This window comes from Pseudophryne corroboree, chromosome 1, assembly GCF_028390025.1.
Source record: "Pseudophryne corroboree isolate aPseCor3 chromosome 1, aPseCor3.hap2, whole genome shotgun sequence".
Lineage (NCBI taxonomy): Eukaryota > Metazoa > Chordata > Amphibia > Anura > Myobatrachidae > Pseudophryne > Pseudophryne corroboree.
The window spans coordinates 1012945165-1013089343 of record NC_086444.1 but is presented as its reverse complement, the minus strand read 5'-3'; positions in this window follow the sequence as shown (position 1 = coordinate 1013089343).

Here is a 144179-nt window from a genome sequence, read left to right as displayed (position 1 = left end):
TAGGGCAACAGTGGGTTGCTTTCTGCTTGCCCAGCTGATGGCTGCACCTGCCAAAATGAACAAGTATCCCGTACAGAAACGACGGTCATACTCATCTAATCCCCAATCAGCATCACAGAAAACCTCCAAAGCCATACCTTTTGACTGTGCAAACATCAACTTTAATAAACCTGTACCTTTTTAGTAGCTTAAGATTCTTTTGACTGCAATCCAGTGTTACCTCCCAGGGTTAATTGCCCTGCATATGTGAGGTCGAGGCGAGTCCCAATACTTGCATACATCAAGCTACCAACAGCATTTTGATAAGGAACCTCTCTCATTTCCTCTATCTCGTCCTGGCTGGTTGGTTACATGACATTTACCATCTTTATGCTTTTGTCAATAGGAGTGCTCCCTGGTTTTTCATCAGACATTCCATACTTGCAAAGTATTGCTTCAATATATGTCTGTTGATCAATTGTAGCTGTCCCATCTTTCAGGTTTTGTACAATTCTCATGCCTAACAAATGATTTGCAGGGCCTAAATCCTTTAACTTGAATCTTTGTTTCAGCTGCTATTTTACATCAGTAATGTGCTCTTCTTGACCTGCTAGCATCAACCACATACACAACTATGATGAACCGCTTTTCTTCTATAGTTTTGTGATATAAGCAGTGATCAGTCTCTGACGTTACAAAGTAAATATCTAGCAGCACAGCATCCAGCTTTACATACCAATAATGACCACATTGCTTTACAAAGATTTCTTTAAGAGGCAAGCTTTTCCCTCTTGGAACATATTCTCGTCATAATGCTCAGGTGATTCCATATAAATCTCTCAATTAACTCTTCATTAAGGAATGCAGAATCAAAGTCTAACTGGTATAACAATAAATCATGAAGTGTAGCAATGGCAATGATTAACCTCCAGGAGCTGTACCTTGCAACAGGTGAAAAGATCTCTCCATAGACAATCCCAGATTTAGACCCACTTGTTCTTGATTGTCTTACAGTTACTCGGCCTGTCAACTACAGTCCATCTACTGTTATCATCCAGAGCTGACAGCTCTGTATCTATTGCTGACTTCCGCTCTTTCCAGTCGCTACTTGACTTTGCTTCCTGTATATTTTGGGGTTAACAGTAAGTTTTATTTGCATATTCCTCACTGTATGTTTTGATTGAGTATCCGCATTAACTCTTTCAGGTTCAGTCACGCTTTCCGCTGCCTGTACATCCAGCTATACATATTGTTGCTGTGATTCTTGTTCCACTGTTCCAGTGATTGGTGCTGTCTCATGGAACACCACATCTCTAGACTTTAGAAGACATTTGTTTGTAATATTCTAAAGCCTGTATCCTTTGCTTTCTTCATAGTATCATAGCATAATACATTCCACTGACTTTGGATTAAATTTCCATCTTTTCTCCTTAGGTATATGTGCATAAGCTTTACAGCCAAAGACACGGAGTTGACTGACAGCTGGCTTTTTCTTGGACCACGCCTCCAGTGACGTTTTACCTTTTACAGCTGCTGTGGGTATGTTTTTAAGATATACTGCAGTAGACACTGCTTCCGCCCAAAAGCTTTTCTCCAGGCCTGCATCACTCAACATAGACTGTCTCTCTCAAAAATTGTATGCTTTGCATGCTCACTCACACTGTTTCATTCTGGCATGTAAGCAATTGTTAGTTGATGCTGTATGCCATATTTTTTCAGGAACTGTGCTAAAACTCTGTTGTCATACTCTCCGCCATTGTCAGATCTCAAGACTTTTAATTTCTGACCTGTCTGAGTCTCTACCAGGTTCTTGTATTCCACAATTTTATTGGCAACTTCACTTTTAGCTTTCATGAAATACACATGTGTCATCCTTGTGGCATCATCAATAAATGTTATAAAATACCTGTAGCCACTCATTGATTCCATCTCTATCGGACCACATACGTCAGTATGCACTAGGGCTAGTGGTATTTCCACTTTACTTGTAGACTTAGGAAATGGGGTGTGAGTCTGCTTTCCTTTTATACAACTCTCACACACAGGTATCTCAGTAACATAGTAACATAGTAACATAGTATCTAAGGTTGAAAAAAGACAATTGTCCATTGAGTTCAACCTATTTGTGGTCTCCTATGCACGATTATTTTGTATAAAATTTTGACTGAAGTTGATGACTGCCGTTACGTTTTACCCCTCTTTTTTTATAATAACCATAGTGCGTGACTATGCCCCGTAACCCTGGATATCCTTATCCATTAGGAATTTACCTAATCCATTCTTAAAGGTGTTGACTGAGTCGCCCATTACAACTCCCTCAGGCAGGGAATTCCAAACATGTATCGTCCTTACTGTAAAAAAGCCTTTATGCCTTATTGTGCGGAATCTCCTCTCCTCTAACCTGAGCGAGTGTCCACGAGTTCTCTGTGTTGATCTAACCAAAAACAGGTCCTGCGCAAGATCTGTATATTGTCCCCTTATATATTTGTAAATGTTGATCATGTCCCCTCTTAATCTCCTCTTTTCCAGTGTAAACATGCCTAGTCTTGCAAGCCTTTCCTCGTATTCCAGCATCTCCATACCCTTAATTAGTTTGGTCGCCCGCCTTTGAACCTTTTCTAGCTCCAGGATATCCTTTTTGTAGTAAGGTGCCCAGAATTGTACACAGTATTCAAGGTGTGGCCTCACAAATGATTTATATAATGGGAGTATAATACTCTCGTCCCTAGCATCAATTCCCCATTTTATGCATGCTAATATCTTATTAGCCTTCTTTGCTGCAGTCCTACTTTGGGTACTACTGCTTAGTTTGCTATCTATGAGGACACCTAAGTCCTTTTCCAGTACAGAATCCCCTAATTTTACCCCATTTAGTAGGTAGGTGTTATTTTTGTTCTTGTTACCACAGTGCATTACCTTACACTTGTCTATATTGAAGCGCATTCTCCATTTCGCTGCCCAAGCTTCTAGTTTAACTAAGTCATTCTGAAGTGACTCAGCATCCCCCTCCGCATTTATAACTTTACACAATTTGGTATCATCTGCAAAAATTGACACCATGCTCTCTAAACCTTCTGTTAGGTCGTTAATGAAAATATTGAACAATAGCGGTCCTAATACTAAGACTTGCGGCACACCACTTAGCACTTCAGTCCAAGTAGAAAAAGATCCATTAACCACAATGCACTGTTCCCTATTATTTAACCAGTTTTTGACCCAAGTGCATATTGTGCTTCCTAGCGCTGATTCTTGTAGCTTGTAGATAAGTCTCATGTGTGGTACGGTGTTGAATACTTTGGCAAAATCTAAGAAGATTACATCCACCTCTTTACTCTGATCTAGGTTTGCGCTTACTGTTTCATAAAAGCCAAGTAAGTTGGTTTGACAGGATCTGTCCTTCATAAACCCATGTTGATTCCTTTTAATTACCAGATTGACTTCAAGGAACTTCTGAATACTATCTCTTAGAATACCTTCCAATACTTTCCCCACTATAGATGTAAGACTAACTGGTCTATAATTACCTGGTTCAGCTTTACTTCCCTCTTTGAATATAGGCACTACTTCCGCTATACGCCAGTCTTTGGGAACCATACCTGATATTACTGAATCCTTAAAGATCAAAAATAGTGGTTTTGCAAGTTCAGAGTGAAGCTCCATTAGAACCCTTGGGTTAATACCATCGCAACCTGGTGACTTATTAATCTTTAAATGTTTTAATCGGTCACAGACTACTTCCTCGCTTAAATAAGTACCTATCAGTGCGATATTCTCATTTTTGAGATTATGTGTTAGTCCCTGAATTGGGTCCTCTCTAGTAAATACTGTTGAAAAAAACTAATTTAGTGTGTCCGCTATGTCATTATCATCTTTGTTTAAGACTGCCAACTTGTCTTTTAAAGGGCCTATACTCTCCTTCTTTAATCTCTTGCTATTAATGTATTTAAATAATTTTTTGGGATTGGCTTTGCTTTCCTTTGCTACTAGTTTTTCAGTTTCTACTTTAGCCGCTCTTATTTCCTTTTTGCGTATTTTGTTACATTCCTTATAGTGCTGAAATGACTCTGCTTCCCCGTCAGATTTGTATTTTTTAAATGCTCGCCTTTTCTTGCCCATAAGTTCCTTTATCTTTTTGTTAAGCCACATCGGTTTATGATTTTTATTCCTTTTTTTGCTGCTCGTAGGAATAAATTTGAGTGTATTTTTAGCTAGCAGGAATTTTAGTACCTCCCATTTCTCCGTAGTATTTTTTCCTAAAAACAAACTTTCCCATTCAATATCCCTGAAAAATACCCTCATCTTTTCAAAGTTCGCTTTGCTAAAGTTTAGAGTCCTAGTTGAGTCAGTATAGGGCTGTTTATGAAAACTGATATTGAATGTGACCATATTGTGGTCGCTGTTTCCTATGGGTTGCCCTACTATAATACCCGATACCAAATCCCCATTGTTTGTTAATACCAGGTCTAAGATTGCATTGTACCTAGTTGGTTCTTCAATTAGTTGAACTAAGTAGTTATCATTAAGTGTGTTTAAAAACATATTGCCCCTAGCAGTATCACATGAATCGTTTTTCCAGTTTATCTCTGGATAGTTAAAATCTCCCATCACTACTATGTCTCCTACTCCTGCTGCTCTTTCAATTTGCTTTAGTAACAATTCCTCAACAGATACGTTGATACCAGGCAGCCTATAGCATACACCCAATACTAACTTTTTTATTCCTTTTTCTCAGCATGCAAGTTCTACCCATAATGTCTCGACAGTGTCTACAGTCCCCTCCTGAATATCTTCCCGTATATCAGGTTTTAAAAATGGCTTTACGTAAAGACACACCCCTCCACCCTTTTTATTTAGTCTGTCTCTCCTAAACAGTATTACAGTGATTCCAGCTGTCATTCCATCAAGTAGTTTCTGGACGTTGTCATATCCCAGATTTCCTAGGTGCCTTTGCCATAGCTCCATCGACTGGTTTGAATCAGAGGCCACCATTGCAGAACACTGCTCGATGTCTAGGACATACAGTTGGTTGCAGAGGCGGAACTACCGGCAGTGCAAGCAGTGCGTTGCACTGGGGCCCGCCTCTGTTCAGGGGCCCAAGCATGTAATGAGTCAAACTGACTCATTACATGCCGCTGTGCGCTGCGGGCAACCGCTGCCCACAGCGCACAGCCGCCCGGAGAGAGAGGAGAGGAGCGGCGCGCACTGCAGCGGTACGGGGTAAGGTGGAGGACGGAGCTGAAGGAGGGAGCCGCAGCAGCGCTTTGTTACTGGTGGAGGCGCTGCTGCTGCTGCTCCTCTGCTTCACTATAGGCTGTCTCTGAGAACAGCCTATAGTGAAGCAGAGGGGCAGCAGCAGCAGCGCCTCCACCAATAACACAGCGCTGCTGCGGCTCCCTCCTCCACCTCCCTCCTCCTTCTTCTCTACTGCCCGGGAAGCTGCACAAGGAGCCTGAGCCAACAGAGAGGGTAAGTATAATTTTTCTTTCTTTCTTCTTTCTTTCTTTCTTTCTTTCTTTCTTTCTTTCTTTCTTTCTTTCTTTCTTTCTTTCTTTCTTTCTTTCTTTCTCTTTCTTTTTTTATTTGTTGGGACTGCCTGCCGCAATGTGTAAAAAGGGGGAATCAGCCTGCCGCAATGTGTAAAAAGGGGGGACTGCCTGCCGCTATGTATAAAAATGGGGAATCTGCCTGCCGCTATGTATAAAAATGGGGAATCTGCCTGCCGCAATGTGTAAAAAGGGGGAATCTGCCTGCCGCAATGTAAAAATGGGGAATCTGCCTGCCGCTATGTGTAAAAAGGGGGAATCAGCCTGCCGCAATGTGTAAAAATGGGGAATCTGCCTGCCGCTATGTATAAAAATGGGGAATCTGCCTGCCGCTATGTGTAAAAAGGTAGAATCTGCCTGCCGTAATGTGTAAAAAGGGCACGCTGTCTGCCGTTATGTGTAAAAAGTGTATGCTGTCTGCCGTAATGTGTAAAATGGGGATGCTGTCTGCCGTTATGTGTAAAAAGTGTATGCTGTCTGCCGTAATGTGTAAAATGGGGACGCTGTCTGCCATAATGTGTAAAAAGTGCACGCTGTCTGCCGCTATGTGTAACGAGGGCACGCTGTCTGCCGCTATGTGTAACGAGGGCACGCTGTCTGCCATTATGTGTAAAAAGTGTATGCTGTCTGCCGTAATGTGTAAAAAGGGGATGCTGTCTGCCGCTATGTGTAACGAGGGCACGCTGTCTGCCATTATGTGTAAAAAGTGTATGCTGTCTGCCGTAATGTGTAAAATGGGGACGCTGTCTGCCGTAATGTGTAAAAAGTGCACGCTGTCTGCCGCTATGTGTAACGAGGGCACGCTGTCTGCCGTTATGTGTAAAAAGTGCACGCTGTCTGCCGTTATGTGTAAAAAGGGGAATCTGTTTGCTGTAAGGTGTAAAAGGGTCTCTACCTGGTGTAGTGGTGCTACTGTGTGGCGTAATTTGAAGAATGGAGACTACTGTGCACCGTTTTATGAATTGGTATTATTTTGTGGACACACCCCTTCCCCACGAAGCCACGCCACTATGTATTTTTGCGCGCGCCTACGGCGCGCACTGCCCATGGGGTGGGCTTGGATGGGATGGGGGGGGCAAAGCATTTTGTCGCACCTGGGCCCACCGCTTGCTTGTTCCGCCACTGGTTGGTTGCATCAGGTAGCTGAATCGATTACAGTCCCTTTCCCATTTTGCACCATACATTTGACCTTTGCAAACTGGACTCTGTAACCTTTTTCTCCAGGACACTTATAGCAAAGAGATTGCTTCTCAAATCTGGCATGAACAAGATGTCTTGGATGTCCATAAGAACTGTTTCACCTTTAATTCTTAGACGCATTGTGATTGTCCCAAATTTTGAAGCAGTAAGGACTTTGTCTCCAATCCCTTTTACTGTAATGGGTTAACATGCTGTCTGTGAATTGAACCATTCCTGATTACAACTGAAATGCCTAGGGACCCCCAAGTCCATGTACCAGCAATCCTTCTTGTGACTATCTGCTACATTCAATGCTGACTCATTTGGTTTGTCACGCTTCTTCTGCGTACCACTGCAATTTCTTGGTCTGCAATCTGAAGCCTTGTGCCCCACCTTGTAACATATAAAGCACTTGAACTTGAGCTTTTTGGACTTAGTACCTTTTATGTATAAGGCAGAACCCTCAGTATGTGTCTTGACAGGAATATGTTCTTGGAACTGCAGCAGCTTGGCTCTTACAATTTCTGTTGTCAGATTTGTATCATTAGACTCCAAAGCTACTACCAGGAAATAGAATTCCGGCATCAGATTTTGTAACACCGCCACCACCACTTCCTCTTTGGCCCTCACAGATGCCAACTGCTGAGCTATTGACAGTATTTTATCAATATAATTGTTCATGTCTTTACAGGCACTTAACTTTGTCCCGTACAGCATACGCCTCAAGTTTATTCTTCTCATCAGACCTTTGTCCTCATACACCATTTGCAGAGATTCCCACATGACTTTGTCTGACACTTTCCCGCTGATAATGGAGTAGACGTGTTCTTCCATGGCCAAGCCTATCATCCCAATGGCTCTATCCACTTCAACTGGGTTTGGGTTCGCTCCTGCCTCAATTGTGACTCTCCACAGCTTTTCTCGCTTAAGCTGCATCTCCATGGCGGATTTCCACATTGTGTAAATCTCTGAGCCTTTTAGCTTTGTAAAGTTCATGCTGTTCCCTGTACTGTACATTTTTCTCTATATTTAATAAAAGTACTCCTTCTTTAATCAGCTGCACTTTTATTTCTTATGTACCTCTGTTTTAAAATGTCTTTCCAACTTGGGGTCCTGGGCCCAAAACCTGTTAACAGAGTGTTGTGGTATCAGATAGGGATGTTAGTCCACACAACAGCACTTAACCAGAATGATTGGTTTATTAAGATAACAGAGATAACAGCTTGTAGTATATATAGGATGTTCTGCAGTAGCAGGAACTCACAGTATACATGTGAAGCAGTACAATGGCAATACAACGTCTTAGTAGACACAGGATGTGGCTGCATACACACAGGGTGCGGCTGCTGGGTAGACAAGGTCACACACTAAGGAGAGCAGAAGCTGCACGTCAGTGCAGTTATCTCTCCCAGGAAGAACTCTCTCAGACTGTGCACTAAGCACCTCCTCCTGCACTGAGCTGACACTAGGAGGGAAAGCAGTAGAGCAGGGAAGCTGCCTCTAGTGCTGGGAACAGAGACAGACAGCAGAGTGATCCACTGTCTAACACCAAATTCTACTCTTATATTAATCAATAGTTTTTATTGATTTTTTTTAAATGATTAAAGGAAGGAGCACCAAAGGAAAAACTTACAGATTTCTGAATAGCTGACAGGATAGTATCTTTTTTACATCGCTTGACACTTGGAAGAATCTGACACTGCTATACAGATACATATAGTGTGACTGATGTTTACCAACATATAGGAATTGTTGTAGTGACTCATCTGGTCCTGTATAGAAACCACATAATATCATCTATACTATCATGATTGTGCTGATTCCAATGTTCTAATAGTTTATTGCTCCCTCTCCACTCCTGGGAAATGAATTAATACTTTGCTTTATATCTTGTTATCTTATTATTACTGCTGGTGTTGATATTAGATTTTTAACTCCTCTCATCCAGTGCTGCAACAAGAAATTTCTTATCTCTAATTTATATAAGGATGCCAGCGCATTTTCTTCCCTACTTCATTTACTACAGTACATTTGGCAGTATACACAAAATATAGTGACTATGTTTAACTAAAAAAATGTTTGAACATATCTAAACTAAAAAACTTTTTATACAAAAATTGTCAATGTGAATTGTATTGTGAAGGTCACAGCAGCACCATATTTCATTGAGTTTAATTTCATTGTATGCATTTATGTAAGCAATATGTTATACACATGCATCAATTGTTCCTTGCAAAAAAACAAAAATATTGAGATAACACCCTACCCATGAAAACTATTTTTATTAGAATAAATCAGAACATTTCTCTGGCTGTAATGACATAGTTCTTTCACAGTTAACTTCTTACCCATCTAACCTCAACTTTAGTGTCTATACCTCTGGTATACTACTAATGGTCTCCTTGTTATCTCCACAATGATGACCCAATGCTATCAAAACCCAACACATACAAAACAGAGCTTATTTTCTTCCCTTCTCCCAGAGTCACCTCCACTTAAGTTTTCCTTACCATCCATAACACCATTATTTATTCAGTCTCTCTAATCTGCTGCCTTAGTATAACTCATGATTGGCCCTTTGCTTTTTTCCTCACATTCAGGGCCGGTGCTAGGGTGTTCGGCGCCCCCCTGCAAACTATAAAATTGCGCCCTCCCATATTCCGTTGGCGTGCGCCGGGAAAAGGGGTGTGGTCTCACAAGTAAGGGGCATGGCCACACAATAGTACCCCCATTTAAAATTACGCCACAATGTAGCACAATCTTATTAATCTTATACGTATTGCCCCACCCGTAGTAGTAGCGTCCTTATATGTAATGCACCCCAGTAGTAGTAGCACCCTTATACATAATGCACTCACAGTAGTAGTAGCATCCTTATACATAATGCCCCCAGTAGTAGTAGCATCCTTCTACGTAGTGCCCCCCCAGTAGTAGTAGCATCCTTATACATAATGCACCCAGAGTAGTAGTAACATCCTTATACGTAGTGCACCCCCAGTAGTAGACGCGTCCTTATATACGTAATGCCCCCCCCAGTAGTAGAAGCGTCCTTATACGTAGTGCACCCCCAGTAATAGTAGCGTCCTTATATATAATGCCCCCAAGTAGTAGTAGCGTTCTTATACGTAATGCCCCCCCCAGCAGTAGTAGCGTCCTTATACGTAGTGCACCCCCAGTAGTAAAAGCGTCCTTATACGTAATTCCCCCTAATTGTAGTATCGTCCATATACGTAATGCCCCACAGTAGTAGTAGCGTCCTTATACATAATGCACCCCCAGTAGAAGCCTCCTTATATGTAATTCCCCCGTAGTAGTAGTAGCGTCCTTATAAGTAATGCCCCCCCCAGCAGTAGTAGCGTTGTTACGCGTAATGCCCCCCCTGTAGTAGCGTCCTTATACGTAATGCACCCTCCCAGTAGTAGTAGCGTCGTTACGTGTAAAGCCCCCCCTGTAGTAGTAGCATCCTTATACGTAGTGCACCCACAGTAGTAGTAACATCCTTATACGTAATTCCCCCCTAGTAGTAGTATCGTCCTTATAAATAATGGCCACCCCAGTAGTAGCGTAGTTTCACGTAATGCCCCCCTGTAGTAGTAGCGTCCTTATACGTAATGCCCCCCCAGTAGTAGTATCGTCCTTGCATGTAATGGCCTCCCCCAGTAGTAGCGTCATTATACGTAATGCCCCCCCAATACTAGCATCCATAAAGTGCGCGTACGCAGACATACCTCACACACACAATTCACACATATATACACACACATACACACCCACCCACCATATGCACACACACACACACACACACACACACACACACACACACACACACACCACTTACCTAAGCCAGTCTCCCTCTGTACTGCAGCCTGATCAGTGTAGCTCCGCCCCTTCTATTCCGTTTAGCCCCGCCCCTTTCGCCCGTTTAGCTCCGCCCCCTTCTGTCCCGTACTCAGCCGCTGTCACACGGGGAGGGGAGGCAGGAGGTTTTTCATTCAGCAGGCGCTGCTGCCAGTGACTGTCATACCGTGACAGTCACAGCAGCAGCAGGGGGACAGGACGGCGCAGCAGTGAAGGGATTCAGAGCAGGGGGAGCGCCTCTCTGTCCCAGCGCCTCCCTGCACTGCATCCCTTCGCTGAGCGGGTAGCGCCGGGCCTGCTCACATTCATTGTTTATTCCAGCCCGCCACCTCCACCTTCATAATATTGTCAGAATATACCCTTTTCTTGCTCGAGATGACATCAAAACCCTCTTACAAAACTTTGCAAATCACTGTATCAACTCACCAAGTCTTTCAGAATTTATCACCTTTACTTACAAAGCCTTCTCCTTGTCTATCACCTAAAATATGTTTCTCTGACGTCCTAAGTGGATGCTGGGGACTCCGTAAGGACCAGGGGGATAGCGGCTCCGCAGGAGACAGGGCACAAAAGTAAAAGCTTTAGGATCAGGTGGTGTGCACTGGCTCCTCCCCCTATGACCCTCCTCCAAGCCTCAGTTAGGTTTTTGTGCCCGGCCGAGAAGGGTGCAATCTAGGTGGCTCTCCTAAAGAGCTGCTTAGAGTAAAAGTTTTGTTAGGTTTTTTATTTTCAGTGAGTCCTGCTGGCAACAGGCTCACTGCAACGAGGGACTTAGGGGAGAAGAAGTGAACTCACCTGCGTGCAGGATGGATTGGCATCTTAGGCTACTGGACACTAGCTCCAGAGGGACGATCACAGGTACAGCCTGGATGGGTCACCGGAGCCGCGCCGCCGACCCCCTTGCAGATGCTGAAGAGAGAAGAGGTCCAGAAATCGGCGGCTGAAGACTTCCCAGTCTTCTTAAGGTAGCGCACAGCACGGCAGCTGTGCGCCATTGCTCTCAGCACACTTCACACCAACGGTCACTGAGGGTGCAGGGCGCTGGGGGGGGCGCCCTGGGCAGCAATGAAAGTACCTATGCTGGCTAAAAATACATCACATATAGCCTCTGGGGCTATATGGATGTATTTAACCCCTGCCAGGTTGTCAGAAAAACGGGAGAAGAAGCCCGCCGAAAAGGGGGCGGGGCCTATTCTCCTCAGCACACAGCGCCATTTTCCTACACAGCTCCGCTGCTAGGAAGGCTCCCAGGCTCTCCCCTGCACTGCACTACAGAAACAGGGTTAAAACAGAGAGGGGGGGCATTTTGTGTGGCGATATTATAATATATTAAGATGCTATAAGGGAAAACACTTATATAAGGTTGTCCCTGTATAATTATAGCGTTTTGGTGTGTGCTGGCAAACTCTCCCTCTGTCTCCCCAAAGGGCTAGTGGGGTCCTGTCCTCTATCAGAGCATTCCCTGTGTGTGTGCTGTGTGTCGGTACGTGTGTGTCGACATGTATGAGGACGATGTTGGTGAGGAGGCGGAGCAATTGCCTGTAATGGTGATGTCACTCTCTAGGGAGTCGACACCGGAATGGATGGCTTATTTAGGGAATTACGTGATAATGTCAACACGCTGCAAGGTCGGTTGACGACATGAGACGGCTGGCAAACCAATTAGTACCTGTCCAGGCGTCTCAAACACCATCAGGGGCTTTAAAACGCCCATTACCTCAGTCGGTCGACACAGACACAGACACGGACACTGACTCCAGTGTCGACGGTGAAGAAACAAACGTATTTTCCATTAGGGCCACACGTTACATGTTAAGGGCAATGAAGGAGGTGTTACATATTTCTGATACTACAAGTACCACAAAAAAGGGTATTATGTGGGTGTGAAAAAACTACCTGTAGTTTTTCCTGAATCAGATAAATTAAATGAAGTGTGTGATGATGCGTGGGTTTCCCCCGATAGAAAATTATTGGCGTTATACCCTTTCCCGCCAGAAGTTAGGGCGCGTTGGGAAACACCCCCTAGGGTGGATAAGGCGCTCACACGCTTATCAAAACAAGTGGCGTTACCGTCTCCAGATACGGCCGCCCTCAAGGAGCCAGCTGATAGGAGGCTGGAAAATATCCTAAAAAGTATATACACACATACTGGTGTTATACTGCGACCAGCGATCGCCTCAGCCTGGATGTGCAGCGCTGGGGTGGCTTGGTCGGATTCCCTGACTGAAAATATTGATACCCTTGACAGGGACAGTATTTTATTGACTCTAGAGCATTTAAAAGATGCATTTCTATATATGCGAGATGCACAGAGGGATATTTGCACTCTGGCATCAAGAGTAAGTGCGATGTCCATGTCTGCCAGAAGATGTTTATGGACACGACAGTGGTCAGGTGATGCAGATTCCAAACGGCACATGGAAGTATTGCCGTATAAAGGGGAGGAGTTATTTGGGGTCGGTCCATCGGACCTGGTGGCCACGGCAACAGCTGGAAAATCCACCTTTTTTACCCCAAGTCACATCTCAGCAGAAAAAAGACACCGTCTTTTCAGCCTCAGTCCTTTCGTCCCCATAAGGGCAAGCGGGCAAAAGGCCAGTCATATCTGCCCAGGGGTAGAGGAAAGGGAAGAAGACTGCAGCAGGCAGCTCCTTCCCAGGAACAGAAGCCCTCCACCGCTTCTGCCAAGTCCTCAGCATGACGCTGGGGCCGTACAAGCGGACTCAGGTGCGGTGGGGGGTCATCTCAAGAGTTTCAGCGCGCAGTGGGCTCACTCGCAAGTGGACCCCTGGATCCTACAAGTAGTATCCCAGGGGTACAGATTGGAAGTTCGAGACGTCTCCCCCTCGCAGGTTCCTGAAGTCTGCTTTACTAACGTCTCCCTCCGACAGGGAGGCAGTATTGGAAACAATTCACAAGCTGTATTCCCAGCAGGTGATAATCAAAGTACCCCTCCTACAACAAGGAAAGGGGTATTATTCCACACTATTTGTGGTACTGAAGCCAGACGGCTCGGTGAGACCTATTCTAAATCTGAAATCTTTGAACACTTACATACAAAGGTTCAAATCAAGATGGAGTCACTCAGAGCAGTGATAGCGAACCAGGAAGAAGGGGACTATATGGTGTCCCTGGACATCAAGGATGCTTACCTCCATGTCCCAATTTGCCCTTCTCACCAAGGGTACCTCAGGTTCGTGGTACAGAACTGTCACTATCAGTTTCAGACGCTGCCGTTTGGATTGTCCACGGCACCCCGGGTCTTTACCAAGGTAATGGCCGAAATGATGATTCTTCTTCAAAGAAAAGGCGTCTTAATTATCCCTTACTTGGACGATCTCCTGATAAGGGCAAGGTCCAGAGAACAGTTGGAGGTCGGAGTAGCACTATCTCAAGTAGTTCTACGACAGCACGGGTGGATTCTAAATATTCCAAAATCGCAGCTGATTCCGACGACACGTCTGCTGTTCCTAGGGATGATTCTGGACACAGTCCAGAAAAAGGTGTTTCTCCCGGAGGAGAAAGCCAGGGAGTTATCCGAGCTAGTTAGGAACCTCCTAGAACCAGGACAAGTGTCAGTGCATCAATGCACAAGAGTCCTGGGAAAAATGGTGGCTTCTTACGAAGCGATTCCATTCGGCAGATTTCACGCAAGAATTTTTCAGTGGGATCTGCTGGACGAATGGTCCGGATCGCATCTTCAGATGCATCAGCGGATAATCCTGTCTCCAAGGACAAGGGTGTCTCTTCTGTGGTGGCTGCAGAGTGCTCATCTACTAGAGGGCAGCAGATTCGGCATTCAGGACTGGGTCCTGGTGACCACGGATGCCAGCCTGAGAGGCTGGGGAGCAGTCACACAGGGAAGAAATTTCCAAGGAGTGTGGTCAAGTCTGGAGACTTCTCTCCACATAAATATACTGGAGCTAAGGGCAATTTACAATGCTCTGAGCCTAGGAAGACCTCTGCTTCAAAGTCAACCGGTGCTGATCCAGTCGGACAACATCACGGCAGTCGCCCACGTAAACAGACAGGGCGGCACAAGAAGCAGGAGGGCAATGGCAGCAAGGATTCTTCGCTGGGCGAAAAATCATGTGATAACACTGTCAGCGGTGTTCATTGCGGGAGTGGACAACTGGGAAGCAGACTTCCTCAGCAGGCACGACCTCCACCCGGGAGAGTGGGGACTTCATCTGGAAGTCTTCCACATGATTGTGAACCGTTGGGAAAGACCAAAGGTGGACATGATGGCGTCCCGTCTGAACAAAAAACTGGACAGGTATTGCGCCAGGTCAAGAGACCCTCAGGCAATAGCAGGGACGCTCTGGTAACACCGTGGGTGTACCAGTCGGTGTATGTGTTCCCTCCTCTGCCTCTCATACCCAAGGTACTGAGAATTATAAGACGGAGAGGAGTAAGAACTATACTCGTGGCTCCGGATTGGCCAAGAAGGACTTGGTACCCGGAACTTCAAGAGATACTAAGAAGGGACTTGCTTCAGCAAGGATCATGTCTGTTCCAAGTCTTACCGCGGCTGCGTTTGACGGCATGGCGGTTGAATGCCGGATCCTAAGGGAAAAAGGCATTCCGGAAGAGGTCATCCCTACCCTGGTCAGAGCCAGGAAGGAGGTGACCGCACAACATTATCACCACATTTGGCGAAAATATGTTGCATGGTGTGAGGCCAGGAAGGCCCCCACGGAGGAATTTCAACTCGGTCGATTCCTGCATTTCCTGCAAACAGGAGTGTCTATGGGCCTCAAATTGGGGTCCATTAAGGTTCAAATTTCGGCCCTGTCGATTTTCTTCCAGAAAGAATTGGCTTCAGTTCCTGAAGTCCAGAAGTTTGTCAAGGGAGTACTGCATATACAACCCCCTTTTGTGCCTCCAGTGGCACTGTGGGATCTCAACGTAGTTCTGGGATTCCTCAAATCACATTGGTTTAAACCGCTCAAATCTGTGGATTTGAAATATCTCACATGGAAAGTGACCATGCTGTTGGCCCTGGCCTCGGCCAGGCGAGTGTCAGAATTGGCGGCTTTGTCTCAAAAAAGCCCATATCTGATTGTCCATTCGGACAGGGCAGAGCTGCGGACTCGTCCCCAGTTTCTCCCTAAGGTGGTGTCAGCGTTTCACCTGAACCAGCTTATTGTGGTACCTGCGGCTACTAGGGACTTGGAGGACTCCAAGTTGCTAGATGTTGTCAGGGCCCTGAAAATATATGTTTCCAGGACGGCTGGAGTCAGGAAAACTGACTTGCTGTTATCCTGTATGCACCCAACAAACTGGGTGCTCTTGCTTCTAAGCAGAAGATTGCTAGTTGGATGTGTAGTACAATTCAGCTTGCACATTCTGTGGCAGGCCTGCCACAGCCAAAATATGTAAATGCCCATTCCACAAGGAAGGTGGGCTCATCTTGGGCGGCTGCCCGAGGGGTCTCGGCTTTACAACTTTGCCGAGCTGCTACTTGGTCAGGGGCAAACACGTTTGCAAAATTCTACAAATTTGATACCCTGGCTGAGGAGGACCTGGAGTTCTCTCATTCGGTGCTGCAGAGTCATCCGCACTCTCCCGCCCGTTTGGGAGCTTTGGTATAATCCCCATGGTCCTTACGGAGTCCCTAGCATCCACTTAGGACGTCAGAGAAAATAAGAATTTACTTACCGATAATTCTATTTCTCGTAGTCCGTAGTGGATGCTGGGCGCCCATCCCAAGTGCGGATTGTCTGCAATACTTGTACATAGTTATTGTTACAAAAATCGGGTTATTATTGTTGTGAGCCATCTTTTCAGAGGCTCCGCTGTTATCATGCTGTTAACTGGGTTCAGATCACAGGTTGTACAGTGTGATTGGTGTGGCTGGTATGAGTCTTACCCGGGATTCAAAATCCTTCCTTATTGTGTACGCTCGTCCGGGCACAGTATCCTAACTGAGGCTTGGAGGAGGGTCATAGGGGGAGGAGCCAGTGCACACCACCTGATCCTAAAGCTTTTACTTTTGTGCCCTGTCTCCTGCGGAGCCGCTATCCCCCTGGTCCTTACGGAGTCCCCAGCATCCACTACGGACTACGAGAAATAGAATTATCGGTAAGTAAATTCTTATTTTTCTACTGTATGTTGCTACCCACTTACTAAAATCCCTAACATAATTAATCATAGTGTACTTTCCCACAGCACTCAAGTCTTTAAACTTTTTTTAATTACAATTATTAGTTTTATTGCACAAACAAGATCTAATGACACTACTCAACAGCCATTTTGCATCTTAGCCTGCACTTACTGTTAGCAGGCTGCAGAGCGAGAATTGGTCAGTTCCCATGTAAGTTTGTACTGCACATAGAATCCAAATTTGAAAATAGAAATTTGATATCACATTAGGTTTTTCAGATATTTAAAAAAATAAAAATAAAATGTAAGTATTTAATCACAGTAAGTGTCTGTGCTCTGGGGTAACCATCCTACCCAGACTCCTCATCCTCCATGTCATCAGAATACTCTTCCTTATCTATATCCTCCATGTGATGATCCTAGGGCAAAACCCTCCTCTTAGCACTGGGCAGGGCTGCCATCAGAAATTATGGGAAGTTAGAGTAGAAAAAATGTACAATTGTGCTTACACTGTTAAGATGAATACATGTACTGCTACCAAGAACCACCTGCTTGATAGAATGAACAGAGTTCTGGTATATATCCCGCAATCCTTTTCATTCAATTTTAAGGACCAACACAGAATAAGTCCTTTAATTCGAACCCAATAATAGGGTGAATAGACTAGAACAGAAGAAACGCAATAGTGCAGACACCAAAAAATAACAGGAAGCTTTTTAATGGTTATGATTTTGCACTCAAAAACGTTATTAGTTAGTAAGCATGTCACACATTGTCGATCCACAAAGGTACATGATTTAGGTACAGTGAGTCTCTCAAAGGTGTGAAGTACTAAAAGATTAATAATAATGCAATAGTGCAGACACCTATACAGTGAGGTAGCTATTTAATAAGCACTTGAGGCAGCTGACCTGACCCCCTGATCCTCACTACAACCACCCGGGCCCCCTCTCAGTCCAGGCCCAGGACTTGAGTACCCACCATCCTCCCCTTGATGGCGGGCCTGGCACTGGGTGCCATGTTGCTTGCTGGCTCCTGTCTCAGCTCCTGGTGCAGAAGAGAGGGAAGTAAGCAGGAAGCTTCTCGGACTGTACCATGACCATCAGTAACCGAAGGGTGTTCACACAGTGAGCTGCTTCATGACAGAGCATCCTTCTCTGTGTCCCAGCAATCTGACTAATGCTGATCACCACAAGGAGATATATGGCACTCACACCAATGGCAGTGACCAGTGCAAGTCGTGATTTTGTTTGCATTTCTCCATTTTAAATCAGTGGTATTAATTTCTTGTGTTCGTTATTTTGTATCTTCAGGAGAAATTTTTGTTGCACTTTTAGTAAGTACAGTATATACAAAGTTATGACAGCTGCTAATATTCCTGGGTATGTAAAGCATCCTGACAATTTAAAGTTTTAAAACAAGAGACTTTTCTTTGGCCACATTTTTTGAAAAAAAAAAATGAAATGTGTGTGTGTACTTATGTTAATGGTTTAATGGTTTAGTTTGGTGTTCAGCACAGTGCTAGTGAGTTGCAACTGTTTATTGATTCCTCAAAGAGTAGTCTAGAAGCAATGTTTCTCCATAATGGTAACATACTGTATCCTTTCAGTGCCTTTGGCCTATGCAGTGGACATGAAGGAAACTTATGAAAGTTTAGTATGGTTGTGTTGCTGGTGGGAATCTTTTTTGTAATTTAAAGGTACAGTAATTGCACTGCTGTTAAGTTTCACTGGATGCGATATGAATATCTAGGCAGCATGTGCTTAAACTGTGATTGAAATAAGGGTAATCACAAGTTTTGCTCAAAATTAATAAGCTCATTTATGTATGGGTGTTTTCTATTTACTCCTTAAAGTGACACTGCTACGCAAAAGGAATAGAACAGTGTTACTGCAATTTGTACTGTTGAATGTATTTTTGCTGGTTTCTTTAACCTGACATTGTGGCACATCATTATTATCACCTTTTTCTTGTCTTTTGCTGGATATTTTGTATCATTGTTATGTCTTGAAAAATAACTTTATACTAGCAATCTCAAAATCTCATTCTACATTTCATTGGCTCTCATTGGTGATCCAGTAAATATAGCCCCATCCCTGTGGTAGTTTTCCAACTGACATGGTTATTCTACTGCCTAACACCAAAAGCAGATTCATCTTGTTTTTTCTTCATTCTTCCTAACTACACAGTTACCTACCTACTTCCCTCTATTTATTTTTCTGTGAACTCTCATCAACGTTTCAGCAAGAGTATTAGTACAATCTACTATCAAGCCACACTGAATTTGCCCAATCTTGTTCGATCTTGGAAGCTATAAAGTGTAGTGCTTGGTCAGTACCTGGAGGGAGACCCCATGGAATACCCGATGTAGTAGGTTCGGGGTCAATGGAATAATCCAATCTAATGTTGAAAGCAGATTCACTTCTATCTAACCCTTTTTTCCTCAAATATTTGGTTTAAATTTTGACCAAATTTTTTTTAGCACTACCAAGGTTATTAATTGTAATAATGGATTGTCTCAGAGGATGGAGACAAATATACCAATTTAGTATGAGTTAAAAAATTACTCCCCACTATTGCTATATATTTTTGTACTTTTTGTGGGTATAAATTGAGTAAACACATGGACCAATACAGGATCCTGTTGAACATAACTGTACTCTAACAGCTTAACAACAAGAGTGCATTGTGGTTCAGTTCTTAGTAGGACAAAATACATGTTCTCGCTGCAAATTATCCATTATTGGATTGAATTAGGATATATATGATTTGGACATAAAATTATCTATGAATTTGCATATAATTGTTGTACGTCTTTTAGGGGATTTGTATTTTAAAAGTGCTAATAAACATTGTATTTTAATTTTCTCAATCTAAAAAAAATCCTAATGAGTGCACCAGAAAATGTTATTTCTTTCTTCTTCTTTGTATATAGATAGCGAGTAAGTCAATTTAGGGGGTGATTCAGATCTGATCGTAGATGTGCTAAATTTATCGTAGATGTGCTAAATCACCCATGCGGGGGGATTCCCAGCACAGGGCTAGTCCACCCCGCATGTCAGGCCCTGCCCCACCCAGATTTTGCACCCACCAAGTAGCTCCCTGCCTGCGCAGTCTAGCTGTGCTGTCAGATGGCTACCTGCCACATCCCGGGTCGCAGCAGTTGCGTTTAATGTCACATAGCCACCACGGCCCGTCCCTGCAATGGTCCGGACACAACTGCATTGTCCGGACCATGCCCCACCAATGGCGTTCTAATGCCATTGGCATGCCACCGCCTGTGCTGCGACCCCCTCTGCCTGTCAATCAGGCAGGGGCGATCGCAGCCCTGAGATGCTTTTAGCATCTCACTGGGCCTCCCTGGTGCACACGTGCAGTACACCTGCGGCACGCGCACACTCCCCAAAGAGCTCCAGACTGCGATCACTGCAGCGATCCAGTCAGAATAAGGCCCCCCACAAATTAAACGAACATTGGTATCTATTACCTATACTCCATCTTTTTCTAGTGCAGGAACACACTCACTATTTTATTGCTGCATTTGGGATTGCAAGGTACTATTGTTTTCTGTGTTTATGGGACAGCAGTGACACTAAATATCACTTTATGACAGAAGAGAGAGAGAAACCTAAGTTGAGGGAGAGAAAAACATCAAGTACACTTAATTGGTTGAGCTACATAAAATCATTTAACTCAAATCACATCAAGTTGGGCCTAATGAAGACTTTTGTGAAAGCTATGGATAAAGAACTCCAGACTTTCAGTTATTTAAAGGAAAAGATTCCGAAGTTATGCAAAGCAAAGCTAAAAGAAGGCATATTTGTTGACCCCCCCAATAAGGAAACTGTTACAGGTAAAAAATGTAATGCTAATTAAAGTCTGCTGCTTTATCCTCCTTCAAGTCTACTGTACGTAGATTGTCAGGGAACAGAAAAGAGGCCAACTACGTGCAGTCTACTGTACGTAGATTCTCAGGGAACAGAAAAGAGGCCAACTACGTGCCCATCGTGAATTAACTATTGGACAACTAAAAGAATATGGGTAGTAAAATTTTACTTTTTACATTCCATGACAACCTGGGTAGTGTAAGTGATGAACAGGGGGAACATTGTCAGCAAGAAATGATGAGAGTGGAGCAACGCTACCAAGGACGCTGGGACCCTGCAATGATGAGGGACTACTGCTGGTTCCCCTAAAGAGAGACCAATGAGACACTGTACAAGTGGAAAGCATTAACATCCTATTTCCCTAAAGCAAAGTAACTTTATATTTTATCTTTTATTAACAATTACTTTACCGCTAATTTGGATTGTTAAGTGTTTCTGCAGTTTCGTTTCTGCAGTATTTAAGCATTTCTGTAGTTTTATTTGTATTTTATAAATGAATACAATAATATTTAAATTCTAAAGAGATTAATCCAAAGTTTCACTTACAGATGTAGCCAGGCTCATTGTTGCCGTGATGCTTATTCACATGCAATGACTAGCTGCGTCTAGCTGCACTGATTTGCACCCACAACTAGGCAATGCAATGTGTATGCATCACAGGTGCAAATATGGTGTGCACGTGAATTGCGGCAACCAGAGCCGGCCCTAACCAATATGATGCCCTAGGCAAGATTTTGGCTGGTGCCCCCTAGCACCGCCGCTAGTTCCACCTCTGACCCTGCACCTCTTTCCCAGCACCATCACCCCTCATCCATAATAGTCCTTATTTTGGTGTTTGTACACCCTATATTTTAAATAGGAACAGTTCATTTATTTGGCGCACAGCCCAAACAGGGGTGTGTTTTTGCTGGCAAGGGGCATGGCCACACAATAGTAACCCCAATTCCAATTACGCCACACAGTACTGCAACTTTATTCACATTTGATCATGCGATAGTGTCCATAATTCACATTACATCCCACAGTAGTATTAACTAGAGATGAGCGGGTTCGGTTTCTCTGAATCCGAACCCGCCAGAACTTCATGTTTTTTTTCACGGGTCCGAGCGACTCGGATCTTCCCGCCTTGCTCGGTTAACCCAAGCGCGCCCGAACGTCATCATGACGCTGTCGGATTCTCGCGAGGCTCGGATTCTATCGCGAGACTCGGATTCTATATAAGGAGCCGCGCGTCGCCGCCATTTTCACACGTGCATTGAGATTGATAGGGAGAGGACGTGGCTGGCGTCCTCTCCATTTAGATTATAAGAGACTGAGAGAGATTTACTGGAGCTGACTAGGAGGAGTACTGTTACTGTAGAAGTGTAGAGACTGAGTGGAGAGAGTTTACTAGTGAGGACAGTGCAGTTTACTTTATAATCCGTTCTCTGCCTGAAAAAAGTGATACACAGCACACAGTGACTCAGTCACATACCATATCTGTGTGCACTGCTCAGGCTCAGGCCAGTGTGCTGCATCATCTATTATCTATATATAATATTATATATATCTGTCTGACTGCTCAGCTCACACAGCTTATACTTGTGGGGGAGACTGGGGAGCACTACTGCAGTGCCAGTTATAGGTTATAGCAGGAGCCAGGAGTACATAATATATTATATAGTGAGTGACCACCAGACACACAGTGCAGTTTATTTAATATATCCGTTCTCTGCCTGAAAAAAGCGATACACACAGTGACTCAGTCAGTCACATACCATATCTGTGTGCACTGCTCAGGCTCAGGCCAGTGTGCTGCATCATCTATTATCTATATATAATATTATATATATCTGTCTGACTGCTCAGCTCACACAGCTTATAATTGTGGGGGAGACTGGGGAGCACTACTGCAGTGCCAGTTATAGGTTATAGCAGGAGCCAGGAGTACATAATATATTATATAGTGAGTGACCACCAGACACACAGTGCAGTTTATTTAATATATCCGTTCTCTGCCTGAAAAAAGCGATACACACAGTGACTCAGTCAGTCACATACCATATCTGTGTGCACTGCTCAGGCTCAGGCCAGTGTGCTGCATCATCTATTATCTATATATAATATTATATATATCTGTCTGACTGCTCAGCTCACACAGCTTATAATTGTGGGGGAGACTGGGGAGCACTACTGCAGTGCCAGTTATAGGTTATAGCAGGAGCCAGGAGTACATAATATATTATATAGTGAGTGACCACCAGACACACAGTGCAGTTTATTTAATATATCCGTTCTCTGCCTGAAAAAAGCGATACACACAGTGACTCAGTCAGTCACATACCATATCTGTGTGCACTGCTCAGGCTCAGGCCAGTGTGCTGCATCATCTATATATATTATATATCTGTCTGACTGCTCAGCTCACACAGCTTATAATTGTGGGGGAGACTGGGGAGCACTACTGCAGTGCCAGTTATAGGTTATAGCAGGAGTCAGGAGTACATATTATATTAAAATTAAACAGTGCACACTTTTGCTGCAGGAGTGCCACTGCCAGTGTGACTGACCAGTGACCTGACCACACTGACCACCAGTATAGTTAGTAGTATACTTATATTGTGATTGCCTGAAAAAGTTAAACACTCGTCGTGTGACTTCACTTGTGTGTTTTTTTTTTTTTATTCTATAAAAATAAAACTCATTCTGCTGACAGACAGTGTCCAGCAGGTCCGTCATTATATAATATATAATATATATCTGTCCGGCTGCAGTAGTGATATATATATATTTTTTATATCATTTATCATCCAGTCGCAGCAGACACAGTACGGTAGTTCACGGCTGTGGCTACCTCTGTGTCTCTGCACTCGGCAGGCAGTCCGTCCATAATTGTAATACCACCTAACCGTGGATTTTTTTCATTCTTCTTTATACATACATAGTTACATAGACATCTTCTCTTTATCAACCAGTCTATATTAGCTGCAGACACAGTACAGTACGGTAGTTCACGGCTGTGGCTACCTCTGTGTCTGCAGTCGGCAGGCAGTCCGTCCATAATTGTATACCACCTAACCGTGGATTTTTTTCATTCTTCTTTATACATACATAGTTACATAGACATCTTCTCTTTATCAACCAGTCTATATTAGCTGCAGACACAGTACAGTACGGTAGTTCACGGCTGTGGCTACCTCTGTGTCTGCAGTCGGCAGGCAGTCCATAATTGTATACTAGTATCCATCTCCATTGTTTACCTGAGGTGCCTTTTAGTTGTGCCTATTAAAATATGGAGAACAAAAATGTTGAGGTTCCAAAATTAGGGAAAGATCAAGATCCACTTCCACCTCGTGCTGAAGCTGCTGCCACTAGTCATGGCCGAGACGATGAAATGCCAGCAACGTCGTCTGCCAAGGCCGATGCCCAATGTCATAGTACAGAGCATGTCAAATCCAAAACACCAAATATCAGAAAAAAAAGGACTCCAAAACCTAAAATAAAATTGTCGGAGGAGAAGCGTAAACTTGCCAATATGCCATTTACCACACGGAGTGGCAAGGAACGGCTGAGGCCCTGGCCTATGTTCATGGCTAGTGGTTCAGCTTCACATGAGGATGGAAGCACTCAGCCTCTCGCTAGAAAAATGAAAAGACTCAAGCTGGCAAAAGCAGCACAGCAAAGAACTGTGCATTCTTCGAAATCCCAAATCCACAAGGAGAGTCCAATTGTGTCGGTTGCGATGCCTGACCTTCCCAACACTGGACGTGAAGAGCATGCGCCTTCCACCATTTGCACGCCCCCTGCAAGTGCTGGAAGGAGCACCCGCAGTCCAGTTCCTGATAGTCAGATTGAAGATGTCAGTGTTGAAGTACACCATGATGAGGAGGATATGGGTGTTGCTGGCGCTGGGGAGGAAATTGACCAGGAGGATTCTGATGGTGAGGTGGTTTGTTTAAGTCAGGCACCCGGGGAGACACCTGTTGTCCGTGGGAGGAATATGGCCGTTGACATGCCAGGTGAAAATACCAAAAAAATCAGCTCTTCGGTGTGGAGGTATTTCACCAGAAATGCGGACAACAGGTGTCAAGCCGTGTGTTCCCTTTGTCAAGCTGTAATAAGTAGGGGTAAGGACGTTAACCACCTCGGAACATCCTCCCTTATACGTCACCTGCAGCGCATTCATAATAAGTCAGTGACAAGTTCAAAAACTTTGGGTGACAGTGGAAGCAGTCCACTGACCAGTAAATCCCTTCCTCTTGTAACCAAGCTCACGCAAACCACCCCACCAACTCCCTCAGTGTCAATTTCCTCCTTCCCCAGGAATGCCAATAGTCCTGCAGGCCATGTCACTGGCAATTCTGACGAGTCCTCTCCTGCCTGGGATTCCTCCGATGCATCCTTGCGTGTAACGCCTACTGCTGCTGGCGCTGCTGTTGTTGCCGCTGGGAGTCGATGGTCATCCCAGAGGGGAAGTCGTAAGCCCACTTGTACTACTTCCAGTAAGCAATTGACTGTTCAACAGTCCTTTGCGAGGAAGATGAAATATCACAGCAGTCATCCTACTGCAAAGCGGATAACTGAGGCCTTGACAACTATGTTGGTGTTAGACGTGCGTCCGGTATCCGCCGTTAGTTCACAGGGAACTAGACAATTTATTGAGGCAGTGTGCCCCCGTTACCAAATACCATCTAGGTTCCACTTCTCTAGGCAGGCGATACCGAGAATGTACACGGACGTCAGAAAAAGACTCACCAGTGTCCTAAAAAATGTAGTTGTACCCAATGTCCACTTAACCACGGACATGTGGACAAGTGGAGCAGGGCAGGGTCAGGACTATATGACTGTGACAGCCCACTGGGTAGATGTATGGACTCCCGCCGCAAGAACAGCAGCGGCGGCACCAGTAGCAGCATCTCGCAAACGCCAACTCTTTCCTAGGCAGGCTACGCTTTGTATCACCGCTTTCCAGAATACGCACACAGCTGAAAACCTCTTACGGCAACTGAGGAAGATCATCGCGGAATGGCTTACCCCAATTGGACTCTCCTGTGGATTTGTGGCATCGGACAACGCCAGCAATATTGTGTGTGCATTAAATATGGGCAAATTCCAGCACGTCCCATGTTTTGCACATACCTTGAATTTGGTGGTGCAGAATTTTTAAAAAAACGACAGGGGCGTGCAAGAGATGCTGTCGGTGGCCAGAAGAATTGCGGGACACTTTCGGCGTACAGGCACCACGTACAGAAGACTGGAGCACCACCAAAAACTACTGAACCTGCCCTGCCATCATCTGAAGCAAGAAGTGGTAACGAGGTGGAATTCAACCCTCTATATGCTTCAGAGGTTGGAGGAGCAGCAAAAGGCCATTCAAGCCTATACAATTGAGCACGATATAGGAGGTGGAATGCACCTGTCTCAAGTGCAGTGGAGAATGATTTCAACGTTGTGCAAGGTTCTGATGCCCTTTGAACTTGCCACACGTGAAGTCAGTTCAGACACTGCCAGCCTGAGTCAGGTCATTCCCCTCATCAGGCTTTTGCAGAAGAAGCTGGAGGCATTGAAGAAGGAGCTAAAAGGGAGCGATTCCGCTAGGCATGTGGGACTTGTGGATGCAGCCCTTAATTCGCTTAACAAGGATTCACGGGTGGTCAATCTGTTGAAATCAGAGCACTACATTTTGGCCACCGTGCTCGATCCTAGATTTAAAGCCTACCTTGGATCTCTCTTTCCGGCAGACACAAGTCTGCTGGGGTTGAAAGACCTGCTGGTGACAAAATTGTCAAGTCAAGCGGAACGCGACCTGTCAACATCTCCTCCTTCACATTCTCCCGCAACTGGGGGTGCGAGGAAAAGGCTCAGAATTCCGAGCCCACCCGCTGGCGGTGATGCAGGGCAGTCTGGAGCGACTGCTGATGCTGACATCTGGTCCGGACTGAAGGACCTGACAACGATTACGGACATGTCGTCTACTGTCACTGCATATGATTCTCTCAACATTGATAGAATGGTGGAGGATTATATGAGTGACCGCATCCAAGTAGGCACGTCACACAGTCCGTACTTATACTGGCAGGAAAAAGAGGCAATTTGGAGGCCCTTGCACAAACTGGCTTTATTCTACCTAAGTTGCCCTCCCACAAGTGTGTACTCCGAAAGAGTGTTTAGTGCCGCCGCTCACCTTGTCAGCAATCGGCGTACGAGGTTACATCCAGAAAATGTGGAGAAGATGATGTTCATTAAAATGAATTATAATCAATTCCTCCGCGGAGACATTGACCAGCAGCAATTGCCTCCACAAAGTACACAGGGAGCTGAGATGGTGGATTCCAGTGGGGACGAATTGATAATCTGTGAGGAGGGGGATGTACACGGTGATATATCGGAGGGTGAAGATGAGGTGGACATCTTGCCTCTGTAGAGCCAGTTTGTGCAAGGAGAGATTAATTGCTTCTTTTTTGGGGGGGGTCCAAACCAACCCGTCATATCAGTCACAGTCGTGTGGCAGACCCTGTCACTGAAATGATGGGTTGGTTAAAGTGTGCATGTCCTGTTTTGTTTATACAACATAAGGGTGGGTGGGATGGCCCAAGGACAATTCCATCTTGCACCTCTTTTTTCTTTTCTTTTTCTTTGCATCATGTGCTGATTGGGGAGGGTTTTTGGAAGGGACATCCTGCGTGACACTGCAGTGCCACTCCTAGATGGGCCCGGTGTTTGTGTCGGCCACTAGGGTCGCTAATCTTACTCACACAGTCAGCTACCTCATTGCGCCTCTTTTTTTCTTTGCGTCATGTGCTGTTTGGGGAGGGTTTTTTGGAAGGGACATCCTGCGTGACACTGCAGTGCCACTCCTAGATGGGCCCGGTGTTTGTGTCGGCCACTAGGGTCGCTAATCTTACTCACACAGCTACCTCATTGCGCCTCTTTTTTTCTTTGCATCATGTGCTGTTTGGGGAGGGTTTTTTGGAAGGGCCATCCTGCGTGACACTGCAGTGCCACTCCTAGATGGGCCCGGTGTTTGTGTCGGCCACTAGGGTCGCTAATCTTACTCACACAGCTACCTCATTGCGCCTCTTTTTTTCTTTGCGTCATGTGCTGTTTGGGGAGGGTTTTTTGGAAGGGACATCCTGCGTGACACTGCAGTGCCACTCCTAGATGGGCCCGGTGTTTGTGTCGGCCACTAGGGTCGCTTATCTTACTCACACAGCGACCTCGGTGCAAATTTTAGGACTAAAAATAATATTGTGAGGTGTGAGGTATTCAGAATAGACTGAAAATGAGTGTAAATTATGGTTTTTGAGGTTAATAATACTTTGGGATCAAAATGACCCCCAAATTCTATGATTTAAGCTGTTTTTTAGTGTTTTTTGAAAAAAACACCCGAATCCAAAACACACCCGAATCCGACAAAAAAAATTCGGTGAGGTTTTGCCAAAACGCGTTCGAACCCAAAACACGGCCGCGGAACCGAACCCAAAACCAAAACACAAAACCCGAAAAATTTCAGGCGCTCATCTCTAGTATTAACATTATTAATGCCCTTATACACATAATCATACATAGTGCCCCTTACACATATGCCGCACATTATTAATGCCCTTATACACAGACACACATAGTGCCCCCTACACATTTTCTGCACATTGGCCCTCATTCCGAGTTGTTCGCTCGCTAGCTGCTTTTAGCAGCATTGCACACGCTAGGCCGCCGCCCTCTGGGAGTGTATCTTAACTCAGCAGAATTGCGAACGAAAGATTAGCAGATTTGGAATAGACATTTCTTAGCAGTTTCTGAGTAGCTCCAGACTTACTCAGCCATTGCGATCAGTTCAGTCAGTTTCGTTCCTGGTTTGACGTCACAAACACACCCAGCGTTTGCCCAGACACTCCCCCGTTTCTTCAGACACTCCCGCGTTTTTCCCAGAAACGCCAGCGTTTTTTCGCACACTCCCATAAAACGGCCAGTTTCCGCCCAGAAACACCCACATCCTGTCAATCACACTCCGATCACCAGAACGATAAAAAATCCTCGTTATGCCGTGAGTAAAATACCTAACTTTTTGGCAAATTTACTTGGCGCAGACGCACTGCGAACATTGCGCATGCGCAGTTTGCGACAAATCGCTCCGTTGCGAAAACCACTAACGAGCGAACAACTCGGAATGAGGGCCATTATTAGTGCCCCTATACACATAATGACACACATACAGTAGTACCCTGTTACACATATGCCGCACATTATTAATGCCCTTATACACATAATGATACACATTGTGGCCCTTTACACATATGTTGCATATTATTTAATCATTTTTACATGACACACATAATACTCCTTACACATATTCCGAACACTACTGCACAACCAACCCACTCACATGCACACAGCACTCACACTGCCACTAACACTGTGACCTCTGTCTCTGCTTGGATACAGATGTGTCCTCATAAATCTTGCCTCAATGCTAATGTCGGGCACTTTTTTTTAATGAAAATGCATCTTATTTGCATTGGTATGTGGCTAGGATGCACACGCAGCTTCTGCTGATTAAAATGATATGCTGCATGCCAATATACTGCGTGAGACTGTGGCTGTATCTGCATATGAAATGCTACACACAGAATATAGGCATGCCGCATATCATTTTAATCAGCAGAAGCTGCTGATGCCCCTGGGCTTATCAAATGCCCTAGGCAATTGCCTAGTTTGCCTATGCCTATGGCCGGCTCTGGCGGCAACCTAGTCACAATGGGTGTGGATACTTCTGTATCTTATTTTTTGTAAGATATAGTTATTACCGCTGTTGCTGTGTGTATCTAGTAAATGTGACATGATAGAGAAAATATGATGTTTCCACTAAATTCAGCATCCCTAAATTAGGTGAAAACACATAATAAAATGCCAGATGCAGAGAATCTTTTTAACAATTTATTGAGTAGTGTAATAGACCTTACGGATCAAGCACAAAGGGCATGGTTTCTGTCTTGCATTGAGATCCAATAGTTTTACATCATACTCATAATTATATTCAGTAATGAACTAATGATTTAATATATGTACTGTAAAACCATATTGATTTGATTGTCAAATTGCAATTGTAATTTACTCTACCTAAACTACTGTACTTTTGCAACTATTCTGAAGTGCCAGATTTTATGTTTTACAGTAGTTTCAGACTACTCTATACTGTATAATCTATAACACTATATTATGCAAAGAACACAAATTATATCTTTTATTAGTCCATTTAAATAACTCATTATCTAAACATATAATAAAACTGTAAGAGTTGTGTCTGTATATAGAAATTTTATTTTAAGAAATATACTTCTAGGAACTGTTTATGAACTATGGAGACAAAAAAAATTAAGAATTTTTGTCTTGCTCTTCATTCCGGCATTACACAAAAACTACTGTTGTTTTCACTATTGTATAACTTAGTGACCTTAATGTATGATCTCAGTGTGACATCAGGAAGAGGAGCAATAAAGGAAATAACAGACACTTGACATCAGTGCACTGGAAGTTGGTGTTCTGATCATGCTTCTGCGTACCTTGGGGGTCATTCTGACCATTCACACGCAGTGGTTTGATGCTGCAGTGCGAACGGGTCCAAAATGCGCATGCGTGTCGTCGCCCGGCGACAGTGGTCGCAGCGGCGGCCGCAAGAAGATTGACAGAAAGAAGGCGTTCCTGGGCATCACCAGACCATTGGCGGACGTTTTCGGGGAGTAGTGGAGAAAACACAGGCGTGGTCAGAAGAACGGAAGCCGGGACCTGCATCGCTGGAGCCATCACACAGGGTAAGTAGGTCTAGGGCTAGTCTTCTTTTACACAAAACTTTTTTAGCTTAGCAGGGCTGCACAAGCGTTCGCAGCCCTGCTAAGCTAAAATACACTCCCCCATAGGTGTGGACTAGTTGATCGCACCAGCAGCTGGCTGCGATCAACTGGGAATGACCACCATTGACTCCACCCAAGTTATGCAACGGAACCCAACTTAAAGTGACAGCTCTGCATTGGACCCTAATTGAGGCAGAGATTCGAACTGGATGTAGCATAGGTAAGACTGTGTTTATACCACTTATGCCCACAGCAATTTTCCATTTCAATTCAAGTGCCTGTAGTTCCTGTAAGCAATGCTTCACTATGATGATCAAGAAGTCAAAGGCGCAAACACTCATGGCTGCAGATGTAGATCTCAGGACCAGCTGCTTCTCCCATGAGCAGCTTTACGTGGCTTGCTCATGAGTTAGTAGCCCCAAGCATCCTTTTGTGTTAATCCCTGAAAGAAAAACTGCAAATATTGTTTACAAAGAAATTTTGGGATCAATGTGTACAGTATAAAATATACATCACAATATTAGATGGCACTATTGTCTTTGTAAAATTAGCTCTATTGAGCAATAACAGACATCCACGTGAGCAAAGCCGCAGGAAAACACTAGTTGGTTTACTGTATATTCTGTAATTTCCTTTAAACTATATGTCAAAGAAAAGCCTTAAAACTGTATTCATATTTACATAAAATGTTTATGACATCCCCAATATTGAATGGAGAATTAGCTATAGCGGAATTCTAGGCAATGGACCAGTTTAATGTATGCAATTAGCATTTAATAGCTGTGGAAAATATCCTTAATAATTTACTTATTTGAGTTGAAAATAATAGTTGTGTAACAAGTCAGAATATTATGATCAAATTCAAAAACATTGTTTGCTATGTGCATTTCTGAGATATTTTCCCTGATCTATTAACGAATGAGATATGGCTAAGTGATTTTATTGTTATCAGAATAATACAGTATGCTGCACAATGTTCTTATCATTCATGCAGGTTGGTACAAAATATATATTATTAATGTTGTTCATTCCATTCTAACCTTCATTAATCAAGCATGAAGTAGCCTTGCTTATGCAAGCCATTAGAGCCTTTGTAAGGAAAATGAATTGGCAATAATAGATGTGAATATTATAATCTCGTTTTTTAACAATGATTTGCAATAACTTTATACTGACAGCAAACAATATAATGGGAATGACTGGGAAAACATTACATTCAATTTAAGGTCTACAGGATTTATATTCATTTTACATTTTATTTTCACAGATCATGTATGTATGTTTTGAACCAACATTGCACTGTTTTTTCATGAACACGTATGCTAACATTAATGAAAATGTACACACATACTGTATATTACTTGTCTAGCCCTTTCATTTATGATTACACTAACTGTGATACAGGTTGAGTATCCCATATCCAAATATTCCGAAATACGGAATATTCAGAATTACGGACTTTTTTGAGTGAGACTGAGATAGTGAAACCTTTGTTTTTTGATGGCTCAATGTACACAAACTTTGTTTAATACTCAAAGTTATTAAAAATATTGGCTAAAATTACCTTCAGGCTGGGTGTATAAGGTGTATATGTAACATAAATGCATTCTGTGCTTAGATTTAGGTCCCATCACCATAATATCTCATTATGGTAAGCAATTATTCCAAAATACAGAAAAATCCGATATCCAAAATTCCTCTGGTCCCAAGCATTTTGGATAAGGGATACTCAACCTGTATATGAAATCTGTCTATTCACTTTTTATTTTATTTTTTGCACGTTACAATTTTCCTATTAATGTTCTATTTTTCTTTGCCTGTTTACATTAGAAGACCTTTTCTCGTAGTCCGTAGATGATGCTGGGGTCCACATTAGTACCATGGGTATAGACGGGTTCACTAGGAGCCATGGGCACTTTAAGAGTTTAATAGTGTGGGCTGGCTCCTCCATCTATGCTCCTCCTACCAAACCCAGTCTAGAAACTGTGCCCGAGGAGATGGACATATTTCGAGAGAAGGAAATACACAGATAGTGGTGAGATTCACACCAGCTCACACATAACAAGGCAAACCAAGCTAACCTGCTTGAAACAATTCAGCAACAGCTGAACAACAGTACTTAACCAAGTAACAATGCAGTACTTAACCAAGTTACAGGGCAGTGCTGAACCAAGTAATAACTGCAGATAAACGAAGTGTTGGGCTGGCACCCAGCATCCTCTACGGGCTACGAGAAAATGATTTACCGGTAGGTAATTAAAATCCTATTTACTCTTATGTCCTAGAGGATGCTGGGGTCCACATTAGTAGCATGGGGATGTCCCAAAGCTCCCAGTATGGGAGGGAGAGCGCTGAGGCTCCACCAGAATCGATTGACCAAACTTTAGGTCCTCAGAGGCCAAAGTATTGAACTTGTAGAATTTAGCAAACATGTTCGACCCTGACCAAGTTGCTGCTCGGCAAGGTTGTAAAGCTGAGACACCCCGGGCAGCCGCCCAGGAAGAACCCATCTTACGAGTAGAGTGAGCCTTAACAGATTTTGGACACGGCAAGCCGTAGAATAAGCATGTTGGATAGTGAACCTGCTTAGAAGCAGGACACCCAATTTTGTTGGGGTCATAAAGGACAAACAGAGAGTCCGACTTTCTGTGACGAGAAGTTCTCTTCACATAAATCTTCAAAGCACTGCCAACATCCAAGAACTTTGAGGTAATTGAGGAGTCAGTAGCCACTGGCACCACAATATTTTGGTTGATATGAAAAGCTGACACAAACTTCAGGTGAAATTGCCGACGCATCCTGAGCTCAGCTCTATCTTCATGGAAAATTAAGTAGGGGCTTTTGCAGGACAAAGCCCCCAATTCAGACACACGCCTAGCAGAAGCTAATGCCAACAGTGTGACCGCCTTCCAAGTGAGAAACTTGACCTCAACCTCCTGTAAAGGCAGGAACTGCAACACAATGTTAAGATCCCAAGGTGCCATAGGAGGCACAAAGGGAGGCTGGATGTGCAGCACCCCTTTCAAGAAAGTCTGAACCTCAGGGAGGGAAGCCAACTGTTTCTGGAAGAAAATGGACAAGGCCGAAATCTGGACTTTTATGGAGCCAAATCTTAGTCCCACATCCACACCTGCTTGCAGGAAGAGGAGAAACCACCCAAGTTGAAACTCCACCGTAAGAAAAACTTCTTGGATTCACACCAAGACACATACTTTTTCCAATGTTTAGACGTTACTCCTTTCCTAGCCTGGATCAGGGTAGGAATAACCTTTTTTGGAATGCCTTTCCAAGCTAAGATTTGGCGTTCAACCTCCATGCCATCAAACGTAGCCGTGGTAAGTCTTGATAAGCGAATGGCCCTTGTTGCAGAAGGTCCTCCCGAAGAGGAAGAGGCCTCGGATCTTCCAGCAGTAACTACAGAAGATCCACCTACCAAGCCCTTCTTGGCCAGTCCGGAGCAATGAGGATCACCTGAACTCTTGTTCTTTTTATAAGTTTTAGAATCCTTGGGATGACTGGGAGTGGAGGGAACACACACACCGACTGGAAGATCCACAGAGCCACCAGTGCATCCATCATGCCTATGTGAGGTACACCCCAAATACTTGTAACCTCTGCAAATACCTCTGGGTGGAGTCTCCACTCTCCTGGATGGAGATCGTGTCTGCTGAGGAAGTCCGCTTCCCAATTGTTCACTCCTGGAATGAAGATTGCTAACAGCGCCATTGAGTGTCTTTCTGCCCAGGGGAGGATCTTTGTTACCTCTGTTATTGCAGCTCTGCTCTTTGTTCCGCCTTGTCGGTTGATGGAGGCCACCGTCGTTACATTGTCTGACTGCACCTGAATGGCTTGACCTTGCAGAAGATGTGCCGCTTGTAGAAGGCTGTTGAATATGGCTCCCAGTTCCAGAACGTTTATTGGAAGGATGGATTCCAGACTTGACCACCTTCCTTGGACGTTTTCCCCTTGGGTTACCCCGTCCCAACCTCTGAGACTTGCATCTGAATCCCGAACCTGCGGCCCTCGAGAAGGGGAGTTATTTGCAGCCACCATAGGAGTGAAATCCTGGCTTTCGGTGACAGACGTATCGTCTGGTGCATGTGTAGGTGGGATCCCGACCACTTGTCCAGAAGATCCAGTTGGAAGGACCATGCATGAAGTCTTCCATACTGTAGAGCCTCGTAGGAGGCAACCATCTTCCCCAGAAGACAAATGCTGATGAACCGATACCCGGGTAGGCTTCAAGACATCCCGGACCATTGTTTGTATCACCAACGATTCCTCCAGTGGTAGAAATACTCTGCACTTCCTTGTCGAGGATCATCCCTAGAAAAGACAATCTCCTTGTTGACTCCAAATGTGACTTTGGAAGATTCAGGATCCAACCATGATTCCGGAGCAGTCGAGCTGTGAGAACAATGGACTGCAACAACTTCTCCCTGGATGATGCTTTATCAGCAGATCATCCAGATATGGAATTATGCTCACTCCCTGCTTGCGGAGCAGAAGCATCATCTCTGCCATTACTTTAGTGAACACCCTCAGTGCCATGGATAGGCCAAATGGCAGTGCCTGGAACTGATAGTGACAGTCCAACAGCGCAAACCTGATATAAGCCTGGTGTGGTGGCCAAATAGGAATGTGAAGGTATGCATCCTTGATATCTAAGGATACCAGGAATTCTCCCTCCTCCAGACCTGAGATCACCGCTCTCAGAGATTCCATCTTGAACTTGAATTCCCTCAAATATGGATTTAACAATTTGAGGTTCAATATTGGTCTGACTGAACCATCCGGCTTCGGCACCACAAAAAGGTTTGAGTAGTAACCCTTGTTTTCCAGATGAGGTAGAACTGGAACGATGACATTTGCCCTATCCAATTTTTGAATGGCTTCCTGTAAGATAGCCCTTTCTGTCAGCAAAGCTGGTAAGCCTGATTTGAAAAATCTGGGAGGTGGGAGCTCTTGAAACTCCAGTCTGTACCTCTGAGATACAATATCTTATACCCAGGGGTCCAGGCCTAAGGATGCCCAGACCTGACTGAATTTTCGTAGACGAGATCCCACCTGCCCGACCTCCAGGCTGAGAGGTCCACCATCATGCTGAGGATTTTGAGGAAACAGAACTCGGCTTCTATTCCTGGGAACCTGCCGGTGCAGGTTTTCTGGATTTTCTCCGACCACCTCTGAAGAAGGTGGAAGGGGACTTGGACTTCTTAACCTTTGCGGTCGGAAAAGGACTGCATTGTAGATGCAGAGAAGGATTTATTTGGCGTCGGAGTGGCTGAGGGAAGAAAGGTTGACTTACCCGCGGTTGCCGTGGAGATCCACGCATCCAAAACTTCCCCAAATAGAGCCTGACCTGTGAAGGGTAGGTTCTCCACACTCTTCTTGGATTCCGCATACGCAGACCATTGGCGCAGCCAGAGTCCCCTGCATGCCGAGACAGACATGGAAGATGTCCATGCATTTAGATTACCACGGTCCTTCATGGCCTCCACCATGCTACCCGCAGAATCCTGTATGTGACGTAAAAACATTTCAATGTCGCTTCTAGCCATAGTATCTAAATCCTCTAGTAACATGCCTGACCACTTTACTATGGCTTTAGAAATCCATGCACAAGCATTAGTGGGCCTAAGTGCCACGCCTGAAGCAGTGTATATGGATTTGAGCGTAGTCTCAATCTTGCGGTCTGCTGGTTCTTTCAAATCGGTAGACCCAGGGACATGTAAAACCACCTTTTTAGAGAATCTAGAAACAGAAGCGTATACTATAGGAGGATTTTCCCACTTTTTCCTATCCTCTTTAGGGAAAGGAAAAGCAACCAGAACTCTCTATGGGATCTGGAATTTTTTCTCTAGGTTTTTCCAGGATTTTTCAAATAATGCGTTTAATTCCCTAGACGCAGGGAAGGTAAGGGAGACTTTCTTATTGTCAGTAATGTGTAAAATGTCCCGAATGGCCTCAATCATTAGCTGCGCCCCTTTAGCAAGGGATGTCTCAGCCCGCAGTATATCCTCATCACCGTCACCCGTATCAGAGTTGGTATCTGTGTCGACTTGCTTTACCTGGGCAAGAGCTCGCTTCTTTTTTTTTTGGGGGGGGGGGCATATACTAGGAGAGTTTGTTGAGGTAGTGGGAGTAGAATACAACAAAACCTCTACAGTGTCATAATGAGCTATCCTAGATGAAATCTGAAATATCATACCCTTAATAGAAGCCACCCACTGGGGTTCGAATTCAGAGGGTTGAGACAGTATATTGCATTGCTGAGTACATAATAGACTCTTCTGGAGAAGATACATACTCTGCAGCACAAGATACAGAGTCCCTAGACATGGTAATGTGAGATATATAGCATACACACACACTCACACACACACACACACACACACACACAGGAAAATGTCAGACACAGTTTCCCCCAAGTACCTTCAGAGAGACACAGAGTTAGGGGGCCAGCCCACACAGCGCCCCAGTAGACAGTTATAATAATAAATGCCTGGTGCTGATTGAGTAACCTAAACAGCTTACACAGTAATGTGAATAAACACTCCCATTCTATAACCCCCTGGTACTGCGCAGGATAGCTGGAGTTATGTGGAGGGTCAGTGCTCCCTGTCAGCGTCTCTGTAGTGTGATCTGCAGGGAGAAAATGGCGCTGGTGAGTGCTGGATCCAGTCTGAGAAGCTCCACCCCCTAAAATGGCACATCTTCCCGCACTTATACAGATTATACTGGCCTGAGGTAATGGCGCTAGCAGTAGTACAGATGTCTCTGATAGCAATAGTGACCAGTGTAAGGGTGTTTGCGCTGGCCCAGGGCGCCCCTTACAGCACCACACACTGTACGTCTGAGCCCTCTGGAGCACAGCATCAGCACTGCGCTCCCACCCTGATGCCGCTATTCTCACCGGCTCTCGCTTGTCGGGGCGCCAGCATCCTACTCACCACCGACGTCTTCAGGCTTTGTTAGGGGGTGGCGGCAGTGTTGCGGGAGCGAGCGGTCGCCTCAGGGGCTTGCGATCGACACCCTCAGGAGCTCAGTGTCCTGTCAGCGGAGATATGGGCCATTAACCTCAGAGGGTTGGATCCTACTCCCCCCCTAAGTCACACAAAGCAGGAAGGCTGTTGCCAGCAGCCTCCCTGTACCTAACTCTTAAAAAAAAAAACTAAACTAAAAGAACTCCTAGTAGCTCCCCTAGCTGTGACCGGCTCCACTGGGCACATTTTTTAAACTGGGTCTGGTAGGAGGGGCATAGAGGGTGGAGCCAGCCCACACTATTAAACTCTTAAAGTGCCCATGGCTCCTAGTGGACCCATCTATACCCATGGTACTAATGTGGACCCCAGCATCCTCTAGGATGTAAGAAAAATTGTGTGAACAAATTGGGACCCATCCTGCATGGTAGAGGACGAAGCACTGAAACAGTGTGGCCCACCAATGATCTTAATGATAGGCCAGTCTTACATTGTATCACTAATTTGAATAATAAATGTTGCACATTTATTCTAAACTAGAAGATAAGGAGAAGATAACGGTTAATGGTCAGTTGGGATACCACTTACTGATTACTCCTGTCACACATATTCTGTTATAGATGGGTGTGAAAGCCCAACAGTGAAATCACGACACTCAGAATGCAAACAGATCCTGGTGAGTATTTTAACGCTAACCTTAACCGTCCCTTCCCGCAGCCTAACCCTAACCATTCCCCTAGTGCTTAACCCTAACCCTAAAGCTAACCTTAACCCTAATTCTCACTTAGGGCACCCGTAGCATTGTGAGGACCAGAATTCCAGTGTCCCTGGCTATCGGGATCCTGACCACTGATCCTGACTACATCTATTAGCATTTTATGTACATTAGCATTTAACTGATAATGTCATATACACTATACAGGTATATACATAAACAGAGCCGACCCTACCAATATGATGCCCTAGGCAAGATTTTGGTTGGTGCCCCCTAGCATCGGCGCTAGTTCTGCCTCTGACCCAGCACCCTTCTCCCAGCACAGCACCCATCACCCAGCAGCATAGATCACAGCAGCAGCCAGGAACACCTGTCACCCCTTACACATAACAATCCTAATCCAAAACCCTAACCGAGCACCCCTCATCAGAAACCCTCTCCCAGCGCTGCACAGCTTACAGCAGCAGACAGCAGCACCCATCCCCCTAGCCCATAATAATACTAATCTAACACCCTCATAAAGAACCCCTCTCTCAGCACAGCCCACATCACCCAGCAGCATATATCACATCAGCAGCCTGCAACACCCAGCACCCCTCATCAGAAACCCTTTTTCAGCGCAGAACCCAGCAGCACAGCTCACAGCAGCAGGCAGCAGCACCCATCCCCCCTAACACATAGCAATACTAATCTAACACCCTCATACAGAACCCCGCTCTCAGCACAGCACACCTCACCCAGCAGCACATATCACAGCAGCAGCCTGCAACACCCAGCACCCCTCATCAGAAACCCTCTTCCAGCACAGCACCCAGCAGCACAGCTAACAGCAGCAAGCAGCAGCACCCATCCCCCCTAACCCATTGCAATGCTAATCTAACACCCTCATATAGAACCCCGCTCTCAGCACAGCACACATCACCCAGCAGCACATATCACATCAGCAGCCTGCAACACCCAGCACCCCTCATCAGAAACCCTCTTCCAGCGCAGCACCCAGCAGCACAGCTCACAGCAGCAGGCAGCAGCACCCAACCCCCCTAACCCATAGCAATACTAATCTAACACCCTCATACAGAACCCCGCTCTCAGCACAGCACACATCACCCAGCAGCACATATCCCATCAGCAGCTTGCAACACCCATCACATCTCAGATGGTCAGCACACAGCATTCATGCCTGCTGAGCTGACTTAGTCAAAAGCTCACAAGCTCCCAGGTTCCCCATGAAACTGAATGCTGAAGCAGCTGCCATTCGGCCACCCCTGCAGTTTGTTCCCAATTTCTCTAACGTCCTAAGTGGATGCTGGGAACTCCGTAAGGACCATGGTGAATAGCGGCTCCGCAGGAGACTGGGCACAACTAAAGAAAGCTTTAGGACTACCTGGTGTGCACTGGCTCCTCCCTCTATGACCCTCCTCCAGACCTCAGTTAGAATTTTGTGCCCGGCCGAGCTGGATGCACACTAGGGGCTCTCCTGAGCTCTTAGAAAGAAAGTAAAATATTTAGGTTTTTTATTTTCAGTGAGATCTGCTGGCAACAGACTCACTGCTACGAGGGACCTAGGGGAGAGAAGCGAACCTACCTGCTTGCAGCTAGCTTGGGCTTCTAGGCTACTGGATACCATTAGCTCCAGAGGGATCGAACACAGGCCCAGCCTCGGTCGTCCGGTCCCGAAGCCGCGCCGCCGCCCCCCTAGCAGAGCCAGAGGCAAGAAGACGTTCCTGGAAATCGGCGGCAGAAGACTTCGGTCTTCATTAAGGTAGCGCACAGCACTGCAGCTGTGCGCCATTGCTCCCCAGGCACACCACATACTCCGGTCACTGATGGGTGCAGGGCGCTGGGGGGGGGGGGGGGGGGCGCCCTGGGCTGCAATATAAGTACCTTACTTGGCAAATTAACACATAATATAGCCTTTAAGACTATATATGTGTAAAATCCCCTGCCATAACTGTATAAAATAAGCGGGAGAAACCCGCAGGAAAAGGGGCGGGGCTATCTCCCTCAGCACACTGGCGCCATTTTCCCTCACAGCTCCGCTGGAAGGATCGCTCCCCAGGCTCTCCCCTGCAGTTCCAGACTACATAGGGTAAAAAAGAGAGGGGGGGCACTAAATTTAGGCGCAATCTGTGATATATAAGCAGCTATAAGGGGTAAAATCACTGTGTAGTGTGTATCCCTGTTTTATATAGCGCTCTGGTGTGTGCTGGCATACTCTCTCTCTGTCTCCCCAAAGGGCTTTGTGGGGTCCTGTCCTCAGTCAGAGCATTCCCTGTGTGTGTGCGGTGTGTCGGTATGGCTGTGTCGACATGTTTGATGAGGAGGCTTATGTGGAGGCGGAGCAGGTGCCGATAAATGTGATGTCACCCCCTGCGGGGTCGACACCTGAGTGGATGGATATGTGGAAGGAATTACGCGACAGTGTCAACTCCTTACATAAAAGGTTTGACGACATATCAGATGTGGGACAGCCGGCTTCTGAGCCCGTGCCTGCCCAGACGTCTCAAAAGCCATCAGGGGCTCTAAAACGCCCGCTACCTCAGATGGCAGACACAGATGTCGACACAGATACTGACTCCAGTGTCGACGATGATGAGACTAGTGTACATTCCAATAGAGGGCTTCCCCCGATAAGAAACTAGTAATTTCTAAAAAGTTACTAATGGCGTACCCTTTCCCGCCAGAGGATAGGTCACGTTGGGAGACATCCCCTAGGGTAGATAAAGCGCTCACACGCCTGTCAAAGAAGGTGGCACTACCGTCTCCGGACACGGCCGCCCTAAAGGAGCCTGCTGATAGGAAGCAGGAGGCTATCCTGAAGTCTGTTTATACACACTCAGGTATTATACTGAGACCAGCTATTGCTTCAGCATGGATGTGCAGTGCTGCAGCTGCGTGGTCAGATTCCCTGTCAGAAAATATTGATACCTTAGACAGGGACACTATATTGCTAACCATAGAGCATATTAAAGACGCAGTCTTATACATGAGAGATGCACAGAGGGATATTTGCCGGCTGGCATCTAAAATAAGTGCAATGTCCATTTCTGCCAGGAGGGGTTTATGGACTCAGCAGTGGACAGGGGATGCAGATTCTAAAAGGCACATGGAAGTTTTGCCTTACAAGGGTGAGGAGTTGTTCGGGGGTGGTCTCTCGGACCTCGTTTCCACAGCAACAGCTGGGAAGTCTACATTTTTACCCCATGTTCCCTCACAACCAAAGAAAGCACCGTATTATCAGGTACAGTCCTTTCGGCCCAATAGGGACAAGCGGGTTAAAGGCGCGTCATTTCTGCCCAGAGGCAGAGGTAGGGGAAAGAAGCTGCAGCATACAGCCAGTTCCCAGGAGCAAAAGTCCTCCCCCGCTTCCTCTAAGTCCACAGCATGACGCTGGGGCTCCACAGGCGGAGCAAGGTACGGTGGGGGCCCGTCTCAAATATTTCAGCAATCACTGGGCTCGCTCACGGGTGGATCCCTGGATTTTTCAGATAGTATCTCAGGGGTACAAGCTGGAATTCGAGACGTCTCCTCCCCGCCGTTTCCTCAAATCTGCCTTGCCAACAGCTCCCCCGGACAGGGAGGCAGTGCTGGAGGCAATTCACAAGCTGTATTCGCAGCAGGTGATAGTCAAGGTACCCCTCCTTCAACAAGGAAGGGGTTACTATTCCACAATGTTTGTGGTACCGAAACCGGACGGTTCGGTGAGACCCATTTTAAATTTGAAATCCTTGAACACCTATATAAAAAGGTTCAAGTTCAAGATGGAATCGCTCAGGGCGGTTATTTCAAGCCTGGAGGAAGGGGATTGCATGGTAACATAATAACATAGTAACATAGTATCTGAGGTTGAAAAAAGACAAATGTCCATCGAGTTCAATCTATTTGTGGTCTCCTATGCATGATGATTTGACTAAAATTTCTGACTGATGCTGCTGTCAGCCGTTACATTTTATCCCTATTTATAGTAACTATAATGCATGACTATGCACCATACCCCTGGATATCCTTATCCATTAGGAATTTATCTAACCCATTCTTAAAGGTGTTGACAGATTCCACCATTACAACTCCCTTGGGCAGAGAATTCCAAACATGTATTGTCCTTACCGTGAAAAAGCCTTTACGCCGTATTGTGCGGAATCTCCTCTCCTCTAACCTGAGCGAGTGTCCACGAGTCCTCTGTGTTGATCTAACCAAAAACAGGTCCCGCGCAAGCTCTGTGTATTGTCCCCTTATATATTTGTAGATGTTGATCATATCCCCTCTTAGTCTCCGCTTTTCCAATGTAAACATGCCTAGTCTTTCAAGCCTTTCCTTGTATTCCATCGTCTCCATGCCCTTAATTAGTTTGGTCGCCCTCCTCTGTACCTTTTCAAGCTCCAGGATATCCTTTTTGTAGTACGGTGCCCAGAATTGTACACAGTATTCAAGGTGTGGCCTCACTAGTGATTTATATAATGGGAGTATAATACTCTCGTCCCTAGCATCAATACCCCGTTTTATGCATGCTAATATCTTATTAGCCTTCTTTGCTGCTGTCCTACTTTGGGTACTACTGCTTAGCTTGCTATCTATGAGGACACCTAAGTCCTTTTCCAGTACAGAATCCCCTAATTTTACCCCATTTAGTAGGTAGGTGTAATTTATGTTCTTGTTACCACAGTGCATTACCTTACACTTGTCTGTGTTGAAGCGCATTCTCCTTTTGGCTGCCCATGCTTCTAATTTAACTAAGTCGTTCTGAAGAAACTCGGCATCCTCCTCTGTATTTATAGCCTTACACAATTTGGTATCATCTGCAAAAATTGACACCATGCTCTCTAGACCTTCTGTTAGGTCGTTAATGAAAATATTGAACAATAGCGGTCCTAATACTGAGCCTTGCGGCACACCACTTAGCACTTCAGTCCAAGTTGAAAAAGATCCATTAACCACAACGCGCTGCTTCCTATTATCTAACCAGTTTTTGACCCAAGTGCATATTGTGCTTCCTAGCCCTGATTCTTGTAGCTTGTAGATAAGTCTCATGTGTGGTACAGTATCGAACGCTTTGGCAAAGTCTAAAAAGATTACATCCACGTCTTTACCCTGATCTAGGTTTGCGCTTACTGTTTCATAAAAGCCAAGTAAGTTGGTTTGACAGATCTGTCCTTCATAAACCCATGTTGATTCCTTTTAATGACCTTATTGGTTTCAAGGAACTTCTGAATACTATCTCTTAGAATACCTTCCAATACTTTCCCCACTATAGATGTAAAACTAACTGGTCTATAATTACCTGGTTCAGCTTTACTTCCCTTTTTGAATATAGGCACTACTTCCGCTATACGCCAGTCTTTGGGAACCATACCTAATATAACTGAATCCTTAAAGATCAAAGATAGCGGTTGTGCCAGTTCAGAGTGAAGCTCCATTAGAACCCTTGGATGAATACCATCGGACCCTGGTGATTTATTAATCTTTAAATGTTTTAATTGGTCACAGACTACTTCCTCGCTTAAATAAGTACCTATCAGTGTGATATTCTCATTATTGAGATTGTGCGTTAGTCCCTGAATTGGGTCCTCACGAGTGAATACTGTTGAAAAAAACTAATTTAGTGTGTCCGCTATGTCAATATCATTTTTGCTTAAGACTCCCAACTTGTCTTTTAAAGGGCCTATACTCTCCTTCTTTAATCTCTTGCTATTAATGTATTTAAATAATTTTTTGGGATTCGCTTTGCTTTCCTTTGCTACTAGTTTTTCAGTTTCTACTTTAGCCGCTCTTATTTCCTTTTTGCAAATTTTGTTACATTCCTTATAGTGCTGAAATGACTCTGCTTCCCCGTCAGATTTGTATTTTTTAAATGCTCGCCTTTTCTTGACCATAAGTTCCTTAATCTTTTTGTTAAGCCACATCGGTTTATGATTTTTATTCCTTTTTTTGCTACTCATAGGAATACATTTGAGTGTATTTTTAGCTAGCAGGAATTTTAGTACCTCCCATTTCTCCGTAGTATTTTTTCCTAAAAACAAACCTTACCATTCAATATCCCTGAAAAATACTCTCATCTTTTCAAAATTTGCTTTGCTAAAGTTAAAAGTCCTAGTTGAGCCAGTATAGGGCTGTTTATAGAAACTGATATTGAATGTGACCATATTGTGGTCGCTGTTTCCTATGGGTTCCCCTACTATAATACCTGATACCAAATCCCCATTGTTTGTTAATACCAGGTCTAAGATTGCATTGAACCTAGTTGGTTCCTCAATTAGTTGGACTAAGTAGTTATCATTAAGTGTGTTTAAAAACATATTGCCCCTAGCAGTATCACATGAATCGTTTTTCCAGTTTATCTCTGGATAGTTAAAATCTCCCATCACTACTATGTCTCCTACTCCTGCTGCTCTTTCAATTTGCTTTAGTAACAAATCATCATCAGATGCGTTGATACCAGGCGGCCTATAGCATACACCCAATACTAACTTTTTTATTCCTTTTTCCCCGCATGCAATTTCTACCCATAATGTCTCGACAGTGTCTACAGTCCCCTCCTGAATATCTTCCCATATATTAGGTTTTAAAAACGGCTTTACGTAAAGACACACCCCTCCACACTTTTTATTTAGTCTGTCTCTCCTAAACAGTGTATAGCCCTCTAGATTGGCTGTCCAATCATGAGATTCATCCCACCAAGTTTCAGTAATGCCTATAATATCATACTGTTTGCTTGCTGCAACATGGACATCAAGGATGCTTACCTGCATGTCCCCATTTACCTTCCTCACCAGGAGTACCTCAGATTTGTGGTACAGGACTGTCATTACCAATTCCAGACGTTGCCGTTTGGTCTGTCCACGGCACCGAGGGTATTTACCAAGGTAATGGCCGAAATGATGATACTCCTTCGAAAAAAGGGAGTTTTAATTATCCCATACTTGGACGATCTCCTTATAAAGGCGAGGTCCAAGGAGCAGTTGTTGGTCGGGGTAGCACTATCTCGGGAGGTGCTACAACAGCACGTTTGGATTCGGAATATTCCAAAGTCACAGCTGGTTCCTACGACACGTCTACTGTTTCTGGGGATGGTTCTGGACACAGACCAGAAAAGGGTGTTTCTCCCGGAGGAGAAAGCCAAGGAGTTGTCGTCTCTAGTCAGAGATCTCCTGAAACCAAAACAGGTCTCGGTGCATCACTGCACGCGAGTCCTGGGAAAAATGGTAGCTTCCTACGAAGCAATTCCATTCGGCAGGTTCCATGCAAGAATCTTTCAGTGGGATCTGTTGGACAAGTGGTCCGGATCCCATCTTCAGATGCATCGGCTGATAACCCTGTCTCCAAGGACCAGGGTGTCTCTGCTGTGGTGGCTGCAGAGTGCTCATCTTCTAGAGGGCCGCAGATTCGGCATACAGGACTGGGTCCTGGTGACCACGGATGCCAGCCTTCGAAGCTGGGGGGCAGTCACACAGGGAAGAAACTTCCAAGGGCTATGGTCAAGCCAGGAGATTTCCCTACACATAAATATTCTGGAACTAAGGGCCATCTACAATGCCCTAAGTCAGGCAAGACCCCTGCTTCAAAACCAGCCGGTACTGATCCAGTCAGACAACATCACGGCGGTCGCCCATGTAAACCGACAGGGCGGCACGAGAAGCAGGACGGCGATGGCAGAAGCCACAAGGATTCTCTGATGGGCGGAAAATCACGTGTTAGCACTGTCAGCAGTGTTCATTCCGGGAGTGGACAACTGGGAAGCAGACTTCCTCGGCAGGCACGACCTCCACCCGGGAGAGTGGGGACTTCATCCAGAAGTCTTTCAGCTGATTGTAAATCGCTGGGAACGGCCACAGGTGGACATGATGGCGTCCCGCCTCAACAAAAATCTAGAAAGATATTGCGCCAGGTCGAGAGACCCTCAGGCAATAGCTGTGGACGCTCTAGTGACACCGTGGGTGTACCAGTCGGTTTATGTGTTCCCTCCTCTTCCTCTCATACCAAAGGTACTGAGGATAATAAGACGAAGAGGAGTAAGAACTATACTCATTGTTCCGGATTGGCCAAGAAGAGCTTGGTACCCAGAACTTCAAGAAATGATCTCAGAGGACCCATGGCCTCTGCCGCTCAGACAGGACCTGCTGCAGCAGGGGCCCTGGCTGTTCCAAGACTTACCACGGCTGCTTTTGACGGCATGGCGGTTGAACGCCGGATCCTGAAGGAAAAGGGCATTCCGGAGGAAGTCATCCCTATGCTGATTAAAGCTAGGAAAGAAGTGACCGCAAACCATTATCACCGCATATGGCGAAAATATGTTGCGTGGTGTGAGGCCAGGAAGGCCCCAACGGAGGAATTTCAGCTGGGCCGTTTTCTGCACTTCCTACAGTCAGGGGTGACTATGGGCCTAAAATTGGGTTCCATTAAGGTCCAGATTTCGGCTCTATCGATTTTCTTCCAGAAAGAACTGGCTTCACTACCTGAAGTTCAGACATTTGTTAAGGGAGTGCTGCATATTCAGCCCCCTTTTGTGCCCCCAGTGGCACCTTGGGATCTCAACGTGGTGTTGAATTTCCTAAAGTCACATTGGTTTGAACCACTTAAAACCGTGGATTTAAAATATCTCACGTGGAAAGTGGTCATGCTGTTGGCCTTGGCTTCGGCCAGGCGTGTGTCAGAATTGGCGGCTTTAGCATGTAAAAGCCCTTATCTGATTTTCCATATGGATAGGGCGGAATTGAGGACTCGTCCCCAATTTCTCCCAAAGGTGGTTTCAGCTTTTCATTTGAACCAGCCTATTGTGGTGCCTGCGGCTACTCGTGACTTGGAGGATTCCAAGTTGCTGGACGTAGTCCGGGCCCTAAAAATCTATGTTTCCAGGACAGCTGGAGTCAGAAAGACTGACTCGCTATTTATCCTGCATGCACCCAACAAGTTGGGTGCGCCTGCTTCAAAGCAGACTATTGCTCGCTGGATCTGTAGCACGATTCAACTTGCACATTCTGCAGCTGGACTGCCGCATCCTAAATCTGTAAAAGCCTATTCCACGAGGAAGGTGGGCTCTTCTTGGGCAGCTGCCCGAGGGGTCTCGGCTTTACAACTTTGCCGAGCAGCTACTTGGTCGGGGTCAAACACATTTGCTAAATTCTACAAGTTTGATACCCTGGCTGAGGAGGACCTAGAGTTCGCTCATTCGGTGCTGCAGAGTCATCCGCACTGGGTCTCGGCTTTACAACTTTGCCGAGCAGCTACTTGGTCGGGGTCAAACACATTTGCTAAATTCTACAAGTTTGATACCCTGGCTGAGGAGGACCTAGAGTTCGCTCATTCGGTGCTGCAGAGTCATCCGCACTCTCCCGCCCGTTTGGGAGCTTTGGTATAATCCCCATGGTCCTTACGGAGTTCCCAGCATCCACTTAGGACGTTAGAGAAAATAAGATTTTACTCACCGGTAAATCTATTTCTCGTAGTCCGTAGTGGATGCTTGGCGCCCGTCCCAAGTGCGGATTGTCTGCAATACTTGTATATAGTTACAAATGGGGGGAGGGTGCAGCGCCACTTGTGAGGTATGATCTCAGTAATTTGTAGATTAAACTGAAATTAAAATTTTACCATAAAACCAAACACACATAACCTCAATGAAGGTGTCTGCCCGGCCCTAAGTATGCAGTGCCGGTATCGCACTGTTGGGCGTATGTAAAAAATGGGTAGATAGGGTTCGGCGCTCAGTGTTGCTAGGTAAAAAATTTTTTATAAAAGAAATTTAATATATATGAGAGTAAAAAAAGAGAGTAAAAAAAGGGATTTACACAAAAGTACATAAAAAGAACATAAAATGCATAAATATGGACCAACGCGTTTCGTCTCATCAGACTTCTTCTGAAGAAGTCTGATGAGACGAAACGCGTTGGGTTTCCTGCACTGACCCCCTGCTGTTTTATAAAGTTAAGTTGATCTCCTATCCTTTTTAAAAATTATCTTGGTCCATATTTATGCATTTTATGTTCTTTTTATGTACTTTTGTGTAAATCCCTTTTTTTACTCTCTTTTTTTACTCTCATATATATTAAATTTCTTTTATACAAAAAAATAAATAAATAAATAATTTTTTTTGGCTTTTTAACCATTACCTAGCAACACTGAGCGCCGAACCCTATCTACCCATTTTTTACTTGTATATAGTTATTGGTTAACTAAAAGGTTATTGTTGAGCCATCTGTTGAGAGGCTCAGTTATATTTCATACTGTTAACTGGGTATAGTATCACGAGTTATACAGTGTGATTGGTGTGGCTGGTATGAGTCTTACCCAGGATTCCAAATCCTTTCCTTATTGTGTCAGCTCTTCCGGGCACAGTATCCTAACTGAGGTCTGGAGGAGGGTCATAGAGGGAGGAGCCAGTGCACACCAGGTAGTCCTAAAGCTTTCTTTAGTTGTGCCCAGTCTCCTGCGGAGCCGCTATTCCCCATGGTCCTTACGGAGTTCCCAGCATCCACTACGGACTACGAGAAATAGATTTACCGGTGAGTAAAATCTTATTTTTTTGCAACTATGCATGCCCCAATAGCGCATGTGTTACACGGAGTGTGATCGAGACATACACATATTGTACCAGAAATATTGTGGAAAAATGTTGGGTGTCCCTGAGTGGTGACTGGGAGGTGGCTGGAAGTGCTCACACAAATGGTCAGTTCAGTGGGTGTGTTAAGGGAGTGTGTAAGGCACGTCAATGAAAGTGGTAGCATACACAGATGGAGACATAGGAGGTCACTGCTAGATGGAGAAACTGCATGTCACACAGATACAAGGGAAGGACTCTGTAACGGCATCAGCATAAAGACACAGACTGCCAATAGACGCTGCTGTCTGTGCTTCTGTGTCTGATTCAGAATCAGGCCCTATTCCACATTGCAGTGCCCCCCAATATACATTATGCACTATGCAGTAATCCAGGTACATATTATGCCACTTCATAATGGAGCATATATTTTGTGTGTGTGTGTATATATATGTATATATATATATACACACACACACACACACGCACACACACACACACACACACACACACACACACACACACACACACACACATATATATTTCTTGATCCTGAAGAAATGGGGCTCAAATTTTGAGGCACAAGATGATGTATTGATTTATTTTAACCTATGCAGAGGGCATGGGCAAGTAAGATGGAGGAGACCTACTGAGTGATGGTATTTGGACATTAAATATTTATATAAATGCATAGAGGGTGGCACTCACGGGTATTTATACAAACAAATAAAAGGCTACTGTGTCAGTTCACTAGTCTTTTATTTGTTGGTATGAAGACCCATGAGTGCCGCCCTCTATGCTCTTCTAGTACATATGGGCATTGACTGGGTGCGTAAGAACTTTTAGCCCTGGACAGCCAGCATTTTGCAATTTGTGATTTCGTTAGACTGCAAATATTCGCACAGTCATTGGTTTTTTTTTTATATGTTTTTTTTCTATCCCATACCTTGGTAAATTAAGACACCAATTAGCCAAAGGATTTATAATGTGATTGAACAATTAAGTGATCAAAGTCTGCAAAATGAAGAGTTTGTCAACCTAATTGCAACAAATATCAAATGTTAACATATTTGTTGGCCTATTTGCACAATACACCAAAATGTAATAATTTGAAATTCCTGACTGACATACTGTACATTACACAGTTTAGCATATATTTTTCATTGTTTTTAATGTGTTAAAATGGGGAGTGATAAAGTATCAAACAATCAGCTCCTGGCTTTGATTTTTAAATGTCAGCTAGTAGTTGATTATCTATTAATTTTACCCTCTTCCTTTTAACCCTTTACAAGTGCACTGCTGACACATCTCTAGATATACTGTATGTAAATGACCTTTGACACAACACAACACTCAAAATGTTAATTTTAAGGTTTTTATTCTTTTGTTTTTAACAAGTAAGAAATAAAGGTTTATATTTTCAAAATTAAATTAATAAAAAATGTTGTGCAAAATAATAATACCATCCAGGAGCCCCGGGCAATTCCGCTCCATGGTGGCAAGCACTCACCGAATTTCCTCATTTGGATCTTCAACCGCAGCATCTGTAAGGAATGTTTGTAAATAATTCTAAATTAATATCATACATTACTCAATATATAAGCAAGGCACAAAACACACTTAAAAAGCTCACTAGCTAGGTCAGGGATGGTGAACGATTGGCCCTCCAGCTATTGCTGAACTATACATACCAGTATGTGTTGCAATTGTTTGAAAAAATGTCCAGGAAAAAACTGTAGCAGGGCATGCTGAGATATGTAGTTCTGCCACATCAGGAGTGGCTATGGTTCACCATTTCTGGTCTAGGTCCAGGGTCAGTAACATGCGGCTCTACATCTGCTGTGGAACTACGCATCCCAGCATGGCCTGCCTCAGTGACAGCCTACCTTAATAGTCCAACTGTGGCAGGGAATGGTTGGATGTGGTTTCACACAGCAGCTGCAGGGACACAGGTTGAAGACACATGTAGTTGGATATTTTTAAACATGAAATGATTGGGTTAACTAAAATTGGTCTTACTAGGCTCCAGATCCGGCCACTCAACTACATCTTCTTCGGGGGCCAGAGTGGCCCACTCACTATCATCCACAATTTTTGGTCCCAAAAGAAGGGGTGGGAGGCTGGATGGGGGAAGGGGCTTGAGAGGGGAAGGGAGTTTGGATGGGTGAAGGGGCTTGAGAGGGAGAGGGAGGTTGGATGGGGGAAGGGGCTTGAAAGGGGGTGGGAGGTTGGATGGGGAAGGGGCTTGAAAGGGGGTGGGAGGTAGGATTGAGAAGCCAGATTGTGGTGGTACAGGTGGTTGAGAGGGGAGGAGGATGAGCCAGATTGAGGGAGTGTGGGGTCTTGAGAGGGGAGGAGGAGGAGGAGGAGGAGGAGGAGACAGATTGAGGGGGTGCAGGGGCTTGAGAGGGGGAGGAGAAAGAGGAGACAGATTGAGGTGGTGCAGGGGCTTGAGAGGGGGGTGATGACAATGGAGGAGCCAGATTTAGGGGGTACGGGTGGTTGAGAGGTCGAGGAGGCTGATGAGGCGGAGGATTCAGATAGTTGGGGGGAGGGTGGTTGAGAAGGGGCGGATGGAGGAGGGTGGTTGAGAGGGGGAGGAAGCTTGGTCTTGGGGTTGTGCCGGGACTCTGTGTTGCCTACATGCTCTGTCTAAGGAGAGTGAAACACAAATATATGTATTTGTTTTATTTTTATTTTTTCGGGGTAAAAAGTGTCCAGAAGCAAAACTTTGTCAGTATAATTTGCCAAATGTTACTCAAATGTTAACATTCCATAATTGTTTCTTTTTTGTATTTTTTATCTTTTATTATTATTTAGTAAATGATCTACATTAATAACCTGTTCTTATTTGTTCTTCACTTTTTAGTAACATTACAAAAGCAAAGGGTAAATGTTATCGTAAAAATGGGTCATACAGACAGGGTTGTACTGGCCCACAGGGGGACACAGGATTTCCCCGGTGGCCCACACTGGCTGGTCAAGCAACCTCCACCGTAAGGGATCATGTTATAGGCTGGCCACTTGACTAAAACATAATACATACGTAAACTTAGCCTACGCAGGATTTTGTAAATTTTTCTGCAGTGCATTGTTATTCTCACGCTTGCACTCGCAATGTTTACTCTATTTATGTATTAAGGTGGCCAGTCCATGCACTCTTCAAACTTTTACCAAACAAATGTGTTGTTTTGCTAAACCCTCTCTATAGAGTGCCCACACCCCTACACATGGGCCCCGACCACTGCATTCCCCAGTTTGATCTTCATGGGCTAGTCCTACACTGCCTAGATACATACACTACAGTCCTTTTAATGATTACTTTTCGGTCTATTATTGCTAAGTATTAAAATGCTAAAAAACCCACAAAAGCATACACAAATGGTACTGTGGAACACTCACTTGCACTTCTTTGCTGGCGCAGTTGCGCCAGCAGACGCGGCTGGCGACACCGGAGGTCCAACCACCGGTGCTCCAACTGTACAATGGTCTGCCGTGTGCGGACCCTCACCAGCAGTTTGCGGCAAACCTCTGCGTAGGCCGCTTGCTTCCGGGCGTTGGATATGTATGGGCCAGAGCGGCCTACGCAGTGGTCCATAACTGCGGTCAGCAGCCTCAGCTCACGCACACTAAATGCTGCAGCTCGCATGATGTCAATGGTGTTTTCTTCACAGGGGCTAATATTTATATTGTTTGCTAACTATTGATTGGCCGACACCTATGGTGGTGTCATCTTAATTAATCAACTTTATTACTTTTACAGTGTATTGACAGTGTGCCATTTTCTCTTTTGCGTACGTATATGCGACTATTTGCAAGTGTCACTGCTAAAAACCTCACTGTTATAACAATGATTGTACACTCACCAAAATTGTCCTCACCATTCAGCTAAACAATCCAGGATTGTTCTGTTAGTGTGGCCATGTGTGTATGTGAAGTAGACAAAAAATAAATAAATAAGAGGATTGCATGACAAATTATAATTCACAAAATATAAACGCACATTTAAAATGGCAGCATTCAAAACTAGTCATTTAAAAAACTAAGAAACATTAAAAATTAACCAATATATATGTTAACCGTACAACAAAATTTTTGTTCATTAGCCATTTTCATACATATCAAATTCACAGTAAGTTAATTACCTACTCAAAACACATATAAATATAATATTGATAGGTTAAACCTTTTTGGTGCATTATTTATAAACTCAAATCTGGAGCGTCATATGTTATACCTTACACAAATATCACTTTAAATACTACCCTAAACACTTGTGTAACGTGTTCAGTACATAAGCATACCTGAAATATTCTCTCACTATTCTTGCCCTAAGGGCATGTCCCCGCTAGGCCTCCGAGCCCTGGATCCTTGCCTGGCCAACCCCTGGCTCCTCATCCTCTCTGGACAATACCTCATTATCAGGTAGCTCCACACGCCTCCTTACAGCAATATTGTGCAGGATTGCACACAGGACCACAATTTACTTACCATTTCCGGTGAATACATGAGGTCGCCACCAGTGCGGTGGAGCACACGTAAGCGTCGTTTCAGGATGCCAATTGTGCACTCCACCAGCTGCCTAGTGGCTGTAAGCGTGGAATTAAGTGTTGTTTGTGGCCCTGGTGTGGGTGTGCTGTAAGGAGTCATGAGCCAGGGGGTGCAAGGGTATTCACGATCTCCTTTAAAAACACAATACAATCATAAGTACCAAATATGTCCAGCACAACATAAGTCACAAACAATTTTTAACATGATGCCAATACAACTCACCTAATAGTCACGTATCTTGGCCTTCTATCAGTCTTAATTTTTGCCAGATCCCTGATTGCCTAATGACGTGGGAATCATGCGCACTGCCTGGGTACTTGGCATTCAGTGACAGGATATGGAGGGATGGGCCACAAACAACCATCACATTCAGAGAGTGGAACATTTTCCAGTTCCAATAGATTTCTCCAATATGTTTTGGTGCCACAAGTAGAACATGTGTCGCATCCACAACCCCAATAACATGTGGGAAGCAACTACCCCCTTCCTGGAATTGCCACTTCAACACAACTAGGGCCCCCACATCCAATGGCATTGATATGAACTGCTTAATTCAACTGAAAAAAGCAGCAATTACGAGCTGCAGTGTTTTTGAAAAGGCAGCCTGTGAGAGTACTACCAGCACCCCAACCACGTGCTGGTAGGAACCTGTGGTGCAGAAATGTAACACAGCAAAGAATTGTGTCAGTGCTGGTATTGCTGTAGAATGCCGAATTGATCTATCTACAGTATATCACTCTATTATTGAGAGAGTTTCTAGGATGACATGAGGGGGCAGCCTGTAGCGCCGCACCACCTCATCATCTGGCATACCAAAAAGGGTGACACGGGTATGGAATATAGTAGGCCTTGGACGCCGCCATTGCCTTCGAGGATGAGGGGCAGGTTGTGGTTGGCCGGCTTCGGACCCTACATATGAGGCTACCAGCATCTTAAAAAGTGCAAAAAAGTGTGAAAACAACATGCGATGTGTTCCGAACAATACCCAAAAAATAATATATGCCTAATTAAAAAAACACTTACTTCAGTATAATAATCAACATCTTAATGTAGAACACCATGAGGAAAGAAACAAAACATAGGGGGTAATTCCAAGTTGATCGCAGCAGGAAATTTTTTAGCAGTTGGGCAAAACCATGTGCGCTGCAGGGGAGGCAGATATAACATTTGCAGAGAGAGTTAGAGTTGGGTGGGTTATTTTGTTTCTGTGCAGGGTAAATACTGGCTGCTTTATTTTTACACTGCAAATTAGATTGCAGATTTAACACACCACACCCAAATCTATCTCTCTCTGCAAATGTTATATCTGCCCCCCCCTGCAGTGCACATGGTTTTGCCCAACTGCTAAAAAATGTCCTGCTGCGATCAACTTGGAATTACCCCCATTATTTGGAAAATATCTCACACAATTTGAACAAACAAGACTACACCACAAATTAAAACACAACAACACAATTAGCATGCATATACTTACCTTACACATACAATTAACAAATATACTTACGCAGTGAAAAAAAAAAACAACAACACCCCAACAAACCACACAAACCTAGGAACATGTGTATACTTACCAGCAGATGCTTAAAGCTTAACAAAATAAAGGCATACAGTAAGTCAGCCACAAAAAAAAAATAGGGGTAATCTCCCCAGAAAAATGAAAAACAAAGAATCTTCCTTGAGAAGGAAACAAATAGAAAAAAACAACATAAGCACACAAATATACATACCCACATCCCTACAAACCACACAAACCTAAGAACATGCATATACTAACAAGTAGATGAACTTGAAAACCCAAAAATGGCAAAAGGCCCAGAAAAATAAATAAAGGAACACCGTCCACAAAAGATAAAATAAAGATAATCTTCCTTGAGAAGTAAAAGAAAAAAAACATAATAAGAACACAAACATATACACACACCCTAACACACAAGACACACCTAAGAACATGCATATACTTACCAGCAGATGAACTTGAAAACCCGAAAACGGCAAAATGCTCAGAAAAATAAAAAAAAAAACCAAATAAATCATTATTGATTTTAGAAAATCAGCGAGAGCTAGTCTGTTGCCATAATCTATTGCTAACCTGGAGGTTGAAAGGGTGAAATGTTTTAAATTATTGGGTACTATTATTAACAATGATTTAACTTGGAGTGCTAATGTTGTAACTATGGTTAAGAAGGCACAACAGCGATTGTTTTTTTATTTGAGGAAACTACAGGCTGCTAAATAATCTAAAAAATATTTATTGAATTTTTATTGCTGTGTAATTGAAAGTATTTTAACTTATTGTATATCTGTTTGGTACGGTAATTGTACTACAGTGGACCGAAAAGTGTTGGAGCGAGTAGTTAGGACAGCTGGGAATAAATTGAGTTGCCTACAGTGGATACAGTATGAAGAAAGGAAATAGTATTTTAAAAGATTGTGAGCATCCATTCCATTGTCTGTTTGTCCTATTACCATCAATAAGGTGCTTCCGATGTATTAAAACCAGGACTTCACGGTTTAGAGACAGTTTCTTCCCTTCAGTTATAGTAAGAATTAACCAGTTTGGGGAATTCTGATATTTAATCTATGCTGACTGATTTGCATATGCATTGATCCGGTTGTAGTTTCATTGTTCTGTACAAATTTTTGTTTGACCAATGACAAATAAAGTATCTTATCTTATCTTAAAAAAATAAAGGAACACCATCCACAAAAGATAAAAATAGGATTTTGGTACCTACCAGTAAATCCTTTTCTCGTAGTCCGTATAGGATGCTGGGGTCCACATTAGTACCATGGGGTATAGACGGGTCCACCAGAAGCCATTGGCACTTTAAGAGTTTAAGAGTGTGGGCTTGCTCCTCCATCTATGCCCCTCCTACCAGACTCAGTCTAGAAACTGTGCCCGAGGAGACGACATACGTTGAGAGAAGGACTTAACACAGATAGTGGTGAGATTCATACCGGCTCACACATACAGGCACGTTAAGACAACTAGCTTGAACTAATCAGCAAATGGCTGAAACATTACTTACCCAGTAACAATGCAGTATGCAACTAAACAAAGTGGTACTGAACCGAATAACAATTAGCAGGAAAACGAAGCACTGGGCGGGCACCCAGCATCCTCTACGGACTACGAGAAAAGGATTTACCGGTAGGTACCAAAATCCTATTTTCTCTAACATCCTAGAGGATGCTGGGGTCCACATTAGTACCATGGGGATGTACCAAAGCTCCCAGAACGGGAGGGAGAGCGTGGAGGCTCCTGCAGAACTGATTGACTGAACTTCAGATCATCAGAGGCCAAAGTATCAAACTTGTAGAACCTTGCAAACGTGTTCGACCCCGACCAAGTTGCTACTCGGCAAAGTTGTGTTGCCGAGACACCCCGGGCAGCCGCCCAGGAAGACCCCACCTTATGAGTAGAGCGGGCCATAACCGAATTAGGACACGGTAGTCCTGCCGTAGAATAGGCGCGCTGGATAGTGAACCTAATCCAGTGAGAAATAGACTACTTAGTAGCAGGACACCCAATTTTTTTTTGGGGGGGATCATACAGGACAAACAGAGAGTCCGACTTTCTTTGATGAGATGTTCTCTTCACATAAATCTTCAGAGCCCTCACAACATCCAAGGACTTCGAAGTAATTGAGGAGTCAGTAGCCACTGGCACCACGATAGGTTGGTTGATATGAAATGCTGAAACAACCTTTGGAAGGAACTGCGGATGAGTCTGGAGCTCAGCCCTATCCTCATGCGAGATCAAGTAAGGGCTTTTGCATGACAAAGCCCCAGCTCGGAGACACGCCTGGCAGAAGCTAAAGCCAACAAAGTGACCGCTTTCCACGTAAGAAATTTGAGCTCCACCTCCTGTAGAGGCTCAAACTAATCCGACTGGAGAAACTGCAATACCACATTAAGGTCCAAAGGTGCTGTAGGTGGCACAGAGGGAGGTTGGATATGCAGAACTCCCTTCAAAGAGGTCTGAACCTCAGGGAGGGCAGCCAATCGCTTCTGAAAGAAAATGGACAGGGCTGAAATCTGGATCTTCACAGATCCCAACTTCAGCCCCATATCCACTCCTGCCTGCAGGAAAAGTAGGAACATCCTAGTTGAAATTCCACCCCAGGAAACTTCTTGGACTCACACCAAGAAACATATTTCTTCCAAATACGATGGTAATGTTTAGATGTTACCCCTTTCCTAGCCTGTATGAGGGTAGGAATTACTTCTTTCGGAATGCCCTTTCAAGCAAGAATCAGGCGCTCAACCTCCATGCTGTCAAACGTAGCCGCAGTAAGTCTTGATAGGTGAACGGTCCTTGCTGCAACAGGTTCTCCCGAAGAGGAAGAGGCCTCGGCTCTTCTTGCAGTAGATTCAGAAGGTCCGCGTACCAAGCCCTTCTTGGCCAGTCTGGGGCAATGAGAATCGCTTGATCCCTTGTTCTCCTTATGAGCTTTAGGATTTTTGGGATGAGATGGAGGGGAGGAAACACGTATACTGACTGGAACACTCACGGACACACCAGGGCGTCCACTGCCACTGCCTGTGGGTCCCTCGACCTGGAACAATAGCGCCAAAGCTTCTTGTTTAGACGAGAGGCCATCATATCTATTTGGAGTAGCCCCCAAAGATCTGTTACCTCCTTGAACACCTCCGGATGGAGACCCCACTCTCCCGGATGGAGATCGTGTCTGCTGAGGAAGTCTGCTTCCCAGTTGTCTGCTCCCAGAATGAAGATGGCTGACAGCGCCAACGCATGCTTTTCCGTCCATAGGAGTATCCTTGTGACCGCTGACATTGCCGCTCTGCTCTTTGTTCCACCCTGTCGGTTTATGTAAGCCACTGTTGTTACGTTGTCCAACTGTACTTGAATGGCCCGGTTTCTTGGAAGAGGGGCCGCCTGAAGAAGACCGTTGTAGATGGCTCTTAGTTCCAGTATGTTGATGGGCAGGCCCGCTTCCAAGCTTGACCACCTTCCTTGGAAGGTCACCCCCTGAGTGACTGCTCCCCAGCCCCGGAGGCTCGCATCCGTTGTTAGCAGGACCCAGTCCTGAATCCCGAACCTGCAGCCTTCCAGAAGGTGAGGCAACTGGAGCCACCAGAGGAAAGAAATCCTTGCCCTTGGCGACAGACAAAACTTCTGATGCATGTGGAGGTGTGAACCCGACCACTTGTCCAGGAGATCCAGTTGGAAGGTCCGAGCATGAAACCTCCTGTACTGGAGAACCTCGTAGGAGGCCACCATCTTTCTCAAAAGGCGAATGCTCTGATGAATCGACACCCGGTGTGGCCTCAGGACATCCCAGACTATGGATTGGATCACCAAGGCCTTGTCCCATGGAAGGAACACCCGCTGTACTTCCATATCCAGTATCATTCCCAGAAAAGTCAATCTCTGAGTTAGTTCCAAATGTGGCTTTGGAAAATTCAGAATCCACCCGTGGCTCTGAAGCAGCCATGTTGTGAGAGCAATGGACTGCAGCAGCTGTTCCCTGGATGACGCCTTTATCAGGAGATCATCCAGGTAAGGAAGGATGTTCACACCCCGCTTCCGGAGTAGCATCATCATCTCCGCCATCACCTTGGTAAACACCCTCGGCGCTGTCAAGAGGCCGAATGGCAGGGCCTGAAACTGACAATGACAGTCCAGCAATGCAAAGCGGAGATAAGCCTGATGCGGTAACCAGATCGGAATGTGAAGGTACGCATCCTTGATATCCAAGGATACCAGGAATTCCCCCTCTTCCAGACCTGATATCACCGCCCTGAGAGACTCCATCTTGAACTTGAACTCCTTCAGAACGGGGTTCAATGATTTCAGGTTCAGGATGGGCCTGACCGAAACCATCCGGTTTCGGTACCCCGAAAAGGTTTGAATAATCTTTCGCCAGCATGTGTGGTGGAACCGGCACAATGACTTGTGCCTCTAACAGCCTTTGAACAGCCTCCTGTAGCACTGTGCTGTCCTCCAAAAAAGTTGGCAAGCCCGACTTGAAAAACCGATGAGAAGGGAGACTTTGAAATGACAGCCTGTATCCCTGAGAGACAATATCGACCACCCAGGGATCCAGGCCGGAGGAGACCGAGACATGACTGAACTGTCTGAGGTTCGCCCCCATGGGCCCCACCTCCGGGCCGTCCCGTCCACTGGCAATTGGAATACTTAGGGGTACCCAAAGCAGGCTTTTGGTCTTGGGAACCTACAGTGGCAGGCTTTTTGGACTTAACCTTATCTCCCCTGAAGAAGGAACTGGAAGACTTGTCCTTTCTGGTCTTGTTGGGCCAAAAGGACTGCTGCGAAGCTGAGGAGAGGGACCTCTTCGGAGCAGGAGCTGTGGAGGGAAGATACGGAGACTTACCCGCTGTAGCGGTAGATATCTACGCATTTAGGGCTTCCCCAAAGAGAGATTGACCTGAATAGGGCAGTGACTCCACACTCTTTCTGGATTCCGCGTCGGCTGACCACTGGTGGAGCTACAGTCCCCGATGAGCTGAAACAGACATGGAAGAAATTCTCGCAGCCATGGAACCCAGGTCCTTCATAGATTCTACCATGAAACCTGCAGAATCATGAATGTTACATAAATACAATGCAACATCATTCCTATCCATTGTATCCAAATCCTCCATCAAGGCAGCCAACCATTTCACTATAGCCTTAGCAATCCAAGCACTAGCAATAGGGGGATGTAATATGGCCCCTGAAGCAGTGTACACTGATTTCAGAATATTATCCATTTTTCTATCCGCCGGCTCCTTCAAGGTGGTAGATCCTGTTACTGGCAAAGCCACATTTTTTAAAAATCTAGATACAGAAGCGTCAACAATCGGCGGGTTTTCCCACTTTTTCCTATCCTCCTCAGGGAAAGGAAATGTCCAGGCCTTTTCAAATATAGCATTCAGCTCTTTTGATGCAGGGAAGGATAGCGAGGCTTTCTTGTTTTCAGTGAAGAAAACTTCCTCAACCTGCTCAGGTGTGGTATCATTAACATTTAACACATCCCTGATAGCCTCTATCAACAATTGTACCCCCCTTGCAAGAGTTGCGGACCCCCGCAACACATCCCCGTCACCAACTGTAGTGTCAGAATCAGTATCCATGTCGTCTTGTGTTACCTGCACAAGCGCACGTTTGTGGGGGGTATAGCAGGGTGACCTGAGGTACCTGACAAGGGCCACACAGCCATAGAGGACTGTAAGACCTGGGTTGCCGACTCATTACTGGTAACCCTGTCAGAAATATGAGAAACCCAAGTCCTGATAGAGAAAAGCCACTCTGGTTCCCTTGCTGGAATCTGTGCTAAACCAGTGCTATCCTGATTGCATGGAATGGGATCATCCTGTGAGGATAAATCCTCAGCAGCATATGATACTGTATCTCTGGACATTGCTGCTAGTGACCACCAAACACACCACAGACACACAGGATGGGGTAAGACAGAGTTCCCCCCCCCCCCCAATGGCAAGAGAGAGACAGAGATTGGAGCCAACCCACAACAGCGCCCAAACCAAGGAGAAAAAAAAAGTTTTCAGCGCTGACTTGTGCACCTTAATAGGACACACATTCAAGTACTTAGCCTCCCTCCCTTCTACAACCCCCTGGTACCGTTACAGTAACTGGAGCTGCTGTGGAGGGATCAGGATCTACCTACTGCTAGTCAGCATGCATAAAAATGGTGCTGGAGCACTGCAGGTCCGCTCCGAGGAGAAGCTCCGCCCCCTTCCCGGTGCTGTCTTCCCACTCATCTGAGTTCAAATTTGGTCTGAGGAGTTGTGCTGGCTGGGATCCCTGGGGCCCGACAGGCTTGCTGACCAAGTGTGAAGGGTAAGCGCTGGCCCAGGATGCCCCTCACAGCGCCGCACAGTGTGCCGCTGGTACCATCCAGGAGCGTGGTTAATACCGCGCTCCCACCCCTGTTGCCGCCATCTTCACACCGGTCCCCCGCTTGCTAGGGGGGTCGGTGACTAACTCACCACTGCTTCAGCTCTGTAAGGGGTCGGCGGCATGCTGCTGGGGTGAGCGGTTCCCCTGCGGCGGAGACCGATCAGCCCCTCTGGAGCTCAGTGTCCAGTCAGCAGAGTCAGTGGCTCAGACCCCGCAGGGCGGACACTGCTCCCCCCCTTAGTCCCATGCTGCAGGGAGGCTGTTGCCAGCAGCCTCCCTGTAAAATAAAAAAACTATGGGGGTCATTCCGAGTTGTTCGCTCGGTAAAAATCTTCGCATCGCAGCGATTTTCCGCTTAGTGCGCATGCGCAATGTTCACACTGCGACTGCGCCAAGTAAATTTGCTATGCAGTTAGGAATTTTACTCACGGCTTTTTCATCGTTCTGGCGATCGCAATGTGATTGACAGGAAGTGGGTGTTACTGGGCGGAAACAGGCCGTTTTATGGGCGTGTGGGAAAAAACGCTACCGTTTCCGGAAAAAACGCAGGAGTGGCTGGAGAAACGGGGGAGTGTCTGGGCGAACGCTGGGTGTGTTTGTGACGTCAAACCAGGAACGACAAGCACTGAACTGATCGCAGATGCCGAGTAAGTCTGGAGCTACTCAGAAACTGCTACGAGGTGTGTAATCGCAATATTGCGAATACATCGTTCGCAATTTTAAGAAGCTAAGATTCACTCCCAGTAGGCGGCGGCTTAGCGTGAGCAAATCTGCAAAAATCAGCTTGCGAGCGAACAACTCGGAATGACCCCCTATAAACCAAACTTTTCCACAAAAGCTCAGGAGAGCTCCCCTAGCTGTGACCGGCTCCTCCAGGCACAATTTCTAAACTGAGTCTGGTAGGAGGGGCATAGAGGGAGGAGCCAGCCCACACTCTTAAACTCTTAAAGTGCCAATGGCTCCTGGTGGACCCATCTATACCCCATGGTACTAATGTGGACCCCAGCATCCTCTAGGACATTAGAGAAATAAAGATAATCTTCCTTGAGAAGTAAAAGGAAAAAAAAAACATAATAAGCAAACAAAGATATACTAACACCCTAACACACAAGACACACCTAAGAGCATGCATATACTTGCCAGCAGATATATATACTGTTGGTCCAATTATAATAAAGGAATACAGATTACAATTACAATGAAGGCCTTCACCACCACAAACTTCATACAACAATACATATAAAAACAAAACCTAACCACCAGAAACTAGTTGAAAAATTATACTCTGTGCGTTCGCACCAACACCAAATAAATGCTGCGCAACAAGTTGGGACGTGCTGCATACACAACACCATACAACTAAACAGATACAATTACAAGTGTCTGCATAACATTACAAATACTTTACTCCATGCTCCTATGCTTGGAAGCACGCCTTTGTTACAAACATATAAACACACATATCTTACCTTGAATACTAGACAACTCGTTTTATACCTCGCAAAACTCTAAAACTCTGACCAAACTCCTACATACACCCACAAACACAGGCTGCATAGTGTGTAAGCAATCAAACCACGGGTACAATTGTGTATGCATCCACTGTGCTGATTCCCGCATAACCATGCATACGCAGGTATAAAAATGCACCACAGAGCCACACACACATGCCATCAGCATCATGGAGCATGAATCAGTGGAAGAGGAGATGGCCTGGTTGAATGCAGAGATGAGGGCCATCCTGCAAAGGAGCAGACAGCTGGTGCAACAAAGACGCCAGCAACAAACACCTGCCAGTGTAGAGGAGGAACAATCAGAACCCAGTAGTGACCAACCCTCATCTACTGGCCCACAAACACAAGAAGAGGCTGGTGTGAGGTCACTGGCTGAGGAACATGTGGCACAAACTGAAGCAGAATGTGGCCAAAATAACTAAACCCAGCAAACCCAGCCACAAAGTGAAGAGGAAGGTGGAGATACTTCTCAGGTTGATGCTTTGCAGGCAACAGGCAAGAAGAGAAGACGACAACCCCCATTTACAAAGAGGGAGTTGGGAATTTTGGTACCACAGGCTATTTCTAAAAACCATTTTGGATCGAAAAACATGGGTGCTGGGACAAAGTACCGGATCTGGAGAGAAATCACAGACTCTGTGAATACTGTTGGCCCAATTGTCTGCACACCACAGGAAGTCAAAAGATGATAAGTACATAGTGAGCCACAATGACAAACACTATAGTATGCATTAACTAATATTTAAAAAGCATTTTTGAGGTTCTGATGCCTCAAGCAACCAATACTATGACATGTGCTCAAAAAGTATGCATCACATTTACTTACGTTTAACTTCTTCTCCTTTCACCCAAACCACAAAAAATATGTAGTTGGGCTGACTTCAAGTCCCGCCAGAAGCAAAAAAAGGCTGCGCACTGGAATGTTACGAGGGCAACAGGGGGAGACCCACTCCCTGAGACTGTGGAGTTTACAGACCTGGAGGAGCTTGTGATGGTCTGTGTGTCCTATGAGGAGGTGGCAGGTGTGTCTGAAATGGACACCAACACACCTGCCATGGAAGGTCCATATGACTTGGCAGGTAAGTTTACAAACATATATTGTCAATTTTTTTCTGTATACTTAAAGTAATTTTTAATAATTTGTTTTACAAAATTTTAACTATTTAAAAAAAAAACCCCCAGCACAGGAGTGGGATCTCAGTGAGTCACAGGAGGGGCATCTCACTGAGGCTGAGGAGGGGGGAGCTAGTGATACCTCCAGTGTGGGGCAGGAAATACCACCAGCTCAGCCACACACTGGCACCCCCACCCAACCCTCTCGCACGGTGATTCTGGCAGAGATAGCAAGTCATGGAGTTCGAAACACCCAGTTCCATGACCAGATGATCCATGAGGTACGTGAGATGCCCTTTCAGCTCACTGAACTTACCACCTGTGTTCGCCAAGGCATGTGCAAACTCAACTCCTCAGTCCAACAACTAAACATCACAATTGGCCAAGGAATACAGACCATCGCTGGCCTCCTTGCCCACAGTGCCAGGGAGGCAACAACACCTGGACCATCCCCTACCCATGCCCAGGAACAAGATCCTACTGGGCAGGGCCTATGAAGGTCAGTGCGCAGACCGACCAGTAACCAGGCGGGGCGGAAAAAGAAGAAAAAATTATTTTAATTCAGATGTGGTCACATTTCCCAGCACCCATGTTGTTTCTGTTCTAAAATGGATTATCAATGGCTTGTGAGACCAAAATGAAAATCTCCCTCCTGCTGAATGGGGTTTGCTGTCTTCTTTTTTTGTTAGTAGTCTGTGATGCATTAGCCTGAGAACTTGTCCCAACGTCCTCTTCATATTGTGGTCTGGATAGTTGGGTTTGGGTATTGTGCCCAGATTCTACCACAAATTGCCCCACATGTTCCTCAGCCAGGGTCATGACACCAGTCTCTTTTTGTGATTGATGGCCAATAGATGAGGGGGAGGTGGGAGGGGGGCTTGTCTACTGGGTACTGTCATCCTATTTTGTCCACTGGCAGATGTTTGTTGCTGTGCCATGTTCTATTATGTGTGTGACAAAATGTGAGTTTCATTTCTAAACATTATGTAATATTTTTGGGACTATTAAAATTACTTTTTGCCCATACACTTTGGTGTCCAATTGTTTGTTTATTATTGTGGGTGTGTGAAAAGTATCTCATTGTAGCTAAACATAAAAATGTATTTATTTATGTTTTTGTAAATTCCATAAATTCCTTATGACCTTAGCATACTCCCCCACAAGGCACCCACCTTCACACCCCTTTTCGCTAGCTAGCAAAGCTATTCCCCCTTCAACATGCCTCTTTGTCGTTGCGTGGCTGTGAACACAGAAAGCGTGTGTATTTCTGCACATTTGTCGTACGGGGGACTTTGCACATGCACATTCAGTACTTTGCACATGCGTATTTGGCTAAATCCCGCTGCTTGCGATGCGAAGATCCGCAGCGATCAACTTGGAGTGACCCTATACTGTCTGCTTCACGCTGCCGGCTGCATGCTGAGCGGAGCTGAGCTCTGATCGCTGTAGCCAGAGCTGCTATCTAGGGGCCACAAACCTCCGCTGGTCCTAGACTTTGAATGCCCTTTAGCATTCTAAATGCCCTAGGTTGCCTATAGCTAGAACCGGCTTTGTAGATAAATGACCATTCTTGCTCCATTCATACTGTAAGCCAGTTTTTGAGGCACAATGAACAACAAGCTACAGGCACAAACTAACATTAATAATAATAATTGGATTTACATACTGTATTAGATCCTTCTTTTTTTGCATCTCATATGCAAGTAAATATCGAGTTCATCACCTCTCTCTCTCTCTCTCTCTCTCTCTCTGTATCAGTGCAAATAGCAGTGTTCCATGTATAAACAGGAGGTGTTTTGCACATTATTTAAAATTTTTAAATGTGAAATACAGTAAAAGTCCCTGTTCTTCTGTTAGAGGTTTTGCATGAAGACCAACCCTTTTCCAACTGCTAAATCATATATTTTGCTTCAGCAACACATTCGTGGTTTGCTCATCTCTAGTTCATACAGTAGGTATAAGCTATTAAAAATAGATTTCCATTGCAGATTTCTTCTTAAGTCTACCCCAATCTGGGATTGCCGTATTCTGGATCTACAAGCAGAAAATACTAAGTGCAGAAGGATATTAGACAAAATCTTTCAAACTAATTTGAATGTAGTGTAAGGTGGAAATACACATTCTAAATGCAGTATTAAGAATTAAGGTCACTTTGATTTATGTCACTATAACCTTGCTTTGTGTTCACACTGAGTAGACTTTATGTGTACCTGTCTGCATGAGCTGAAAGCTATTGAATGTAAATGTGCATTCTATACTGTGACATGTTTTAAGATGACAATTTAGGTTTTTATGATACAGGTGCAAAACCTATTTAGAAGCATTACTTCAATTTAATAAAATAATATATTCCACATTGATTGACTTTGACACCAATTTCGGTTTGCATTGTATTAAAAAAAAATTGTGTTAGAAAATGCAGTTTCATAGGTTTACTTGATAAACATATTTAATGAATAAAGAAACAATGCTACAGCACATAGCTGTTCTGCATTATTGTTACAGCCTGACACAGCACTGAGATCATGGGTTTGATTCCTACCATGGCCCTAACTGTGTGGAGGTTGTACATTCTCTCCAAGCTTGCATGGGATATCTCTGGGTACCCCGATTACCTCCTAGAATTAAAAAATATACTGGTAGGATAATTTGGCTCCCAACAAAAATATACCCTTGTGTGTAAATGTGTGCATGTACATGTGTTTAGGACAGACTAGATGGGCCAAGTGGTTCCTATCTACCATCAAATTCTATGTTTCTATGCGGGAGTATAATTCTGATTCTGGAGTACATTATACTAACAAGAGGGCACATAGCAGATTTCCATATCATCCAACGCTTGCTGATATGGGACTCATCATTCGCCTTTTCGGCGCATGTCCGAAAAACGGCAGAAACATAGAAAGTGGGTGCGGACTCACTGCACCCCCTCCCATTTACATCACTGTGGCGGCGTGCCCAGCACTCACTGAGATGCTGGGCAGCCCCCTGGCTCTCCCTGTACTGAGAATTGATGCCGTGCGCATTACACAGCATCTATTTACACAGCGTTGGAACACTGTAGTACAGTATAGTCCGAGAAGAACTGTGGATGGTCGCACTGAAAGCGGGACAGTTGGGAGGTATGGATTTTGCTTGTTAGATAGTAATGAATGTACGCATGCTGTTTTGTGTGTATGTGTGTGTACATACTCTATTAGGGGCGTTTCTACAGAGGAGAGGGCCCATTTGCATCTCCGGGTGGGCCCCCTCCTCTGTGCGGTACTGTAGACTCCAGCATTGTGCCGGAGTCTACTGCGCATGCGCAGGTCTTTGGAAACATGATCCGGAGACCAATTTGGCTACCGCGCATGCGCAGCGGCCATTTTGGCTGTGATTTCCGGCTCGATCACAGCTCCCAGCGCTGGACCCCGGAAATGTAAGTATTAAAAAGGGTGCAATGGGTGCGGTGTGGGCCCACCCTGGACCCAGGGGCCCGTGTGCACTGCACCCATTGCACCCATTGCACCCATTATAGAAACGCCAATGTACTGTATTTGTTTAAGAAAAGACTGTAATCCTACTGCTGTATGCATGTAAAAAGAAAATAAATGGTTGTAAGCTGGTCATATACATTTTATATGGTTTGCTTGCTCTTGGTCATGACAGTAAACCCAGTGGGAACTGTTTGTGCTTATAATGTAATTTATGGCCACTGTATTGATTTTTGTAATCAATATCAGTTTAATATAATAGAACCATTTGCAAATGTTTGCAAACTGAAATCAGTTTGCATTTACTGTCTTCAATATGTGCTTAGGATTTATTAATGTAACTATTGTAAAAAAGTAAAACTTCGTTTTATAATAATATTGTGTCCTGTTAATGCAATTATATAAGTTTATTCCTATGATGCGTAAAAAATTGGGAAGTCAGAATAAAATGTATAACTGTGGCATGGATAGAATAAAAAACAAAATGTATCCAATCAAATCATCAAAATGTGCTGAATTTTGGTATAATAGAATTATAGACAATTATGAGAGTCAGCAAAGGAAACAAGTATAATAACACACTGGCAGGATGTAATGAAGTCCGACCGTGTGGGATGCTGGCCAAACTCTGATTTTTTTTTTAAAGGGGCAATCATGTACAAGACTAAACCATGCCTTGCAGTGCCGTAACTAGGCATTTTAGCGCTGTGTGCAAGAAACGGCATTGGCACCCCCCATGCAAGATAGGGGTGTGGCTTCATGGGGAAGGGGCGTGGCTACAAAATAATACCATTTCATACTACGGTGCACAGTAGTCTCCATTATTCAAATTACGCTGCTGGTATGAAGGAACTGGATCCCAGCATTCACATCAGCGCCGGGCAGCCAATACGGAAGGAGAGGTGACTGCCGCAGCAGTGCCTCTACCGATTACATAGCGCTGCTGCGGCTCCAGTCCCCCTCCCTCCTCCTCCTTCTCCGCTGTCTCTGGGGCTGCTGCTCTCCTCACCAGCGCGGCGCACACAGCAGAGACGGCTTGTAATGAGTCAATTTGACTCATTACATGCCGCTGTCCGTTGCGCCCTCGGGGCAACTGCGCTGTGTGCCAGGCACACCTGGCACACACGTAGTTACGGCCCTGATGCCTTGTACATCATAAGGTGTGATTAAAGTTAGGCCTAGGGCTAGAGTAAGGGGTAAATTTACTAAAGCTTCTAAACAGAGAGTTGGTGATGTTGCCCATGGCAACCAATCAGGTGCTGTTTATAATTTTCTAAAAGCCAAGAAAGAAATGATAGACAGCATCTGATTGGTTGCTATGGGCAACATCACCAATTCTCTATTTTAGAAGCTTTAGTAAATTTACCCCTAAGAGTCAATATGAAATCTCATTGACGACATGTCGACTATCAACGTTCACAATGTTGACATTCTAGCAATGTTGACACTCATAATACCAACAGTGTAATGTTGACATGTGCATTATGTCAACATTCAGATAGCTGACATTATGAATGTTGACAGCCACAACATTGACATCCTGTAGACATTCAGATCATGCTGTTGACACTGTGATTGCCGACAAAATATATAACTTCCTGTATGTCATCGGAGGAGTCTCAGGAGGAAATAAGGTAGGTATTGTCAGTGTGCCTGCCTGACTTGTAAGCCTTCCAGTGTGGTCTAAATGTCGGATTAGCCTGTGAGCCTGTATCCCAGCACTGTGTGTCTATATTGTGTTTCTGTCTCCCAGCAACCTTCCTGTCTCCCTGCAAGTCTGTCTCCCAGCATTGTCAGATTGTCTGTCCCTCAGTCCTGCTTGTGTTGCTTTCTGTCCTTGTCAGTGAGTCAATGTTCGAGTCCTGTGTTTCCTCCAGTCCTGTCAGTAACCCCTGAACAAGCTAAATTACTTGTGTGATGAAAAGTGGCATGCTGTTTATCAGTGATTATTCATACACAAGAACATGATCATAAAATGCCTCCTTCTACTGTCACTGCATGGGACACAGAGATAGAATTTAATGAAGAGGAGAATGAAATTGCATTTGGGAGAAATACTGTGTAGAGGGTTCCTTTACAATTGAATTTTGCATAGACATGGTTCTGTAAATGACAGTAAATAATCCCATTATCAGGAAATCCCTAAGACTACAGCGTCTGCATAATGTATACCCTACCTGCTATTTGTATATGCATCACTCACATTATATATTGCAAATACTAAACAAAAGCCACAATGTTGCCAGGGCTAGTGTCACTGCCACCGGCAGCTAAAGTGCTTTACATGTGTACATTGTCATTTAACATAATCAGAAACAAAATCATTACAGCATTCACCATACTTTGCTTCATTATTATTCCCTGTGAGTGCTTGGTTTGTTAGGAACAGATTGTTTAATGCTGATGAGCTCAAAGACCAATTTAGCCACCGCTAATGAAGCGAATGAATGAATCCAGATTATCCACTTGAGAACAGCTCTTGAATTCAACTTCAATTTCCACCTTACTTTATAAGAAAGGCTGAGTATCACTGTGGAACATCACAGCAGGGACATACAGTAGGAAGCCCAATAAAAACAACTCTACCATGTCCGCTACTGTTATGACATGTACAGTACGGGTTCCTCTGAGGATACTGTATGTAAAAAACTCTGGAAAGGAAATATTATCATTTAACCAGCTTCCAGTCTTATAAGGTTAGTCATAAATAAAACAGGGAATTTATTTAAAGAATGTCTGATTTATGTAGTGTTTCAGAATCACAGCTGGTCAGCTAGTATTTGAATTGCTCGTTTACAATAAGTGCTCATCCATGGCAGAATGCATACAGTATAATGGTACCCATTTTTAATTATAATGGTTAACATTAGTACAAGTAGCCACAGTGCTGAGCAGAACCTCGTAACTGGGTAAGCATGACATATTTAACATAGGGACACATCACAAGGTAGACAAAATAAATGTGGAGATGACATGGTGGCCCTGGCCCCTGCTCATGAGATACAGTAGCTTACATTCTGAGTGGGAGAAAGCACATCTGAGATAAGAGAGGCGAGTGTGAGTGGAGGCTGGGCCAACTGTGAAGGTCTATTAGTGTGATTAGTAAAGATGGGAATAGTGTAAACACTAAAAAAATATATGGATCTTTAGAGGGCTATGAAATATATTAAGGCTGTATCTCAGGTGTGATACCAAAATCCATAAATAAGACATGGTGTGTGTGTGTGTGTGTGTGTGTGTGTGTGTGTGTGTGTGTGTGTGTGTGTGTGTGTGTATGGCACAAGGTGCATTTCAGAGGTAGATCCAAGGCCGAAGACATTAACCCTTTGTTGCTTAGGGTTTTCATACCTTTGTGCTGAGATAATTTTTTTAACAGTTGCACTACCTTGCTGTTTTCAGAAGACTTTGTATTTTCAGAAAATATTTTAATGTTTTACTCAATCTAACGCATCAATTTTTTTTAGCCATTTTTTGTCCATTTTATAAGCACCACAAATAAATACTTTGTAGTTCTTGCTTTGTCAATAATCCACTTTCCAAAATAGGAAAAAGCAGGATTCTATGTGTAGGGTTTGACAAAAAAAAAAGCTGCAGTTCAAATGAAAATATATTTTGTTATCAAATGTTTGCTGTCTAGAGTTCCTATGTGTAGGAATGGTTTCCTATGTGTAACGCTTCCTATGTGTAGAAACTGTATTGTAGACCAACTAGCCCAACCATTTAAAAAACTAGACAACCTACTGCGTAAAGAAAATTTATTATTTTTATGCACTGATTCAGTTATCACCTGGTAATCACCAGATAATAACTACCCAGGGAGGCACAATGTTTGAAATAGGAGACTCCCTTCTTTCAAGACAGTATGTATTCATGTATGTGCTGGCAAAATATGTGTATTGTCTGGTGATCACAGGTGAGCAGCAAATAGTAGCTGCTAAGGGAGCCACATATTTTGAAAAAGGGCACACCTCAGATATAATTACGGTTGTAGTGCCCTCCCACCTATAAACTGAAAATGTCTATTTTCCGTAGACCAAATTAATATTGTCTTGTAACCACAAAATAGCTACTGCACAGTACAAGGGGCTAAATAATTTGAAAGTGGGACTCAACACTTTAAGATATGGGTGCCCACTTCATTGCAGCTGTCATTATGGAAGTGATATGACATGTTGTGCCCCCCCCCCCCCCAATAAGGAAAATGTGTTTTCCATAGCATCAGATAGCATTGTCTTGTGATGACAAGTGATCATCAGGCAATGTGTATTAAGGGGCATCAATATTTGCAAAATGGGACCCCTCTTTCCAAAATGTGCCCTCCTTAATTATTTGTAGCCAGGTTGTGGAAGATCTTACCCCATGCCTTGATTACATTATTTTTCTGTAGTGTAGGGGTTTAATGTCTGGTTATCAGTATGATCACCAGACATTAACTTTTATATGGGCAAATTGTTTAAAAAAGGGGGCTCCCCTCTTTCAAGCAAGCATATCCACATCGTCTACTTGGTGGTGGTGAGGAGTTAGAGGTACCTAAAGTACCACCATTTTCATTTATTCTCTTTATTTTCAAAAGTGACTTGTGTGCATGTGTGCGCTGACATAACTTCCTGATGTGTCCAGGTAGCTGCCGGTGGTTTTCACCAATCATTAGATCACAGGACAATAAAGGGGCACACATTGTTTGAGAGAAGGGACTCCCCCTTTCAAAAAATGTGCTCCCATATGTGCTTGGGTCAGCATAGGGGAGAGTTAGTGTCCTCACCCATATATTGAAAACATAATATTCCCAAAGCGCAGGGTAATACCGTCCGGTGATCACAAGTGAAAAACTGGACTCCCCATTTTCAAATGTGTGTATCCAAAATGTAGGGCACAAAATGAGCTCCCAACCATACACCCATCATTTGAAAGCCTCTCAATTATGGGAAGAGTCCATCCATGGACTCTGTAAAGTTTCTGTAGTGTAGGAGTTATTTATTTTTATTTTTTAGTAAAATAATAAAAATAGGGGCATGGCTTAGCTGGCAAAGGGAGCAGATGCACATCTCCTTGGCTCCTGTGATTTTTACACTATTCAGGTGCAAAACAGAATTCCCCATCATCATCTTTGACATCCTTTACCAGTTGATCGTTTAGGTTATTATGTTATCCTGGAAGTCATGTTGGATGGTTCCCATTATACTTTATGTAACATTTATGCCTACACTGTTTATGAGAAGTCCTTTAATCTTAACCTTACTAATTTACTGTGACCATATGCAGCTATTTCAATAATTATAGGAAATGACTTCAACTTAGTGGTTTCCCCTGTACTAGATAAGAAAGGTTCTTCAAGTCAGCGCTACCACCCTCCCAAAGTGAATCTAAATGATATGTTAGACAAGCTTGGACTGCTTGACATTTGGGGAGTACAACATCCAATTGACCTGGAATTCACTTGTTACTCTGCCACCCCTAATGCTTTCTCTATGTTAGACTATTTTCTAGTGTCCTCCTCCCTGTCCACCAGGGTCATGAAAGCTGATATTGACCCCATTACTCTTTCAGACCATGCTCCTATCTGATCACTCTGCCGGGCAGGTATACTCTTGGTACCCACTATGATGAAGCAAAAATACTCTTTGACCAACTTTTTATTCAAATGGATAAAAGATTTCTGACTGCTGGGAAACACAACCTTTTTCACCATGGTAACAAATCTAGTAGTTTATTGTCTAACCTTCTAAGGGCGGATAGGGGCAATACTAATTAGACATGTGTGCCGGGCCATTTTTGACAGATTTGGATTTGGTTCTTATTCGTCAGCTGGATTTGGATTTGCAAAAGCGCTGTGACTAGATTTGGATTTGGAATTTTTTCTAAAATTTACAAAACAAGCTAAAATCACTTAATTTGGGCATGTTTTTTGTCCCTACAGCATTATTAACCTCAATAACATCTCAGTACTTTCCACTCAGTTTTGACCACCTCATAGCTCACAATATTGTTTTCACTAATATTGGCCAAAGGCTGGCTGGCTGAAGTGCGGTACACAGTGTGGGTTAGATAAAGTGTGGATTGAATGCAGGTCGGATACAGTGCGGGATATAGTACTGGTTGGATACAGTGTGGGATACAGTGTGGGCAATAAACAGTGCAGGTCAGACACAGTTTGGGTTGGATACTGTGTGGGTCGGATACAGTGCTGGATACATTGCTGGATACAGTGCTGGTTGGATAGAGTGCAAGTTGGATATAGTGCGGGATACAGTGTGGGTCGAATACAATGCAGGAAACACTGCACGGCGGATACACCAATAGTGCACTTACTGTGGCAGGAGATGTCAGTGGGGTCCTCAGTGCAGGAGTGTCGGCAGTGCATGGGTCCTCATTTTGGGGTTGCCAGCAGTGTCGGCAGTGACGGTGGTGTCCTCAGTGCAGAGTTGCTGGTGGTGTCGGTACTTCTGGCTGTGTCAGCAGTGCTAGGGGTGCCTGGAGTATCCTTACTGCAGGGTTGTCGACAGTACTGGCATTGTCCTTAGTGTGGGGTTGCCGGCGGTGTCTGTACTGCTGTGGTGCTGGCGGTGTTGGCAGTGATGGTGGTGTCCTCAGTGTGGGGGTGCTGGCAGTGTCCTCAGTGCAAAGTTGCTGGGGGTGCCAGGAGTGTCCTTACTGCAGGGGTGCTGGCAGTGCTGGCAGTGTCCTCAGTGCAGAGTTGCTGGTGGTGTTAGTACTCCTGGGGTGCTGGTGGTGTCGGCAGTGCAAGAGTGTTGGATGTGTCCTCAAAGCTCGACTGCCCGAATAGGTGAAGTTCAGAGCGGTTTGAATTTCTCAAAATCTGAACCGCTCATCTCTAATACTAATATAGCAGCTATGAATGATGATAACTCTGTTACCCATTTTGATGGGAAAGCAATTATTGATATACTCCATCAATATTACTGGGCTTTGTATTCTCAAGAGCCTATACATTTGGAGAATAAACAAGATTTTGGGCAGCAGATTATGTTACTGCAAATTTCACCTGAACAGGCAGAATCTCTTATTTCCCCGATTACCTCTGTAGAAGTAACCAGTGTTATCTCTGCACTTAAGCCTATGAAAACTCCAGTCCCTGATGGCCTCTCCGATGAATTCTTCAAAATTCTTATCCCCAAGATTGAAATGCATCTTGCTGCCTTTTTTAATACTATTTTTACCTCACATTCCTCCCCTTTACATTTTAATTTGGCTTTGGTGAAGGTGCTACTGAAGTCCGCCAGTGACTCATTACTTCCCTCATCATATAGGTCTATCTCATTGCTCAATGTTGATTATAAATTCTTTACTAAAATACTGGCAGATAGGATGAAAGTGCTTTTACCAGGGATTATACATCTGGACTAGACCGCCTCTATTTGGGGCAGGAATTCTGTAACTAATGTCTGGAAAGTTTTGACTATTCTCCAGTCTTTGGAGGCCTTCCCAAAAGATAGTTTTTATAATCTTTAGATGCAGAAAAGGCATTCACTTACATGACGTGGGATTATATGTTCGAGATGCTACACCTGTTTGGTTTTCCTATAAATTTCATCTGTGTTCTGAAATCACTTTACTGTGCTCTGTCCACTCAATTATTTACTAACAGATTTATTTCCTCTCCTTTTATGATACACGAGACAGGGCTGCCCATTACTATTTACACCTCTACACCAGGAATCACAGTTGGGAACGTTGAATCTAAACTAGAGCTCTTCGTACATTACATGCTACTTCTCATCTCCAACCTCTATTGTCTATTCCCATTATTGTTGACATTATCTGAAACTTTAGTTCCTTTGCAGGTTATAGGATAAATGTTAATAAATCAGAGTTACTCCCTCTTGCCCCCTCTAGTGGCTCTCCCCGAGATTGCCACTTCTACATGTTTACAATTGCCCCGCACAAGTTAAAATGTTTGGGGATAAATATCCCCTTCCAGCTCTCCCAATTATTTTCAGTCAATTAAAATCAGCTCACTTCCATATCAGGGTACTAAATAGAACATACATTTCACCCCCTCAGAGGAAGCATTTTGTCCCCACTGAAACTGTCTCCTGCCCTTAATGCCACACTCCTAAGGGTACTCTTGCCCATAACCTATGGTCTTGTAGAAATATTAACAAATTCTGGTGCAAGCTGCTTGATTACCTATATAAGTCATTTCATATCTGATTTCTATGATCTGCCAGAGCCTTACTTTTTGCAGATTTTACATCTTGGGTGGAACCAACTAATATAACACACATAAATCCTATTTTTTGTCTGTAAAGGTTACTGTAGCTACGCAGGTTAAGCTTCCACATTGTGGGAATAGAAAACTGCTTTTTGGAGGGTTTTTTTTTAACCATGAAAGCTGTGTGGCTACCTTTTACATTGAGAAGGAAGTCATTTCCTTCCATAAAAAATGGGGGACATAGCTAGACAGCTTACCGTTTCTTATCCAAGAGCGTATTTGGAAAGTTTTTCAAAGTACAACATTGTTTTTAGTGCAACAACTCACTTAAAGGAGGGGTGTAATAATGGGGTTATTTAGTATGCCGGCTGCTGGGATCCCGGCGCTCAGTATACCAGTGCCGGAATCCTGACACCCGGCATACTGACAACTATTCTCCCTCTTGGGGGTCCATGACCCCCCTGGAGGGAGAATAAATAGCATGGCGTGCAAGGTGCGCCACCGTGTCCACAGCGTGGTGAGCACAGCAAGCCCGCAAGGGGCCCATTTGTGCTCGCCCAGCTGTCGGTATGCTGGTGGTCGGGATCCCGGTGCCGGTATGCTGGCCGCCGGGGTCCCAGCGCCAGCATACCATTCTACGCCCATAATAACATCTTAGTAACTTTTGTTAACTACTATGTTGAACTTTGGTGAACTCGGTCTTATCGTTCAGTGTGTAGGCACCAACGATGAACGATGCGCGGCCCAGCGCTCGTTCATCGTTGGTGCCCCGTCACTTATGCATGCAGGCCAATATGGACAATCTCATCCATATTAGCATGCAGTGCTATGGAGCCGGGTGACGGGGGGAGTGAAGTAACTTCACTCCCCCCGTCACCTCCCCCTGCTGCCGGGTCGCCTGTCGGCCGTATCCGCCTTCGGGCAGCTCGGCGGCGGATCACCGAGTCTGTAGGGGGCATTATTCTTTACCTCTCTCTTTCTCTTTCTTTTCTTCCCCTCTCTCTTTTATTTTTCTTTTCTTCTATACATATTTAGAAATTTCTTGGTACTGAGGTTATAATGGCATTTGAGCTCAGCTAGCCCATTGCTTGTTTGCCATATGGGAATGTCTCTGGTTTTTACCGCACATTTCCTGACACTTTATAGAAATTAGAAAACTGCAGCATAATTTTTGTTGTTTAGTTTTTGTTTCAGATTTGTAATATATGCTGTCTGTTTTTGATTTGCGCAGTTCTGTAATTGTTTTACTTTACCTGTTTTATGCTGTTCAATAAACATACTATTAATAAAAAAATATAATTAGATTTATTTTCTGATCAAATATACTGTTAATACTGCTATGAGAGAAACCGGTATCAAAGAGGGGTCTACGCTTTTTCAAAAAAGGGTGTCTTTATCTTTAGCGCTGCCTTTGCACTGAAGATATAGGGTTAGAAACTCCCCACTCCTTTTTAAAGCATTCTTTTTAATTTGGTCTTTGTTTTTTTACACAAAAGTAACGTCATCCTGCATGCACATCTTTTGTGCAGATTGTATCAGTGGAGGACAAGTGGCACTCCACAGTTTTAATATATATGTAGTAGATGCGTCTCACTGGTCCTCCACAGCAAAAAGATTATAATAAAGTATGTTTGCTTGGCAACTGCAGTGTGGAGAGATGCAAGGAAATTTAAATCAATTGTAAATTTATGGGAACAGGCATAGTGACAATGAAACTTAGTACCATCATACCTCTCTCTTCCTTCGGTGCCTTTATTTGCATATCAATAACACTGATCCCTCTTAGATACAATTACATTCAGTAAGATTCTGTATATCATATATTGCAGATAAATACCCACACAAATTATATATATATATATATATATATATATACACACACACACACACACATGCTGTTGGACCGACACTCCAAAGGTGAGTTTCCTGGGCCTAGGTACCTTTTTGCAGTAAGAATATAAAAGTATGATAATCAAACCTTGCAAGGTGAGTGAACTCACGGCATTCCAGGGCTTACTTCAAATTGATGCAGTTTATTGTGCAATGTTCAAATTGATGCAGTTTATTGTGCAACGTTAATTTATAATCCTCTTTTTTTATGCTTATGCTTGAAAAAGAGGATTAATTATCAGAAACATTGCTCAATAAACTTCACTAATTTGAAATAAGTACGTTTGTTGGGAAGGGGAAGTGGGAAATCTACTGCACTAGCATCGGTATTTTAATTAGTCATGAGGAACCCCATATAACAATCTCTCAAATTAAATCAATTCTGGGGGTGCTGCCACACGCTATATTGTTGCCAATACATGAGAACATACAGTATACAACAAGGAGAAAAAGAAAAATTGGTCTTGTGGTAGCGCACTGATACATATTAATATTACACATTAAAATATAACTTTTATTGAATTCATATAAAAAGCCTGTAACTGTGAAATAGTGAAAACTGGGAACAAGTGACGAGACAAAGTGTGACATTAAGTGTTTAAAACCCCACACTGTACTTTCTGTGTTAGCAATGTTTTTATAGAGTAATGTCTATCTTTAGGTAATATGACCTTAATTAATTTTGTGTGTGTACTTCCAGAGTGTATATTTCTCCAATAAATTAACGTTCTCGTACCCCTATGTGTTTTTTCTTATTATAATACTTTGCTGGATAATATGTTTTCTAATATACTGTATAATAATTCTAGGGTGTTATAGGTCTCATTCTATTTTCCACCCATATGTACAGTAATGACAATGTTAGGCTTCACTATTTAGAAGTAAAAGGAGTAGCTCATAGGTTCACACTTTCAATGAGTTGGTACAATTATGGATCTCTCTCTGAGTTTTTACACCTTTGTTTTGTATTATAGTTCTCCAAGCTGCTGGCTAGTGTACCCCAATAACTCCATCTACCACTTGATGTATTTGGTATAGCAGTGATGTCAACTCATTTAAAATTCAGTCAACTGTGCCAGTAATTTCAGTAATGATACGAGGTATCTCTGAGCACTGTCTATGAGTCTATTAATAATCAGTAATTTATTCAGCATTATTGGTATTTCCATTTATTTCCCACTGTTAGCTAAGACAGCCTATTAATACAGTGGTTATTGCTCTATAGGTATTAGAAATTGCTGCTAGTAGTTCATCCACTGATGTTGGTAATGCTACCTATTGTTACACAGCCTATGCTCATATGATTCTATTGCATAGTATGCTTAAGTCTGAAAGGATAGTGTGGGCAGATTCGGGTGTGGTTCGTTTTATCGACAGTGTCTAGGTCGACAATGTTTAGGTCGACCACTATAGGTCGACAGTCACTAGGTCGACATGGATGGAAGGTCGACAGGGTTTCTAGGTCGACATGTGCTAGGTCGACAGGTCTAAAGGTCGACATGAGGATTATTATTTTTTGTGTCGTTTTCTTCGTAAAGTGACCGGGATCCCAAATTAGTGCACCGCGTCCCCTCGCATGGCTCGCTTCGCTCGCCATGCTTCGGGCATGGTGCCTTCGCTCCGCTACCGCTTCGCTCGGCACACTTTACCGTTCCAATCGTAGTCCACGTGGATCGTTAAGTATGAAAAAATAAAAAAATAAAAAATGTGAAAAACTCATGTCGACCTTTAGACCTGTCGACCTAGCACATGTCGACCTAGAAACCCTGTCGACCTTCCATCCATGTCGACCTAGTGACTGTCGACCTATAGTGGTCGACCTAAACATTGTCGACCTAGACACTGTCGATCTTCAGACCGGATCCCGGCAGATTCACTGCTCTATTCCTCACACATCAGAACTACTGTTGGCAATATTTACCTGCTTAATTATTATTGGACCAATGCAGGGCCTAGATTCTATTCCAGTGCTTCCTAAGACTTCTATTCCATCATTATTACTGAGAGGTTACGCAGTGCATGATATAATATTTATATTTGTAGATTTAATACATTTGAGGAACACTGCACTATTATTAATGCAGTTGATATATCTCTAGAGGTGTCCAGGAATCTTGTCAAAGACACTTATAGTGTTAGTGTAAAAACTAATTTAGCTCTCAGTTGTTATTTAATGGAGCCTTGCATAGCTATAAATGGTTTGTCAGACTTCCCAAAGCATTCACAATCCTCAAGTGCTAGTAAAGTATACAATGTTGCTTTTCATTAGGTTGTAACAATGTGGCTTGCCATAGCCTGTCCAAAGCTGTCTGTTATCACGGAATATGTATCAATTAATATTGCACTCACCCTAAGCAGCATATAGTAACATATATTGCATGCTCTTGCACTTTCAGTTTTTGGGAAATTATTTCAGATTATTCTTGTAAATGTAGCATGCCATGCACCATATTGACATGATATGACATCAGGCTAGCCCTGAAAAAACATATCTGTGAAACGCGCGTCAGCGATTCACACTGTTCTTATGTGAATAATATTATGTGCAATGTAATGTAAAATGTGTGTGTATTATCCAGTTTGAAATTGTCAGTGTAGCATGCTATACAGGCCATATAAAAGTTATATTTTAATGTGTAATATTAATATGTATCAGTGCGCCGCTACAAGACCAATTTCTTTTTCTCCTTGTTGTATAATTTGAAATAAGCCCTGGAGTGCCGTGAGTTGACTCACCTTGAAGGTTTGATCATCACAGATATAATTATATATATATCTATATATATATATATATATACTGTATATATATATATTTATTTATTATTGTCCCTCGCGAGCCCGGCTTGCGAAGTTCCCGCCAGGATCAGGATCACGGTAGAGGTGGAAAGTCATCACCCCACATCGGATTCTCGTGACACTTCGAGTCTATAAAGGCTCGGCGCTCCACAATTCGGCGCCATTTCCTTGCATGCTTCCACACTGCGAGGAGCTCTGCTCTTGTGCCTGTCAGTCTTTGTCCTTTTAAGGGTGGGCTGTCAGAATGTCCATCAGGGGTTGTGTCAGAGTGTGCATTAGGGGCTGTGCTGTGGGGCTGTCAGTCAGAGTGTCCATCAGGGGCTGTGCTGTGGGACTGTCAGTCAGAATGTCCATCAGAGGCTGTCTGTGTGGCTTTCAGTCATAGTGTCTATCAGGGGCTGTCAATTGGAGTGTACATCAGGGGCTGTGCAGTGGGGCTGTCAGTCAGAGTGTCCATCAGGGGTTGTCTGTCAGAGTGTCCATCAGGGGCTGTCTGTGGGGCTGTGTCAGTCAGTGGTATAATGGCCCGGGGCTGTGTCAGTCAGTGTAGTAGTATACATAAGAGGCTGTCAGTCAGTAGTGTACATCCAAGGGTCTGTCAGCCATTGTGTCCAGCCAGGAGCGGCTCTTGCCGCAGGCAAGCAAGATTTTTGCCTGGGGCACCACATCCTTAAGGGCGCTGCCGCTGTGCTACCCAACTCTCCAACATGCTGCCGTGCAGTGCGCCTGATGTCATCGCGCACCACACGGCATTGTGGGAGCAGACGCTAGATATCCTAATTGACCTCTAGTGTCTGTGCGGTGCTATGAGAGAGATATCATGATGTCTCTCCCATAGATCCGAGGAGTGGGTGGCCAGAGACAGCAGCAGTGGTCGGGAAGCAGGAGCGGGTCTGGTGAGTATTTTTTTTTTGTAAGCAGTGCTACTAGGAGCAAAACAACAGGGGGCACAACTACTGAGGGCACAGCTACAGGGGGAATAACTACAGGGACCGCAACTACAGGTGGCATAACTCTACTGGGGGCACAAATCTACTGGGAGCACAACTCTACAGGGGAACAGCTACAGGGGGCAAAAGTACAGGGGGCACAACTCTACTGGGGGCACATTTACAGGGGGCAAATCTCTACAGGTGGCACAACTACAGGGGCACAGCTACAGGGGGCACAACTAAAGGGGGCACAACTACAGGGGGCATAACTGTGGCCATGAACCTTCCCTACAAAGCCACACCCCTATTTCTGCCGTGTGCCTATGGCGAGCACTAACCCTGTTTTGCCTGTAGGGGGGGAACAAAGGAAACTTTTGCTCTGGGTGCCACAAGGTCCAGAACCAGCCCTGTGTCCAGCACAGTTAGTGGGTCTTTTTGGTGCTGTCATTGTTCATCAAAGGGGCTGTGGTGCTGTCACTGGGTCCAGTGACCTGTCCCCTAAATCCATCACAGTGGTACTGCAGTGAATACGCAGGCCCCACCCTCTGCATTCACAGTGCGTCTGTGGAATTGGTATGACTCCACACTGTGGGACAAGCTGCATCCCCCCAAAAAAAAATAATGTGTTTGCTGTTTACATTGTTTGTTGTGTGCACTGCCCCCCAGTACACCATAATTATATAGTACCATGGGGGTCATTCCGAGTTGATCGCATGCTGCAACTTTTTGCAGCCCGTGCGATCAACTAGACGCCGTCCATGGGGGAGTGTTTTTTTGCATAGCAAGGCTGCGATTGCTGGTGCAGCCCTGCTATGCAAACAAGTTTTGTGCAGAACAAGACCAGGGTATGAGTTACTTACCCTGTGCAATGAATCCAGCGTTGATGGTAACGGAATTGATGTCAGACATCTGCCCTCTAAACACCTGGACACTCTTGCGTTCGCCGCACTACTCCCAGAAAACCGTCCGTTGAAGCCCCGGAAGGCCTTCCTCCTGTCAATCTTCTCGCGGTCGCCGCTGCAACCACCTTCTTCACTAGCGGCGTTGCTGCCTGTCGACGGCCATCGCTGGACAATGATGCGCCTGCGCAATGCAGCCACAGCGCATGCGCAGTTCCAACCCGATTGCACGGCTGCGACGAAGTGCAGTGTGTGATCGGGTCGGAATGAACCCCCATGTGTGAAAGCGGTCTGACTCCACGCAGTGTGGGACAAGGTGCATCCCCCAAAAAATAGAAAAAAAATTGTTTGTTGTGTGCATTGCACCCCAGTACACCATAAGTTGTATAGTACTGTGTGTGAAAGCAGTCTGACTCCATGCAGTGTGGGACAAACTGCATCCCCAAATTTTTTTTAAAAAAACTTGCTGTTTACATTGTTTTGTTGTGTGCTCTGCACCCCAGTACACCAAAGTATAGTACTGTGTGTGAAAGCGGTCTGACTCCACGCAGTGTGGGACAAGCTGTGTCCCCCAAAAAATAATAAAATTCTTGTTTGCTGTTTACATTGTTTTGTTGTGTGCACTGCATCTAAGTACACCATAGTAGTGTGTGAAAGTGGTCTGACTCTATGCAGTGTGGGACAAGCTGGTGCTGAACCCTTCAAGATGTCACCTGTGAAGTGAGTTTCGACACTGCTAGCTTGAGCCAGGTTGTTCCCCTAATTAGGTTTTTGGAAAAACAACTGGAGAAATTAAAGGAGGAGATAAAACAAGGTGAACCCGCAAAATATGCCGGACTTGTAGATCAAGTCCTTTTTTCGCTTCACCAGGATCCAAGGGTTGCCAAGATCTAGAAATTGGATCACTACATTTTGGCAACCGTGCTTGATCCTAGGTTCAGGTCGTATGCTGTGTCTCTCTTTGCAACTGACACAGCTCTTAAGAGATGCAAAGAGCTCCTGGTGAGCAAGTTGGCAGCTCAAGTGATGTCTCCTTCAGTTTTTTTCTGAAACAGCCAGGAAAAAATTATTTTTCCCAAAAGACCTAGGGGGGATGCAGATCAGTCAAAACAACATTTTAACATCTGGTTGGGTCTAAATGAATAGACCAGTATTAGTGACACCTCTACCGTAACTCCATCTGATAGGGTCACCATTCAAAGAATGGTGGAGGATTATTTTCCCGACACCATAAAAGTAGACATGTTACAGAGTCCCTTTGTGTACTGGAAGAAAAAAAAAGTCAGTACGGAGGACCTTGTACAAACTGGCTTTGCATTACTTAAGCTGCTCACCCTCCAGTGTGTACTCAGAGAGAGTTTTCAGCACAGCTGGAAACCTTGTGAGTGAACGGCGTAGGAGGCTACTTCCTCAAAATGTGGAAAAGATGATGTCCATCAGAATGAACTGGAAATTCCACGAGGAAGACCTTTCCCAGCAATTACATCAAAATACAGAGATATCTGTAATAGTGAATTCCAGCAGGGCTGAATCAATATTGTGTGATGATGATGAGGATGTAAACACTGATGAGCCTGAGGATGAGGATGGCAATGGCGATGACATCTTTTAGACACTGTAGAGCTGTTGCTTTAAGGCAGTTGGTAGCTTGTTTTTTCCCCCCCAAACAAACGAATCATTTCAGCACTAGTGTGGCAGTCCTTGTCGCCAGACCCGGCAACAGGGGGGACAAAGGGGACACTTGTAACAGGCCACGAGATTCCAAAGGGCCCCGTACCCTCAGGAATCTCTGATGACAGTTCTTGTGTCCCCCTTAAGTGATCATTTAATTTTCTCAAAAGCTTTCCAAGCCACAGCTGCAGTGACAGCAGCAGCGGCAGTGTGCTACGGTCATCCCCCTTCCCTCAGTCATCCGCACCATAGACTCAGGAAACCCAGCAGTAGTTACCCGGTCCCGATTCTCTCTATGCAGCGTCATGCTATGAGGGACCCCAAGCGGGCTGTCTACTCCTGGCAGGGCACGCGGGACTCCCGGTGAGATGAGTGGCTGCCCCCGCAGTTTACTGCCCAGAGTGTGCACCATGCAACAACAGCAGCTCCCCTGCTAGCCCCACAGTTGCCTACAGCCGCCCATTAGATTGTGCATGTCCAGGACGGTGCAGAGACAAACTTGGGGGCACTCTTCAATGTGGTTTTGAACCCCCAAACTGCCGGCAGGTACAGGGAAGGCTGAGGCTGTGGTACACAGGGGGGGGGGGTGAGGATGGTGAGGCTGTGGGACACAGGGGGATGGTGAGGCTACAGGACACCGGATGGTGGTAAGGCTTCGGGACACAGGGGGGTGTTGAGGCTGCGCAACACAGGGGGGTGTTGAAGCTGCGGAACACGGGGGGTGGTGAGGCTGTGGAACATAGGGGGATGATGAGGCTGCAAGACCCAGGGGAGTGGTGAGGCTGTGGGACACATGGGGATGATGATGCTGCAGGACATGGGAGGATGGTGAAGCTGCAGGACACAGGGGTGGTGGTGAGGCTGCAGGACACAGGGGGATAGTGAGGTTTCAGGACACAGGGGGGATGAGGCTGCAGCACCCTGCCCTGTGTTCCAAAGACTCATCACCCTCCTGTGTCCTGCAGCCTCACCATCCCCCTGTGTCCCACAGCCTCACCATCCTCACCCCCCCTGTGTACCACAGCCTCAGCCTTCCCCGTACCTGCTGGCAGTTTTGGGGTTCAAAACCACATTGAAGAGTGCCCCCAAGTTTGTCTCTGCGCCCTCCTGGACATGCACAATCTGATGGGTGGCCGGAGGCAACTGTGGGGCCGGCAGGGGAGCTGCTGCTGCTGTAGTTGCATGGTGCACACTCTGGGCAGTAAACTGCGGGGGCTGCTACTCATCTCACCGGGAGTTCCACGTGCCCTGCCAGGAGTAGACAGCCCACTTGTGGTCCCTCATAGCATGGTGCTGCATAGAGAGAATCGGGACCGGGTAACTACTGCTGGGTTTCCCAAGTCTTTGGTGCGGATGACTGGGGGAAGGGACTATGCTGTGGAACACAGGGGGATGGTGAGGCTGCAGGACACATGGGGGAGGTGACGCTGCGGGACACAGGGCGGTGGTGTGGCTGTGGGACACGGGGTGGGGTGAGGCTGCGGAAGATAGGGGGATGGTGAGGCTGCGGGACATAGGGGTGGTGAGGCTGTGGGACACAGGGGTGGTGGTGAGGCTGCAGAACACAGGGGGATGGGGAGTCTGTGGGACATGGGGATGGTGATGCTGCAGGACATGGGTGGTGAGGCTGCTGGACACAGGGATATGGTGAGGCTTCGGGACACAGGGGGATGGTGAGGCTGCGGGAGACAGGGGTGAGACTGGAAAGAGACAGGGTATGAGCCAGTGGTCAACCAGCCTGTACCTACCAGGGAGCGACGGGGGGTGCAAAACCATATGTTTACCGGGTCCCAAGAATTCTGTTGCCGGCCCTGCTTGTCGCTGAAATGATTGGTTTGTTAAATTGTGCATGTCCTGTTTAATATCCAAGTAAGGGTGAGTGGGATGGGCCCAAGGACAATTCCATCTTGCTCCACCGTTCATTTATCCCACTGCTGTGTGACAGTGTTTCATAGATATGCTACAAACTGCCGTCTGTTTGTGCCGCTGTCTGTCGCCCAGTAGTAAGTAACCAGCCAGCTCGCTGCAGACTTTGACCTAAAGTGGATGAAAACAACCTTGTGAGCTATAAGGTGGTCAAAATTGTCTGCAAATGACTGAAAATGAATGTTATTGATGTTAATAATACTGTAGGGACCAAAAAATGCAAAAAAATTACGTGGTTTTAGCATCTTTCTACAATTTTTGAAAAAAATTATCAACGTTTCAGTGCTTTATTGGCACTATCATCACAACACAAGATAAAGCATTGAAACGTTGATAATCAAACCTTGTGTTTGTACCTCTTGGATTTTGGAGCTGAGTGCTGCACCTAAGATGCATTATACAAACCAGTGCCGATGCCGGGCTCTGGATTGTATATATTGTATATATTGTATATATATATTATATATGCATGCGCACAGCATCTAGGGCAGTATGGATGGTGTAATGGTTAGCATTACTGCCTCACAGCACTGAGGTCATGGGTTCAATTCCCACCATGGCCCTAACTGTGTGGAGTTTGTATATTCTCCCCGTACTTGCGTGGGTTTCCTCCCACAATCCAAAAATATACTGGCAGGTTAATTTGGCTCCCAACAAAATTAACCCTAGGGTGAATGTGTGTGCGTGTACATGTGATAAGGAATATAGATTGTACGCTCCACTGGGGCAGGGATTGATGTGAATGGCCAATTCTCTGTAAAGCGCTGCGGAATATGTGTGCGCTATATAAATAACTGGTAATAAATATTCACTGCTGTTATAGTTAGGAGGTTAGCAATATATCTGACAGTGTGTGCTCAGCATTAACTAAAAAACAGTTTATTGTGTGTAAATTTTAACTCTAATTGTGTGTTCAACTCTAAACACTTGCATAGTTTGCAGCATTTGGGGCGAGTTTGCTACATTGACAGGCATGTTTCCAAACACAATTCTTGGTACATATGCGTGTTGTATTGTTTACTATTGAAAGTACTTTCAAATTGGTTCGATGGTGTATTTAGTCATATTTGCATTTCCGGGTGTGTTTTGTGGATAGAATCATGGTTGTTCACCCGTTTAGTGTTAGTACATCTCTGTGTTTTGAAAATTGGTCCAATACACCCGAGAATGCATTCTTGACCAAACATGATTCTTAGTACATATACCCCCAACTGTCTGTCTGCTTGCCTCACTGCTCTTTATACTACAGCTTCTTCTAAGTTGCCATGGCAACCTCCCCTCAAGTCACACCACAGCTATGGTGACTATATTACCCACCTCACTGCCAACATCAGCACAGATGACAGTGTGGGTGTTACATCTGTTTTGGATATTTAATTGCATATTCTTTTAAGCAATGTAGTACCATAATTTCCATGCATACATGTACATTTCTATATATAGTAACTAGCTGAATACCTGTGCTTCGCTACAGAATTTCCGTGCGTATAACTTTAATTTTGAAGGACTTCCTGGTAAACTACATTTTTAGTCTTTCCTTCAGGCTGGAGAATGGCCAGGCTGTCAGAGGAACAGGCAACATACAACAGTCACTCCTCAGATCGACACTAGCTACTTTCAAACTCTGCCCCTGAGCAGACATGGCAGGTCATGGCGAAAGCAGCCATTTGAACTGGAAATGGTAGTCTAATGGGAACAGAGGAATTATCAGAATAAAGACAGTTTCGGGCAGATGCTAAAGAAGCCTCTAACAATCCTCCAATTTAAAATGAAACAAAAATCAACAGATTGTTGGTAAAAGAATAATTAAGAAATTATTGCTATTAAGGGGTGTATTCAATAGCTGTCGGAAGCTGCCGTCTTGTCGGAAAGACGGCAGATTCCAACAGATTTCGGTCGGAAGGGGTTCCGTCCTATTCAAAATGTGCATTTTTTTTTGACAAGTCGGGAATTCCCGACTTGTCGGAAGACACGTGGATCGGCGGAATAGCTGCTGATCCGCGTGCTTCTGTCAGAAATGGAGCCAAATCCAACAGGCCTTGGCCCCTTTTCCGACAAACTCAATTCGACTTGAAAACAAGTTGGATTGAGGTGAAGAGACGGGGAGCAGTGCGGCGGGCTACGGGGATGAGAGGTACCTTGCCTGGCTGTACCCGGCCAGGCACCTCTCTCCCTGCAGCACCTCCCCCCGCCGCCGCAGACATCACCCCCGCTGCCGAAGATGTTGGCTGCTCTCTCTACTGCCCACTGCTGTCCAGCTTTCCCCGCCGGCCACCGTCTGCTCCCCCCGCCGCCGATATCAGCGGCAGGACAGGACCCCGGGTACGTCCATTGAATTGCCCTTATCGGATCCATTCCGACACCCCTAAACCAAGATTAACATGCTGCTAAAAATATATACAGCTACTTAGCCACTTAATTTGGTAACGTTTGTATGCAAAAACCAAATCTAAATCTTATCTGGATTAAGAGATAATGAAGAACTTATTTAAAAAGAAGTCAAAAGTTAAGGAATTTGGGTGGACTGCGCACAGAAATATGCTACGTTACGGGGAGTGCTGCTGGTGTTAACAAGTTGGTCCTACTTGTTAGAATAAATGGTGCAAGAGTAGAGATTTTTACACTGCGCTCACCCCCGGTTTCTAATTGTGCATGTATATGCACTAGTGTAATAAATGGTGAAATGCTTGATTACATTTCAAAATGATATTTAATTAAATACAATAGCTGATAGTCCAGAATTCATATAAATGCGTGAATGAGCTCTGTTTGGCTATAATAAGCCTTTTGCTAATTGTGCAGGAGCACGCTTGCTTCTAGATATAATGAAATGAAGTCCATAAGCAGGATGATAAGTGGATTAGGAAAAAATAAAAAAGGTGAAAAAGTCTATTTGTTAAACTACAGGCCGCGGCGTCCCGCTGGTCTGTATGAATTGAGTGCACTTGTTTAAAATGACATGCCGTCACTGATGTTCAAGCAGCAGTGGAGATTGCGTGAGAAAGAAAGGGACTCCGGACTGGTCTACCCTCCCCCTGCTTCTGCCGCCGTCACTGTGACTGTGTTCGGTCACAGGTCGGAGGCTAGTCAGCCTGGGTTCGGTGCCTGTCTTGGGGGGGAGATGCACGCACTGCGACCGCTCTCAGAGTGGTTCATTGCCGCACTCCCTCCACCTACAGAGACTCACCTTAGTTCTCCTTCTCCGCTGCTGGCTGTGTCAGTGGCAGGCTGTCTCCTCGATGTTTCTCCGTCGTCCGTGACCCGCAGACACTTCCTGGTCTTCAGTCACGTGACCGGGTTCAGTCTCTTGTTCCGCTCCTTCTGCTTGATCGTGCCGCTGTTGTGGATGGTGTTAGGAAAATGCTCCAACGCGTTTCGGCCCTTGGGGGCCTTCCTCTGGGAGAAAGAGTGTATGGAATTTCTCCTGTGGTGAAGAAATAAATAGCCTGATCTGTGGTTCCTTCGCTCTGATTGGTTGTCGTTCTTCATGTGATGATAGGCAGTTGTTCTTGTCAATCACATTGTGTGCCCAATGAGATTATTATTGCTGTGCTCACATGTGCTCAGTCTTTTATTGTCCTTGATTGGCTTTTAAAACTGTCAGTCATGTTCCTTGTCTCGCAATGACTGGGTTTCTGACTCTGGAGTTTTGTTTATAGTTACATATAATACTTGCTATGGTAATGATTCTTACCCTGGTTGACAAACTGGTGCACTATACGAAATCAGAAATCAATAGGTATATGTGAAAATAATAATAATGAAACAAAAATAAAAATAAATATAAATATAAAAATAAAATAAAAATAAAATAAAATAAAATATATAAAAAAAATATATATATAATAAAAATAATAAATGATAAAATAAAATAGAATATGAAATAAATGAAACTCAAATCCTAAAAGTAATTAAATAAAATGAGTACATTACTTTAATTGATGTGGAGTGTGGGTAGTAAGATTCAGATGGAGTGGATTAATGCAACCTCAAGTGAGAATAGATGGATGATTATAAGCTGGAATGTGTTGAGTTATTTCTGGTTTCTACATTGATCACAGAACAAAGATGTCAATTATGCTGTGTGAGTGTTACATCTTACTGACAAATGATGGATCTCACTTCATTATCAAAATTGAGTCCTTTTGGTACTAATGTGTCCATATCAATCATGACTCGTAGTTCTTCTTTGTTTATCTGATGAATGTAGTTGCCCCCCCCTCCACCTGGGTTTGACCTCTTTTAATCCTATGAATGTGAGTAATGTGGGGTCACTGTTGTGAAATTGTTTAAAATGTTTGGATAGTGGATGTTCCTCTGTTCCTTTTCTTATGTTCCGGATGTGTTCATTTAATCTTGTCTTGAGTGGTCTAACTGTCCTCCCTACGTACTGCTTGTGACACGGGCATTCCAGTATATAAATCACCCCCTTGCTGTGACATGTCAGTGTTGATTTGATTTTCATTGTTTTCTTATTTGAGGTGGATGTGACTGTGTAAACGGGTTTAGTGTTTCTGCTTTTAGTAGTGGTACATGCTTTACATGTACCACAGTAATAAAAGCCTCCTTTTATTTGAACTTTGTCTATAGTAGTCTGTTTTTGTGTTTTGGGTGCAATATGATTCCTCACTATTTTCTGTCTGATGTTGGCGCTTTTCTGAATATTATTCTGGGTGCTGCTGGTAAAACGTTCGCCAGTGTCTCGTCTTGTAACAAGATGGGCCAGTATTTGTTGACGATCTTCCTTACTTAATGGGAATCTTTGGAATATTGTGTGATAAAGTATATGTTATCGTCCTGAACTTGGTTCTGTTTTTGGTTGTATTGTAACAAAGGTCCTCTGTCTAGTTCTCGTACTTTGCTGAATGTTTCTTGGATGATGGCACTGACATATTTCTTTTCTATAAATTGGCTCTTTAAATTTTGGCCCTGTGTGTCATAATCTGTCAGACGTGAACAGTTTCTTCGTAGACGTTTGAACTGTCCTGTGGGTATGTTCTTTAACCAATTATGATAATGAAAATCAAATCAACACTGACATGTCACAGCAAGGGGGTGATTTATATACTGGATTGCCCGTGTCACAAGCAGTACGTAGGGAGGACAGTTAGACCACTCAAGACAAGATTAAATGAACACATCCGGAACATAAGAAAAGGAACAGAGGAACATCCACTATCCAAACATTTTAAACAATTTCACAACAGTGACCCCACATTACTCACATTCATAGGATTAAAAGAAGTCAAACCCAGGTGGAGGGGGGGCAACTACATTCATCAGATAAACAAAGAAGAACTACGAGTCATGATTGATATGGACACATTAGTACCAAAAGGACTCAATTTTGATAATGAAGTGAGATCCATCATTTGTCAGTAAGAAGTAACACTCACACAGCATAATTGACATCTTTGTTCTGTGATCAATGTAGAAACCAGAAATAACTCAACACATTCCAGCTTATAATCATCCATCTATTCTCACTTGAGGTTGCATTAATCCACTCCATCTGAATCTTACTACCCACACTCCACATCAATTAAAGCAATGTACTCATTTTATTTAATTACTTTTATTATTATTATTATTATTATTATCCTTTATTTATATGGCGCCACAAGGGTTCCGCAGCGCCCGATTACAGAGTACAAATGCACATAAAAAATAGGAAAACAGTGACTTACAGTTGAATACAATATAGGACAAGTACAGGGCAGCTAAGCATAACTACACCAGTAAACATAGAGATAAGTTCCAGGTGGTCAAAAAACTGTGGGATCTGGGCGGTTGAGGATTATTAAAGTAAGAAAAGTATAAGCACATGAGGGAAGAGGGCCCTACTCGTGAGAGCTTACATTCTAAGGGGAGGGGTAGACAGACAGGGATGACACAGATGGGGTACATAGAGAGCGTGGAACAGAGGGTTATGTTGAGATTTGGCTACGTTTGGTAAAGAAATGGGTCTTAAGAGCCCGTTTGAAGTTTTGTAGAGAGGTGGAGAGTCTGAGGGGGAGAGGTAAAGAATTCCAGAGAAATGGAGCAGCACGTGAAAAATCTTGGAGATAGGAGTGGGAGGAAGTAATCAGAAGACAGGAGAGACGGCGTGCATTAGCAGAGCGAAGAGGACGGGTGGGAGAGTAAAGGGAGATAAGGTCAGAGATGTAGATGGGAGAGGAGTGGGTGAGTGCTTTGTAAGTGAGTGTGAGAAGTTTGAATTGGATTCTGAAAGGGAAGGGAAGCCAGTGGAGGGCCTGTAGGAGGGGGGAGGTAGACGTAGTGCGTTTGGTGAGGAAGATGAGCCGGGCAGCAGCATTGAGGATAGATTGGAGTGGAGAGAGGTGATTGTCAGGGAGGCCAGTTAAGAGGAGATTACAGTAGTCCAGTCTGGAAATAATCAGTGAGTGAATAATGATCTTAGTGGCATCCTGTGTGAGAAAAGGTCTGATTCTAGAAATGTTTTTGAGATGAAAATGACAGGTTTGTGAGAGGTGCTGAATGTGTGGTTTGAAGGAGAGGGAGGAGTCAAGGATTACGCCAAGACAGCGTACTTGGGGGCTAGGGGAGATAGTTGTGCCATCAATGGATAATGAGATTGTGGGAGGTGAGGCTGTGCGGGAGGGTGGGAAGATGATCAGCTCAGTCTTAGACATGTTGAGTTTAAGAAAGCGCTGAGACATCCAGGAAGAGATAGCAGAAAGACAGTTTGAGGTACGAGTGAGGAGAGCCGTGGAGAGATCAGGGGAGGAGAGGTAGATTTGAGTGTCATCAGCATAGAGGTGATATTGGAAGTTAAAAGAACTAATGAGTTCACCTAAAGAGGACGTATAGAGAGAGAAAAGGAGAGGACCAAGAACAGAGCCTTGGGGGACACCAACAGTTAGTGGAAGTGGGGGGGAGGTAGCATCATGAGAGGAGACAGAGAAGGAACGATCAGAGAGGTAGGAGGACAGCCAGGAGAGGGCAGTATCACGCAGACCAAGAGAGTGAAGGATTTGCAGAAGGAGAGGATGGTCCACAGTGTCAAAAGCAGCAGAGAGGTCAAGAAGAATAAACAGAGAGTAGTGGCCCTTAGATTTGGCTGCATGGAGGTCATTGCAGACTTTTGTGAGGGCAGTTTCAGTGGAGTGGAGAGAACGGAAACCAGACTGGAATGGGTCAAGCAGTGAGTGAGAGGAAAGAAAGGCAGTGAGGCGATTATAGACAATACGCTCAAGAAGTTTGGAGGCAAAGGGGAGGAGAGAGATGGGTCGATAGTTGGAGAGAGTGTTAGGATCAAGGGTAGGTTTTTTAAGAATAGGGGAGACAAGAGCATGCTTGAAGGCAGAGGGGACAGTGCCTGATGAAAGGGAGAGATTGAGAAGGTGGGCAAGATGGGAACAGGCAGAAGGGGAGAGGTAACGGAGGAGGTGGGAGGGGATAGGGTCGAGCGGGGAGGTTGTGGGGGGGAGGAACGGATGAGGGCCATGACTTCCTCGCCAGATACATGGGAGAAAGATGTCAGAGTTGGTAAGAGGGAAGGGGAGGGGTGGCAAGGGATGGGTGGTGGCTGGTTGCTGGTCTGGTGGGAAGTGATATCCTGACGTATGGAGTCAATCTTGGATGTGAAATAAGTGGCAAAGTCAAGAGCAGACAATGAGGAAGGGAGAGGAGGTGGTGGTGGGCAGAGGAGGGAGTTAACAGTGGCAAAGAGGCGCCGGGGGTTGGAAGACTGTGTAGAAATGAGGATTTTGAAGTATGATTGTTTAGCAAGGGAAAGGGCAGTACTGAAGGATGAGAGCATGAATTTGAAATGGAGGAAGTCTGCTTTAGAGCGTGATTTCCTCCACTGTCGCTCGGCAGTACGTGAGCATTTTTGTAGGTATCTGGTGCATTTGGTGTGCCAGGGTTGAGGTGTTGATCTGCGAGGGTGAATAGTGGTTGGCGGAGCAACAGAGTCAAGGGCAGAAGTAAGAGATGCATTGTATAGGGATGTGGCTTGTTCAAGGCATGTGAGAGAGAGAAGAGGAGAGAGAAGGGAGTCAAACAGGGAGGACAGGGATGAGGTGTCAATAGCCTCAATGTTACGCTTCGTGATGGTAGCCTTAGGAGGGAGAGATGGGGAAGCAGAGATAGATAAGTTGAAAGAGAGCAAATGGTGGTCAGAGAGGGGAAAAGGGGAATTGGAGAAATCAGAAATATCACAGCGGTGAGTGAAAACCAGATCCAGTGAGCTCCCGTTCACATGGGAGGGTGAGGTGGTCCACTGGGAGAGACCAAGTGAAGAGGTGAGGTTAAGGAGTTTAGAGGCAGGTGATTTTGTGGGGTTATCGATAGGGATGTTGAAATCACCTAGAATAATGGAGGGAATGTCAGAAGAGAGGAAGTGAGGTAGCCAGGAAGCAAAGTTGTCAAGGAATTTGGAGGAAATGCCAGGTGGACGGTAAATTACAGCAACTCGAAGATTAGTTGGTTGGTAGAGGCGTAATGCATGGACCTCAAATGTAGAGAATGTAAGAGAAGGTTCTGGAGGTATAAGTTGGTATGTGTAGCTTGAGGGTAAAAGGATCCCAACACCACCCCCATGGCGACCCCCGGGTCGGGGTGTGTGTGAGAATGTGAGGCCCCCAGCAGAGAGAGCAGCAGGAGAAGTGGTGTCATGAGGAGTAATCCAGGTTTCTGTAATGGCCAGGAGGTGCAGGGAGTTGGAAATGAAAAGGTCATGAGTGGGGGTCAGTTTGTTGCAAATAGATCGGGCATTCCAGAGTGCACAAGATAGGGGGTATGAGTTTGTGGGAGAGATGTGAATGAGATTATCAGGATTGCTGTAGCGTTGAGGTAGGAGTAATTTGGAAGGAGAAGATAAAGAGGGTGTGATGATGGTGCTGGGGCCTTGGCTAGGAAGGGAGACTGCATGCGTGAAACAGGGAGGGAGTGCAGTTTGATACTGGTGGAGGAGAGGTGAGGAGACAGGCAGAGGAGGGAAAGAGTAGGGTTGAGCGGTGGGGTATAAGTGGTGTGAAGGGGCAGAAGTGAATTGCAATGGGGAAACAGAAGAGGGGTAGGGAGGCAGACAGAGGAGAGGAGGGAGGATGAGATGTAGGAGACTGTGAGAGAGGGATAGAGGTGGTAACAGGGGACAGAATAAAGGAATAGAAGGACAATGAGTAAGGGGGGTTGCCAGCCTGGCCATAGTGTGGATGGTGTGTAAACTGGTAGTGTAATGAGAATAGGGGGAGGAGTGGTGGCTGTATGAGAGAGCAGTGAAGTTTGCAGAAAGAAATACGATTTGCAAGTAATTAAAATGATGTTAATATCTACAGATTACCAGTAAATCAAATATTTGTTGATGTTAGATGGAAAATTATACAGTGTTGGCAAACCACAAGTCAGTGTTATTTCATCAAATATGCTTCTCAATTAAACATTTGTTTTCCAGGTATTTGCAGGGTCAGAGTAAAAGTTGTATTGCAGGTTTTTTGCAGAAAGTGAATGTTTAGTGTCCGGGTAAGTGAGGTTTGGAGAATAATAGGTGTGTACATACATTTGTAGCTGCAGTCCAAGGTTTGGTGGATTGTGTTGATTTGCTTTTGTTTGGAGTTTCCATGCAGTTTCCGTCCAGTTAAAGTCCAGTATAAGTGCCAGACGAATCCCTTAGAGATTTTCTCCCTTTGAGATCTTTCTCCACACAATGATTCAGCTACGCTAAAATCAGCTAAACTACACACCAATATAAAGCCCAAACATGTGTATGTAAGCACATTGATTGATTGGACCCTCCCCTAGCCCATCACCCATTTGGGGCAATAAAACTTAAACAAACAAATAATGTGTAGGGATGAAACCATTACACATTCCCCAAATAACTACAAATAAAACTTGGATAAATCTGCTAATATTTAATACACTAGTGACTAGACATACCTATGGCTAAGCATTCAGGATATTCCTATGTGATAATTAGCAGACTCGGTACAGCTTGCTGGGTATTGTTGTTCCACTAGACATACCTATGGCTAAGCATTCAGGATATTCAACAAACATGTGTATGTAAGCACATTGATTGATTGGACCCACCCCTAGCCCATCACCCATTTAAAGCAATAAAACTTACACAGACAAATGGTGTGGGGGTATGAAACCATCACACATTCCCCAAATGCAAAAAATAAAGTTTGCTTAAATCTGCTAATGATTAATAAGCTAAACATACCTATTGCTAAGCATTCATGAAAGTCATATATGATAATTAACAGATGCAGTGTGGCTTGCTGGCGCTTGTAGTCCCACTAGACATACCTGTTAAGAGAACAATGAGGTTACTTCATAGTCCTTGCAAATTGATCACTAATTTTCCAGTAAAAGTCACAGATGACACCCTTAGAAAGTTTCTCCCTTTGAAATCTTTCACCCCACACTGAATCAGCTACGCTGTTTCAGCTAGACTTTTAGGATTTGAGTTTCATTTATTTCATATTCTATTTTATTTTATTTTATCATTTATTATTTTTATTATATATTTTTTTTTTATATATTTTATTTTATTTTTATTTTATTTTTATATTTATATTTATTTTTGTTTCATTATTATTATTTTCACATATACCTATTGATTTCTGATTTTGTATAGTGCACCAGTTTGTCAACCAGGGTAAGAATCATTACCATAGCAAGTATTATAGGTAACTATAAACAAAATTCCAGAGTCAGAAACCCAGTCATTGCGAGACAAGGAACATGACTGACAGTTTTAAAAGCCAATCAAGGACAATAAAAGACTGAGCACATGTGAGCACAGCAATAATAATCTCATTGGGCACACAATGTGATTGACAAGAACAACTGTCTATCATCACATGAAGAACGACAACCAATCAGAGCGAAGGAACCACAGATCAGGCTATTTATTTCTTCACCACAGGAGAAATTCCATACACTCTTTCTCCCAGAGGAAGGCCCCCAAGGGCCGAAACGCGTTGGAGCATTTTCCTAACACCATCCACAACAGCGGCACGATCAAGCAGAAGGAGCGGAACAAGAGACTGAACCCGGTCACGTGACTGAATACCAGGAAGTTTCTGCGGGTCACGGACGACGGAGAAACATCGAGGAGACAGCCTGCCACTGACACAGCCAGCAGCGGAGAAGGAGAACTAAGGTGAGTCTCTGTAGGTGGAGGGAGTGCGGCAACGAACCACTCTGAGAGCGGTCGCAGTGCGTGCATCTCCCCCCCCAAGACAGGCACCGAACCCAGGCTGACTAGCCTCCGACCTGTGACCGAACACAGTCACAGTGACGGCGGCAGAAGCAGGGGGAGGGTAGACCAGTCCGGAGTCCCTTTCTTTCTCACGCAATCTCCACTGCTGCTTGAACATCAGTGATGGCATGTCATTTTAAACAAGTGCACTCAATTCATACAGACCAGCGGGACGCCGCGGCCTGTAGTTTAACAAATAGACTTTTTCACCTTTTTCATTTTTTCCTAATCCACTTATCATCCTGCTTATGGACTTCATTTCATTATATCTAGAAGCAAGCGTGCTCCTGCACAATTAGCAAAAGGCTTATTATAGCCAAACAGAGCTCATTCACGCATTTATATGAATTCTGGACTATCAGCTATTGTATTTAATTAAATATAATTTTGAAACGTAATCAAGCATTTCACCATTTATTACACTAGTGCATATACATGCACAATTAGAAACCGGGGGTGAGCGCAGTGTAAAAATCTCTACTCTTGCACCATTTATTCTAACAAGTAGGACCAACTTGTTAACACCAGCAGCACTCCCCGTAAGGTAGCATATTTCTGTGCGCAGTCCACCCAAATTCCTTAACTTTTGACTTCTAAAAAAGGTACTGCAGCAAGAAGTGCAAACAATTACACATATGGGACTGACAAGCAATAGACAAGAGAGGTTAAAAAGGGCACAGTCGGTCTGTACAGACTTAGACACTAAAAGTTCTCCATATTCACACATTAGTGAATTCCTTACAACATTCAAAACGCTAGAAAAAATAGTTCAGAAAGAAAACAAATTATGGTGGGACATTAAAACATTGGAATGGTATAGCACCAACAATATAACACCAAAAGGGTTCAAAATCAAGAAAAACCCATCACATTACATTAACAACATCCCTTTCATATCCAAGTGGAATAAAATACTGGAAACCTGTTCGCAATCACTCATAACACTACTGATTGACACACAAAAAGAGGAACAAAGTCAACTAGAGAAAGAGATTGATGATCTAAACACCAAATTACAGCCATTTGAGAAAGATGACGAATTCAAGACACTAGTACATCTTACTTTGTCTAAATTAAAACAGGGTGAAGACAGGATCGTAATCACTAAGAAAAACAAAATACTAAGGGACAAATACGGGATCAAGGACAAATCCCGCTCAAAGACTAACAAATCCATCACAATAAACACGAAATTCACCAGCCCGACAAAGGACAGGTCATCAGGCAAGCACAATCTATTCACACGACGAAGTACTACCAATACCACCAATAAACAGAACACACCCATATACAAGAGACTTCAATTGACCTACCAACAATACATGACAAAACTTCACAGCACCACAAATATCGACACAAAAAGGGATACAGACACCATTGATCTAGAGAATTTATCCACAATCAGTTCAACCACTGACATTTCTTTTTCTCCACTCGACCTAGAGGATAATATAGAATTTGAGACAGCACGACATTCACTAGAGCAAGGGTGGCGTGACATACAGTCATTGCTTGTACCCCAATCAGAAGAACCACATACAACTAACACTGAGACCAGACCCAATCCAGATAATCCCATAGACAAATCATGTGTCAATCAACATTTTTTAGATCAGGAGACGGGCCCAGTAATGGAACCCGTCTCAAAACAGAGGAAACCACTCAAAAGGAAAAAAGAAGAGGCAGACGAGGATGTAGAGGGGGACAAAGTTGCAAAAAGGCAAGACCAAGGATCAACGTCACTCCAGGAAAGGGAATTTTTAACCTTAGCAATGCAACATTAAACAAAAACCACATCAGTGTATTGGACAAAGGTCTTAAGTTTGCCCCAACAACCAACATGGACAAATTCAATACATATTTGGATATTCAGAAATTTACACGCAAACTCACTCTCAAAAAATTCTTCCAACAGACACCATTACCACAACATAAACCACCAAATACAGACATATACAAACATACTGAACACCGTCCCCCATCCACATTTTACCCCAGCTATATTATGGGCAAACAGATAGAGACATTCACAAACATGATCCAGCATGACATATTGAAAATTAAAATTTGTGACAAACCACCAAAACTTAAGACCAACATGACAAAAGCCGAACTGAAAGCATTAACGGACCTAAACAAAGATACGACCATAGTAGTGAAACCGGCTGATAAAGGAGGGGGAATAGTCGTTCTGAACAGGGAGGATTATCTCAAGGAAGCGCACAGGATACTAGACGACACCACCACTTACAGTAAATTACCCACAGACCCCACAGCCAAGTTCCAAAAAGAACTCCAGGCACTCCTCAAGAAAGGTTTGGATACAGAGATTTTGACATCAAAGGAACACTCATTTCTAGACAAATCACATCCAATTATCCCAGTATTTTATTATCTCCCTAAAATACACAAAAATAAACTAAATCCACCAGGCAGACCGATCATATCTGGAATAAATTCACTCACCTCCAACCTTTCTCAGTATATAGACACCTTCCTACAACCGTACGTATCAGCACAACCATCACATCTAAAAGACACGACTGACATACTGAATAAGCTACAAGGAATCACATGGCAGGAAGACTACTGGCTAGCCACATGTGACGTGACATCACTATGCACAATAATAGATCACGATCAGGGCATCTCCAGCGTACACCATTTTCTAACAAAAGACGAAACTATGACACCTGCTCAGAGAGATTTCATCATTGAATGCATACAACACATACTTACCCACAACTACTTGTGGTTTGAAGAAGATTTTTACCTACAAGTCACTGGCTCGGCCATGGGAACGAGGTTCGCGCCTAGCTACGCCAATCTATTTATGAGCCATTGGGAGGATCATTTCATCTGGTCCAAGGCGGAGCTAGGTGCGAACCTCGTCCTATGGTCAAGATACATAGACGACATATTTTTCATATGGAAGGGTACCCAAGCATCATTAGAAAACTTCTTAAGGTACATCAATACTAACCACCACAACCTACAGTTTACCACCAATTTCAGTAAAGAAAAAGTTGAATTTTTGGATCTTAACATTTTTATAACAGACAATACTATCCACACGAATACATTCCACAAACCAGTAGACGTCAATAGCTACATTCTTACATCCAGTGGTCATTATCATAATTGGTTAAAGAACATACCCACAGGACAGTTCAAACGTCTACGAAGAAACTGTTCACGTCTGACAGATTATGACACACAGGGACAAAATTTAAAGAGCCAATTTATAGAAAAGAAATATGACAGTGCCATCATCCAAGAAACATTCAGCAAAGTACAAGAACTAGACAGAGGACCTTTGTTACAATACAACCAAAAACAGAAACAAGTTCAGGACGATAACATATACTTTATCACACAATATTCCAAAGATTCCCATCAAGTTAGGAAGATCATCAACAAATACTGGCCCATCTTGTTACAAGACGAGACACTGGCGAACGTTTTACCAGCAGCACCCAGAATAATATTCAGAAAAGCGCCAGACATCAGACAGAAAATAGTGAGGAATCATATTGCACCCAAAACACAAAAACAGACTACTATAGACAAAGTTCAAATAAAAGGAGGCTTTTATTACTGTGGTAAATGTAAAGCATGTACCACTACTAAAGGCAGAAGCACCAAACCTGTTTACACAGTCACATCCACCTCAAATAAGAAAACAATGAAAATCAAATCAACACTGACATGTCACAGCAAGGGGGTGATTTATATACTGGAATGCCCGTGTCACAAGCAGTACGTAGGGAGGACAGTTAGACCACTCAAGACAAGATTAAATGAACACATCCGGAACATAAGAAAAGGAACAGAGGAACATCCACTATCCAAACATTTTAAACAATTTCACAACAGTGACCCCACATTACTCACATTCATAGGATTAAAAGAGGTCAAACCCAGGTGGAGGGGGGGCAACTACATTCATCAGATAAACAAAGAAGAACTACGAGTCATGATTGATATGGACACATTAGTACCAAAAGGACTCAATTTTGATAATGAAGTGAGATCCATCATTTGTCAGTAAGATGTAACACTCACACAGCATAATTGACATCTTTGTTCTGTGATCAATGTAGAAACCAGAAATAACTTAACACATTCCAGCTTATAATCATCCATCTATTCTCACTTGAGGTTGCATTAATCCACTCCATCTGAATCTTACTACCCACACTCCACATCAATTAAAGTAATGTACTCATTTTATTTAATTACTTTTAGGATTTGAGTTTCATTTATTTCATATTCTATTTTATTTTATTTTATCATTTATTATTTTTATTATATATATTTTTTTTATATATTTTATTTTATTTTATTTTATTTTAATTTTATTTTTATATTTATATTTATATTTATTTTTATTTTTGTTTCATTATTATTATTTTCACATATACCTATTGATTTCTGATTTCGTATAGTGCACCAGTTTGTCAACCAGAGTAAGAATCTTTACCATAGCAAGTATTACAGGTAACTATAAACAAAATTCCAGAGTCAGAAACCCAGTCATTGCGAGACAAGGAACATGACTGACAGTTTTAAAAGCCAATCAAGGACAATAAAAGACTGAGCACATGTGAGCACAGCAATAATAATCTCATTGGGCACACAATGTGATTGACAAGAACAACTGCCTATCATCACATGAAGAACGACAACCAATCAGAGCGAAGGAACCACAGATCAGGCTATTTATTTCTTCACCACAGGAGAAATTCCATACACTCTTTCTCCCAGAGGAAGGCCCCCAAGGGCCGAAACGCGTTGGAGCATTTTCCTAACACCATCCACAACAGCGGCACGATCAAGCAGAAGGAGCGGAACAAGAGACTGAACCCGGTCACGTGACTGAATACCAGGAAGTTTCTGCGGGTCACGGACGACGGAGAAACATCGAGGAGACAGCCTGCCACTGACACAGCCAGCAGCGGAGAAGGAGAACTAAGGTGAGTCTCTGTAGGTGGAGGGAGTGCGGCAACGAACCACTCTGAGAGCGGTCGCAGTGCGTGCATCTCCCCCCCCAAGACAGGCACCGAACCCAGGCTGACTAGCCTCCGACCTGTGACCGAACACAGTCACAGTGACGGCGGCAGAAGCAGGGGGAGGGTAGACCAGTCCGGAGTCCCTTTCTTTCTCACGCAATCTCCACTGCTGCTTGAACATCAGTGATGGCATGTCATTTTAAACAAGTGCACTCAATTCATACAGACCAGCGGGACGCCGCGGCCTGTAGTTTAACAAATAGACTTTTTCACCTTTTTCATTTTTTCCTAATCCACTTATCATCCTGCTTATGGACTTCATTTCATTATATCTAGAAGCAAGCGTGCTCCTGCACAATTAGCAAAAGGCTTATTATAGCCAAACAGAGCTCATTCACGCATTTATATGAATTCTGGACTATCAGCTATTGTATTTAATTAAATATAATTTTGAAACGTAATCAAGCATTTCACCATTTATTACACTAGTGCATATACATGCACAATTAGAAACCGGGGGTGAGCGCAGTGTAAAAATCTCTACTCTTGCACCATTTATTCTAACAAGTAGGACCAACTTGTTAACACCAGCAGCACTCCCCGTAAGGTAGCATATTTCTGTGCGCAGTCCACCCAAATTCCTTAACTTTTGACTTCTAAAAAAGGTACTGCAGCAAGAAGTGCAAACAATTACACATATGGGACTGACAAGCAATAGACAAGAGAGGTTAAAAAGGGCACAGTCGGTCTGTACAGACTTAGACACTAAAAGTTCTCCATATTCACACATTAGTGAATTCCTTACAACATTCAAAACGCTAGAAAAAATAGTTCAGAAAGAAAACAAATTATGGTGGGACATTAAAACATTGGAATGGTATAGCACCAACAATATAACACCAAAAGGGTTCAAAATCAAGAAAAACCCATCACATTACATTAACAACATCCCTTTCATATCCAAGTGGAATAAAATACTGGAAACCTGTTCGCAATCACTCATAACACTACTGATTGACACACAAAAAGAGGAACAAAGTCAACTAGAGAAAGAGATTGATGATCTAAACACCAAATTACAGCCATTTGAGAAAGATGACGAATTCAAGACACTAGTACATCTTACTTTGTCTAAATTAAAACAGGGTGAAGACAGGATCGTAATCACTAAGAAAAACAAAATACTAAGGGACAAATACGGGATCAAGGACAAATCCCGCTCAAAGACTAACAAATCCATCACAATAAACACGAAATTCACCAGCCCGACAAAGGACAGGTCATCAGGCAAGCACAATCTATTCACACGACGAAGTACTACCAATACCACCAATAAACAGAACACACCCATATACAAGAGACTTCAATTGACCTACCAACAATACATGACAAAACTTCACAGCACCACAAATATCGACACAAAAAGGGATACAGACACCATTGATCTAGAGAATTTATCCACAATCAGTTCAACCACTGACATTTCTTTTTCTCCACTCGACCTAGAGGATGATATAGAATTTGAGACAGCACGACATTCACTAGAGCAAGGGTGGCGTGACATACAGTCATTGCTTGTACCCCAATCAGAAGAACCACATACAACTAACACTGAGACCAGACCCAATCCAGATAATCCCATAGACAAATCATGTGTCAATCAACATTTTTTAGATCAGGAGACGGGCCCAGTAATGGAACCCGTCTCAACACAGAGGAAACCACTCAAAAGGAAAAAAGAAGAGGCAGACGAGGATGTAGAGGGGGACAAAGTTGCAAAAAGGCAAGACCAAGGATCAACGTCACTCCAGGAAAGGGAATTTTTAACCTTAGCAATGCAACATTAAACAAAAACCACATCAGTGTATTGGACAAAGGTCTTAAGTTTGCCCCAACAACCAACATGGACAAATTCAATACATATTTGGATATTCAGAAATTTACACGCAAACTCACTCTCAAAAAATTCTTCCAACAGACACCATTACCACAACATAAACCACCAAATACAGACATATACAAACATACTGAACACCGTCCCCCATCCACATTTTACCCCAGCTATATTATGGGCAAACAGATAGAGACATTCACAAACATGATCCAGCATGACATATTGAAAATTAAAATTTGTGACAAACCACCAAAACTTAAGACCAACATGACAAAAGCCGAACTGAAAGCATTAACGGACCTAAACAAAGATACGACCATAGTAGTGAAACCGGCTGATAAAGGAGGGGGAATAGTCGTTCTGAACAGGGAGGATTATCTCAAGGAAGCGCACAGGATACTAGACGACACCACCACTTACAGTAAATTACCCACAGACCCCACAGCCAAGTTCCAAAAAGAACTCCAGGCACTCCTCAAGAAAGGTTTGGATACAGAGATTTTGACATCAAAGGAACACTCATTTCTAGACAAATCACATCCAATTATCCCAGTATTTTATTATCTCCCTAAAATACACAAAAATAAACTAAATCCACCAGGCAGACCGATCATATCTGGAATAAATTCACTCACCTCCAACCTTTCTCAGTATATAGACACCTTCCTACAACCGTACGTATCAGCACAACCATCACATCTAAAAGACACGACTGACATACTGAATAAGCTACAAGGAATCACATGGCAGGAAGACTACTGGCTAGCCACATGTGACGTGACATCACTATGCACAATAATAGATCACGATCAGGGCATCTCCAGCGTACACCATTTTCTAACAAAAGACGAAACTATGACACCTGCTCAGAGAGATTTCATCATTGAATGCATACAACACATACTTACCCACAACTACTTGTGGTTTGAAGAAGATTTTTACCTACAAGTCACTGGCTCGGCCATGGGAACGAGGTTCGCGCCTAGCTACGCCAATCTATTTATGAGCCATTGGGAGGATCATTTCATCTGGTCCAAGGCGGAGCTAGGTGCGAACCTCGTCCTATGGTCAAGATACATAGACGACATATTTTTCATATGGAAGGGTACCCAAGCATCATTAGAAAACTTCTTAAGGTACATCAATACTAACCACCACAACCTACAGTTTACCACCAATTTCAGTAAAGAAAAAGTTGAATTTTTGGATCTTAACATTTTTATAACAGACAATACTATCCACACGAATACATTCCACAAACCAGTAGACGTCAATAGCTACATTCTTACATCCAGTGGTCATTATCATAATTGGTTAAAGAACATACCCACAGGACAGTTCAAACGTCTACGAAGAAACTGTTCACGTCTGACAGATTATGACACACAGGGACAAAATTTAAAGAGCCAATTTATAGAAAAGAAATATGACAGTGCCATCATCCAAGAAACATTCAGCAAAGTACAAGAACTAGACAGAGGACCTTTGTTACAATACAACCAAAAACAGAAACAAGTTCAGGACGATAACATATACTTTATCACACAATATTCCAAAGATTCCCATCAAGTTAGGAAGATCATCAACAAATACTGGCCCATCTTGTTACAAGACGAGACACTGGCGAACGTTTTACCAGCAGCACCCAGAATAATATTCAGAAAAGCGCCAGACATCAGACAGAAAATAGTGAGGAATCATATTGCACCCAAAACACAAAAACAGACTACTATAGACAAAGTTCAAATAAAAGGAGGCTTTTATTACTGTGGTAAATGTAAAGCATGTACCACTACTAAAGGCAGAAGCACCAAACCTGTTTACACAGTCACATCCACCTCAAATAAGAAAACAATGAAAATCAAATCAACACTGACATGTCACAGCAAGGGGGTGATTTATATACTGGAATGCCCGTGTCACAAGCAGTACGTAGGGAGGACAGTTAGACCACTCAAGACAAGATTAAATGAACACATCCGGAACATAAGAAAAGGAACAGAGGAACATCCACTATCCAAACATTTTAAACAATTTCACAACAGTGACCCCACATTACTCACATTCATAGGATTAAAAGAGGTCAAACCCAGGTGGAGGGGGGGCAACTACATTCATCAGATAAACAAAGAAGAACTACGAGTCATGATTGATATGGACACATTAGTACCAAAAGGACTCAATTTTGATAATGAAGTGAGATCCATCATTTGTCAGTAAGAAGTAACACTCACACAGCATAATTGACATCTTTGTTCTGTGATCAATGTAGAAACCAGAAATAACTTAACACATTCCAGCTTATAATCATCCATCTATTCTCACTTGAGGTTGCATTAATCCACTCCATCTGAATCTTACTACCCACACTCCACATCAATTAAAGTAATGTACTCATTTTATTTAATTACTTTTAGGATTTGAGTTTCATTTATTTCATATTCTATTTTATTTTATTTTATCATTTATTATTTTTATTATATATATTTTTTTTTATATATTTTATTTTATTTTATTTTATTTTAATTTTATTTTTATATTTATATTTATATTTATTTTTATTTTTGTTTCATTATTATTATTTTCACATATACCTATTGATTTCTGATTTCGTATAGTGCACCAGTTTGTCAACCAGAGTAAGAATCTTTACCATAGCAAGTATTACAGGTAACTATAAACAAAATTCCAGAGTCAGAAACCCAGTCATTGCGAGACAAGGAACATGACTGACAGTTTTAAAAGCCAATCAAGGACAATAAAAGACTGAGCACATGTGAGCACAGCAATAATAATCTCATTGGGCACACAATGTGATTGACAAGAACAACTGCCTATCATCACATGAAGAACGACAACCAATCAGAGCGAAGGAACCACAGATCAGGCTATTTATTTCTTCACCACAGGAGAAATTCCATACACTCTTTCTCCCAGAGGAAGGCCCCCAAGGGCCGAAACGCGTTGGAGCATTTTCCTAACACCATCCACAACAGCGGCACGATCAAGCAGAAGGAGCGGAACAAGAGACTGAACCCGGTCACGTGACTGAAGACCAGGAAGTGTCTGCGGGTCACGGACGATGGAGAAACATCGAGGAGACAGCCTGCCACTGACACAGCCAGCAGCGGAGAAGGAGAACTAAGGTGAGTCTCTGTAGGTGGAGGGAGTGCGGCAACGAACCACTCTGAGAGCGGTCGCAGTGCGTGCATCTCCCCCCCCAAGACAGGCACCGAACCCAGGCTGACTAGCCTCCGACCTGTGACCGAACACAGTCACAGTGACGGCGGCAGAAGCAGGGGGAGGGTAGACCAGTCCGGAGTCCCTTTCTTTCTCACGCAATCTCCACTGCTGCTTGAACATCAGTGACGGCATGTCATTTTAAACAAGTGCACTCAATTCATACAGACCAGCGGGACGCCGCGGCCTGTAGTTTAACAAATAGACTTTTTCACCTTTTTAATTTTTTCCTAATCCACTTATCATCCTGCTTATGGACTTCATTTCATTATATCTAGAAGCAAGCGTGCTCCTGCACAATTAGCAAAAGGCTTATTATAGCCAAACAGAGCTCATTCACGCATTTATATGAATTCTGGACTATCAGCTATTGTATTTAATTAAATATCATTTTGAAACGTAATCAAGCATTTCACCATTTATTACACTAGTGCATATACATGCACAATTAGAAACCGGGGGTGAGCGCAGTGTAAAAATCTCTACTCTTGCAGTATTTAAAAAGAAAACATATTTTACCCCTTTTCACTCCTTTGGGGGTAGACTTTTGAAAATTCCCTTCTTAATGGGTGCCTATGTCACAAAACAAAGTTAAGGTCCAAATTTCAAGCTCCTAGTCCTTATGGTTTCGGAGATTTCGGGATGAGTCAGTGAGTCAGTCAGTGGTATTTGGCTTTTATATATGTAGATAATGTACTGAAATACATTGTCTGAATAGTCTATATATGTCTAATTGGGATACAGTATGTTTTTAATTATGGCAATATAGCTTTAGCCACAAATGGAATTTATTACACCTCTCAGTAGTTTATAGTTTTCATTACTTGGATGAGGCTTAAATAATTAACAACTTCATTAGTATCATCATAAAAACTTTGTATTGAATTTCTCTTACGTTTACTATTGATCTTGGTTTCCTGTGGTGTATTTGAAATCAAATAGCAAATACAAACGATCACTGAAGAACTGGAAACTGCAGTGGAAAGGCTCATTTGTAAAGTCACATGTCTACATTTGCACAACTGCACCTAACGTTACAGAGAATCATATACAGTAGATTGTACTTTTGTAGGAAAAGGTTGAAACACACAAATGTAACACATATATATTAAATGTAATCCCAGTGTCATCTCATATTCATTATTAGTTTATTTACCCTTATAAACTGATGTTAATAAGTATTTTATTTATTTATGTGTTTATTTATTTATTGCTAGATACACTCAAATTAACAAGTGCAAATAGGTTCCTACTGAATATCTGTTTTCCCCTACTTGAATGCACATAGGTACAAAGGGGCATGGAAAACTGCTATGACAGTGTTTGCATGCTGAATCCCACAGCAGGGTGTGCACGTGCAGAAGCTGCACTGCGCGTGTGCACACAGTGAGATGTGACGCCAACCTTACATGTGCACATGCATCTGCCTGATAGACAGAGGCGATTGCGAGGCAGGGGGGGGGCGACGCGTTGGTGTATCACGGGCAGCGTTGCGGAGTGAAGCTGTCTGCACAACATGTGGTGGGCCACGGCGGCTGTGTGACACCACATGCAGCTGCTGCTACCCAAAGGATGGCGGGTTGACATCTGCCTTAGCAAATCGGATATATGTATGTATGTATGTATGTATGTATATATATATGTTCCAGCATAACTCTAGAATGCCTGGAGCAATTTACACCAATCTTGGTACACCTATGTGTTACAATCTGGAAATAAATACTGTGGGGGTAATACACCCATAGCACCCCTAGGGGTGAAGGTAGGAAGGAGTTAACATTATTATTATTATTATTATTATTATTATCCTTTATTTATATGGCGCCACAAGGGTTCCACACCACCCAATTACAGAGTACATATGCACAAATCAAAACAGGAAAACAGTGACTTACAGTTGAAGACAATATAGGATAAGTAACTAAGCATAACTACACCAGAAAACGACATAGAGATAAGTTCCAAGGTGGCCAAAAAACTGTGGGATTTGGGAAGTTGAGGATTATTAAAGTAAGAAAAGGATAAGCACATGAGGGAAGAGGGCCCTACTCATGAAAGTTTACATTGTATGGGGAGGGGTAGACAGACAGGGGTGACACAGTTAGGGTACATAGAGAGCGTGGAACATAGAGTTAGGATGAGATTTGGCTTGGTTTGGTAAAGAAGTGGGTCTTAAGAGCCCGTTTGACGTTTTGTAGAGAGGTGGAGAGTCTGAGGGGGAGAGGTAAAAAATTCCAGAGAAAGAAAGCAGCACATGGAAAATCTTGGAGATAGGAGCGGGAGGAAGTAATCAGAAGACAGGAGAGTCCGCGTGCATTAGCAGAGCAAAAAGGACGTGTGGCAGAGTAAAGGGAGATAAGGTCAGAGATGTAAATGGGAGATGAGTGAGTGAGGGCTTTGTAAGTGAGTGTGAGAAGTTTGAATTGGATTCTGAAAGGGAAGGGAAGCCAGTGAAGGGCTTGTAGGAGAGGGGAGGTGGACGTAGTGCATTTGGTGGGGAAGTTGAGCTAGGCAGCAGCATTGAGGATAGATTGGAGTGGAGAGAGGTAATTGTCAGGGAGGCCAGTTATGAGGAGATTACAGTAGTCCAGTCTGGAAATAATCAGTGAGTGAATAATGATCTTAGTGGCATCCTAAGTGAGAAAAGGTCTGATCCTGGAAATGTTTTTGAGATGAAAATTACAGGTTTGTGAGAGGTGCTGAATGTGTGGTTTGAAGGAGAGGGAGGAGTCAAGGATAATGCCAAGACAGCATACTTGAGGGCTAGAGGAGATAGTCATGCCGTCAATGGATAATGAGATTGTGGGATGTGAGGTTGTGCGGGAGGGTGGGAAGATGATCAGCTCAGTCTTAGACATGTTGATTTTAAGAAAGTGCTGGGACATCCAGGAAGAGATAGCAGAAATACAGTTGGAGGTACGAGTGAGGAGAGCGGGGGAGAGATCAGGGGAGGAGAGGTAGATTTGAGTGTCATCAGCATAGAGGTGGTATTAGAAGTTAAAAGAACTAATGAGTTCACCTAAAGAGGACGTATAGAGAGAGAAAAGGAGAGGACCAAGAACAGAGCCTTGGGGGACACCAACAGTTAGTGGAAGTGGGGGGGAGGTAGCATCATGAGAGGAGACAGAGAAGGAACGATCAGAGAGGTAGGAGGACAGCCAGGAGAGGGCAGTATCACGCAGACCAAGAGAGTGAAGGATTTGCAGAAGGAGAGGGTGGTCAAGAAGAATAAGCAGGGAGTAGTGGCCCTTAGATTTTGCTGCATGGAGGTCATTGCAGACTTTTGCGAGGGCAGTTTCAGTGGAGTGGAGAGAACGGAAACCAGACTGGAATGGGTCAAGTAAAGAAAGGCAGTGAGGCGATTATAGACAATACGCTCAAGAAGTTTGGAGGCACAAGCGAGGAGAGAGATGGGTCGATAGTTGGAAAGAGTGTTTGGATCAAGGGTAGGTTTTTTAAGAATAGGGGAGACAAGAGCATGCTTGAAGGCAGAGGGGACAGTGTCTGATGAGAGGGAGAGATTGAGAAGGTGGGCAAGATTGGAACAGGCAGAAGGAGAGAGGTAGCGAAGGAGGTGGGAGGGGATAGGGTCAAGTGGGGAGGTTGTGGGGGGAAAGGAATGGATGAGGGCCATGACTTCCTCGCTAGATACATGGGAGAAAGATGTCATAGTTGGTAAGAGGGAAGGGGAGGGGTGGCAAGGGATGGGTGGTGGCTGGTTGCTGGTCTGGTGTGATGTGATTTCCTGACATATGGAGTCAATCTTGGATGTGAAATAAGTGGCAAAGTCAAGAGCAGGCAATGAGGAAGGGAGAAGAAATGTAAGAGGATGGTGGTGTACCTTGGGCGCCTCCCTTTCTGTGGTCTTATGAGAGGACCAAAACAATGGTCACCTTATAACATGGGTAGATGTATAAGTGCAAATGTGATTTGAAAACTGATACCGTAAAGTGTTGCATAAAATTAACACATATTTAATACACAATTACATATAAAACAACTTATAAAAGCGTACCAATATGGTAAGCTAGGAGCCGCAGGTGTTAAATAGGGCAGGGTGGTCCAAGCTTCACCCTGCTCTGGCTCCTAAGCTTAACAATGGGTCAATGTCCCCGGATGGATGACAATACAGTTTTGTTCAAACAAAGCAGAAACGTACCAGTGAGGTAGCTGAGGAGCCACAGGTGTTGTAATAAGCAGGGTGGTCCAGACTTCACCCTGCTCTGGCTCCCAAGTTTACCACAGGTCGGTGTCAGATGGATAAACAATCGGTATTCCTTCTTTGGTCCAGTAGCCGTAGATCCAATATCCAACGCGTTTCGAGATATGCAATCTCTTCCTCAGGGCTTGAGGGGACATTGACCCATTGTTAAGCTTAGGAGCCAGAGCATTGTGAAGCTTGGACCACCCTGCCCTATTTAACACCTGCGGCTCCAAGCTTACCATATTGTTACGCTTTTATAAGTTGTTTTATATGTAATTGTGTATTAAATATGTGTTAATTTTATGCAACACTTTACGGTATCAGTTTTCAAATCACATTTGCACTTATACATCTACCCATGTTATAAGGTGACCATTGTTTTGGTCCTCTCATAAGACCACAGAAAGGGAGGCGCCCAAGGTACACCACCATCCTCTTACATTTATACTCCTTGGGGTAAAGAAGGAAAACCCTGTAGGTGTACCCCAGGCTGCCTGGTTTCCTTCTAGCGCCCAATAAGCTTTCCCACACCCTGCAAGCAGGAAGGGAGAAGAGTTGGTGGTGGGCAGAAGAGGGAGTTAACAATGGTAAAAAGGCGCCGGGGGTTGTAAGACTGGGTAGAGATGAGGATTTTGAAGTATGATTGTTTAGCGAGGGAAAGGGCAGTACTGAAGGATGAGAGCATAAATTTGAAATGGAGGAAGTCTGCTTTAGAGCGTGATTTCCTCCACTGTTGCTCGGCAGTACGTGAGCATTTTTGAAGCTATCTGGTGCATTTGAGTCAAGGGGAGAAGTAAGAGATGCATTGTATAGGGATGTGGCTTGTTCAGGGCATGTGAGCGAGAGAAGAGGCGAGAGAAGCGAGTCAAACAGGGAATAGGGATGAGGTGTCAATAGTCTCAATGTTACACTTAGTTATGGTAGCCTTAGGAGGGAGAGATGGGGAAGCAGAGACAGATAAGTTGAAAGAGAGCAGGTGGTGGTCAGAGAGAGAAAAAGGGGAATTGGAGAAATCAGAAATATCACAGCGGTGAGTGAAAACCAGATCCAGTGGTAGAAACCAAGTGAAGAGGTGAGGTTAAGGAGTTTAAAGGCAGGTGATTTTGTGGGGTTATCGATAGGGATGTTGAAATCACCTAGAATAATGGAGGGAATGTCAGAAGAGAGGAAGTTAGGTAGCCAGGAAGCAAAGTTGTTGAGGAATTTTGAGGAAATGCCAGGTGGACGGTAAATTACAGCAACTCGAAGATTAGTAGGTTGGTAGAGGCTTATTGCATGGACCTCAAATGTAGAGAATGTAAGGGATGGTTCTGGAGGTATAAGTTGGCATGTGTAGCTTGAAGGTAAAAGGATCCCAGCACCACCCTCATGGCGACCCCCGGGTTGGGGTGTGTGTGAGAATATGAGGCCCCCAGCAGAGAGAGCATAGGGAGTAATCCAGGTTTCAGGAGTAAATCCTGTAATGGCCAGGAGATGCAGGGAGTTGGAAATGAAAAGGTCATGAGTGGGGGCCAGTTTGTTGCAAACAGATCTGGCATTCCAGAGCGCACAGGATAGGGGGTAGGAGTTTGTGGGAGAGATGTGAATGAGATTATCAGGATTGCTGTAGCATTGAGGTAAGATTAATGTGGAAGGAAGGGATAAAGAGGGTGTAATGATGGTGCTGGGGCCTTGGCTAGGAAGGGAGACTGCAGTAGTGAGGCAGGGAGGGAGTGCAGTATGATACTGGTGGAGGAGAGGTGAGGTGACAGGCAGAGAAGGGAGAGAGCAGGGTTGAGTGGTGGGGTAGAAAAGGTGTGAAGGGGCAGAAGTAAATTGCAATGGGGAAACAGAAGAAGAGGGGAAGTGAGGCAGAGGGGAGGATGATAGACAGAGGAGAGAAGAGAGGATAAGATGTAGGAGACTGGGGGAGAGGGATAGAGGTGGTACCAGGGGACAGGATAAATGATTAGGTAGACAAGGATTAATGGGGGGATGTTGCCAGCCTGGCCATAGTGTGGATGGGGTAAATAGTGGTAGTAAAATGAGAATAGGAGGAGGAGTGGTGGCTGAATGAGAGAGCAGTGAAATTTGCAGAAATAAGTACGATTTGCAAGTATTTAAAATGTGGTTATTGTCTACAGGTTAACAGTAAGTCAAATATTTTGCTGCTGTTAGATGGAAAATTACACAGTGTTAGCAAACCGCAAGTCAGTGTTACTTTATTAACAATGCTTCGCAATGAAACATTTGTTTTCCAGGTATTTGCAGGGTCCAAGTCAAAGTTGCATTGCAGGTGTTTTTGCAGAAATTGAATGTATAGTTTCCTGAGTAAGTGAGGATTGGAGAATAATAGGAGTGGACAAACATTTGTAGCTGCAGTCCAAGTATTGTTGGTTTGTGAAGGTTTTTTTTATTTTTGCATTTATTTGGTGTTTCCTTTCAGTTTTCCTCCAGTTAAAGTGCGGTATAAGTAAAAAATGGCACCCTTAGAAATTTTCACCCTTTGAAATTTTTCAACCCACACTGATTCAGCCACGCTGATTCAGCTAGACTACACACTAATATCAAGACCAAAAAACGTGTGTATGTAAGTACATTGATTGATTAGACCCTCCCTTAGCCCATCACCCATTTGAAGCAATACAAATTACACAAACAAATGGTGTGTGGGGATGAAACCATCACACATTCCCCAAATAACTAATAATAAAACTTGCTTCACTCTGCTAATAATAATTAATACACTAGTCATACCTATAGCTAAGCATTCATGGTATTCATACTGTATATGATAATTAGCAGATGCAGTACAGCTGGTAATTGTTTTCCCACTAGTCATACCTATAGCTAAGCATTCATGGTATTCATATATGATAATTAGTAGATGCAGTACAGCTTGCTTGGTGGTGGGAAGGGGTTGACATGTAAACATCCATAGTTTTTGGCATAACTCTGGAATGACTGGAGCAGTTTACACAGAGGCACACATGTTTAGGGGCAGAGGCACCCACGTGTAAGGGCATAGGCACACATGGGTAGGGGTAGAGGCACCCACAGGTAAGGATAGAGGCACACAAGGGTGTGGGCAGAGGCATCCACAGATAGGGACAGAGGCACCCACACGTAAGGATACATGCACACATGGGTAGGGGCAGAGACACACACGGGTAGGGGCAGAGGCACCCACAGGTAAGGATAAAGGCACCCACGGGTAGGGGCAGAGGCACACATGGCTAGGGGCACCCACAGGTAAGGATAGAGACACACACGGGTAGGGGCAGAGGCACCCACGGTTAGGGGCAGAGGCACACACAGCTAGGGGCAGAGGGTAGGTGCAGAGGCACCCACAGCTAAGGATAGAGGCACCCACGTGTAGGGGCAGAGGCACACACGGGTAGGCACACAGGCACACATGGGTAGGGGCAGAGGCACCCACAGGTAAGGATAGAGGCACACACGGGTAGGGGCAGAGGAACCCACGGGTATGGGCACAGGCACACATGGGTAGGGGCAGAGGCACCCACAGGTAAGGATAGAGGTCCACGCGGGTAGGGGCAGAGGCAGCCACGGTTAGGGGCAGAGGCACCCACAGGTAAGGATAGAGGCACACACAGGTAGTGGCAGAGTCACATACTGGTATGGGCATAGGCATACAGGTATGAGCAGAGGCACCAATGGGTAAGGGCAGATGCACACATGGGTAGGGGCACAGGCACACATGGGTGTGGGCAGAGGCATACTTTAGTTTCTAAGCTAAGCAAGGAGACCTGGGGCCCTTTGACATAAAGTCAGCCTGCAAACCTAACATATTTAACATACAGCAGGCGGAGCTTGGCCTGTCATCCCAGCATTTACAGCACTGAGCAGAGATGCATCAGAGACAGGATTGGTCAGAGAAGGAGGCGGATTATTCTCCTCAGCACCAGCATTTTGACAGCATCAATCCATGGAAGCCCAGAGGTGCAGCCTGACAAAGTTGTCCACTATTCTTTAAATTCTGTAGCGAAGCACGGGTATTCAGCTATATATATATATATATATATATATATATATATGCAAACAAATATGATATAGCGCTGATTAATATCCAGAGTATTAGCACATATAAAATGTGTATATATAAACTTATACACGTATGTCTCTATGGTGGAATCACAACAGCTTCTATTGATGCTGGGATAGGCACTAGATCCTCGTGATAATTTTCAGGACCGCGGCTCCCCTTCAAACAATCCGAACTCCTCCGGAGAAAAGATATCTGTCAATAGAACATATATAGGGGGCGCTCCATAGTGCATAAAAACCTTTTTTTATTTTTTTAAAAAACACAAAAAGTGCTTAAAACAACTGTTTTACATTCGTACCAGAAGGCAACCAGTGTGGGCTGGTTACCACGTGATTCCAAACAATGATCAATAGGTATAGCCGGAACAAGTGTCAGTCAGTCGCAATGGAAACCTCCACCCGCCGGCGGCTGATTTCCCCAGACTCACGGGCAGGAATCACATACGTCCTCGACTCCTCGCTCAGCACTACCAACGATCCTCTACGTCACTAGACTCCGCCCCAACGCATTTCGTCATCGACTTCGTCAGAGGGCTCCGCCTGCTGTATGTTAAATATGTTAGGTTTGGTAGTGCTGAGCGAGGAGTCGAGGACGTATGTGATTCCTGCCCGTGAGTCTGGGGAAATCAGCCGCCGGCGGGTGGAGGTTTCCATTGCGACTGACTGACACTTGTTCCGGCTATACCTATTGATCATTGTTTGGAATCACGTGGTAACCAGCCCACACTGGTTGCCTTCTGGTACGAATGTAAAACAGTTGTTTTAAGCACTTTTTGTGTTTTTTAAAAATATAAAAAAAGGTTTTTATGCACTATGGAGCGCCCCCTATATATGTTCTATTGACAGATATATATATATATATATATATATATATAGAAAAGCAGTCAAGCGGCACTCCTTCCCAAATTAAACATGCAGTAAAAGCCGGTGCCTTCCATAAAGAACCTGGCACGGTTCCCCACACATGTAAAGGAATGATCCGGCGGCACTCATGGCAAGAAAAACACAAGACAGCTCCAATAGGCCGACGTTTCAATGTTATTTCATCAACATTTTCATCATATATATATTCCAGAAAAATCCAGCACTCTCATCTATAACACAATAACGGAAGGGTGCTCCCAATGGGCCCATGGTGAGGGTCCACTTCAATATGTAGCTGTTTCCATCTGTGTGGAAAAAGGGCACTCATTAAGTTTAAAAGTTCATTTTTATTGTTCGCATGTTTTCAATATTGCCAATACAGTCAATGTTTCGATCCCCCAGGGGATCTTTCTCAAGACAGACTTAATGTCAACATCCAAAATATTCAACAACGAAGATACATAATGTCAAATATCTATTAAGAGAAGAAGAAAATACATGTCGTGGTCTAAGTTGTGACATATGTATTTTCTTCTTGAAAATGGTAAGTGACCACACGTGTCCCTGATGCCCGAGCTCTGCGGGACCTTCTGGTGGTTCCTGCATCCATTTCCTGTTTACTTGTTGCTGAGTCCTGAATGGCAAATAAACTGGAGTTGCAGCATAGCTTATGGTGGAGGTATTGTCAAGTATACAGGGGGTACTATATGTAGGGGTATAAGGGGAGTAGTTTGTATATAGGGGCAGTATATGGTAGGGGGTACAGAATTTGGAAGAGGATGGGGTGCGGTGTCTGTAGGGGCTGTATATGGTGGGAGGGTGCAATGTACACAAGGAGTGTGTGTGCATCTGTGTCACACAAAGATGTCTATATAGAAAAAATGTGCATCTCTCTCCACTGTCCCTATCTGCCCCTACCACTCCACTCTCTCCCCAGTCTCTATCTAACCCAACCTCTTCCCTTCTCTTTCTCACCATGTCCTATCTGCCCCTACGCCCCCTCTCTTCCCAGTCCCTATCTACCCCTACCCCACTCTCCACCCCCCAGTCCCTATTTGCCCCTACCCTCACTCTCTCCCCAGCCACCTCTCTCCGTATGCAGCAAGAGTGAAACAGTCAGATCAGTATTATAAATATTACCAGCAGCAGGTTAGGCGGTTGTAATCTCCCTGCAGTTTTACTTTCTGTTTGCGTTGTGTCAGCTAACAGAAGTGAGGAGCAGACTTGGCTTTTATGATATAGGATATCTTTTGTTTTTGTACTGGTTGATTGGTGTGCTTTCCTCAAGTGCATTTGTTCACGAGCATCTATAAACCCTGTGATCCACGCAGTGATGTGCGACTTGACAATTTGCTAATTATTAGTTTATTGTCTATTAAAGCTGATACTCAAGGGCATAGTGGGTCTGAGTCAGGGCATCTAAAATAAAAAAAACCCAGGCCTTGGCATTTATTTGTGAGTTGCAGTTTTTCAACTGTTAGTGAGGCATCTTGTTATGACTCTCGTGAAGATGCAAGACCTATTCAATCAGAGTCTAGAAGAGGTGTAAAAAACTGAAAGCCCTGAAAACCACTAAGGCAGTAGAACAAATGGTGCATTCAGAAACAGAAATGTCTCAAATCCCTGAGGAGTTTCTAAGTGTACATAAGAATGCTATGTGTGAGCCTGATTTTTCTGATACAGTACTTGCAGAGAAGCAGCCTTCCACCATTTCTGCTCCCTCTGCAAATGTGGAGATGAGCAGCAGAAGTATAGCTGATGACATAAATTGAGGATGCCACTGTGGAAATGCAAGAGAATTAGGAGGATATTTGTGTAGCTGACACTGGTGCTAATGAGGATGTTGATTGTGTAAGTCAGGAACCTGTGGAATCAGCACTTGGCCATGATAAAAAAGATGACCATTGTCATGCCTGGGTAAAGTACCAACAAATCCACCTTGGATGTGTGGAATTATTTTTACCCAAATCCTGACAACATTTGTCAAGCCATCTATAGCCTTTGTGAAACCACAGTAATTAGAGGTAGGGACGTTAAGCATCTAGGAACCTTTACCCTGTTATGTAATTTGCAGCAATCTCATGAAAGGTTATTGATAACATCAAAAGCTGGTGCTAAAAAAATAACAAAAAGCAGTCCAGCATCAGCTAGCTCCCTTCTATCAACTAGATCCCAGCACCTGCAATCTACACCACCAACAACTTCATCCTCAATATCCTCAGTAATTATCAGAGGTAGTCCTGCATCCAATTTGTTAAGGCTAGGTGACTCCTGTTCCATTCCCAGATTTCTCAGAAGAATCTTTGAGCACTAGGCCTGCTGCTGCTACTGGGGATAGTTCTTCATCCCATAAGGGGACCAAGAAGACTACTAGTAGGATTGTAAAAATCAATTGACTGGTAAATAATCCTTTCAAGGGGAAGCACGTATAACAGCTCTCACCCAGTTGCAAAGTGAATCACTGACTCCATCACGACTATGCTAGTAATAGATCTGTGTCCAATATCTACTATTAATGCAGTGGGTTTTACACAGTAAATTGAGGTCCTGTGTCCCCAGTACCAAATTCCATCTTGGTTCCATTTTACCCGAAAAGCCATTGCTCGGCTGTACCAGGACATTAAAAGAAACTTAATTATTGGCCTACAAAATTCCATTGTATCCACTCTCCACTTAACCTAAGATTTGTGGACAAGCAGTAGTGGGCAAACTAAATATTACATGACTGTGACAGACCACTGGGTGGGCGAATTATTTTCAGCAGCAGTATCTAACAAAGAGCACCAACTCATTCAGAGGCAGGTTACTCTGTGCATCACCAGCTTCACTAAGAGGTATCCCGCTGACAACCTCTTAGAAAAACTAAGAAATGTTATAGTAAAATGGCTTACCTCTCATATTGTGAGAGTATTACAACTGGGTGAATTCCAACACATCCACTGTTTTGCTCAAACGATCAACTTAGTAGTAAAAGGTTGTTTTTTTTAAATTAAGGGCATGCAGGAGATGCCGTCTGTAGCCTGAAAAATTTTAGGATATTTTCAGCATTCAGCAACAGCATGCAGGAGATTGCAGCACTTGCAAGAACACTTTAATTTGCCCTGCCTTCAACTGAAGCAAAAGGTGGTAACAAGGTTGAAATCCACTCTTTATATGCTTCAGCAGATGGAGGAACAGCAAAAAGCCATGAATAGCCATACAACAAGCCTATGCGCTCCATTGTAGCCAATGGTGGGAACTTTGCGGTCAGCGGTGAGGTTACTTTCGGTCAACCGCTGACCGCAAAGTTCTCACCATTGGCTACAATGGAGCGCATAGGCGCTACATTGTATCACTGCCGTGTGCTGCCTCACAGACACTACAGGAGCACACAGCCAATCAGGAGAGTGCCACGACGTGGCGCTCCCTGATTGGCTGAAGGGACCCTCTTTGACAGGAGTCAGGGGGGGTCCTGGCAGTCGGGGAAAGGGGTCCCATGTGTAAACATGGGACCCCTTTCAGTGCGTGGTCGGGTTTCCATTTTTTTGTTTTGCCAAGTACGTGGATTATACATTGGACACAATCTACACTGGATTATGTGAGTATAATTTTTTCACAGGTTCCCCAAGGATTCTACATGGAGAAGAGGACCGAGCCTCGTGGGAACATAGGTAAGTATGTATGTATGGAGGTGTGCATGTATGTAATAAACTTATACTTTCACGGTGTGTGTGTCCTGTTTTTTGGGGGGTATTATTTAGTAGTAGTACTACAGGTACCAGTGGGCCAGGTTTTCCACCGCATGCTGGTACTTGTGGTTCTCCAAGTACCAGCTTGCGGGGGAGGCTTGCTGGGACTTGTAGTACTGCTACTAAAAACAATATTCACATTTTTTACACATGGCTATCAGCCCCCCATCCACCGCCCTTGGATGGTGGGGACAGCCTCGGGCTTCACCCCTGGCCCTTGGGTGGCTGGAGGGGGGGACCCCTTGATTAAAAGGGTTTCCACTCTTCCAGGGTACCCCGGCCAGGGGTGACTAGTTGGGTATGTAATGCAAGGGCCGCAGGGACCAGTATAAAAGTGTCCCCTGGCTGTGGCATTATGTACCTGGCTAGTGGAGACCGGTGCTGGTTACAAAAATACGGGGGACCCCTATGCTTTTTGTCCCCCGTATTTTTCGAACCAGGACCAGGCGCAGAGCCTGGTGCTGGTTGATGAAATATGGAGGAACCCCTGTCATTTTTTCCCCCATATTTTTTCAACCAGGACTGGTTATGTTTAGGAGTGGGGACCCCACGCAATTTTTTTTTCTGTTTTTACACTAAACAGACCCTTTCCCATAGATAACCATGCACAGATCTCACTGATCCGTGCATGGTTATCCAAACTCGAATGGAAAAAGCAGGTCTATTTTTTTGCTGCTTTTTTTAACGAATCGAAAAAAAACAGACCCGCACTTGAGCACTCAGAGACTAACACCCAAATACGAATGAATAGTGAATGCCCGTATTGTATGAAATAACAGCCGTGTTTGACCGATGGTCTATTCATTCGTATTTCTGAACTTTGCCAATCAAACCATTACAAATAGACCAGACACTGCCGAGTTTTCTGCTTAGTGAATTCCCGGATTGGGACTTAGAGAAAAAAAACACAAATCGGACAAACTCGAATTCTTAGTAAATTTTGGCCTGGGCGAGAAGGGGGAATGTACCTTAGCCCAGCACAGTGGAGAGTACTTTCTGTCTTGTGCAAGGTGCTGACACACTTTGAAATAGCCACCTGTAAAGTGAGTGCTTACACTGCTAGCTTGAGTAAAATTATTCCCCTAATTAGGCTTTTCGAAAATCAGCTGGAGAAATTGGAGGAGATTAAACAAAGTGAATCCACAAAGTATGCCGGACTTGTACTTCAAGTCCTTTTTTCACTTCACCAGGATCCAAGGCTTGCAAATATTTAGAAATCTGTTCACTACATTTTAGCAAATGTGCTTGATCCCAGGTTTAAGTGATATGCTGTGTATTTCTTTCCAACTGATCCAGATCTTAAGAGATGCAAAGAGTTCCTGGTGAACAAGTTGGCGGCTCAACTGACACATGGCACTATGACATCTCCTCATTCAGTTTCTTCAGCGGCAGCCAGAAAAAAACTCTGCTTTTCCAAAAGACCCAGTGGTGATGTAGATTAGTCAACCCAACATTTTTTTACATCTGGTCGAGTCTATAAGAATTGCCCAACATTAGTGACACCTCTACCACAGGTCACCATCCAAAGAATTGTGGAGGATTATTTTCATGACACCATACAAATAGACATGTCACAGAGTCCCTTTAAGTGCTGGAAGGAAAAAAATGCAATTTGGAGGCCCTTGGACAAACTGGCTTTGAATTACTTAAGCTGCCCACTCTCCACTGTGTATTCGGAGAGTTTTCAACACAGCAGGGAACCTTGTGAGCAAACAGCGTAGAAGGCTACTTCATCAAAATGTGTAAAAGATTCAGATCTCACATTGAGGCTGAATGACATCCTCCCGGCATCGGATTCTCATTGGACTTGGATTCTATATAAGGCATCACAGCCGAGACTCGGTGCCATTGTACTCTAATGCATGCTGCCATTTGCTGAGCTGTACTTTGATGAACTGGCTGTGCTGTGTCCAGAGTCTCACAAGTGGCCGTGCTGTATAGTGATTGTGTATGTAGGCACACTGCATGCTGCTGAATGCTCCACTTTACTCTGCTGTATTGGCTGGGCTGTGCTGTGTCCAGAGCCTCACAAGTGGCTGTGCTGTATATTGTATATAGGGGCACGCTGCTGTATGCTGTGCTATGCTCTGCTGTAAATTTTACTGTTTAGTGCACTTTACCCTGGTGTGTTTTGTTTATGTGCCTTTATAAGCCCTGTGATCTATGCAGTTTCAACCAAACTGCAAGATAAAAAAACAGAAAAAGTTAAATAAATGTATATTTCTATTGTTTGTACTGGTTGGTGCACTTTGTTCATGTGCATCTATAAGCCCTGTGATCCATGCAGTTTGAACCGAGCTGCCAGTTAAAAAAACTAGAAAAGTCATATATAATTTTATATATATATATATATATATATATATATACAAACAAATATAGAAAGCCACAGCACTCGCCACCCCAGAAGCGGGGTGCAGTGTCTGCACTCACCACTCATAGGGTGGGGTGCATGCAGCCCATGGCCACCTACCCAAATACATACAAAATAGAGAATTCAGCACTCACCATAGCAAGCTCACTTGTCCCCCATCATTTATTTATTTATTGATGTTGTGAGGACAAGTGAGCTTGCTATGGTGAGTGCTGAATTCTCTATTTTGTATGTATTTGGGTAGGTGGCCATGGGCTGCATGCACCCCACCCTATGAGTGGTGAGTGCAGACACTGCACCCCGCTTCTGGGGTGGCGAGTGCTGTGGTTTTCTATATTTGTTTGTATATTTTGGGGTTAATCTTTGGTTAACTCTTATTAACCATGGTCACAGGCCTTTTCATGCACCCCTGTGTAATCTTAATTGTTCTAAACCTGTGTCAGCTGCTTCTTAGTAATTTACCGGCTGTGTCTGGTGACTAGTATGCCTTTAAAAGCCACTAGATATGTGGCAGGCATACATTAAACCTAGTGGGCATATTTGCAGTTATATTATATGTGATACAGTTGCCAGGTTTTAATTCTTTAGGCTTTGTGATAGTGTAGGACCTGCATGAAGGTGGGGTACCTTGAAAATCGGTATGCAGGCTTCCGTGCATTGGCCAATCCACCAACTAAACCCCCATCATTTATTTATTTATTGATGTTGTGAGGACAAGTGAGCTTGCTATGGTGAGTGCTGAATTCTCTATTTTGTATATATATATATATATATATATATTTGTACTGTTTGGTGCACTTTATCCTATTATCCTTTGTTCAAAGCCCTGTGACTCCACACAGTTTGAACTGAGCTGCGAGTTCAAAAAAGAAAAAAAAAAAAAAATATATAGAGATCTATTGTTTGCACTGTTTTGTGCACTGTACCCCAGTATGCTGTGGCAATGTTTCATAGATGTGCTATAAACTGCTGTGTGTTTGTACCACTGCTCTTTCAATGGGAAGCAGCTGGCTTTCCAACTGATGGGATCCTGGCTTGCAATATACCGATGCTGGGATCCCAAAGGAGGACACAATCCTGGTGTCTAGATACTGACACCAAATGGGATACCAGCATCACAATACCAACAGCCAACATCCCGTTCGTCCTGACAGTGGTTCACGGTGTCCTGCCACAGGGGGGATGTGGGGAGGGAGTTTAGGCAGGAGAAGGGGTTTTAGGGTAAGGGGTTAGGGCCGAGAAGATTAGAGTTAGGGACCGGGGAGGGAGGGTTAGGTTTAGGAACATAGAATGGGAGGTTAGGGTTAGGCATAAAGCAGGGAGGGTTAGGTTTAGGTAGCGGGGAAGGAAGGGTTATGGATACGCACCACCTGGGAGGGTTAGGGTTAGGCACCACTGGGGTTGGTTAGGTTTATGCACCCACAAGGAATGGTTAGGGTAGGAGATAGGGGGCAGGGGATGGTTAGGGTACTTTAGAGGGGGCTGTCTGGATTCTGATGGACTGGAAGCAGCTGTCTGTATTATGACTGCCAGCATCCCATCCATCAGGAAATCATGCTGAACCCCTTTCAATTAGTAACCAGCCAGCAGATTCATACACTTCAAAGGTAAGAACCGCTACATGGAATCCTATGTAAACCACAAGGGTCACAGCTATTGGGGGTAATTCAGAGTTGATCGAAGCAGCAAATTTGTTAGCAGTTGGACAAAACCATGTGCACTGCAGGTGTGGCAGATATAACATTTGCAGAGAGAGTTAGATTTGGAAGGGATATTTTGTTTCTGTGCAGGGTAAATACTGGCTGCTTTATTTTTACACTGCAATTTAGATTTCAGTTTTATCACACCCCACCCAAATCTAACTCTCTCTGCACATGTTATATGTGTCCCCCTGCTGTGCACATGGGTTTGTCCGTCTGCTAACAAATTTGCTGCTGCAATCAACTCTGAATTACCCCCATTGACTTTGTAGTTAGAGATGGAAACCACAAGGTCAACAGAAGTTACCCTTGTGCTTTGGGGGGATGGGGACATCACATCATTTTATTAAACTTTTTAACTCTTTCTTAACTTTTCCAGACAGATGCATGCACGGTTCTGGCCTGTGAAAGCTTATGTCAAACTCACCAGCCAGAAGCTGGTCAGCTTGTTTGCATTTTTTTATTTTATTTTTTAGGTAGAATTTACAACTCGCACCCTATTAAATTACCTGAGTTTTCTGTGTGCAATGGCAAAACATCTGGATGCGAGTTTTGCCATTGCGAGATGCAGGATTGCAGGAAGCATGTAAGTTTGCTTTTTTACCACATTCTCTTACATTTTGCGAGTTCTAAAAACGTGTGAGTATAGCACTAAACTTGCCCTTTTTCAAATTTCGAACCTACTACAGCTCGCCAAATGTGTTTTTGAATTAAACCCACACATTACTGTTGGAGATAAGACTCCTGTACCAATGGCCTTCAGTAGTCTGTCTAATACTTGTTACCAATGCATTGGGAGCCCCACAGAGTAAACACGACACGAGGTATGTTCAACAAGATGAGACTAAAGCTTGTTTATTTGTAAAGGGGTTATATATATATATATATACATATACTGTCATTTCTAAGCAATCAGAGGACAGGAGACAGATATGTTTCTAGTAATTGCTCCCTGGCCTTGCTGTCCCTTGGGAATCAGCCTTGGGAACCAGTCTGTGGATACTGTCTCAAAACATCACAACATGTTCCAGGAGATTAGCATGACCTTGCATCTCACAGGAACTATTCTCTAACTCAGTGGTTTCCAAACTTTTTTGAATCATGGCACCCTAGAATATAAAAAAAAAATTCACGGCACCCCTAGGCCAAAAATTTCTTATTGAGAAATTTAGAAATAAATATTACATTAAGTAGATCACGTTTATATGTCATCCTTAGGGTCAGTTGTGTGGTGAGGGACAAGATTTGATTCTGTTTGGCCACATATTTTATGACTGGCAGCCACCAGCACTGGTTTTGCCTATTATATTGACCATGAATAATTTGAATTGGTCCTGGACCACCAACCCAGGGCACCCCTGCAAGTGTCCCGAGGCACCCTAGGGAGCCACAGCACACAGTTTGGTAACCTCTGCACTATTTAAATGAAATGGAATGTCAGCATTACTTATAAATTCTTAGCAAAAACATTTCTTCATACACAGAGAAATGATTACTGTTATAAAAAATGGCTGCTTAGCATAATGCTGTCTCTTTCATTACTTTCAATAAAATGTTATAACAAGTAACTTACTTTCTGATGTGAAATAATTCAGTGAGTGGAAAAGCATGAAGAGAGATAAAATGGGGCGATATAACTAAAAAATCAGCTTCTAATTCTCATTTTGGCTCTGTTTGAAAAAAAAGGAGCTGATTGGATAGTTTTTTTTCCATCCACTTTATCTCCATGCTTTGATAAATACACCCTTTAATGTGAAGTATTTTGTTGTATGACTAATTAACATCACTTAATACAAATCTGCAAGCGGTTTCTTAAAATAAATAAGTAGTCTCATATAATTTTGTGAGGTTATCTAATCAAAATCTGCAAACAGATTGCATTGAGCTAAAATGTTCAATGTCTATAATTCATTCATTTTTTCTCTATAGTCTAAGTAAGAATTATGATGTATCAGCAGTACTTGTATTTGCTTCATTCCACTAGCATGATCATTGCTTCTGTTTCTGCACAATCTATTTAGTAATATGGTGTCGTCACATTTTCTTTTTCTGTCAATGACAGATTTAAAAAAGATTTTTACTGTAGGTGTCCCACAATGGTGCCACCAAAGGTTATCCAATCATCTTAACTGTAAAGTCACTTAAATGTTTTCTTACATAAACTATAACAGTTTGTGAAGGATTCTTCCCAAAAAAACAGATGACCAGAGAAGTTTCTCTTACATAGTGAATTCTTCTGTACTAAAATTCAAAAGTTGGAGACATGGTGCAATATTGTCTTAAATTCACCCAATATTTTTATTCCTGAATCGCACTCACATGTTATTCAACTTAATCAGCATATATCACCATCCTCATGGTGTCATCTCATAGAATCAGCAATTCTACAAAGATGTAATGGATAGAATCTTCTATGCTTGAACTCAAAGGATCAAAATATAGTGCAATACTGTTTGGATTACAAAATATATTATTTATTCATAAAATGCACTCACATGTAAAAATAAATAAACAGCATATACCACTGGTATTAGGTGTAACCCCTCAGGATCATCAAGCCTCAGAAACTGCAGCAGATTGCCTTACACAGTCCCGGAAACTACAGGTACAGCTGTTCATCAGGCAGATCCGCACTTGTTGTGAAGCGATGTCCAGTGAGATGGTGTCCTCAGCTTAACGCGTTTCAGACTAAAAGTCCTTCTTCAGAAGCATAACAGATGCTTGCAACGTTCACCCTCATTATCCCTCCTCATCATCACCATCATCATCCCTCCATGCTCATCATCAAACTGCTGGGAAAAGTTATTGGGACTAAATTATAATTTACTATGTTTTTACTATTGTTTCTGTTTTATAAAGGAGATCATAGAGTTTCACAAGTTTATCTATCATCTGCAGACCTAATGACATGGTTGGGACTATATGCACAGCTGTTCTGGGCCCTAAGGTTGTAGGGGGTGCCGGAGGGGCTCACAGATAAACCTAGCTCTAACTTCTGCCTGCACTGCTGCAGTGGTCAGAGGGTGTGGTATAGAATTATCTAGGCAGTCATTAGGTAAAGCCTATATGGTCGACATGCATTAGGTTGACAGGGTCGAAAGGTCAACATGGAAAAGTTAGATAGTAGAAAAGGTTGACAGGTACAAAAGGTCAACAGGGTCAAAAGGTCCAGGTTACTATTCCAATCATAGTGCACGCAGATGGTAAATCAAGCAAAACTTGAAAAATTTGTGAAAACCCCCAAAAAACTTGTGTCAACCATTTATGTGCTGACTATTGTCATGTTGATCTTTTGAACCTGACAACTTATATACTGTCTATCTTTTACCTGTTGACATTTTGACCCTGTCAACATTTTGACCATGTTGATTGAATGCATGTCGACCATATAGTGTCGACCTATTGACTATCTACACAGTGTAAATCTATCATGATACTGTGATTCGCAGAGCATGGTCCATCCAGGGACTCGCTGTAGTTTTATTGCATTTACTGGTGCAAAAATTATTATTTTTTGTTTATTACAGCACAGTGAGCATGACATCATGGCATCACGCAGCTGCTGAAAGACAAAGCACAGGATCTGAGGTGTGCAGCCAGAAGAAATAAAAGAAGGTAAGTGTTGGGGGCTGGATAGACACTGTGTGGGCTGGATGAAGACTGTGGCAGCTGAATGGACACTGTTGGGGCTGGATGAAAATAAGGGGGCTCTGGCTGGAGAAACAGAAAGGACCACATTTTTTACAAGGACTTTTCGTAACATAGCTCATCATTGTCTATTAATTAGCTTAGATTCTAAGGAGGTAAGGTAGGTGGATTAGGAATAATTTGCTAAAGTTTCATCACGGGAAAAGGGTTTGCAGCTCACACCTAAATTTTCCTCTTTTAAATAACTATCAGGCCTCAGTACTATAAAGGCCTCTATTAGAAGAGACTAATTTGTGGCAGTGGCAAGTCCAAAGTAAAATAGCTTTTTTACGCTTGTCATTGCATAGCAAAAAGATAATGCACTTGTTGAGATGACAATGAAAAAACTGGATATTTGCACATTTTGACAGCTAATTGCATTAATCATGGAGAAAAAATTTTTGTTTTTTTTTGCACCTGCCAGTGTCATGTAAAACACAAGTATAGAGAACACACAATTTATTTCCCAAGTATTTAAAAAACTATATGTGTAATAATCAAGTATACAGTAAAGTACTGAATGATAAAAAAGGGATGAATATATGGGTCATTTTTTTAATGAAAAGAAAAACTACACACATCTTTTGGTCTTCAAGACATTGTGAGTCCCTATAAGACTAAAACGCATATAATGTTCGTTTTTCAAATGCAGTTAATAGCACAGACTACAGATGAAATCAGATTTGGGATTCCACTGTAGCAAATAAAAAAATGATAATAGCTACAATCTCTCTAGTGCATTATATTTCCTGTACAGAAATACATCAAAACAATACTGTTTGAAATAAATATTTAAGAAGACTGTATATATATTTGTTATTAAGGACACTAACTACTTAAAATGTATCATCCATTCATCTTCCCAAGAGGTGCACCAGTTATTTTTATTTTTACTATGTCTCTGTTTGGGAGTCATACTCTTTTTGTTGGAGCTATTAGTATATCTTATTATGTTCAACAGAGAAATTATTTACCAGTAATAGAATTAATGAATAAAAATAACATTACATTTGTAAAACAGATCAGCATATCCACAAACATTTCTTAGTAAATTCTCAAGGAAGGAGGGGGTTGTGGGTGGAAAAAGTAGTTATACAATAAGCATTGTTTTGTTTTTTGGTTTACTTTTGTTGTTTTTTTTAATCCCATTAAATTCCATTTAATAACATTCTGCCTTTGAGTTCTTAAATAACTGAAGCATTAAAAAGGTTTCTATAAATGCTAAGGGCAGGAATTGTTTGGTTTTCTGTATCTCTGATTCATTTACAGTAGGTATTGATTTTACCTGAAAACTTCCTAAAGAATGTCAGCTCTTGAACCAAATAATAGTGTTTGCAGAAATGGACGGTTTCTAGTGAATTTGAGATATATTTTGGGGGATTTTAGTCATTTAGACAAACCAGGTGTTAATTATCCCTTACACAAATATGCCTTGCATACTCAGATAAGGCTTGTTGTGTCAATGGGATTTCCCTTGTATCTTCTAGTAGCACACTGGCAGAGTTACGCATTTTAGGCATTTCAGCAGCTCATCACACAGATAACTCTGCCTGTCTCTAGCCATAGAGGATAACATTAATATATGTAATATCTAGACATTTTCAATGTGCATGTTATTTTTTGCTTTGTTTTTGTATGATGGATACTAATATCAACATTTTAAACTAATTGAATAAAATTTATATTTTATGCAGTATTTAATCTACATGATAGACCTAATAACAAAATAGTGCCCCAACAAAGAGTATTTCTCATTTCTCCTACTGTATGTCTAGCATTGTACATTACTGACTCTGGGTGCACCACCAATGATACAATTGAATATTCCCAGATTGGGATTCTATCACAAATAATTGTTGGTCTCTTTCACAATAAAATAACACTTGTGAAAATAAGATACAATATATGGTCCAAAAAAGATAATCCTCATCACACCCATCCCATACTCATCACAGCCATGGTTTCTATAAGCAATAAATGAGTTAAAACACCAGGATTTTAACTTGAAATTGTTACACTGAATATTTAACTTAATGATTGGAAACTTATAAAATGCTATGAAGTCTGACTCTTTTGTGAACTTTACACTTGTTACAGTGTGATCTTTATATATTTTTGCCACTTCGCATACTTAGGCATGCTTCCAGTTTGTAGGGGTGTCTCCCTAAGGGAGACAGGTGGGCATGCACCTTGAAATAAGAGAGGTGTGCTATCTTCTTGAGGACTGTTCGGTAAGTGATTATTTCTATCTTCCTTCAAATTTATTGTAACTATAAATACTGCATTTTAGAGCCTAGTATTAATTTCATTTTTTGTATTCCTTGGGGTAAATTTACTAAGATGGGAGTTCTATTTAAGATGGGATGTTGCCCATAGCAACCAATCAATCAGATTCTACTTCTCATTTATTAAGCACCTTCTAGAAGATAATACCTGAAATCTGATTGGTTTCTATGGGCAACATCCCATCTTAAATAGAACTCCCATCTTAGTAAATTTACCCCCTTGTTTCTTCCTATTTAATGCCTCCAATTAAATGTACTGTGTTGGTACAAAATGCAAACAGGCAACATATCTAATTTCCTCTTTTTGAGATCCCAACTATGTCATGTTTTCTTGGACTTCTGGATCGATTGTCACTTAACTGGCTAATTATTATTATTAAAAACTATAAAACTGAACTTTAGCTAATATCTCATGGTGTAGGCAAAATAAAGGAATAAAATCCAAATTATTATAATTTTTTTTTTTTTTAGTGTGCTATTATGTGTGTGTGAGTGTGTATGAAAAGTTATGTAAATGTTTTTTGGGACCTGAAGTACTGTACAAGAATAATGAGCATCTAAAGTAGTTGGATATTCAGTTACTCATAGCAGGTAAATCCACAGTGAAATATTAAATGAAGACAGGGTCATTAGGAAGGGCAGCACAAAGGTATATTTGCATTCAAGAGCACAGTTATTTGCACAGAACTAACACCCTCGATGCACAATATATTCACATTCTGTCATAGAGTTAAATTATTTATTTCTTTCCAAAATATTATTATTGAAGCATTGTAAAATATACAATCAAAAAATCTCTCAAAAAGTAAGTTGTGTACAAGAAAGTTACATAAGCTAGCCTTACGTGTGATATACATAAATCATAATTCATCCAAATACATGAAAATATAGAGTTGGACAGTATAAAGAACTATTAAAGTTACGTACATAAGAAAATTGTAGGATAAGTTATAAGGGTATAGTGTAAGGATACAAGACCGTGTAAACAAATAGATACATACACCAATTTGACATATGGACACCAGATTTCATCACTGCAGTGCGTAGCTCCGCTGTCACATGGCGGTGACAGGGCGCTTTTTTTGAAAAAGCTTGAGGCGAGATGGATCTTTCACCTAGGGGCTGTGTCACCCAATGTTCTAAATGAGTGTAATCAACTCAATGTTTTTCTTCATTGACTCTCGATAATAATAACTACTCTTCAGAAGAATTCCTGATCTCTTGTTTGATACAGTAACATGCAGACTGGTTTCTCTTGTTCTATGCACCTGCATGCATATAAGTTCCGATGCCTGAAGTGCCCACATAAGGTTATACTGAGCAAGTGAATTTTGGCCAACACACTCTCTTATATTTATTCTATATATTTATACATTTTTTATTGTGTTTATATTATGGTTTTTTACAATTTTTGTTTTTTGTCTTAGACTTTATTGTTTATTTATGTGGGTATGCACAATTGGATATTTCTACCTGACGGGCTCTTGATGCCCCATAAGGATCTTTTTTGAACTAGTCTGGATTGTAATTTTAATGTTTGCATTTGCTATATCCAATCAGTGACATCTATGAGTATGTAGCCCCGCTGTATTAACAGCTTCGGTTTTAATTATTCCGCTGTCATTTTTATGATCGATAGTAGGTAGCAGCAGTGATAGACTATGGGACGTGGCCGCCGGAAGTGACGCGGCCGCACATGCTCACTGCTCACCGGATGTATCATGCGTTCCACTGGAATGCAAGCCGGACTCACCCCTCTGTGTTGTGACTTCTGGCGCTGCTGGCGGCGGTGAGCATTCTAAGTTAGTGGGGATTTCCTGACTCGTAGAGTTTGTGTAAGCATAGCAAGCTATTGCAAAGTTGCATAATGGTATACCTTTAGTTGACTTGGTATGATCGATGTGTATTGATTGGTGCTGATTTTTTGGCGCCATTGTTTGAGATCATTATGGGTACATTAAGGAGCCTGTCAGGCATTATCCACTTTAAACACTGGTGAATATGGACAGCTGACATTGGCTATATCTGTTGCAAAGTTGTGCACCTTGAGGATGATCCTGATAGGATTGAAATGTCGATAAGCTGTATTACCATGCTGATAAGTATGAATTAAAATTCTTGACTTTTTTAAGTGCAAAATTCTGGTGAGTGCCCCTCTATTTGCCTCTCTCTCTCTCTCTCTCTCTCTCTCTCTCTATAGATATATATATTTTTTTTTTAATGGGTACTTGAAATAAGGACATGTGAGGCAGGTTTTCTGGTTACAACACAGTGTCTTTTACTGACACTGTGCATATAGCATACACAGGCTTAGGCCTGGTCACTCAGGTATGTAACTGAAAATAAGCAAACAACATAAAAAGTCCTAGTACGCCTTGTGCTCAATATTTAATCTGCTGCAGTGACTTGCAGCCACACATGCCTTGCTCTCCTGGCAAGGCCAATGTCCACTACAAACTGTTCCCTACTCATTGGTCTCTAACAGGCACCAGCGCAACCTGCTGTGGGTGTATGGGAGTTTGAAACTCTTCCTGTTCTCAGTGATGAAGAGGTTCGGCATTCCACATTAACAGAGCAATTTACTGCATGCCATTTCAGTTATAAACACATTCCTGATCTGGATGTTGCAAAATCAAGTTAATCAGGTGCAATAGGTGCCAAGAGATATTATGGAGCTTATCTGTGAAGTTGGAAATAATGATTAAAGGGTGGAAAATTAATCTATTGTTATTTGCACTTGGCGCTTCATGTATAGTTAAAAAAACAAACAAACAACAGATGCACCATTTGTGTATGTGTAAAGCTGAGACTGTACACTGGTATTTTTATGTTTGTATTTAAATTGCACACACCTTTAAAAACATGTAACCTTACAGTTTGTATAGTTATGTCACTATTATCTAGATATGAGCGGGTTTGGTTCCTCGGAAACCGAACCCCCCCGAACTTCACTCATTTTACACGTGTCCGAGGCATACTCGGATTCTCCCGTATGGCTCGGTTAACCCGAGCGCACCCGAACGTCATCATCCCGCTGTCGGATTCTCGCGAGATTCTGATTCTATATAAGGAGCCGCGCGTCGCTGCCATTTTTCACTCGTGCATTGGAAATGATAGTGAGAGGACGTGGCTGGAGTCCTCTCACTTTGTTTCAGGGGGCTGCATATCTTTATTCTGGGGACCAGCAGTATTATAGGAGGAGTACAGTGCAGAGTTTTGCTGACCAGTGACCACCAGTATTATACGTTGTCTGCCTGAAAAACGCTCCAGATCTGTGCTCAGTGTGCTGCATATATCTGTGCTCACACTGCTTTATTGTGGGGACTGGGGACCAGCAGTATTATATAGGAGGAGTACAGTGCAGAGTTTTGCTGACCAGTGACCAAGAGTATACGTTGTCTGCCTGAAAAACGCTCCATATCTGTGCTCAGTGTGCTGCATATATCTGTGCTCAAACTGCTTTATTGTGGGTACTGGGGACCACCAGTATATTATATAGGAGGAGTACAGTGCAGAGTTTTGCTGACCAGTGACCGGCAGTATTATACGTTGTCTACCTGAAAAACGCTCCATATCTGTGCTCAGTGTGCTGCATATATCTGTGCACACACTGCTTTATTGTGGGGACTGGGGACCACCAGTATATTATATAGGAGGAGTACAGTGCAGAGTTTTGCTGACCAGTGACCACCAGTATTATACGTTGTCTGCCTGAAAAACGCTCCATATCTGTGCTCAGTGTGCTGCATATACAGTATCTGTGCTCACACTGCTTTATTGTGGGTACTGGGGACCACCAGTATATTATATAGGAGGAGTACAGTGCAGAGTTTTGCTGACCAGTGACCACCAGTATTATACGTTGTCGGCCTGAAAAACGCTCCATATCTGAGCTCAGTGTGCTGCATATATCTGTGCTCACACTGCTTTATTGTGGGTACTGGGGACCACCAGTATATTATATAGGAGGAGTACAGTGCAGAGTTTTGCTGACCAGTGACCACCAGTATTATACGTTCTCTACCTGAAAAACGCTCCATATCTGTGCTGCATTGTAGTATATAGTAGGAGTACAGTGCATAATTTTGCTGACCACCTGTATATTATATGTAGGAGTACGGTACAGAAGGCCACTGCTCTACCTACCTCTGTGTTGTCAAGAATACTATCCATCCATACCTGTGGTGCATTTAAGTTTTTCACAGTTTGCTGACCACCAGTATATAATATATAGCAGTACGGTACAGTAGGCCACTGCTCTACCTACCTCTGTGTCGTCAAGTATACTATCCATCCATACCTGTGGTGCATTTAAGTTTTTCACAGTTTGCTGACCACCAGTATATAATATATAGCATTACGGTACAGTAGGCCACTGCTCTACCTACCTCTGTGTCGTCAAGTATACTATCCATCCATACCTGTGGTGCATTTCAGTTTTGCACAGTTTGCTGACCACCAGTATATAATATATAGCAGTACGGTACAGTAGGCCACTGCTCTACCTACCTCTGTGTCGTCAAGTATACTATCCATCCATACCTGTGGTGCATTTCAGTTGTGTGCAGTATATATAGTAGTAGGCCATTGCTATTGATACTGGCATATAATTCCACACATTAAAAAATGGAGAACAAAAATGTTGAGGGTAAAATAGGGAAAGATCAAGATCCACTTCCACCTCGTGCTGAAGCTGCTGCCACTAGTCATGGCCGAGACGATGAAATGCCATCAACATCGTCTGCCAAGGCCGATGCCCAATGTCATAGTAGATAGCATGTAAAATCCAAAAAACAAAAGTTCAGTAAAATGACCCAAAAATCTAAATTAAAAGCGTCTGAGGAGAAGCGTAAACTTGCCAATATGCCATTTACGACACGGAGTGGCAAGGAACGGCTGAGGCCCTGGCCTATGTTCAAGGCTAGTGGTTCAGCTTCACATGAGGATGGAAGCACTCATCCTCTCGCTAGAAAAATGAAAAGACTTAAGCTGGCAAAAGCACAGCAAAGAACTGTGCGTTCTTCTAAATCACAAATCCCCAAGGAGAGTCCAATTGTGTCGGCTGCGATGCCTGACCTTCCCAACACTGGACGGGAAGAGGTGGCGCCTTCCACCATTTGCACGCCCGCTGCAAGTGCTGGAAGGAGCACCCGCAGTCCAGTTCCTGATAGTCAAATTGAAGATGTCACTGTTGAAGTACACCAGGATGAGGATATGGGTGTTGCTGGCGCTGAGGAGGAAATTGACAAGGAGGATTCTGATGGTGAGGTGGTTTGTTTAAGTTTGGCACCCGGGGAGACACCTGTTGTCCGTGGGACGAATATGGCCATTGACATGCCTGGTCAAATTCCAAAAAAAATCACCTCTTCGGTTTGGAATTATTTTAACACAAATGCGGACAACAGGTGTCAAGACGTGTGTTGCCTTTGTCAAGCTGTAATAAGTAGGGGAAAGGACGTTAACCACCTCAGAACATCCTCCCTTTATACGTCACCTGCAGCGCATTCATCAGAAGTCAGTGACAAGTTCAAAAACTTTGGATGACAGCGGAAGCAGTCCACTGACCACTAAATCCCTTCCTCTTGTAACAAAGCTCCTGCAAACCACACCACCAACTCCCTCGGTGTCAATTTCCTTCTTACACAGGAAAGCCAATAGTCCTGCAGGCCATGTCACTGTCAAGTCTGACGAGTCCTCTCCTGCCTGGGATTCCTCCATTGCATCCTTGAGTGTAGCGCCTCCTGCTGCTGGCGCTGCTGTTGTTGCTGCTGGGAGTCGATCATCATCCCAGAGGGGTAGTCGGAAGACCACTTGTACTACTTCCACTAAGCAATTGACTGTCCAACAGTCCTTTGCGAGGAAGATGAAATATCACAGCAGTCATCCTGCTGCAAAGCGGATAACTCAGGCCTTGGCAGCCTGGGCGGTGAGAAACGTGTTTCCGTTATCCACCGTTTATTCACAGGCAACTACAGACTTGATTGAGATACTGTGTCCCCGGTACCAAATACCATCTAGGTTCCATTTCTCTAGGCAGGCGATACCGAAAATGTACACAGACCTCAGAAAAAGAGTCACCAGTGTCCTAAAAAATGCAGTTGTACCCAATGTCCACTTAACCACGGACATGTGGACAAGTGGAGCAGGGCAGACTCAGGACTATATGACTGTGACAGCCCACTGGGTAGATGTATTGCCTCCCGCAGCAAGAAAAGCAGCGGCGGCACCAGTAGCAGCATCTCGCAAATGCCAACTCGTTCCTAGACAGGCTACGCTTTGTATCACCGCTTTCCAGAAGAGGCACACAGCTGACAACCTCTTACGGAAACTGAGGAACATCATCGCAGAATGGCTTACCCCAAATGGACTCTCCTGGGGATTTGTGACATCGGACAACGCCAGCAATATTGTGCGTGCATTACATCTGGGCAAATTCCAGCACGTCCCATGTTTTGCACATACATTGGTGGTGCAGAATTATTTAAAAAACGACAGGGGCGTGCAAGAGATGCTGTCGGTGGCCCGAAGAATTGCGGGCCACTTTCGGCATTCAGCCACCGCGTGCCGAAGACTGGAGCACCAGCAAACAGTCCTGAACCTGCCCTGCCATCATCTGAAGCAAGAGGTGGTAACGAGGTGGAATTCAACCCTCTATATGCTTCAGAGGATGGAGGAGCAGCAAAAGGCCATTCAAGCCTATACATCTGCCTACGATATAGGCAAAGGAGGGGGAATGCACCTGACTCTAGCGCAATGGAGAATGATTTCAACGTTGGCAAGGTTCTGCAACCCTTTGAACTTGCCACACGTGAAGTCAGTTCAGACACTGCCAGCCTGAGTCAGGTCATTCCCCTCATCAGGCTTTTGCAGAAGAAGCTGGAGACATTGAAGGAGGAGCTAAAACAGAGCGATTCCGCTAGGCATGTGGGACTTGTGGATGGAGCCCTTAATTCGCTTAACCAGGATCCACGGGGTGGTCAATCTGTTGAAATCAGAGCAATACATTTTGGCCACCGTGCTCGATCCTAGATTTAAAACCTACGTTGTATCTCTCTTTCCGGCAGACACAAGTCTGCAGAGGTTCGAAGACCTGCTGGTGAGAAAATTGTCAAGTCAAGCGGTACGTGACCCGTCAACAGCTCCTCCTTCACATTCTCCCGCAACTGGGGGTGCGAGGAAAAGGCTAAGATTTCCGACCCCACCCGCTGGCGGTGATGCAGGGCATTCTGGAGCGAGTGCTGACATCTGGTCCGGACTGAAGGACCTGCCAACGATTACTGACATGTCGTCTACTGTCACTGCGGGTCTGGGACTCAGGGTCGATAACAAAAAGGTCCACACACCTTAGGTCAATGCCAATTGGTCAACACACCTTAGGTCGACATGGACAAAAGGTCGACATGGACAAAAGGTTGACAGGAACAAGGTCGACATGGAAAAAGGTCGACATGAGTTTTTAATGTTTTTTTGGTGTCGTTTTCTTCGTAGAGTGACCAGGAACCCCAATTAGTGCACCGCGTCCACTCGCATGGCTCGCTTCGCTCACCATGCTTCGGGCATGGTGCCTTCGCTTCGCTCGGCACAGATTACCGTTCCAATCGTAGTCCACGTGGATCGTTAAGTATGAAAAGGTTCAAAAAAAGAAAAAAATCGTGAAAAACTAATGTCGACATTTTTCCATGTCGACCTTGTTCCTGTCGACGTTTTGTCCATGACGACCTAAAGTGTGTCGACCAATTGGTGTCGACCTAAGGTGTGTTGACCTTTTTGTTGTCGACCTGGAGTCCGGATACCGTCACTGCATATGATTCTCTCACCATTGAAAGAATGGTGGAGGTTTATATGAGTGACCGGATCCAAGTAGGCACATCAGACAGTCCGTACGTATACTGGCAGGAAAAAGAGGCAATTTGGAGGCCCTTGCAGAAACTGCCTTTATTTTACCTAAGTTGCCCACCCTCCAGTGTGTACTCCGAAAGAGTGTTGAGTGTAGCCGCTCACCTTGTCAGCAATTGGCGTACGAGGTTACTTCCAGAAAATGTGGAGAAGATGATGTTCATCAAAATGAATTATAATCAATTCCTCCGTGGAGACATTCACCAGCAATTGCCTCCAGAAAGTACACAGGGACCTGAGATGGTGGATTCCAGTGGGGACAAATTAATAATCTGTGAGAAGGGGGATGTACACAGTGAAAGGGGTGAGGAATCGGACGATAAGGAGGAGGTGGACATCTTGCCTCTGTAGAGCCAGTTTGTGCAAGGAGAGATTGATTGCTTCTTTTTTGGTGGGGGCCCAAACCAACCAGTCATTTCAGTCACAGTTGTGTGGCAGACCCTGTCGCTGAAATGATGGGTTAGTTAAAGCGTGCATGTCCTGTTTATACAACATAAGGGTGGGTGGGAGGGCCCAAGGACAATTCCATCTTGCACCTCTTTTTTCTTTCATTTTTCTTTGCATCATGTGCTGTTTGGGGACTATTTTTTTGAAGTGCCATCCTGCCTGACACTGCAGTGCCACTCCTAGATGGGCCAGGTGTTTGTGTCGGCCACTTGTGTCGCTTAGCTTAGCCATCCAGCGACCTTGGTGCACCTCTTTTTTTCTTTGCATGATGTGCTGTTTGGGTACTATTTTTTTGAAGTGCCATCCTGTCTGACACTGTAGTGCCACTCCTAGATGGGCCAGGTGTTTGTGTCGGCCACTTGGGTCGCTTAGCTTAGTCACACAGCTACCTCATTGCGCCTCTCTTTTTCTTTGCATAATGTGCTGTTTGGGGACTATTTTTTTGAAGTGCCATCCTGTCTGACACTGCAGTGCCACTCCTAGATGGGCCAGTTGTTTGTGTCGGCCACTTGGGTCGCTTAGCTTAGTCATCCAGCGACCTCGGTGCAAATTTTAGGACTATTGTGAGGTGTGAGGTGTTCAGAATAGACTGAAAATGAGTGGAAATTATGGTTATTGAGGTTAATAATACTATGGGATCAAAATGACCTCCAAATTCTATGATTTAAGCTGTTTTTGTAAAAAAACACCCGAATCCAAAACACACCCGAATCCGACAAAAAATTTTCAGGGAGGTTTTGCGAAAACGCGTCCGAATCCAAAACACGGTCGCGGAACCGAATCCAAAACCAAATCACAAAACCCGAAAAATGTCCGGTGCACATCACTATTATCCCAATAAATTATAATTACTTGGCCCTCTAGTGTTATTCATCCATATTTCCACACTTTTCTTTTTTGAGGGGGTTACATCTTTTCCCAGCATTTGCTTGATTTACTATCCACGTGGACTATGATTGGGAAAAGTAACCTTCGGTGACCAAAGCAGAGCAAGCCACCTTGCCTAAAGCATGGCAAGCGAAGAGAGTCTGTGAGGGTGAATGTTTCGACTGATGGTGAAGGCATATTATCAAACATACAAGGTTTGAAAAAAAACCCTGAAAAAACTTATAACAACCATTTGTGTTGACTTTTGTCATGTCATTTTTTTACCCTGTCAACATTTGAACTTGTCGACCTTTTATCTGACCTTTTGTACTTGTCACCCTATTGCATGTTGAACATTTGGTGTCAACCTATTAACTGTTCACCTAAACACTGTAGATCTTCTATACCACACCCTTAATAGTAGTATTATTATATTGCTTCAGCAACAATTTCTGATAATAACTTCAGCGCCAGTCCTGATTTTACATCACTTGCACTGTCTCCGGCACACAATAAATAGGTAAATAAAAGAAAAAAAGCATGCAGCATTCACCACTCACCAAATCCTAAAGGGGGAGACATCATTGGCTGGTTTCCCTTATAAGATGGATGTCCGAGGCATGCAGTCACCCTGTCTCTGGTCAGCACACAGAGCCGACCATAGGCATAGGCAAATTAGGTAAATGCCTAGGGCATTTGATATGCCTAGGGGCATCAGCAGCTTCTGCTGATTAAAATGATATGCGACATGCCTATATTCTGTATGTAGCATTTCATATGCAGATACAGCCACAGTCTCACACAGTATATAGGCATGCTGCATATCAGTTTAATCAGCAGAAGCTGCTTGTGCATCCTAGCCACATAGCAATGCAAATAAGATGCATTTTTATTTACAAAAAAAAAGAAGGTGCCCGATGTTAGCATTGATGCAAGATTTGTGAGGACACATCTGTATCCAAGCAGAGGCAGAGGTCACAGTGTTAGTGGAAGTGTGAGTGCTGTGTGCATGTGAGTGGGTTGGTTGTGCAGTAGTGTTCAGAATATGTGTAAGGAGCATTATGTGTGTCATGTAAAAATGTGTCATTATGTGTATAAGGGCATTAATAATGTGCGGCATATGTGTAAGGTACATTATGTGTAAAAGGGCATTAATAAAGGATGTCATAATGTGTAAGGTGTATTATGTTTATAAGGACATTAATGTGTCTCATATGTGTAAGGGGCATTACTGTGTGGAATTGTGTATAAATGCATTACTAATGTGTGGCATTATGTGTATAAGGTGCTCTACTATGTGGCGTTGCATATAGAAAGGGCACTACTGTGTCATCTAATGTGAATTAAGAGCAATAAGGTGTGGTGTAATGCGAATAAGGAGCAATTCAGTGTGATGTAATGTGAATAAGGGGCTCTACTGTGAGGAATAACGTTTATAAGGTAAAGTGATACTACTGTGGGATGTAATATGAATTATGGACACTATCGCAAGATAAAATGTGAATAAAGTTGCAGTACTTTGTGGCGTAATTGGAACTGGGGTTACTATTGTGTGGCCATGCCCCTTCCCAGCAAGAAGATGCCCCTTCCCAGCAAGAAGATGCCCCTTTTTGGGCTGTGCGTCAAATGTGCGAACTGTTCCTATTTAAAATATAGGGGGTACAAGGACTGCTATGGGCGAGGGGTGATGGTGCTGGGAAAGAGGTGCAAGGTCAGAGGCAGAACCAGCGGTGGTGCTAGGGGGCACCAGCCAAAATCTTGCCTAGGGAATCATATTGGTTAGGGCCGGCACTGTCAGCACATGTTTGGTGTCTCTATGGGAAAGAGTTGTCACAAAAAGAAAAACAACATATACCCTCTTGCAGAGCTGGGTTCAGTATATTTGTTTCATATTAACAATGTTGATGTTCTTTATGCTGACATGAGAATGTTGATATGGATGCAATGTTGACTTGCATCAGGCAAGGTGGCTCCACTTTTCTCACCACAGGTGTCGATATTAGGCAGATTAACACTAATATCACAGTATGTCGACATTATTAGTATGTCAACATACTGTTTTACTGAAAATTCTGACCCTAACCTTAATACTAATAGCAAATATAACCTCAACCATAGGCCTAACAACAACCCTAATGCTAAACCTAACCCTAAGCCTAAGCTTCATGGAAATGTTCAACCTTCTGTCAATGTCTACATTTCAATAATGTCAACATCACATATGCCACCCTTTTGCTGTCATCCTTGTAAATGTCGACAATGTGAATGGCATAATGCAGAGCTTTCCCTATATGCTGGAGTCTGGACCAGTAAACAAGATTGGGTTTCAAAGTTGACAAAACAGTGGCCCCAGTATAATAAACAGAAATCCTTAGACAAATTAGCAAAATAAAATAATACATAACCATAACATATAAATAAACTTTCATTGTATAAAGCACTCCCATTAACTTCTTTATTAAATAATAATACAACAGTTTTCTCATACGTCCTAGAGGATGCTGGGGACGCTTCAAGAACCATGGGGTATAGACGGGATCTGCAGGAGACATGGGCACTTTAAGACTTTGAAAGGGGTGTGAACTGGCTCCTCCCTTTATGCCCCTCCTCCAGACTCCAGTTTAGAATATGTGCCCAGGCAGACTGGATGCACAACTGAGGAGCTTTACTGAGTTTCTCGGAAAATACTTTATGTTAGGTTTTTTATATTCAGGGAGCACGGCTGGCAACAGTCTCCCTGCATTGTGGGACTTAGGGGAGAGAAGTCAGACCTACTTCTAAGGAGTTTAAAGGCTCTGCTTCTTGGCTACAGGACACCATTAGCTCCTGAGGGTTTGGAACACTAGGTACGCCTAGGGGTTCACTCCCAAAGCCCACCGTCACCCCCCTTACAGAGCCAGAAGTCAGAATACAGGTGAGTAGAAGAAGATAGAAGACTTCAGTGACGTCTTCTGAAGTACCGCACAGTGATCGCACTGCGCACCATGCTCCCATACACAGCAACACAAACTCCCTCTGTGTTTCTCTGACAGGCTTTACTGTGGTTCTGTCCCCCTTTTGGCCCATTGTGTCTGTGGGTGTCGGTACAGGTGTGTCGGCAGGGCCGTCTTTTCGTATGGGCTCAATGGGCTCTTGCCCAAGGGCCCCAGGAGTAAAAGGGCCCTAGGCTGATAGCTGAGGGTCCCCTCTTTCCAGGGGTACCAGATTTTTGAAAATCGGCCCAGGGGAACCGGAGATATCCGACTTCAAAGCAGTGGTCCCCATCAGAGCCTGTTAATTGTTCTTCCCAGCCAGATATCTCGGGTTCTGGCTGACTCAGAGTTTTTCCGAGGGTACACTCCAAAAGCTGGGACTCTCCCCTTTCAGTGGACACTGGCAGCTTGTCTCTACTATGCCCAGAACCAGAAATATCAGCCTTCAAGCTGATGGTCCCTGCTCCAGCTCCAAACGCCTAATATGCAGTTTTATATATTTGTTGGTGGATTGCTCTGGCTCCTGAAGTCTGATCCCCAAGTCCCCAGTATCTCCTGTAAGGTGGGACTCTAGTTTTTTTTATCCCATTAAAGCTAAGAAAACTATTTCCAGGAACTGGAGATATCTTCAGTAAAGCAAGCTGCCCTGACCCCCGGAAAATTATGAATATTAAGCCCACTCCACTATCCACCCCTCCCCTGTGTATTAAACACCCCATACCACCCTGGAAGTTATGTTCCAGGGCCCCTTCATTCAGCACAATGTCCCCTTCTATAGTTTAGTGTTCTCCTTCCCGCCCCATTTGTGCAGTAAAGGAGTAATTAGCAGAAATGATTTCTCCAGGTCCTACATGCTGAGCGAAAGATAGAACCCCCCTACCCCCCCGCGGAACATCAAAGATGCCGCTGATAGCACCCCCCATCCCTACTGCTGGTGGGTGGGTAGGGGCCCCAGTGCATTGCTGTGCCCAGGGGCCTACACTGCTGTTAAGACGGCTCTGTGTGTCGGCATGTCTGAGGAGGAGTGCTCTTCCCAGGAGGAGACTATGTTGGGGGCAGAAACGGCTGTCGGAGTGACCCTGTCGGCACCGCCGACTCCTGAGTGGGTAAATGTGTCGAATGCTTTGAATGCTAATGTGGCTCTTATTAATAAGAGATTAGATAAATCTTAGTCTCAGAACCAGGTATGGAAAAAAAATCTGTGGAGGATGTGTTATCACAGGTCCAGACCCCCTCGGGGTCACATAAACGTTCGTTTGCTCAGTTAGCAGAAACAGATACCGACACGGACACTGAATCCAGTGTCGACTATAGTGATACCAGATTAGACCCAAAATTGGCAAAGAGCATTCAGTACATGATTGTGGCAATAAAAGACGTATTGCATATCTCCGAGGACCCTGCTGTTCCTGAAACTAGGGTCTGTATGTATAAGGGAAAGAAACCTGAGGTAACGTTTACTCCCTCTCATGAACTGAATACCCTTTTTGAAAAAATGTGGGAAAATCCTGACAGAAAGTTTCTGATTCACAAAAGGATTCAAATGGCGTATCTGTTCCCCTCTGGGGATAGAGAGTCACCTCCCATTGTAGACAAGGCGCTGTCACGGTTGTCTAAAAAGGTGGCTTTACCGTCTGCTGATATGGCAGCCCTTTAGGATCCTGCGGATCGTAGACAGTAAAATATGCTAAAATCCATTTACGTCACCACAGGTACACTACTCAGACCAGCTATTGCATCTGCATGGGTGAGTAGTGCTATCAAAAAGTGGGCAGATAACTTTCATCTGATATAGATACCCTGGCTAGGGATACCATCCTTTTAATGCTAGGTTATATCAGGGATGCTGCGGCCTACCTAAAGGAAGCGGCGAGAGATATTGGCCTCTTGGGATCAAGGGCCAATGCCATGGCAGTCTCAGCTAGGAGAGCATTGTGGATTCATCAATGGAATGCTGATGCTGACTCTAAGTAAGCTATAGACTCTCTACCGTATAAAGGTGGTGTATTGTTTGGTGAAGGTCTCGCTGAGTTGGTATCTACGGTTACCGCAGGTAAGTCATCATTTTTGCTTATGTTCCTCCACTACAAAAGAAAGCTCACCACTTGCAGATGCAGTCCTTTCGGCCAAATACATACAAAAAAGGCTGAGGTTATTCCTTGCTTGCTAATAGAGGAAGAGGAAAAGGTAAAAGATCTCTGGCCAAGGCAGGTTCTCAGGAGCAGAAGTCCTCCCCAGCTTCTGCCAAATCTACTGCATGACGCTGGGGCTCCTCTGCGGGAGTCCGCACTGGTGGGGCATG